General features: G+C 44.5%; 3 protein-coding genes and 1 long non-coding RNA gene across 9 annotated transcripts; 2 read left to right on the top strand and 2 right to left on the bottom strand.

Moving 5' to 3' along the window:
- Nucleotides 1–17,301: 17,301 nt before the first annotated feature.
- On the top strand, nt 17,302–71,019 carry WWC1 (WW and C2 domain containing 1). The gene is made up of 24 exons (XM_014947736.1): nt 17,302–17,633; nt 30,137–30,176; nt 31,592–31,751; nt 38,196–38,399; nt 40,121–40,197; nt 41,121–41,200; nt 42,132–42,261; nt 42,800–42,946; nt 43,893–43,966; nt 49,130–49,372; nt 50,852–50,941; nt 53,298–53,836; nt 58,030–58,138; nt 59,917–59,997; nt 60,862–60,948; nt 61,704–61,896; nt 63,067–63,219; nt 63,816–63,916; nt 64,812–64,959; nt 65,662–65,826; nt 67,533–67,625; nt 68,493–68,723; nt 69,631–69,752; nt 70,276–71,019. Exons 1-24 carry the CDS (start codon nt 17,302–17,304, stop codon nt 70,340–70,342), a joined length of 3,666 nt encoding a protein of 1,221 aa, XP_014803222.1. The 3' UTR covers nt 70,343–71,019.
- Nucleotides 71,020–71,780: 761 nt separating this feature from the next.
- On the top strand, nt 71,781–89,670 carry RARS (arginyl-tRNA synthetase). 2 transcript variants are annotated; one of them, XM_014947956.1, is made up of 16 exons: nt 71,781–71,842; nt 73,506–73,605; nt 77,330–77,464; nt 77,987–78,175; nt 81,095–81,206; nt 82,245–82,345; nt 82,854–82,975; nt 83,285–83,405; nt 83,720–83,849; nt 84,178–84,282; nt 85,217–85,395; nt 85,898–86,007; nt 86,594–86,699; nt 87,911–88,083; nt 88,897–89,144; nt 89,521–89,670. In XM_014947956.1, exons 4-16 carry the CDS (start codon nt 78,023–78,025, stop codon nt 89,628–89,630), a joined length of 1,770 nt encoding a protein of 589 aa, XP_014803442.1. In that variant the 5' UTR covers nt 71,781–71,842; nt 73,506–73,605; nt 77,330–77,464; nt 77,987–78,022; the 3' UTR covers nt 89,631–89,670. The 2 variants fall into 2 exon arrangements, with proteins under 2 accessions (XP_014803442.1, XP_014803441.1); XM_014947955.1 differs by lacking the exon at nt 73,506–73,605 and having other exon boundaries at nt 71,782–71,842.
- Nucleotides 81,893–88,384, bottom strand: LOC106891438. Its single transcript, XR_001412689.1, has 2 exons — nt 88,196–88,384; nt 81,893–88,108 (listed from the first exon to the last, which is right to left on the bottom strand). It is a non-coding gene; the product is annotated as an uncharacterized LOC106891438 (long non-coding RNA).
- Nucleotides 89,002–108,038, bottom strand: LOC106891435 (rho GTPase-activating protein 7-like). 5 transcript variants are annotated; one of them, XM_014947951.1, is made up of 15 exons: nt 107,821–108,038; nt 106,579–106,727; nt 106,263–106,334; nt 104,664–104,745; nt 103,158–103,221; nt 101,106–102,460; nt 99,806–99,976; nt 98,951–99,110; nt 97,391–97,589; nt 95,495–95,714; nt 93,468–93,582; nt 92,750–92,966; nt 91,814–92,279; nt 89,994–90,178; nt 89,002–89,637 (listed from the first exon to the last, which is right to left on the bottom strand). In XM_014947951.1, exons 2-12 carry the CDS (start codon nt 106,634–106,636, stop codon nt 92,949–92,951), a joined length of 2,514 nt encoding a protein of 837 aa, XP_014803437.1. In that variant the 5' UTR covers nt 106,637–106,727; nt 107,821–108,038; the 3' UTR covers nt 89,002–89,637; nt 89,994–90,178; nt 91,814–92,279; nt 92,750–92,948. The 5 variants fall into 5 exon arrangements, with proteins under 5 accessions (XP_014803437.1, XP_014803436.1, XP_014803439.1 ...); XM_014947950.1 differs by having other exon boundaries at nt 91,814–92,966; XM_014947953.1 differs by lacking the exons at nt 104,664–104,745; nt 106,263–106,334; nt 106,579–106,727; nt 107,821–108,038 and adding an exon at nt 104,477–104,567 and having other exon boundaries at nt 91,814–92,966.
- Nucleotides 108,039–137,837: the final 29,799 nt, after the last annotated feature.

Here is a 137,837-nt window from a genome sequence, read left to right as displayed (position 1 = left end):
CCCCCCCCGGGGGCGGCGGTGGCCGGGGGGCAGTCGGGAGGGACCGGCAGAGCGGGGTCGGAGGGGGGAGGGTGTCGGGGGGTCAGGGCCACGGTGGCCCCCACCTCTGCAGGCAGCTCTGCGGCCTTGGCCAGCGTGGCCATTGCGGAGGTCGCCGGCTTCAGGGTGCGTTTCTGGCGGCCGCCGTCTCCCTCCTGCTCCCCAGCAGTCTCCTCTTGCCCCTGCCTGCTCTGAGGAGCTCTTTCCCTGTGCTGCTCGCTTTAAAAGTGAGGGAAACAGAAAAGAGTCTGCTGTTGGAGAGCCAGGTCGTTTTCCAAGCAACGCTCTGTCCTAGCACGTTCCAGCCCCACGCTTGCGGCGGTCACGCTGAGCCAGGGTATGGCAGCTCAGGCATGCGGGGAGCTCAACTATGGGATGGCTGTTGAAATCAGAGATTTCTAAACTTCACCTTTAATGCTCTGTTAGCTGAAGTTCCCAGACATACCAACTCGAAAATCTTGATGGGCTGTGAATTCCAACAATCTGAATACGTGGTTTGTCACGGATAAATTTTACACGTTTCCACTGTCTGACAGTGAGTGTTCCCCTTGTGTTGGGGCAGCTAGTGTAATTCCTGAATTTGTTTTCCTTTCTTCTCCTTGCCCCAGTGGTTGGTTCCTTGAAGGGGCTCCCATTGTTGGCAGGATGTCAGTACTTTGCCTTCTCTCCAGTTCTGCTTTGATGTTTTTTTGTTAAGCATGGAAGTGAATGATTGTCCAACTTTACGAGGTTTCAAGGAGTGTTCTGCATTCCAGGAATAATCCTTGTGTGTACTGTACACAAATGTAACCTGCTGCTGGCTGGGGGTTTGGAACCTGTTTTGAGGCTTCTCTTTTGTTAATGTGGTCAAGAAGAGCTAAAACACGATTGTTTCAAGGTGTGTTTTTTAACTGTCGTAAGTCAATACAAGCTTAAATTAGGAATGCCTTCCTGACATCTTTATTTTGTAACGGAGAATGAAGCCAAGTGAGAAATGTAATAGGGCTGGTACTGGCTTATAAAAATTCTCATCTTTCCTTGGTTAGTGATTCAAACATGACAGAAAGGACTAAACGGGTGCCTTATTTACGCATGTGTACTGAGCTGTCGCAGAAACATTACCTACTCACCGCTGTTAAGGGAGAATACTCAAACACATACTGCTGAGTCCTATCATATGACATATTTGTTGTGCACATAGAAATACACCTGAATACACATGGCCCTGACGAGCTTCGCCTCTGAGTCATCTTCCAGGGGCGCTACCAAGACAACAAGCTTTATGGGACACTCCCCCTGAAAATCCTCAAGGTTTTGAAGAGTTTATTGGTCCAACACTAGAGCAACTGCGTGACACAACATTTACTCATCACCTGGGGGACCATGTGCTCGCATAAGCTGAAGCCCTGCTCTGACACACAGGAAAGAAGTTTCTCTTTCAGCTGATTACTACTGTGTGAAAACCAGCTGATGGGGAATTGCTGATCAGCTCAAGTCATAAGATGCCTACTCCCTGCAATAGTGAACTTGGGTTTATGCACCGCTCATTAGACTTTAACAGTGTATTTTGAGTTAAAATATGTTAAGTGTAGCCTTTTAACAAGTAATCTTTAAAATTGCTGTAGCTGAGAGGCTGGTTTGTGTATTTGCTACAGTGCCCTGAGTGCTGTGCTTACACGTGCTGTCTTTTACCCAGAGAAAAGCAGCAGATAGTAGGAAACATGACTGTAAAACTGTAAGTTTGAGGGGTGTGGATAAAGATGTGTGTGTTAGGGCTCACTCTGAACCCAGTTGCTTGTCAGTAGGACTGTACCTTTGTAGTATTTATCAGTTTTTTCAGGGAGCAACAACTGGTAGCTAAAGATAGGATGCGCAGGTTTTTAAACCTTCCCTAAATCTTTCATTCTAGCTTAATTTAGTGGAAATAAACATGAGCAGAGATACCATCTCGCTTCAGGGCATGGGCTTGCCCATTGTTTTTGTGACAGCAGTCAGTGTGAGGTTTGTGTTTGAGCTAACTGAGGTGGGTTTAATGGGCTGCTAGGGGAGTGGGCCTGGCTGGGGACACACAGGGGGTGTAAGGTGGGACCTCAGCTGGCTTTGGACTGCATGAAATCAAAAGCTGGTGAAGGCAGTGGGGCTGGTGGTTTTCCAGCTCTTCTGTAATGCAGGACACCAGTCCTGCAGGTGGGCTGTTGGTAAGAGGGGCCATTAGACTTTGCCAGTGGGAAGTCACTGGTACCTGGTGGCATATCATTCTCCTGGAAAAGTGACTTGAGTGATGCTCAGCCTTCCGAAATCTTGATTGAAGCAATTTATCCCTTACCTTTCAAGGGTATACTAGACTTCAGGGCAGTCCTGGGAAGCCTGTGGATGTTAAGAGCATTTTGGGAAATCATCTCAGGTTAAATAACCTGGAGAATTTTGTGACATAACCATTACTGTACCCGTAGGATGGTGTAGCAGAAAAGAACCGAGGTACCTCGTGAGCAAGAATGTTGGGTTCAAAAGCTGTCAGGCAGTTCCAGTGACCAGGTGGGGAAAACCCTACTGTGTTTTTCCTTGTGTAAAAGGAAGCTCATGTGGGTGATTGGGTTTTTTTTTTTGTAGGTTTGTTTGAAATCAGATAATTCAGAACTTTGGTACAGAGTAATGGGAACTCAGACCTTTCTGAGCTCGGGAAGAAATTTGTCATTCCTAGTTTTAAAAGCAAGCATGATCTGTCAGGTATGTACCATTACATACCGTTTGGTACAACGTGCCAGAGAGCTGTCCCTGCCTTCTTAGCACAGAGGGTGCGTCTGCACCGCGTTGCTGTGCTGATGACCGAACAGAAAATAAGAGTGGTGTCTCAAAACGTTAGCACTGGGTGCTGTCTGTTGTCAAACATCAGTGGGAATCAGGAACTGCACCAACAGAGCACCCTGAATGAGACTGCTGCTTTCATCAGAAATGAGGGTTAGAGATGGGTGTCAGGGTGTGCTCTCCTTAAATTCTTTACACCAGGCTTAGGGGAACCTCTGCTCTCCCTCAAACCGTCTTGGAAGAAGATAGGTTTTTTTTCACTTTTGCTTGCCTTTTCACTGAGAAGCTTCCTGGTTGCACTGAGGATTTGGATACGCCTGATAACCTGTCCCACTCTCCAGTATTTGTGGTCTCATGCTCTTCCTGCTGGCATGGTGGTGTAAGCAGTTTTTTCTAGGTTATTTTGGATGGTGCTGCCTGAACTTTGCATTTTACCCCAATTATTGGACTCCTGTTGAGAGTGAAAGCTAGTGAAATAGGAGCACTTCTAGCTTAAGTTTGGTGAAGCTGCTAAATAGCAGCAGATGTTATCAGTTTTGGGAGGCAGCAGTGCCTAAGCTGATGGCCCTTCGTTTCTTGAAGGCTCTTACTGATATAAAAGGTTGGAGACATTTATTAAATGAAAGCCCAGGTCCTGCAGGTGCTCCCTGAAATCCCTTCCTGCTCCATGCGGTCATTTTTCCAGGCTGAACCTCCAAAGTAGAGCTTTGGCAAAGAGAATTGGGGAAGAGATTTGCCAAGGTTCAGGGCAAATAGATGCCAATGTATGTGTTGTCACATGTAAAAAAACCTTGTGCATTTAAAATAGTTATTTACTCGGGAAGATTTGTTTTTGCTGAGCCTGCAGATCTTACTGAAGAAAAGCAGGGCATACGATATAGAGAGCACACTCATCTTGCCTGCCCCTCTTGGTCTGCCTTCTAGGCTTGATGTGAAATTCTGCAGGGTATTTTGTCTCCTCTGCATTGTTCTGATCTCAAAGCTTTTCATCCTCAGTCTGCTCTGCACACTTGGTCCCAGACTTCCTGCGTTAAAGATTTAGACATGTGAACATCATGCTTAAATTTGATATGTAATTGTCCGTTACTTGGATTACTTGCCTAGAGCATAACAGTAATCACTGCAATAAAGTTAAATACAGCTAACAAATGTGGGCGTTCTCCAAAATGTAAGGGCTAGAAGAAGGGAGGACAATGAAAAGCAGCAAGAATAAAAGGAGCTGTGCTTTCCTGTAGGTGAAAATCAGTAAGCGTAAGGAGAAGAGAGAAAAATTCTCAAAGATGGAACATTTATCTTCCCCGGGTTTTTCTTTCATCCCTGGCAGCAGCGTAGGTCGTGCAGCTGAAGGCTGCTAGTGCGATGCCTCCTGTTGCCTCTTTTTACTGATAGCTACCCAAACACCCTGTCATATCTGTGTGAATCTGCTGCTTTCTCGTATGTACATTCCCCAAAATAGCTAATTATTTTATAAAGAACAGGCAGTTCGGCGTGTGCCCTGAGAAACCGTTGATGAGTACAGAAGGGAGTGACAGAAATAGGGTCTTCATAGTCATCTAAGTGCCATCTCTGGGAACAGGTGTCTTAATGTGTAGAACTTGTGCTGTTCTTACTAATTTTTTTCCACAGCAAATGAAAAGTAATTGGTTTAAGTGCTAATATATAGGGAGACAAGGACAGCAAGTAAGATTGTGACACTTGGATTTTTAAAAATTTATTAACATCAGGAGTCTTCCAAGAGGAATTAAGGCAGGCTGTATCTGTAGTTGGAAGAAGTGGATTGGAGCTGAAATCAATCAGACCTTTTCAGTTATGGAAAACTGAACTTTATTGGGTTTTGTTGTCTTTTTTCCCCCCTTGAGACTCACCAGGCAAACCTTGTGGTGGGATGTATTGATTTCTTTGGAGGCTGCAGGGGCTGCTTGGCAGAACCAGTGGCTTTCTCGCTTGTGTGAACTCACTTCCAGCTGGGGAGGGCAGGAACAACAGGTATGATGCTGTAACAAGGGCATCACTGCTAAAGGTGTGGTGCACACACGTGTATAGCGGCAGAGGATGTTAGGCAGTGACTTTAGAGCTACTAAAAGCATTATTTTTATCTTTCTTCCCTATGGAACATGAAAAAAAAAGAAGAATGTGAAGTTTTGTTCGGCTCAGCAGCTTTTTAATGCATCTTGGGGAATTCCAAGTCTTAAAAGATCAGAATTGCTTTTGAAGAAATCTCTGTAAATCGTGTTGTTTAGAAATATGTAGGCTGAGCTTCATCTTCTGCTCTGGCAAGGTCATCTTGCTCACAAGATCAGTCCTTTAATTTTGCCTCAAAGACTGATGGCTTGTGGAGTTAGTGACACTGCCACGGACTGAAAACTTATTTGGCAAGGGGATCAACAACTTCATCCCTATGTAGGTCATGTATTTTCATATCAAAGTAGTTCTCTTCATCTCCATCCAGTGGAATGGCAGAAAATGGGCTAGTAAATCCCAGAAGGTGCGGGTATGGGAGGTGAGAGGTGGCTGCTGTGTTGGTCACCTGGGGTGGGTGCTCGGTGGTGGTGCTGCTGATGGGGCACCTTAAGCTGCTGCTGCCACCGGAGTTAAATTCTTTATCACTGCAGGGAGCAAGGTCCAGAAACTGTTCTGGCTGAGGAATGTTATTTTACTGTCTGGGTTTATTTTACAGAAACAGTTGATCCAGGTTGTGTATGCCTGTGCAGAATCTTGTGGTAGCATAGCCAGGGCTGAGCAGCAGGGTAGGAGGTGTGGGAGTGGAACTGGCTCTGGGGGCAACTGGGGAATTGCTGAGGGTGCAATTGGGAAACTCTCCCCAGGTACTTGACGGGGTCAGGCTCTCTGCCAGCCCAGCCGAGGAGGTGTTCCCAGAGCTGGAGGTGCTTAGCTTTGCCCTGTGATTTTTGACCGAGTTTTACAGGGAGAGTGGATGATTTTCGCTTGCTGGAGCCCAGCAGTGGGGCAGAGCATCTCCTAAAGGTGTCATTTGCACCGGTGTCTTCATAGCTAGCACAGTAATGGGAAGATGAGTTTGCAGCAAATTTTTCCATGTCTGAATCTGATTTAAATTTCTCTGCTTGTGCCAGAAAACTTATTGGAAGATATGGGAAGACTTGTCCAAAAAGGTTTAGTGAAATAACTTGTACAGAAAGAAATGATGTGTGCTAGGTGGCTGAGGGTGCTCCTGTCACTGACCTGGCACACACCACGTTTGGACTGGGATCTTATCTCGGTTACTGGGGGGATTTATTAGTAAATGATTGATTCGTATTCTGTGCTCCTGAAGGTGACTGCATACTGGCAAGGCCAGCCTTGTGCTCTGCTCAGCGTGCTGAGGAGCCTCGCTGCCCCACAACGCCTTCCTGCTCGTGCTACGGAACCTCTGCTGGTCTCGCCTTCTGCCAGGGTCAAAATATTCTGGGCTTGACTTGGCACTTGCTTGTGTCGAGTGTGGGAGAACTTCAGGTCTTTCCCCAAGATGGGGAGAGATGATGCAGCCACCTTGGGAAGCCCTTGCTGATGTTCTCCCTGTGGAGGGGCTGGCTGCCTCAACCTGGTGGCCTTGAGTGCCTCACCGGCAGGGCAAGAGTTAGCTGGAAAAAAGAAATGAATAAAGGGGGGTGGCAGCAGCTAGGCAAAGTCAGGTGGAGGTATGTAAACTAGTGCTACTGCATACGCATCTATGAGAGCTATGTAGATCAACCACTTCCTTGGAGAGAAATACTTTTTATGCTGGCCGGTTGCCATTCATGAGACCTGTTTAGTAAGGTTACGTGCTTTGCTTGTGGTAATGAAGACTTAGCTTGAACTGCTCAAATAAAACCCAGAGTTCTTGTTCACAAAGCCTAAGGTTACTGCTCCCCCCTCCCTTTTAAGCTACATGCATAGATAATTGGCTGAACAAACAACAGACAAAACTGCTCCCAATAGAATAATAACTGCTTTTCACTGCCACTCATCCAGTCAAGTGACATCTGGAAGACTCTCTGGAGAGTCACAGGAGGTTTGGTGTGTAACAGAAAGATGTGAAGAAGCCAAATCCTACAGCTGTCAGCGTTCTCTGGTTTTTCGTGCTTTTGGATGGGTTCTGCTGGCTTGGTTTGTTCTCTGTTTATGCTGGTGCTTACGGCTTCCACCCCAGCCACAATGTTCTGAAACATAAGTACCCAACACATTTTAAAAACAGATGAATTGCTTTCTCAATCTTAGAGAGGTGCTGTGGGGATTAATTAGTTCTGATAAAGTGCTTTCTGGCTGGGATGTCAAGCTGATGTTTCAGGACTAATGGTACTGTTCAGTGAAACTATTTAGTTCTCCTCAAATGCGTAATCACTGTTTTAGAAGAATTTACTCTGTGGAGGAAATCTTTATTGATTTAAAGCACGCAATAAACACTATTGATTTGCAAGAGGCAGCCATTCATATCTGCTCTACGCAGAGTTGAGATGTAAGGTGGTCACATAACTATTTTGAATTAAAATGTAAGTGAAACTATTGCTTAAATGACCTTGCGACAAGTTGCAAATTTCTCATGTGTGACTTAAAACTGCCTTAATAGCTTTGTACTCAGAACAAGGGCAGTCCCATGCTAAGGAGAGGGCTCTCTGCTATTTCATCCCTCACCACCCTACCACAGGGAGGATGGCCTACGGAGGAACAGCAGTGGCCAAAATAACCTTCTGGACCCTTAGAATAGCACAGGAAAACGTAGGTAGCCCCAGAACTGCTCTATAAAGCTGTGCTGTGGATAACTTTGCTATTAATTTTGCTGGTGCCAGGCACAACTCTTGATTTCATGCAGCATCTGAGCCAACTGAGCCTCCACGAGTGCTAGAAGACATGCTGTTGGCCCAGCTGTGCAGGCTGTCCCCCTGCCCGTGCAGCCTCCAGGCCATGGAGCGCATGAATCCTGTGGGATGCCCTTTGAGGGGCTCAGGCAGGTTGCCACCGTGGATTGGCAGCAGCAATCTGTTGGATGGTGGCATCTAACCCCTGAGTGAATGGAAGGAATCACCTCATTGACAGCTTCATCCTGGACACTTGGAAGTTCTTGTAGTCGCATAACTATGAAAGCTTGAGTATGGTTTTTTTTGAGCTGCTTATCCAAATTATCTCAAAGGGAATTTGGGTGGAGATGATAATGTGAAGTATTCAACTGCATCACATGTTGTGCAGCTCTGCAAATTATCCAGTCTGTTTCCTGGGAAGTCTCTGGGGTTGGTGGCCTGTCTTAGGTGGTGATGGGTCAGCCAGACTAAGCATTTGTCTTTTCTTATGTCACTAGTAAGTATTTTACACTGGTAGATCTAAGCATCAAAGTTAAACAATCTGTTGCCTTGATGGGACACTGATTATTTCATTTTTACCTGGATACATATATAGAAGGCTCTAGGCTGTTTAAAAGCTAGTTCTCAGAATAGGTTTTCCAATGTTCTAGACATGGGCAGATTTATTTGGTAAAGAGATCTTCTCACAGTCCTCAGTGTCATTCTATCTTATTTTAACTGATATATGCAGGAAAGTGAAATGTCATGGCTGCTACCATGTCCCATGGCTTTCTGGAGCACCAAGGTTTTGCAAGATATATGAGACTGTAACTTTCCTATTTTTTGCTTTTCAAATTTGAATGTAGACGCTTCCAGATTTAACTTAAATCTAGTCTTAAATCCAGATATCAATGTGATATTTTTTCAGTTGATATGCTCTATAATTCCATATAAAGGTAAATATATTGTCATATATAATCTGTTAATTATTCATAGACTATTGTATAGCACTGCTAGTTTCTCATGCAATTGGCTCACTAGTAATTCAGTTTAGAAGGTGTCTGCCATCATGGTCTTTACAGGATGCTAAGGAAAGCATAACCTGAATGTAAATACTTTCTTAACGCACATGTTGTTTTCTCGCCTGATCCCTTATACTCCTTGGGCAGTACTCATCACTTTTTAAGATGTATTTTTAGGAGAAGAATGTGTGGGTGGAAAGGGAGATGTATGTGGCTGAGGAACCTGGCTTGGTCATTTGCAAAAGGGTCAGTCATATAGATAGAAATCTCAGTTTGCAAAGACAAATTTGCAACTGAACTGGTCACACGGAGTCCTCCACTCGGGCTTGTTTTCACACATCCTTTGTAAATGCCACTTTTATCCCTAAAGCAAATGTTCCCTGTTGAATTTTCTCATCTTTATTCTCTATTTGCCCAGTAGTCTGCAGCTAATACCCCATAGTGCTTCCTGGTTTATTTTCTATCTGCTTCCCAGACGCAGGCTCCGGCAGTTTTGGATGTTAGTTCTGACAAGTTGTGTTGCATCTTCGGTAGCTCAGATGGACTGGTGGTGCTTCCTGGTGTGATCACCATGGGTCAGGTGCTGTGGTGGGTCTTCCTCCCCATGGGGAAAGTATCCCTTGATTATTGCAGGAAGACATGACAGCAGCTGAACGTGCTGTGGTTCACAGCTTGGTTTTGATGTGTGAACAGGCCATGAGTGTTTGGGGGTGGGAGGACTTGGTCTTGTGTCGGGCCATGTCCCATCACGTCTCTGGGGCTGCTGCCAGAGCCCCTGTGCTCCCTGCTGCAGGGTAGCAGGATGTGGGCTGGGACTCGATGGCTGCTCCTGTTGTCTGAGCAGAGCCAAGTGAGACCAGGTCCTTGGAAGAGGAAGGCAGTTGGTGCAGTTAACTCCTCGGTGTGTAGTGCTTTGCTGTGTAGTAACGAAAATGAGAACAGTCCAAGAGGTAATTCACACCCGTAATCGTTCTGCCTGGAAGCCCGCTTGTGACACCGGCTTCTGATGGAGTGCTGCGTGTTGGTAAGTGTTTCTTTGCAATCAGATTTATTACAGAATAGATTTGCAGTGAAATAACCTAAATCAAATCATTTTAACAATGACCTTTGAAGGCATTATTGTCTGAATTCCTTCCCTGGAGTAGCTGGGCAGATGTGTGGTCACACCTCCCTGTCTGACAGTGATGCCTCTCACCAAATGTTTTGCTGAAGACGGGCTGAAATGCTGCTTTGATCCCGGGGCTTTGTGACTGGTGTAGGTACCTGATGAAAGGCGTAGGGAATAACGGAGTGATGTCAGTATGAGTTAAGGATTTTACAATGAGATTTTAGTATTTATGTTGCTTCCTAGGTGCCTATGGAGGGTTTAATTGCCCTTAGCTGGTGTCTTTGCGGTCCAAGGCAAGCTGTTGACCTGTCACTTCATGCCTTTGTGTCCCCAGCTCTGATGCTCGGAGCACTCCTTTTTCCAGCAGTTGTTGCTCTGACATTCTCTCGCACAAGCTGTGTGACACTGTTGCTTAGTGCTCTTATGGCCATGCTTACAGGGCCTTTCATAAAGTAAGCATTTTGCCTGATGGGAGAAGGAGCTTTACAGAGTTTAAAAAAAACCAAAAAGGCAAGAAGAAATACACTGTAGATAATAGATTCCAAAAATGCAAATTTGTTTAAGCAACTCCTTAAAAAGAAGGGAGGGAGTAAGGAATTGAAGATTAAAACCTGTGTTTATATACATGTAGAAGCTGGAGGCAAAGCAGTCCATTCATAAATATACAATAGGATTTATGTCATGGTGAGAAGTGCTACATGCATATTCATGTGTAATTTGCAAATCCTTTAGCGATTAAATACTTTACTCTAAACTCTAGAACTAAATAACCTTCTTGTTGAAATGAGATGTCCAAAGGCTCTAATGCTTCTCCAGTGAAGGGGAAAGACTGGGTGGTGTAATAGATCTGATACTCTAATTTTCACTCTATTAAAAGATTTTTGATGTGCTCTTGGCATTATTTTATTAGGATAATCAGTAAGTCTTGAACAAAACATGAGAAGCAGAGACTTGCAAGAAATATCGTAAACTTTATCATGCTAAGAAAAGCAAATAGACTTGTTAGGATGTTTTTCCTCAACTGATTTTAATGTCAAATACGTTTGTCTAAACTTTTATATCTTGTAGGTAAGGAAAGAGGCAGGTGAGTAATAGAGCTTGGAGTGCCGATGTCTGGAAGAAGTAGCCTTTGTACAATTGAAGTGAATTGCCTTTAAAGGTTGTAGTCTCAGTTCTTCATATAACACTAAAAACAAAGAAAATGGACAAAGTATACACCTTCCAACATCATGAGTGGGGAAAAGTACTGCTATAGAGTAACTGTATCCTGCAGCTTGGGTTGTTGTGTGCAGTGAGTGCTCTGTGAGATGCTGAGTTTCTGGGTAGGGTGGGGTGATGTGACTCTGGCTTGTCTTGCCCTTCTGTCATCAGACTAAATGATACTGTGCAAATGGGACAGCAGCTGACAGGCATCCTGCTGAAAAAACAGAGTTCAGCGTATGCCTCTAATACTGCTGTGATAATATAAGTTTGGGACTCGTCATACAGTTGTGTTGTACGCTCCGTGCCTGCCCTCGCCTCCCCAGGGGTCCTTTCACAGCTGGAGATGACCTCTCTGGGTTCACCAGCTGCTTTGCTTGTGCAGCAAACTGATGGCCAGGAAGCACCGGGCTTTTGTGATGGCAGGTGTTCCTGTATTACTATGGTCAGGCTTTTTTGGATTGAAGTTCTGCTCAGTTCTTAAAACTGGACCTAAGCACGTTCAGTCAGTTACATGAGTGTTAATACTCTTTTACCGTTTGTGAAAGCTGTGGTTTATTCTTTTATCTGGACCATTACACAGTGTCACTTACTTGCACTCCGCTGGTATTTTGGAATTGCTCCTTTTTGTAGCTTTATCAGCTCTTTCTCCTTTGTGCATCAGGTTTGTGTTGGGAAGAATATAAAGTACATTCATGCTGGAAGGTAAAAGCATCAAAGTTCTCATGTTCTTTCCTCCCTGCTGAGGTTAGTCCCTGTTGGAAGGTGGTGTTGTCTGATTTAGCTTTCCTGCTCCTGTTTTGTAACAGCCTGCTGCTGGGATGCTTTGATTCGACTGAGCAAGAAAACAGGGCACTGCACTCAATTCACTAAGGACTATATATGCATTTTTCTGGCTGGCACAGGTGTAACAAATTGCCCCTTTAGTCCTGTTTACTTGTTTTTCTCATTCAGTCACAGGTAGGGTCTGCTCCTTGATGATGAGAGAAGAGCCCTGGATTCCCCGTTGCTGTCTTGTGTTGTGATCAGGGAGGCATGTGGCAGAGGTGATGTCCCTTTGGTGCCTGGGGGCTCTGCTGTACAAAGCTGTACTTCGGTTGATTTGAAGTAGTGTTTCCAGGTAACTGAAAAGTTGTTGCTTTTACAATGAGCACTGAGAATTTATCGTCTGCCATGTCGGAGCATCAGTGTGTCTGGGTTGGTGGCTGGTCACGTAAGGGGATGGAAATGCAGCACTGGGTACTTGAAGAATATGAATTAGTTTAGCTCTATAGAAAGGGCAAAGTTGGGGTAACCAAATTCTGTCCTCCTTAGGCTGAGTGGGTGACTTCTTGGCTTTATACGGTGGCCACTTAGTAGTTCAGGTGGAAACAGGAATGGCTGATGTGTGGGGTGTGATATTTCAGATTATTGAGTCTGTATGAGCTGGTTTTATGCCAGTATTTTGTATTATATATTACTAAGGAAAACCAGAAGGGTTTAATTTCTGAACAAACCTATTTTTTTCAATGAGGACTGCTTACGAAGAGGCTGGATGGGATGTGAATTTGATTTCCTCCCCCATTTTAGTAACCATAAGTGACTGCCTCTGGATCCATCTCAGAAGAGCACAGTGAATCATTGCTTACAGCATTGTGACCACTTCTACATTTGCTGGTGGAAAAAGTAAATACTTTGCTTGGTTGTGGCTGGCGTGCATCATTTAGTCTTGCCCTCTCGTGCTGCTGGAGGTCTGGCTGTGGGCCTGGGCACAAGCCCCACTGGTGGGGCTGGAGGGGGTTGAGGAGAGACTGAGCCTTCTGGCCATGGGTTCCTCCAGCCCTGGTGCCCATCCATCTCCTCACTGAGGCTGTTGGCACATGGGAAACTGATCCCTCTTTTTCTGGGCACTGTTTCTGCAGCTGCAGTAAGTTGGAATAGCCCAAGTATTGTCTTTTACAGCAGTGACCTGCTGGGTGGCAGCCACCTTCCTGCGAAACACAGTTCCTCTAGAAGTCACGGCTTGCTCCTGTGCTTGCCCAGCACCGCGGGTGGCAAGCGTGCGTTCAGCGAGGCAGCCCTGTCACTCGTAGTTTGTCTTTCAAAGCAGACAGCTTAAATATCAGATTGATGCTTTCTCAGTACTGCGCCGTGGGCTGTAATTCCATCTGCTGCGACACTGTGAAGGTGACACCTAAAAAGGTTGGTGCTTCTTTCTGTATCTTCTGCATGCATAACGGGAGGCACCAGTTTACCTGCATGTTGGCCTCGCTCAGCATGTGGTTGCTCAGGACCCTAGCAAAACACTCAACATTTTTCTCTGAAATGCTGTTAGAGAGAATTTCAATGTCATGTTTCATTCATCTCAAGCCCTGCAGTTTCTGCAATATTGCTGTCCTTTGTCTTCTGGTGTGGTGCAGCAGCAGCATCTGTTTATGCCATTGATTTGGCAATTATTAGAAGGACATTGAATAAAGGGCATTATTAACGGGAGGAGGAGTGTTCGAAGACCTCTGCCAGTGAGGACTGTGTTTTTAATAGTTCTGCAGATTCATCACTGATTTTGGAACTTGATAGCAAGTTGCTCTCTGGATCAGTCTTTAGGTTAGCTTAAAGATACTAGGCAAGGGCAAGAGGAGTATTTTGTTTGCTGGATAATTTCAGTGTGGTCTTTGCAGATGAGCTGAACTGTGGATAATGATTTATTTAGCTGAGCTGATAGGAGTATGTTAATATAGATGTTGAGAATTCTGCATTGATGGTGTAGATCAGCATTTGGCTAGAAATGAATAAAATGAATAATACAGTGAAACTATTTGCTGAAAATACTGGCATGGGAGTTGCATTTCATTCAGGTGCTGATGGTGAAGTAGTACTCAGTTAAGCAGCAAATTTCAACCCCTTGAGCTCTCGTGATGGCTTGCTTAAGACTGGATATATCGTGCTATAAGGCACAATGTCAGATCCATTAAATACAGCTTCCACTTAAAAGGGAGGATGGGAATGAATAGCTGAGATATTTTAGGTAATTGCCTTGAGCAACAGAGATGGTTGTATTCGAAGAGCTTCTGTAAGTTATAAACAAGTTACAGCTGAGGCCAGATCAGGCAGCTGATAATTTGCAGAGTGCCTGGTGTGATTTGGTCGGAGAGCAGCACGCTTGGTGTGTGCAGGGTGTGCTCCTTGGTGTCTGCCCGGTGCTGGGGTGAGTATCCACAGAGCTCTGGCTCCAGTAATGCTTCCCACCTCCCCGGCTGCTTTAGTTTTACCTGAATTATTTTGCTACAAATACTGGTTTGCACCGAGTAAAACTTAAAATGGAGTTTAATGGTTCATCTGCTTCTTATCCTTTGGCAGCTATGAATACTGCTGGATGTTGTTGAGGGGTCTTGGAACAAAATAGTTATTTTACACTGTCTGGAGGAAACACCCAGACTTTTCTGGTTTTTGGGTGGGTAGAAAAAGGGGAAACGGGACTAAGGTAAGCTGGACAAGGATGTCTTTCTAACAATGTTAGCTCTACAGGATTTGGACTGTTCATAGAGAAGACAGACTGTTTTTGTTTTTCAGAACCTTGCTCTGTGAATTTCAAGGAAAGGTACTGTTTAAGGTGACTGGAGATAAGAACAACCTAAATGTAGAGAGACACATCCTATTCTGGAATTTAACATCTCTTGGCATGTGGACATCTCCTTGTGGAGCTGTTAGGTTGGCAATCCAGTGGTGGTGATTTAAATAGGCAAATTTGTTAGTACTTGCTTGTGTGAGCAAGGTGGATATATAAAAGAGTTGAACATAGCAATTGAGTTGCTAATTAACTTGGCTCTTAAGCATGGTTTTTTGGAAAGTAATGCTGCTTCTTGTCCCATTCCTCCCGGAAAGGCAGGCTGTGCTCTGGCTGATGTCCCTGGTGACCCAGGGCATTTCATGCCCAACAAGAAAATCTCAAGAGTGAAATGTCTTCTCCCTCAAAGCACCTGCAGATCTTGTGACTTGTTTGCTAGGTTGCTGTACAAGGAGGGCTTATTTTGTGAGGAGACCATAGAGGTATCTACACCATCATCTTTTCCTGCTTACATCACCTGCTTTGAAAACTGAGAGAAAACATACCCAGTTACAGATGAGCAGGTGCTGGGGCTTGATGTGACATAAAGAAAGATGTGATTTCCTGCCGTACCTTGCTAGGCTTGTGTGGTCTCTATGAGATTTTTAAGAGCTTATTTTGACCAACTCATTTTCCGAGATAACTCTTAGAGTTGGTATCTTCTACTTCCCCTGATTTGCAGAGAATAGGAACGTGTTAAATGGTCTTGATTCGTTACAAAGCCTCTAAATAGTATTTTGTACTTTATGCACCAAATGCTTAAAATCCTTCTGTTTCAGAGTTAATGTTAAATAATGAGGCTAAATGGCAATGCATAGAAGGCAAAAATGGAAAATCCTGTGCCAAGTACATTCCTCTGAAAGTATAGCATAAAGTATAGGTGTATGATTCCTTCGGACAGGGCATTCCATAGCGTGGAGCCAATTGAATTAGGGGGTGTAGAGCTGACCTGCAGGTAATGTTAAATATTTGGAGATCTGGGAAGCTGAAGTGAAATCCTCAGCAGACAAAATTCATCCAAAAATAAGAAATGCCTGAATGATCATATAATCCATGAAAAGCATAGCTATTGCTGTCAGGCTTTCTGTAAAAAGCACTGGGCTGCTCTGGAAAGAGCCATTGCCCGAAAGCAGTGGGGGCAAAATCTGGCACTAGTAAATGAAGGGGAAATGACTGAAGGGAAGAGGTGGCATCTGTGATAAGTGTTTGCCAGGCAGATAACTCCAGTGACAGGGATCTCCATCTGATGTGGGCTTGGCTGGCGAGGAGTGGCTGCTGCTGTTGGAGCTGAGGTCCCTGCCGGCTGGGATTCTCTGGGATTAAACCCTGGATGGCCACGTTACAGCAGGCAGGGCTGCTGGCTCCGACGTCCAGCTCTTTGTCTTCACAACCCATCACCTGCGCTGCTGCTTTGTCCTCGCTAACATCGCCCTCACAGCTCCAGAATAGGGCGTAAACGTTACGCCGTGCCCTGCTTGCAGATGCTCGGTGTGGTAAAGAAGGGAACGGGGATTTTCGGTGTGGTTGGGGGAGCAATATGTGCAACTGGGGTCACACACAGCCAGGCACTCAGCTTTGTATTCAGATGGGCTGGCCGGCGAGCTGCAGACATTCCAGATACTTGTGTTCATTTTGGCTGTATCCAGGCACGCACTCACAAAGAGCAAGATGCGTGCAGTGAAGTATAAATCCCGTCCCCTAATGACTCAAAGCACTGTTGTGTGCGCATACATGCTTAACAGATTGTATAATTAGCTGGCTTTGTAAGCAGGCAGCGTGTATGATTCTCCAGTAGTTATCTACAAATCTTATGTGGTGTGAGGAGCGTCTGCAGGTCCTTGAGCTGCTTGTATCCGTGTACCGATGGCTGCTGGGTGGGGGGCAGAGGGGGCTGTCCCCCTGGGGCTCCCCAGGCCTGGCACCATCACCGCTGCCTTTCCTCAGAGCCCTGGGCAGGCCAGCAGCTCTTCCCCCTTGGTGGCTAGTGCTGGGCTGGTTTGGCTTGCTGTTCTGGGAGCATGGGGACAGGGTGACGGGCCGTCCCTGAAGGCAGCCTCCATGTTGCTTTGAGGACAGGCTCACCGGATTGTGTGGCCATGTTCTCCATCCAACATGCACAATGTGAGTTACGACTAGAGCCCTCCCCTCAGAGTTTGAGGCTTTGGCCTGGGCTGTAACCTGGTTTTATATGAAACATCTAATTTAGAAATGTTAATCCTGCAGGTCGCGAGCCCCGTTGCAGAGTTCTCCTGACCCTGCAGTGTGGGAGCTGCTGGTCCTGCTGGGGAAGCAGCGCTGCTGCAGTGCTGTGCCCGCTCGCTCTCGGGGGAGCGGTGCAGCAAACCGGGGAGTGGGGGAATGCCGCGGGTTGTGCCGGAGTCCGGGAGACGTGGAGGGTGGGAATGAGCACCAGGGCCCAGGGCTGCGTGCTTGGGATTGCACTGGAGCCGGGGAGGAGCCGGCAGGGAAGCGAACATGACCTTGAAAATCCTTATCGAGATGAAAAGGTGCAGTCAGCGAGCACATTCCTGCACCGGCCGGGCTGGGCGCAGCCCTGCGGCTGCACAGAGCTCTGGCAAACCGCTCCGTGGCACGTCTTCTGGATGTCACTTCCCGCAGTCTGTTGGTCCCGTGGCAGGGCATCCATCAGTCCTGCAGCAGGGCTGCCCTCATCCAAGGGTGTGCCTGAACCTGAGGGATCAGCTTCTAAAGCTGGCTGGTTGTATGCACTTCATTTATAAGTAATAATGAGTCTGAAAGCAGTAGCAAGGCAAAGCCTGGCAGCTGGAGAAGATGGGCCACTCGAGAGGACCAGTTTTAATTATGATTCCACGGCAGATGAAGCTCATAGATGAGTTCAGTGCCCAGAAGTCTGGTGAGCAGCCAGACAGCTCATCACAACTGGCAAGGGGGGTGGTGGCTTTCCCCAGTGCCACTTCTGTTCCTGACACTCCTCAGTTGCTGGCGTGCTACCGGCGGTACAGTCACCCGGCAGAGAGGTCTGGGTGCTCCTGTTGTGTTACTGAATGGAAGCAGCTTGTGGGAAGGCTTGGAGGGTGCGACCAGGGAGAGCAGAGCTATTTGATGGGGGAAGAAGAGCAAGGACAGAGCGTGTGGGGTGGAAGGTGGGAGAGATGCTTTTTATGGGAGTGACAAGCCATTCAGGTGCTGATGTCTTTGTGCTGTGGATCTGACACAGTTCTCCCTCCCTCCTTCCCCTGTACTGGTACGTGTCCTTGTACTAGATGATCTTAAAGGTCCCTTCCAACCGAGGCAATTCAGTGATTCTGTGAAGGAACTGCATTGTCTAGAAATAGAGCTTTTTTAAAAATGCTTTTTGGGTGTATTTAATCCTAAAGCACGTCCCAGGAAAGTGTCACGGTACAGATAAAGCAACCCTTGTAGTGCAAAAGGGAAATCAACGCTTAATACTGCGACTGTGAATACGTGCTGCAAAATGATTAATGCTGCATTTCTGAAGAAATTTTAAGTATCGTTACAGCTTGGCTGTGGCATTTCTGTTTCTGAGACTGTGCTGCAACTTTGGGAGCAGGTACTTAAAATTTATTGGGTTTTTTTTCCTCTTGACAAGGATAGAATAAAAACCTCTGTCTTTCTCCGTGGCTGTATTAATTTACTCCTGTGTGCTGTTTTTTGTTAGAGGAATCCAGGTGTTTGCCAGTGTCTTCTAGATAATTCCTTTCTAAATGCTTGGCTCAGAGCATTTGGGTAAAAATCTTGTACCGTGTATCAAATTCAGATCCTTTTCAGTTTTAGAGGATCTAGATATGTGCTAGGAGTTTGGATGTGTGCTAATGATCTTGGGAGGTCTGGTTTAAGCTACTGTGGAACGGTGTGGCCTCTGCTCAGGAAGATGGAACTTGTCTTGCTCCTGCTGGCAGGGGCAGTCCAGCTCCTCTGGTATCTGAAGATCTTTCCAGTGCGGAGTTTGTGACTTGGGTTTCTGAGGAGTGGTTTGCCTGCAGGACCACCAGCTTGCTCAGCAGAATGCTGATTGCCTTCTCACAAGGACCTTGGTCTCAGACACTTCATGTGGATATAGGAAGCCTTGGCTGTTCTCACTACTCTGTGACTTCAGAGGTGAGTGGCCAGTACTGTTGAGGTGAAACTTTCCTGTGCTGTAGCATCAATGACAGTAAGGTTATAATGTCGTCACCAAATACAGAATTTAGTCCTCAGGGCTACTCTGATTTTATTTCTTTTTTTTATAAAATGTTGCAATTTTTTCCTGTTCCCTGAGTGCTGTAAATCTGGCCTCTTTAAATGTGGAAGAAGGGTGCTATTTTTTCCCAAAGTCTGGAGGCTTTGCTAGCAGAGTTGATTCTCTAGAAGAGCAAGAGACTGACTATGAAAAAGATGAATTTGGTGAGAAGCATCAGCATACCAAAGAAAAGATAATATGCTAAGACCATTGACAACTAGTTTCTTTTGTCTAGAATATTTCTCTCATAAGAAATATTTCAAAGTATGTTTTATTGCTTCCAGAGGGATTTATAATAGTTGACTTAACTTTGCTATCAGGAGTTGATAATCTTTCAAGGTCCAAAGGAGTCTTGCACATCTGTTGTATGAGGAAGAAGTGGGGATGGGAAAAGTAGGAATACAGTGGTATCGAAAAGACATAATCAATCTAAGGTGGTTTTGGTCACCTTCACTGGAGTATACTGGAAAGAAGAAGATTGCTCCTTTAGAAGGAGGATCCTGTGCTTTTTTTCCTCATACACTAAAGTAAAATAGTAGCTAAATATTAAGACTATGAAAGGTGTGTCTCTGACACATACCTAGACCATGAAGTGTGAGCAGCAGTGATGAAGTGGCACCTCTGCTGAGTCTTTGCTTGGTGAAAAGAAATGCTGTGTTTTGAGCTGAGAAATAACTAAAAAGCTTTTCATACCTCTCTGTTAAGATCTATTGGAAGCTTTAAAAAAAAAAACACAATCAAAAGCAAAAAATGATTATGATACACTGCATTAGCTAGGAACTTGGTTAACTGCCTCAGGCCAGAACACACCAGTGTCTTCTCCACAAGGTCTTTACAGCAAAATAACTGTCAGTTATCCCATGGTAAAAGATGAAACGTGTGTGCATGTGTGTACCAGCATCAAGATGCCACATTGCTTTTTTGGAAAGCAACATCCAGTTGTAATTTGTGATCAGGATATCGGTTATTGTTTATACGTAACTACTGAGCCCTTCTACTTGTATCCTCTTTGAACAATTTATGCCAATTGCATCAATGAGCTTGTGTTCACAGAGGTCCTCAGATAATACTCCCTGCAATAATATTTGAGTTGTAAACAGTCCTGGGAAATGAATTTTTCAGAAGGAGTTCCCCTGAATTCTGAAAAATGACGTGTTGCTTCTGGGATTTATCTCAAATTTTTTAAATTGAGTAAGACTAGAATGTTCCTCCTGGTCAGGACACAAGACGACTATATCATGAAATTGCTGACTTCAAAGTTACTGTCCCCTGTCTCAGTCTCATACACCAATCTAGAATGCTTTAGGAAACTCATTTATTTTTCCTGTGGCTTTGTAAATTCCCTGCAAAGAAGAAGGAAAGGGTCCCCCAGGGATACAGAGGAGACTGCTGGCTGTGTGCTGGTGTTTGGGGGGGGAATGGGCAGCTCTCCTGGTGTCACACATGCTCCAGCTGTGGAGACTCCCTGTGCCTGGGGGGGTGGGTCTCCTCACCACCCCCAGACCTGACAGCTGGGAATTGCAAGGGGTGCTGCAGGTGATATCCCGGTTTCAGGATACCATGGTGCTGGAATGTTTGGTGTTGCCTGTGATGAAATGTGTGTTTGTCCTGAACCTGAAGAAGGCTTTCACCTCAGTGGCACTGCTCCGGAGTCTAGAGAGCAGGAAGTACCAAACCCATAGTCCTTCTCCAAGTTTGATCTGAGCTGTGGTGCCTGAGTCTCTGGTCTGTGCCTCTCTGCAGATGCACTATTTTCTTTCTTCCTTAGTGCTGGGCCTGCAGATCTTCAGCAGGCTGCGTGTGCCACTTCAGATTCAGCAGGAGGACTGCAAGTGGGCTTTAAACTGTGCGAGATAGGTGGGGAAGGGGAATGCAAAGAGCAAGTGGTGGTGTAACTTCTATGTTAACACAAATTTAATCTGTTGACAAAATATATTGATAGTGGATCATTTGAAATAAATTATGTTTGTAAGAATAAATCAATTAAACTCACTTGGTGATGCAAATCTCATTTTTGCTGTCCTCAAATGAGCGAGCAAACTCTGATAGTTGTTGATTTGCATTGACTCCCTTGCAATGTGTGAAGTATTGAGCTGTGTTTTGTGCTTTGTACAGTTCTGTCTATAAACACAGTTTGAAATAATTTTTTTTTGTGGTTTAACTACGCAGTAAATCAAGGCTTTGTTACTTTGGATGAAAAAGGTACTAAATGTATTAGCTTTATGCTCTTATCTTACGTTTCTAACTCTTTACATCTCCTAAAGCTTTAGTCTCCTGAGGTTGTTCTAGACATCTGTTCTTGTTTTGACATTTCTGTTTATTTTTATACAGTATGACTTTTCAGGAACTGAGAAGGCATTGCATCAACACTAATAGCAACAGTAGTAGATAGTAAAGCTGATACTGTGAATTCCAGCTGGTTATGTGCTTCAGCAGGTACTGCATCCATGAGCCATGTGCTGTGTAAGCTGGGCTTTCTTCTCTCTGGAGCAGAAGTACGGTGCCATGCCTTCATTTCCAAAGGCTGTCTTCAGTGCTAACCTGCAAGGCTGACTGAGGTAGTTTTGGTTTGCCCCTTTTGAAGGATATGGCATGGATTACAGTCTGCAGGACAGTGCTTATGCATAAATATGCATTCTGTGCCTTGAATTCACAATTACTTTGCAACTAGAAGGATTTCTGTTCTTCTGACTTCTCCACTGCTCCAAGTTCATCTTGACCAGGCATCTCCTCTGATTCTTCCAGGCAGCCAGCAATAGTCCTGTTCATACCTGGTACTGCTGGGTTTACAGTGGCATTGAAGGGATCCATGTCCTCCTGCGACTGCACTGGGGCCTCTCAGGGATTTACTTGACCTGGTAGTTTCCTCTGTGTAGCTGGATTCAGCTCTATTTGGAGAAGATTTCTAAGTTGACAAGCTGCTGTCAGATCAGAGAGCAGTCAAGTAATGTTTCCAGAACTGATCTAGGCATTGTGTAAAAGCAAAGTGCTTATGGCTGATCTGTCTTGGGGCAAAGAGCAGAAGAGACTGTGGTGATGCCCAACTGCTTGCCAAGACTGTTCCGCAAGTGATGCAGGACGAAGAGCCTGCTGATGTACCTGTTTGGGATGAGGAACATCAAATAGCTATACAACTCAATAAGAATGTTTAGAATGCAGAAATAGCAAGCAGGCAGCCCTACTAAAGCAGCTGTACAGAGTTAGTAATTAGCCCAGTGCTGGTGGGTGAACCAGGGAGCAGCATGCAAACTACATGTAAAACCAGCCTCCTGTACTTCCCTTGCCCCTTTCTAAATACGCTTCCGTACTAGCAGTACTTGGTTTCTACACTGAGTAGATTAGGGAGCCTACATAAATCCAGTGGTGCCATCCTAGAGCTGTCTGTTTTCCCACTTCGTGTGAATAAAGGGCACAGGAGCTGGTATTGTTGCGGGAGGTATTTGCTGTCATACTGCTCTTTTTTCACAGTAGAGATAAAACATGCTGGTAAAAAATATAGCAACATGCCTTCTCAAATAATTAAGGTTTTTGATCACCGTACATGAAGTGTGAATTCAGTGCCTGATGAAGTCAGATTGTGGGGTGAACCACAAATCTTTTCCCCTTCATAGACGCCCAAATGGTCAGCCCAGTGCTCGCTCTGCCACTGCCTGTCCCTGCACGTCACCATCCATGGGATAATGTGTGCCTGGATGCCAAGGTACAGCAATTGTTCAATACTTGCCTCATTGCCAAAATCTCAAATATTTATCTTTTTCTAACAGTAGCTATTGGTTCCCTGCTATAGGAGCTGTATTGTGGGGGGGGAGTCTGTCCTATACACCTCTTTATCTTGAGGCATCTTGCCAATGTAAACTGCTGCCACCCACACTGTAGGCAGCCTTTCAGAAAAGTAGGAGTGCAGGCTGCAAGAACAGAGACAAGCCTTCCAGTTCATAATCTCCCAAATATGTCAAGAAACCAGTCTAACTACTCTGTCTGGATGTTTGGTAGACAATTTACCCCTTACTGTGAAGTGACCAGTCCCCTTCTGAGAACAGTCGAACCTTGTGTGAAGAGAAAGCTGACTTGGTGTTAGTTAATCTAGTCAGGCTGAGCAGGTGGCAAGGCTGCTTCTCATCCTAGAAAAAATGAAGGCAAACTTAAAAAACAACCTCAGCTATTTAAAACTAAAGACATTTGAATGACTTGCATGGTTAAATTCCAACTCTTGCATGCTTTGAGTTCAGTAGTGTTGCACTGTTCTCACCAAGTCGTACCTTACTCTTTTATATCTTTTCTGCTTAATTGGTTCAGGAAAGCATGCAGGATATACAGGCTGGCAGGCAAGTTAATGTTGTGAGAAGCCTCAACTCCCATTTCCTGACTTTTTAACCTTGAACTATCCCAGGAATTTTGCATTTGAGTGATTAAGAAGGTATGACTGACCTCCTGCCTCTCTCCTGCTAGCAGAACCAGTTTGTTAATCTCTGGGAATGATCTAAAATCCGTAAGTGGTTTTTGATAGTCTTCTCCTCGCAAATAACTTAGTAGTTCTTTGCTTCCAGGGGTACATGATCTGTACAGAAAAGAAATGCATGGGCAAACAGGCTGTCACTGTGTGCAAAGGAAAGCTTGTAAACATGCAAGCCTTTTCAAAAGCAAGCAGCTAACTGTTAGGCTGATACGTGCTAGGCATGCTCGTTGTGGCTGGTGGGGTGGTAAATTGTATATTATATAGCTCAATGCTTCCATGAATCTGTTTGAGTAATAGGAATGTATTACCATTAAGGGTATAAATGTATTTGTGTCTGGATTGCTCGAAATGCAGGCTATTCCATGATTTCAGGTGTCTTTGGTGTCTCCTGATCTGCTTTGTGTTCAATCTATTTGGGCAGCATGACTAGCTTCTGTACAAAAAGAAGAATTTGGATGTTACCCGCTCATGTGAAAGAAGTAGAGGGTCTAAACTGGCAAATTACATACAACTCAAGATCATCTTAATGAGGTGCAGGGGTTATTCTCATGTGCTGGCCAAAGAGCAGGAGAGGACATCACTGAGTTCTTGAGTATCAATAAAACTGTTTAAAATTAAGATAGCTTGGAAAATAAGCTCAGAGGATAGATGTTGGGCTTGCTCATCCCAGAGGTGGCCCAATGGATGGAGTGTCAGGGGCCAGGAGGGGATGCAAAATAAATCTTTGAGAGGCCGAGAAGATGCTCAATAACCATGGCAACAAAGGAAACCAATTCTGAAAAGAAAACAGCTCTGCAGTCTGAGTTGCTTGAGATGTGGGGGTTTTTTTAGGGCGTTGCTATTGGTGATTAAGTTATAGTTTAATCAAATTTGTTTGGCTTACAGCAACAACTTCAAATAAGCTGTTTTCCTCAGACTTAACCCCATTTTTACTGTAGGGGTTATAGTTCTATCCCTAGTTATCCTTTATCATAGCAAGACCAGGACCAGGCTGCAATGCCGTACACACTGACAGTCACTGAGATGACATCTGTTTGGGATAACTGGAAGTTTAGGGTGCCTGTGCCTTTGAGTGGGTCTTGGAATAATGTCTGGCATCTAAAACTTTGAAATGTCATGTTTGATCTGTCATCGTATTCCTTGGAGCACAGTTAAGAAGCTTCCTAAATTTATGGTCAATTTTTAAAGGCTCCCCCATTCATTGTTCTTATCTGCTCATGGTGGTCCTCAGTTACTCCGTTCTTCTCCCCTTGGTGTGGAAGTCTCCCCTTTCTGAAACCACTGAGGTTTTGGTGCAATTGAGGCTGCCTTTTGTCCCAGAGCTGCTGAGGATACTGGCTGTGAGGGATGAGCTGTTCTCATCACCTTTTCCCTGAATTGCAGTCAGTGGGAATCCAAGGGAGTGTTTCGCCGTGCCCAGGTGTGTGGTGACGGGGTGAGGAAAGCTTTGCCAGCAAGATCATAAAACAGGGCTTCTGTGCTGCCACACCTCCAGCTCCAAGGGCAACTCTCCCTGCAGGGAGAGAAGATGCTCCCAGGGAAAACAGTTTCTATAGTGACGGATAGCCCTGGTGTGTTTGAGGGCTGGATCGCTAAGTTGAGTAATAAGTGTGTAGGAGTCTATTTTTAAAAGCTTTTGTGAGGAGGAGATTGCTGTAGTCCTAGAAAATTTGTCTGCAAAGTGATAGGTTTTTCTATGCTGAAGTTTAAAAATAATCATCGTCTGTCTTGAGAACGGGATGACCTCATTAGAGACAAAGAAGCTTGTATGTCATCGTGTCGAGACTCCTGGCAGTGATTCTTGCAGCAGCTTTCTGAGTTACAGTAGGGGCTCTGCCCATTAACAGGTTCCTCAGACTCAGACCCTCAGGGATCTTGTGTACAGCTGCCCCTGCGTCCCAGCTGGAATCCAGGTGCTTTTAGCCCCTTCTCTGTCCTGATCTGTGTAGCATGTAATGAGCAGTGGGTATTTTTCAAATGAAAAACAAAGAAATGCTGTGTGAAAAAAATAAATAGTTGAAGTAGAAGCCATTGAAAATAAAACCTGATTCCAAGCTTCTCCCACGAAATGCTCAGTTTATAAACTGTTTGGTTTTGTAAGAGAAATGGTATGAGTGGAAATATTTGCCAGAACTCATAATTCTGTTATCTTGCTTGACTTCTTGCCTGTGAAACCTGGATGTCTCATACGCTCGCCGTGTACCTGCGGGTGTGGGAAGGGAGAGGTGAATGGAGCTGTTAGGTTTTGGTGGCAAATGCCGTAGCCATAAGAGGAGCTGATGTGAAGGTCCCGAGAGATCCCGGTGCCGCCTTTGATCCTGATGCAGTGAGCTGCTGCTATCCGCGCGGTAAACTGTAGGAAATCCCCCCTTCTGTAGTTTCACCCATATAGAGTCATGGAGGATTTCGTATAAGGCCGTGTGATCTGTGCTGAACTGATTAAAATCAGGCTCCGGTGTTTAAGTGGCTTTACTGTGCTATGGGGGTTTGAGGAACCCTGCAAACATGGGGATTAAGTGGGTTTAGGCGCAGCGTAGAAGGTTGGCAATCCACTGCTGGCTCACAAACGCTTAGCGTCTTGGTGACCCAGGCAGGGTGTTTGCTGTCTGCTCACACACGGACGTGCTCATACGGACTCTCAGCCATCAGCCCGGCTGAAAAGCTGGGTGTGGGCTTGCTGGTTTGCCGTAGGCCACCAGTTGGCACTGAAATCCAGCAATTACAAAAATAATATTTCCTGGTTTAAGAAGTTCAGAATTGATTTCTGTTACCTTTGTAGTATTAACTGCAGATTTGTAAGTGGCATGGTTCAACCATCTCCTGCTCCTGTCAGGAACCTCTCTGATCTCAGAGCCGTGTTTAACAAACCTTCTGTCAATCAAAAACTTGTTATACAAGGATTATTTGCCTTCAGTTTCCTGTGTAATGAGGTTTTTGATTGACAACAGTGGAGTTAAAGACTATAGAAAGGCTTTCTGAATCTGAGATGAGAAAGTTTCCATTTAATAGTGTTTGCACATGATAACATTGGCTTCCAGTTTTATCTCTGAGAGAAGCTGAAGGTGATAGATCAAAAATTATAAGAAATATAAAAGCCCTTGTCATTTAAAAATGATGCGATGTAAACTAGAGTTAGGAAACTAACTTTATTTCCCGCTCTGGGAGTGGGATTTGAACATCACTTGCTGTACAGATACTTAAGCTATTTGGGGCAAGGGTTTCGCAAAGATGGAAGTGTCTCGGTGTGTGGTGGTGGCTGGTGGGTGAGCAATGGCTTTCCTTTCATCCCGTCTCTGCCTGGAGACTGTAAGATACTCCTCAGGTTAGGAAGTTGGGGGGTGCTTTATCTTTTACCTCTCTTATCAGGATTAGTTTCTGAAACTGTGTCCTTGACGTGCTGTGTGTGGTGGTTGCTGAGGGTACCTGGTTTCCAGGTGTCCTAATGAGCAATTGCGCTTGCGGAAGTAAACTTGAATTTCTTAAATGAAAGAAAATACGATGGAAATTGATTAATCTAAGATAATGTATCTTTTTTTGAAACACTAAATGTTCCTAAAAATGACCTGGTTAAAACTTAGCTAATGGGGGAAGGGCAGTCACAGGTAAGATGAAGTGAGATGCGGGTGAGTTGATGGGAGATGAACATGTGGGTTACTTTTTGGTGAGCTAGAAGGCCAGAGTTAGGCTATGACTTACAAATGCTTTCTCTAGCTCAGGCTGGTTTCCCTCGTAGGAACTTCATACCGAGCTTAGCCTCCAGCACAGAAGCAGATGAAGCACTTCAGGGATAGCTCTGGTCTGACTGATGCTCTAAAGGGCATTAGAGCAAAGGGAGCATGACTAGAAGATGCAGACAAACTCCTGTCTGAAAGTGCCTTCTCTTTTAACCAGACTAGTTTGGGGTTAATATAAAATGCTATGCCTACAGTTTTTCCCCTTGGTTCCCTCTTTGTGACTAGACATCAGAAGTCAAAGTCAGGATTTTCTGAACTTTTGGGTGCATTGCTTTCTTTTGAAAAATGGATGAATGTACCTGGAGGTTTCCTTAACTGAGGAAGGTAAGGAATGCATAAATCATCTTGTAGGTTTTCTTCCTTAGTTATAAGCACAGTGGATGAAAAGAGTCCATTTTTCTAGATTGCTGCTTTGAGTCTAGCTACAGAGAGGGCCTATTATATGGTAATGGCATTTGACTGAGTTGATGAGATTTTTTCAAGGCTGCTAGGAAGCTTTGTGAATTGCAAAGGAGATGTTTCAAAAGAAACAGTTCTGTAGATGTGCCCTAGCTTTAACTTCCAAATGCAGAAACAATCCTGTTTTATGCAGAAATAATACACTAACTGAATCCTGTCTTGCTGTGAGAAAGAAACTTTACCTTTTGCTTGTTTAATCTGTTGTGCTACATTGTGAGTGTGTTTAGGGAGATGCTTGATTTTGGACCCCTTCTGGAAAATTGGTTTATTTCAGTCTTCAAAACAATCCATAAAATCATATCTTAAAACAAGAAAGTAATCTTCTTTTTCTTTTTATGCTTTATTCATAGTCTGGCTCATATTGCTTGTCTTTTATCTGAGACTGTAGCATTGCTTCTTTGATTTGTGCCGTTTTTTCCCACAACAGCAAAAGAAAGGAGTTAGAGTAAGTCATTTGATTATGAAGCTGCAGTTATTTGGGGAAATAGCTATATGACATATGTTGTCTGTAATAAATGGAATTACTCTCTTAATTTTAAAACTAATTACTCTTCTGTTTGCTACTTGAATGACAGATTTCTCCTTTAATGAGTACGTACTTCTCTGCACAAATGGGATAATCACAAGCTTGCGGTCAGCCGGGGAGGACAGCACTGGGCTGTGCTTGGTGGTGGGTGCTTCTTGTGAGAGATGCTGAAAATCTGAATCTCAAAGGTGAAATTATTGTCTATTTCTGAGCCCTAGTAACTGGCAAGTCTCCAGCTGGCTTGTGTCACTGCTATAGCAGACTGATCCTGCCTTGCGTTTTCTCCCCTTTTTTCAAAACTCCAACACAAAGAACTGACTGGATGTAGTTCATGGATTACACTTTGTATGGAAAACAGGGATAAGCATCCTTCAGTTGCTTGGTCCTGGCTTCTTATCAAGTCTGACAGCTCCTGAGCACATCTAGAAGGAATTCAGCTGCTTCTAGCAAAATAGGACTGAACAAAAGCTGAACAGAAGCTTTATGAGTTCGGTATTAAACTTTGGAGCATCGAAGGTGGCACTACAGCGCCGTTCCCTGATGAAAGTAGTCACAAGTCTTGGGACTGACAGTGCAGCTCAGTGCTATTTCTTTGTTTTTTAAAAAAAAAGTTTGGTTTTAATCTTAAATGTGATTCTTGAGGAGAAAGCTCTGCTCAGTGTGTGATACAAATTAAGCAACTGAGGTATGTTTTATGCTTGTAGAAGACCCTCACCTAAAAGACTTTAAGTATAGGTTTATTTACTGCCATATGTTGAGGGATGTTTGCTTGGATCACTCGCCCAAGATGTTGAGCACTGTAGCTGGGATGTGGGAAATGCATGGTTTCGGGTTTAATCAATCCATAGGGCTGAATGGAGACGGACGTACAAGGTTAGAGACTGTGCAAACCCAGGATGAAATGACACCTCTTTTGACAAAGCTCTCCACAGAAGTAGCAAAACAGCAATCACAAAACCAATTCACAGCAGTATTTTGAGTGTTACTAATGAAATGATGCACTGGAAATGACCACTTGGATTTTGCGTGGCCTAGATGGCACATTCTGTTCCTGCTGACTTTAAATATATTTTTACAAATAAATGCTAACTTTTTCTCCTTTTCCTTGTTCCAAATAGTATCTAATAAGCATTAAATTTAGGCTTTATTAGGCCTAAATGCAGGCAAAAATTTTTCACTGCTTTTTTTTAATATAAAATACTTGGCTGTGGAAGAACAATGCCATGCTTATCAGGGCAATCAAATAATTACTACAACACAAGTCCTCAGCGGTTATGTTGAAGTATCATCAAGCTGGTTCTCCTGATGTCTGTGAATTTTAGACCAGCCTTTAGACAGCGTTTAAAAATCAGCTTGATTCTTAACTCACAAGAAAATAAGCAGAAACCCATTCTTATGGGTGTTTTTTTGGGGGGAGAAAGGGAGAAGTTGGATTCTTCTTGTTTTTTGCAAATACATTACCATCCTGGAGAGACTGAGGCTTTTCTGCATTTGTTTTGGTAGGTTTGAAGGAGAGGGCACCCTCAGGAGACCCTTAAGCACCCTGCTTTGCTCAGCTGTGGCCATGCAGAACCATCCTGGAGAGACTGAGGCTTTTCTGCATTTGTTTTGGTAGGTTTGAAGGAGAGGGCACCCTCAGGAGACCCTTAAGCACCCTGCTTTGCCTGTGGCCATGCAGGGCAAGCTGTGTTCCCCACTACCTGCCGTGTCATCCACTTGCTTTTAATGTTCAATGTATTTTAATGTTAGCAGTTCAGCATTCAGAGAGGTGAAAGTGCCAGCCCTAGTGTTACAGTTAAAATTGCCGACACGTTCACAACAGCACTTTCATCTGTGTTATCTCCAGAGAGTTGCTTGTATCTAACCTTGCTCTGCATTTTTACCCTCGTGCATCTTTGAGTTGATCAGCTCAGAGCAGCACGTACTGGGTACTCTTGGGCTGAGGAAACAGCTTGATCCGCAGGGAAAAACAAGGGATAGCAATCAAAAGTATCGAGATTCTGTTTTACTTTCAGGTAATCTCTATTTTCTATACAAACGTGCTTTTGGTACACAGTCTAGATTAAGAACAGTAAAAATAAACCTGTCAGTGAAACTTTCTCAATAAAGTTTCACAGTTCTATGTTGTGAAGCTCCAAGGGTTTGGTTTTCTTTTTTTTTTTTTTTGCGCTGCAGAGCTTTAAAGTAAATTGAAATTTTCTGAGAAAATAGTGATTCAATCACTGCTTCAGATGGCAAAGGCAGTATGTTGAAAGTGAAATGCAGGAGCAGGTAAGCTTACATAGCTTGTACAGAAATGTTCCCACCTCATTCTTAACTTGTACCGGATTTCTAGGTCATGTTTTGGGAGGAATTATGGTAGTCATTAAATATTGATTTTAGTTTGAACCTCTTATGATTGGAGGCTTTTTTCCTAAAATTCCCCTTTATGTTAGTGAGTGACAGTAAGATGTTAATATGAAGCTACCAATTGGTTGCTCGGTGCCTCCAGGTGAAGTGGATGATGATGAGTTGATGATGCTCAGATGTGTTCAAACCTTATTAAAACTTCTCATCTAACCACCAGCCCTGCTGAATTACCTCTGGATATGAAAGACTTTCTGCAAACCTGTTGAGTCTCTTACAGTGGGTTGGAAACTTGCTTTCTTAGCCACCTTATGTTCCTGTGCTTGTATGTGGCAGAGTTGGGTACAGTTCTATGGAGGTTCTTTGACCCATTTGCTCTTAGTAAGTGAAGTGTAATTACTAGAGAGGGGCTGTGGTGTTTTACGGTGTCCTGTGCTTTCAGCCCAAAGGGCTCTTCTGCTAAGTCTGGCTCATGGGCCCCAACACCAACTCCTGGCCATCCAGATAGGCCACGTTGGGGTTGTGTGATGGATCTATGGGCCTATAGCATATTGTGCTTATGGCAGCTGGGTATGTGAGATACAAGCCAGGAAAAATTGAGCTTGCAGGTGCCTCCCTGCAGTGATGATGTTTGGCTAGTGGTTTTCTTGGTGCAAGGTGAACCTCGTTAGCTCAGAGTCAAAGGGGGAAAGGGGCTTGGTTTTGGTACATAACATCTGTGGGGTCACTCAAGGAGTGGGTGCTGTAAACTTTGTTTGTAGCCATACAAGCCTTCGGACTGTTGCTGGATGTGAAAAATAGAAAAAAATCATCAGAGCAGTATTTCTGAAATACTTGCCCACTTGGACAGAGTGGGTTACGCGTTTTCATGATACTGAGAAACTAATCCAGTTTGTCATTAATGAAACAGAACATATTGCAATGCAAATGAGTGGAGTTGCATGACAAGTGGTCCCACAGTCCTCAGCATTTGCTATTGATTGTGCAGTCTTAATTATTCATGCTATGCAAATTGTATTTCTCATCTTGCTCCTTCTTGTCTACATATTTTTGATACAGAACTTGCCTGCAAACAGTCTTGTTCTTTCACTTGAGAGACAAGGATTGTTTCTAGTGAAGTTCTTAATGTTCCTTTGTGGAGCGAGCACATGCGGAGCCAGGCAAGGCTCAGGAGCTCTGTCAGAATGAATTCATCTTACTGTAAATTCAGATGAAGAAAGGGAAGAGTTTGTGGAGTATTATTTGATGTGAATAAAAGCTTTAAAATAGTTTTCAACTTTCTTTGTTTTCTATACTGAAGCCCTCATGGTACTTATTTTCTGGTCAGTTGTTTGGAATAGACATGTGGGAGTGTTCTTTTATTCATCCTAAATATTATTTTGCATTTCAGGTATACTAAACCACTAACCTTTGCAGACTGCATTAGTGATGAATTGCCGTTAGGATGGGAAGAAGCTTATGACCCTCAGGTTGGAGTTTATTACATAGACCACAACACCAGTAAGTGACATGTTATTGTGTTTTTGCAGAGTGATTGTTCTGTGCCTGTGTTAAAATATACCGAACACAAAACCACAAAATCGGTAACAGCGTGTTTTAGAGTAGGTGAGATCTGCAGCTCATGAAATCAAATCCTGTCATCAGCCATTGTACAAGTCACTTCCCTCTCTAAAAACAGAATTCGAGACGTTTTGGTTTGCAGCCTTCAGATCAGCAGTCACATTCAAGCTAACAGCATGGACACACCTCTGTGAGATTTGGCTCTGCTGAGGAGTCTGACCAGGTAGCGACAATCTGGAGTTTGTTCTTAGCCTGGAATGTGTCCTTGTGGCAGGACCATCGGAAAGAGTGCAAAGGTCTTGTGTTGATTCCCCTGGCAGGGATCAACAGAATGACTGGGAGCTCCCTGTGCTGCAGGAGGTCATGCTGCCTTTGCTGCAGAGGAAGCTCTCAAGTAGGCTTGGGATATCCTGAGAATTATGCAAGTGGGAAAAGAGTTAACTTCAGACTTGTGGCATTTTTATTCTGTATCCTCAAACTAAGCCACTGCTTACTGCCTTTGTTAGGTTGCTTGATAGACCAGAAGTGTTAACCTTTATAAGCTCATTTGAATTATAAAAAAAAAAGTACAGAACTTGATATATTGTTACAGACATCGTTGGAAAATGTGTATTGGGTTGTGCTAGAACAAGTCCCCTGAAAAAAAAGTTATAAACAAAATAAATCAGTGCCTCTGATTCTCTTTACAGAACAGCTGCAATTGCAGTCCAGAAGTTCACAGCAGAACCATGCCCAGGCCCTTTTGGAGGTGCTTGTAACTCATCCAAAGAAAAAAGCTTTTAAAAGACAAAGTACCTTGAAGCTGTTGGGTTTTGATTTTGGTTTGTTTTGGGATTTTTTTTAAATCTGCTTCTAGAACTTCAACTGAGAACTTCAGCAATTTTTTTTCAGCAAGTTACATGATCATTTTTTTAAATAAAAATGTAGAAGTCTCTTGTTTAGTGTTTTTGTTTGTTTGTTTTCTTGGCTATCTTCACAGCCTTCCCTTTTTCAGAAAAGCCCCATTTTTATCTGGCCTGAGACTCTGCTTCTCTTGAGTATTAAAAATGCATAATGAAAAAAGCCTATTAAAGCACTAACCGCCCTCTGCAACACAAAGATCAAATGTCTCCAGATGTGAAGGTGACAAATATTTTTATTTAAAGCTTATGTTATCCCAATACCACAGTATTTACATATCTTTGAATGGCTTTATCCTAATTATTTTTCTGTGAGGCAAGGGCTGCTGATTTTTCCTTTGACAGGAAAGGATAGTGGGAGGAAAGGGTCGACAAGCCTCCAGGATCACAGGAAGGAGATCTGCAGGGGAGAGGGCTGCACAAACTTTGCTTGAGAAGGTGCTAAATGGCAAGACACAAACTGGGGTCTCCTGTAGGTCTGTTAGACTATGTCTTGTGTCCATTGCACTTCCACAAGAAACCGCTCTGGAGAGTTAACGATGGGGTTGTTTTTTAAAGACAGTCTGAGTCATAATACTTTTTCGGGTCTCTCACTTGGATTTGGGTTATTCCTGAACTGACCACACTTACCAAAGGAGTAAGAGCTGAGTTTAGAAGTCTTGTTAAGGCTTCTCTTAACTTCAGAAGTTAAGACTTCTGAATGATTTAATGCTCTGTGCAGGCAGGAAGAGAGAAGAGCCTGGGCAAGCTCTCCAGAGGAGTCAAGAATATGGTTGGACTTCCCTTCTCTGGTGGTTGGAGACTTGCTGTGTCAGGTGCTGGGATGTGGGAGGCACCAGGGTGCTCCAGGCCAGGAGCAGCCCAGAGCCAGGGGTCTGCCACCTTCCAGTGACTCTGAAGGGCTTTGCTGTGGTAGGCAGCAGTGTTGGATTAAGAAGTTCCTGCCAATGCAGTTTTACCTGTAGCAGGCTTTTAGGGAAGCTGTTTGTTCCCAGTGAAACATCTGTGGGGCCTGGTGGTTTTTGCCTTGGATCAGTTCCCTCTGGTTTATCAGGCACTGGCATGGACTGTTGCTGTAGATGTAAGCTTCTGCTGGTGCTGTGGGAGCTGGCATCGTCCCCGACAGAAATGATATTCAGCCCACCTTTCAAAGGGAGCAACATCAGGGTCACGTTTGACCACAGGAGAAACTTGACTCAAATAAAATGAGAAGGTGATTCAAGAATCTCTTCCTTGTCCCCTCTGAACTTTCTCTTTGGGGTGAGATGTATTTTTATCTTATTTGTCTTTATTTCCTCTCCACGCTGGAGCAAGCTGAGTGCTAGATGTCACTGTGGCCCAACTTAGCCAAATGTGGGACATTAACTTGCTCCACTGGCATTTCCCTGGACAAGGGTGATTAGCTGTGGTCCTGGGAGGACACAATTCAGATGCAGGAAAAAAACCCACTTGAGCTGAAGCCTGCTGTGGGACACAGAAGCTTGTTGGACCTCCTGAGCGTTTCAGCTACCAGATACTACAGCATGTAGGTGGGACAAAACAAACATGCTCTCTGTTGTACATTTAAGTTGGCCCCAGGGTGAATGCATGAAGATCCAGTTGCAGGTCTGAGCTCTGCATGGTCTGGGGCAGTTACCCCTGCTCCCTGCCACTCAAAAGCACCACAGCCTTCCAGGGCATGCAGAGAAGGCTTCAAACCATGCTGTTGTCTGCTTAATAGCAGTGGCTGTTAAAAAGTTTTACTTCTATGGGATGCCAGAGGCTACAAGACTTGACCTAGTATTTCAATTAAAAGGTTAAAAAGAAGAGAAACAAAATCATGACCCTGTTTCTTATGCCAGCCCTAATCCAAATCATGATAAAGCAAACCATATCCACTTACCTTCAGCTAATCAAGAGGCTCATCTTTGTGGTTGATGTTGAAGTATCCTTTGGAGAGTGTCCAAAGCCTTCTTTGTCTCCAAGGTCTCTTGCAGATTCCCTGTGCGGGAAGGAACAGTCATCAGAGGGTGTGAAGGGAATGGAGGCATGTTGGTTCTTGCTGCACACTTGAAGTATGTGAGACTAATTATCAGAAACGAGCCCGAGGACAGACCTAAATTAAATCTAAAGCCAGGAGCCATTAAAAAAAGTGAGATGGAGAACACTTCTAACCTTCTCTCTGAGGCGAAATAAATACAATTAAATTGAGTACCCAGAATATTCCTAATACAGTATTAATGCACAGCCCTGAGTGTCTCTCTCTGGGAGAACTCCTCTGGAATTTGATTTGCACAAAGAAATTATGATTTTCTTCCTGGATGCTGATGCAAGCATAGTAAGACTACATTCTTCAAACATGAAACAATCAGATTTATTTATGACAAGGTCAATTTTAATTTAAAAATTCACAAGGCAACAAATGATGTAACAGCCTGCATTTCTGTAGTCCTTTCACCTAACTTTTGAATGTATTTTGCAATGTATTCAGCCGGGGCAGATCAAGGGCCCTCGGCCAGCATTGTCGTAGATTGTTTTTACATGTTTGAAAATCAGAGCTGCAATCAAGGCGATACAGTCGGTGCTGTGATTGCTGAAAAGGTTGAGGCCAATGCTTAGAAAAATGGGAACAAGGCAGTTTCAGTACATAAGCACGTTGTCCCTCCCCTCCGTGAGCTGGCATCTAGGCACTCACTCTGTTGGCTGGTGTATGTGCTTTGGGGCAGTGTCACTGTTTCACCACCTAACGGAGGTGTTCAGGATTGTACGTTTTTACAGTCTTCTTCCTGAATGCTTGTAATGGCAGGGTTTCCCTGCAGCACCTTCCACCACCCTTCTTGCCATTGTGGGAAGAATGTGCTGCCAGTATAAGGGAAAACTGGAAATAACCAAGCTTGAAGAAGCCATAGGTACAGGTAGACTTATGACCCAGTGTCCTGAATTAGACTTCAAGAGTTGTGGGTATGTCACCAACATACTCACTAAGCTTGAAATCAGGAGTCCTGAGTCATGGTTGCTGGTGCCTGTTCGTGCAGCTGCGTGTCTGGGAAGATGGGGGCATCTCTCTGGGGAGTCAGCAGCAGCGTTTCCCCTTCTGGCTCCTACTTCTCTCTGAGAGAGACCACAATGTTTTTTTTTTTTTTTTTTTTGCTATGTAACTTGAAATGCTTTGTGCACTTTTGGGCCTTAAGATCCTGTTAAAACAAGTTATTCCTGGAGTATCCTGTAATTTTCTCCTCAGCATGGTTATGGACAGTTGGGGCAGTGTCACTGTTTCACCACCTAATGGAGGTGTTCAGGATTGTACATTTTTACAGTCTTCTTCCTGAATGCTTGTAATGGCAGGGTTTCCCTGCAGCAGCTTCCACCGCCCTTCTTGCCATTGTGGGAAGAATGGAAAAAAAAAACACAAACCAACAACTGTAATTTTCTCCTCAGCATGGTTATGGACAGCTTCTGAAAATGGTTGAGTGTCCATCCCTTGGTCAAAAACCTTTATTTCTAGTTCTGACGTTAGGATTATTGTCAGACTGTTCTCTTCCCTAAATCCTGGCTTGAAATCAAGAGTCCTGAGTCATAGTTGCTGGTGCCTGTTTGTGCACTCTGGCCCAGGGAAGCTGCGTGTCTGGGAAAATGGGGGCATCTCTCTGGGGAGTCAGCAGCAGCGTTTCCCCTTCTGGCTCCTAATTTTTATTTGCTCCCTCTGAGAGAGACCACAGTGCTGTCTGGGAGGGTACCAGCACCTACAGCTGGCACAAGTAGCTGCTTTTTCTATCAAATTATCTTAGGGCAGTTTTTAGGTCCAGGCTTAGCTTTAGTATTACATCAGCTGAAATGTTGCTTGTGCTAGCAGGACGTATAAAGGCCTTTTTGTTGAAGCGTCTCTACCAACTATACTGTTAGTACCTTAAAATTTTATTTATTTATTTATTTTTGCTATGTAACTTGTGCTCTTTTGGGCCTTAAGATCCCGTTAAAACAAGTTATTCCTGGAGTATTCTGTGATTTTCTCCTCAGTGTGGTTATGGACAACTTCTGAAAATGGTTGAGTGTCCATCCCTTGGTCAAAAACCTTTATTTCTAGTTCTGACCTTAGGATTATTGTCAGACTGTTCTCTCCCCTGAATCCTGTGTATTGTAATGTTAGTCCTATGCCCGACTGGTTTAAGAGCTGCTCATACCTTCCACCGTGGCAGCTTTTACTAAATATTTAAAGAGGCTCTTAAGATATGCAGATTAGATTCCTACTGATAGTTTCAAGCAGCTCCTTTTTATTAATTATTCATTATGTGGTAACTAGACATCCTTATTCAAGCACAGTAGTTTAGACAGTTTAGAGCACTTAGTCAACTGAAAATTGGAACCTGTTCCACGCAAGAACATAGAATAGCCTTGAAAGAGAAATGAAAAATATTTTGGACACTTCTTCACAAAACCAAGACAAATACTGACAATAAATTTGCCTAATTAGTATTAGGACTGGCTGCGTGTCTGTGACCTTACGCGTTTTTCATGATTAGAGACCTGAAAAGCAATGTATTGGTTGTGTTGGGGTAACAGAGATGGAAATGGTGCAGCTGTTCATTACTGCGTTGCCTATGTTACCAAAAAATATTTTTCTTAAACTCCGCCTCCTGTATTCTGCAGTGATTTACTGCTGTGCCTGCTTTCAGTAAGGAAATGGTTACTCCCCTTCTGAGGTGCTGTTTATATAATGTCATTTGAGATTCTTTCATGAATGCATTCTGTGATTTAATGACTCTTTATTTTTACTTACCTATGGAATCTGAGTGAGAAGGTTTTCTTTCCCCTTTTTGATAAAAGCCACTTGGCAGCCGAAGAGGACAGGCAGAGCTGTAATTGCTTTCATGTTGTCAGATGCAGTATAATGCAGTCATGTGGCAATGATGTTTTCTGAAAGTTTTTTATCAGTGAAGTAGTAAAGTATTTTATTAGTAATGTTATAAAGCAGTAATAGTAAAGATAAGTCTAACAGTCAGTGTCAGTATCTTAGAGCTTGTGTGTGCATATGCTTGTGTGGAAGTTTTAAGAGGCAGAGCCGGGTTGGCCTCAGCAGCAGAGGAGTTGGGAGAGTTGTATGATGATTTTCACTGAATTTCACTGAATTTCTAGAGTTGGAAGGGACCATAGAGATCATCTAGTCCAACTCCCCTGCTGAAGCAGGATTGCCTAGAGCTAGAGCATGTTACTCAGGACTGCATCCAGGCGGGTCTTGAAAATCTCCAAAGAAGAGGACTCCACAACAATTTTGTCATGAATTGTTCTATACAGTGATTCAGCATGGCAGAGCTCACTGGAGTTCATTGTGGATCACTGGCAATCTCCTAAGAAAAAATGGAAAATGTCATTGTTCCCCTTCTTTATGCGGCAAAGGGCTATTTTAAAATATTGCCATAAATGGTGGAGCATCTCCAGGCAGCAGTACAGTTGTACAAAAGTACAACTGCTTCCCATTGATCTTGCCTCCTTCTGTTTTCTCTCCAAGAAACTACACAGATTGAAGACCCTCGTGTGCAGTGGCGGCGGGAGCAGGAGCATATGCTGAAAGACTATCTTGTCCTGGCCCAGGAGGCGATTGCTGCACAGAAGGAGATCTATCAAGTGAAACAGCAGAGGCTTGAATTGGCCCAGCAAGAGTATCGGCAGCTGCATGATGTTTGGGAGCATAAACTGGGCTCTCAGACCAGCTGTGAGTAGTTAGTCAACTCTTTTCCAGTGACTTTCTTGGTCATAAAGCCACTAGGACAGTAAAGTGCTTGAAGCTGGTCCTCTGATAGAGCACTGAGATGTGTTTTGCTGTGTCACTCTCCATGGTTGCTCAGTTTTTCTCAAAAGTAATAGCTGCCTGGTGCCCGTTTGATGAATGGTAATTGTTAAGAAATACTATTGCGGTTGGCTCGGCCACTGGAGTCACCGTGCAGATTTTCAGCATGGGCTTCAGCAGATGTGAAAAAATGAGGTGGTTGGCTCAATGTGCAAAAATGAAGTTCTATGGTATTTCCCTTGATTGCCCTGTCCAGAGTATAGAAACAAGGCAAGAAGGCTCATCTCAGGTAGCATTCCCAGGCCCTTTTGGAGTTGAACATCCCGGATAGTTGGGTCTGTCTTGGGGATCTAAGGGTCTGTGGTTTATGCCACGTAAAAGCTAACATTGGTGGATTATCTCTCTGCATATGAAGAACATTGTTTTGCGCCCCATACTCTTTGTCACACAGGAAACATAAATACCGGTTGCTTCAAGAGTTGGTGCAGAAATGTTTACAGAAGGCCAAATTTCTTCCTTATTGTTAGTAATTAGGAGCTGGAAAATGTCCAGAGGAGGGTTTATTTCATGCAAGTCTTCCAGATTTTTTTTATAATCCTTAGTATTGCAGACTTTTTATGTTCTTGCCAGCCACATCAATGGACTGACCTGCCCCTGCTTCACTCTTGCTATGTTTTATGGTGGTGAATTCCACTGGTTAATCCTGTGGCTGATGTTAAAAAGTATTTAAGTAGTTTTCTGTCAACTGAAGGATTCTTACTTGACTAAGGTCCTGTCAACCATCTCTGAAGTACAGTTTTTCATCTTTTTGTAGGAGCTCTCTACCTTAGCACTGGTATACCAGAGTAGTACACTAAGAACACTGTGAACATGAATTACATTGGCGTGATGCAGTCTGTCTTTAAAAATACACCCAAACAGAAAGAACTAGAAATGCTTTCCCATGTTTTATAGGGCATAAACTCATGGCTGCAAGGATCAAAATATCTCCCTTTTCTACAGCTACCTCTTAGCAGCATTGCACATTGGGGAGCTTCTGTACCTTCTGAAGCAGAAGGGTTTTAACCACTGCTGAGAAGAGAAATCTGCTCTTAATGGGACTTTGATTTAATGCAGTGTGACACATTGTATGATTGGTCATGTCCTTAAGGCTGTGGCAAGGCTTGCATCGCATTTTTCAGTTTCTTCTCATTCTTTGCTTTTCTTTGTTTCCAAGCGTTCAGTGGGTTGCTTACTCAACAAGAAAGTCTAAAAAAAATAAATAAAATAAACCTTTATGCAGTACCTTTCCCTTCAATTCTGTTAAATGCCTTTGGAGATGCAGGGAGCCACACTGTTGAATGGAGTGAAAGTGTTTGGGAGTCTGAGTTAAGTCTGTTAACCTGGAATAAATCGAGACTTTGGAGATGCAGAGTATGCTCTGGCCTCTTTGGTACACACCTCTTGTGGAATACTTGGCTACACCATTGCCTTTCCCTGCCTTTGAGGGGTGAGAACAGATCTGGGAAATGGGTAGAGGGCCTACACCAGCGATGTGTGGAGATCTGGGTGTGCAGGAGCGATGGGAGGTCTCAATTTGTGATGGGGCTGGTAGAAGAGTAGGGAGGAAGGCAGAGCTGCTGAACTGAGTGTTGTGTTTGTTCTAGTGCTCTCTGGCTCATCATCAAGTTCCAAGTATGACCCGGAGATCCTCAAAGCAGAGATTGCTACTACAAAATCCAGGGTAAGTAGTACAAACGGACCTTTGCTTGCCACGAGTCAGCTTCTGATATTTCCAAACCTCGTGGCAAATACTAAAAGGAGATGCCAAAGCAGTTGAAAGAGCCAATATTGCCGTTCTTAATCTAGGAGGTAATTTATCAGAACTCTCAAACGCTGCCGTCTTCAGAGTTTGAAATGCTTTTTTGCGCTTTAGACTTTAGACTCCCTTGGAAGCTGGCAGTGCACACGGCGGTGCAGCTGTGGGGTTCTGAGGGGCGTGCTGGCTCCTCGGTGTGCCGCGGCGTTGAGGAGCTGGGAGCCCTCTCTAGGGACCGGCAGCTGTTTTGTCCTGGGCTTAGCGCGGGTTGTTAGCGGCCGCAGCCTGCGCTCCCACGCAGAGCTCCGGTTGGGAAGAAGAAAGGACTAAAGTAAAGTAGGTCAGTCTGGCCTCCGTGGAGGAATATAAAACAGCGAGCTGTAGGGTCAGTGGATTTACAATATGTATTATCATCCTGCTGTGTTGCTCGTACAGCGGGGCCTTTGCGTTTGCTGTCTTGGAGGATGGCTTCTGTCGCTGCAGTGTAGCTTCTGTCCTGATGATTAATGTGGGTTTTTTTAATGACTCGGAAGGTTTTAAACATTACTGAGTAAAATCGATGTGCGTTTCATTCCTATCTCTTCTGAGTTTTTCTCAGCTTTTCTGTTTATGAGGTTGGAACTTCCCTTGAGCCCCTTACTAACTGGTGTAGTATCAGGGTAGTGGATAAATCCCTAGCCAGTCGTAGTGTCCTGATGAGGATGCAGCCAGGGCCGTTAGCTGCTGTTTACCTGGGAACTTTGTTTAGAGTACTCTCTGCACTGAATGTTTTGAATAGAAGAGGTAGTGCTGTATTACCTAAATATTCATATAAAGTATTATTGTAAAAATGTGACACCTTGTTACAGGTTAATAAACTCAAGAGAGAAGTAGCTCACATGAAGCAAGAGCTCCAGTACAAAGAGCATGGATTTCAGACACTGAAGAAGTAAGTTTGTTCTCAAGATCTTATTTTCAGTGAAGAACTAGCTCTGGCTTGTAATGCACTCCCTCTACATTTATAAATAGCTGCCTAAATAGCGTAAGCTGAAATATGTTGCTGCTGATATCTTTAGGCATATGCAACTGAAAGCAGTACACAGCCATGGGGGTAGTTTTCTCAAATCAATGCCTGCATGTGATTGACAGCATCAGAACTGGCTTCATGGCAAAAAGATTTTGAACCAGGATCTTGCTAGTTAAATGATATTCTGTGTTATTCAGTATTGCTCAATACAGGTGACACAGTACAGCCTGTTGTCTTAACTATAACAGCTATTGTTTTAGGGCACTGAGGAAAAATTTGGGGTGGAGTGGAAGGGGAGGAAAAGTTTCAGGTACTTACCTTTGTATGAATAGATATCTGGCATGTTCTAAGTAATGTCACTGGTTAATATCTTATTTATTATGAATGTCAGCTGTGGTAGAATTCCTTTGAGACGAGGCAGCTTGTAATTAGGTTGTGCAAGCAAATACATCCATGCAGTGAGATCTGTGCCTGGTTTTTGAAATCATGACTGAAAATAAGGTAATTCTCATAAATGGCTAAGTTGATCCTCTCTGGGTTAGAAGCAAGGTAACTAGCAGCAATTTGCTCAAACATACTGTTTGGGGGCTTTTGTGTACATCTTTGTCCTCCCCAAGGAGTCAAAGAGGTGATGGAACTAACATCAGAGTTCTGAAGCTTAGTGTACTTATGAGTGGAGTAAATTAAGTGGTGGTGAGTGGGGTTCTTTCTTCCTTCTATTGTCTTTGTTATATTTCAGAGTGTTTTTTTCTTAAAAATTAATGTCGAGATGCATGCATCTAGGTTGATTAAATTAGTTGAACTTCTTATACAGTGTTAGCTTACTGTATATTTTTTTCGAATTTCCATGCAGAATTGACATGAAAATGTCTGATACTCAAGGTGGCTACAAACTTGATGAGGCACAAGCCATTTTAAGTGAAATGAAAGCTCTCAAGAAGGCCATCACATCAGGGGAGAAGGAAAAACAGGACCTCATTCAGGTATTGAAACAGGATGACTTTATAGAATTTTGTGTTGCCGTTGCTATCAGATTGAATTTCTGAGAAGAAATTTAAGTATTTTGTATTTCAGATAGTAATTGAGATTTTTATTAACATGCTGATTCTGTATTATGGTCAGACTGCAGCCTTTTTGTTCTCCGGATCCTGGAAATAAGAAGTATAAAATATAGCAACTGACAGTAGTAAGCACTTGCTTGGGTGTTTGTCTCAGGGTTCATTGGTCAAGGATGGTAGAACGTGGCTGTAGTGCTGTCAAAGAGCAGATGGGGAGAAGCCATGAAAGCCCTGTGGCCCCCTTGGGCTGCTGTCTCTGGCCGAGAGCCTGTCTGTCTGGGCAAGGCAGTGGGCTAATGCCCGTGGGCTGCCGTCCAGCCGTGCCTCACCTCGTGTTTGTGGCGACTGAGCGCACGCAGTCAACACGCTCAGATCTTAATCACGTCATTTGGGCAGAAGCTATGTGGCTGCTGAGGTACTTTGAGCAGAAGTGAGCTCACCTCATGGTTTTTTATGGTTTTAGAGCTTAGCCAGGTTAAAAGACAGCTTTGTGAACGACAGAGGATCCCAGTCAGACCTGTGGGCCAGCAGTGTGTCCGTGGAAAGCTCCAGCCCTCTGTTGCCCCGGCAGTACCTGGACGTCAGCTCCCAGACGGACGTTTCAGGAAATGTGAGTAATGCATGAGAAACAGGGTGCATGTGGAGACATTCCTACAAACTATGTGTAGTACTGCCTTAGTACGAGTTTCCAGGCATGGGCAAGTATCTGTGAAGTGATACTTTCTCCTGGTTTAAAACTTCAGTGTCACCTTCATTTTTGTGTGCAATGCTAATGTATCTCTAAAGGCAACCTGCTGTTTCCCCACACTGTCTCTATTAGAACAACCCAGGTGGGAATAAAAAAAGAAGTAAGTTTTAATTTGCCTGTAGGTGTAGCTTCTTGTGATACAAATATTCCCTTAGCTCTTTATAGCAGTGATGTGCTACTAAACAAGAAACATTCAGCAGCTACATATGGGCTAAGCTCTAGTGAGGACTCTTCCCTTAAGAGCGCGTTTGGCTTTTCACGCATTACGAGTGAGAATGAACAGCATATGTGCAGATATTTTGATGCCATCAAACGTGTAGTACTCATAAACCTCCAGTCCCACTCCTGCCACAGGATCGTAGCTGTCGGGTTGGTGCCAGCCTCAGCAAGGACTCGATCAGCGCCGTGGGTACATCGTGTGTCCCACAGGACGTCACAGAAGCCTCTCCTGTGAACCCTTACATTTAATGCTTGCAGCCACCTTCAGTCAGGGCCACGCGTGTGACTAAAGATCTGCAGGTCTGGCCATGGTGGGATGTCCCTTGTCTTTTAAGACTTTACAACCACAGCAAGATGTCATCAAAAGCAAAATCCAACACAGCACTTAAAGACTGCAAACAGGGGTTTTAAGTATTTGAAGCAATCTTGAAAAATTTAATCAAAGGCAATATTTTCCTATTGCATGATTGGTTTAACTAGTAAATGAGTTTGACAAGAGGAAGTGTGACTTTTAACAGCATCAGTTTCAATAAGGAATATTGAAAGAGGAGCATTTCCTAAGTTGCTGATTTTATGTTTTGTGTCTCAGTTTATTACCAGCAGCAATAACCAGTTGGCTGAGAAAGTGAGATTACGCCTTCAGTATGAAGAAGCGAAGAGAAGGTAAGTCTTTAGACTGTTGTACCTTTTGGCTGTCACACAGCTTATTCTGAAGATACCTTTCACTAGCAAAGGTGCCACTCGGATTGAAACCCAGCCTTACTGCTTAACAAACATGGTAATTTTTGAGCCAGTGAGGCAATAGCCTTTCTGGGCCAACGTTATCATTCAAGAAATAAATAACCATCCTAGAAATTACTAAGGAGTGAGTAATGCATGAAGAATTCAGTCTGGCCACACCTGTGGGGACATAAGTGGTTTTGCTACCTGTTGCCAGTGCTTCCCCATTCCTAATATGGAGACCGTACTGCAAGGCATCTCCTCACCTGATTCAAAATGAAATGAATGCATGGCTTTAAGTCAGATAAGGAGAAACATACATTGTGTTAACACCAAACTTATCAAAATACGGTCAATGACTACAGTTTCAGAGCTTGTCTGCTTATCTGTAAGAACGTAAGAATTCACCCTTACCCTCTCATCTGAGGTGAACAAAGAATAGGTTGAAAAATGTATATCTACTTAGCAGGCTAATTTGGCAAAAATTTTCTGGGCTTTAGTTTTTTAGTTGATAATAGCTAGCTCAACTGGTTAGAAAGTACCTGTGTTTTTATGGATATATACTCCAGTTAAACAGAAAACCAATGAGCAGTATTTAGACTTTGGCTGGGCTAGTCCTTGTTCAGTGATGTAACCATCAGTTTTAACTGCTCTGAAGCGACTTTGAAATGCCATTAAAACGGACTTCAGATACATGGCACAATCTGTACTCGCGATGTATGTGAAGAGAAGGATTTTTCTCCAGTCTCTGGGTAAGGTTGAGGTTACTCATAATGTTCTCATTTTAGTATATTGGCATGGACAATAGGCCGTGTTTCTGGGAGGCATACAGTTTGATCTGTATCTGTCACGGTTGTCAAAGGCTGTGAGTGCCCAGCTGCCTTTTGACATGAGCTTACACTTTTCTTCCTAGGTGGAGCAATTCTACCAGAACGTTGGCATTCAAATCTTTCTGTGTCTTTTGAAAACAACATTAATATTATTAACCCCCCAGATGCAGTAGTTATTTTTTTAATGTTAAAACTGCCTTTTACTTTTAAGCTTTGCGATTTAATTCACACTGACTTTACATCTTCCAGTTGAAGTGGAGCACTCTCACTTTAGCCTGTATCTTTTCCAAGGAGGAGTGAGTGAAGAATGACAAACCTGAGAAGATAATTGATGAGCTCTTTAAATGAGACAGTACTTTATAAAGGCAGCACAATAGTTCATTTGAAGTAATGATGAAGGGCATACAATGCTGTCTTGCAGTTAAAGAAGTTTGATGCCTCATGTCTGTCTGATAATAGATTTTCTCAGAGGGACTCTTGATCAGAGAGTATAGCCACAGGATGTGGGGTAATGGTTTTAAGAGGGGAGATTTAGATTAGGTATTAGGAAGAAGTTCTTTACTGTGAGGATGGTGAGAGCCTGGCCCAGCTTGCCCAGAGAAGCTGTGGATGCCCCATCCCTGGAGGGGTTCAAGGCCAGGCTGGATGGGGCTTTGAGCAACCTGGTCTAGTGGGGAGGTGTCCCTGCCCAGGGCAGGGGGGTTGGAACTCGATGATCTTTAAGGTCCCTTCCAACCCAAACCATTCTATGATTCTATGAGGAAAGATGAGTCTGAGTAGGCATGAATAATTGGTGCTAAAATGAAAAGATCTCCAGCTATCAGAACACTGTGGTTTTGGCGTAGGAGCTGTAGAAACAAATACTTTAACTGGTTTTAAGCTGGAACTTATGGGTATACTTATGGGAATACTATGGGTACAGTGATTCACAAGGAACCTTCTGCTCCTCTGAAAATTCCTCCTTGTGATGTTAGAAGTGTTTCCTGTCCCCACAGCACAATATTAAAATGAATATCCTGTGGAACATCACTGTGCCAGAACTGTCAGGGTGCGATTCTGCATGTTCCCTTACCCACCACTAAGTCCTTTTCTTTCACGACTCGGTGAGACAAGAGCCCTAGAGCAGATAATGTTAAACTGCAAAAAAGAACAAAGGGCAACCAGTGACAAACCTTTAGCTTAATTGGTTTGGAAACTGATAATGGGTATCATGACAAAAGAGGTGTCAGTGCTACATCTTAACAAGGAGATAGCTCCTGCAGCTTAAATGTCATCAGAAATGCCGCTAAATTATGTTGTACGACTTCAGACACACCGTAGTAACTCAGTTGTGTAGCACTTGCACTCTGTGCACTGTTTTAGTTCCCTCAACAGTGAAACTTTCAGCTTGGGTTTTGTGTGACTGGTGGTAACTCTGGGCTTTTAAAAGTATATTTTATAATCTCCTAAGATGGAATGTTTCCATGTCAGCAGCATTGCAACAATAGTGGGTATTTGACTGGTCAGTTTTTAGGCCACACCTCCCACTTCGAATTTTTTTCTGAAGAACAGAGGCTGATCTGATATAGATTGTTAATTATTGGTTTTGGATGCACATCTTAATGTGCACTGCTGTGGAGATGCATGTGCTCTGAACGATCTCCAAAGAGACTAAAAATGTTACGTGTTATGCCTCTATCACAGATAAGTACCAGGTTTCGCCAGTAAAAAAAAAAAAAGGAAGGCTTGATATGACAATGAATAAATCGCCTAACTACCTGTTCTAGGTCATAAGAAAACAGTTAAATGAAACTTGAACTTCCTCTTCTGTATTTTGTTCAGTCTTGGAAGCTGGTGGCTGTTCAGACAGACTGCGTGACCCGAGCCCAGCATTGCTGGTTTCTTTGCTCTGCAAACCCAGCGTGGCTCGGCGGGGATATGGTTCAGACTCGGTCAGTCAGTGCTGAGGGGCCGGAGTTTTCAGCCAAATGCCAGACAGTCTGCAAAGCCTTTCTTTTGTAATGATGCTGTTTTATTGGAAAAACAGAATACAGAAACCTCCTTTTAACTGAGAAGGGGAAAAAGAATGATCATTTACAAAGGGTAAAACTTGAGGTTAGTGTAACAAAGCTGTTAGGCTCGGAAATGCATAGAGAACAAATTCCAGTGGAAAAGCCATATCCATGCAAATGTATGCCAGAAGTGATCAGATTAGTGCCAACCAATCCTCTTACACTCATATCCCTTCAAAATGCACAGAGGAATTCTTGGATTATGAATTAATGCCACTGTTAATTCTTCATTGGAGCACAGTGTTTCACTTAATCAGGCACTCAAAAACAAGCTCCTAAGAAGACCTAAAAATAGTTGAGCTGCATATCTATCAATTATGGAACTTTAATTAGAGTAAGCAACCTGCTGTGGGAAATGGGTTTAGAGAAAGTGAGGCTTCTCTTCAGAAAGGTGATCTCTCGTCTCTCTCCTGTGATGGAGGAGGCAGGTCAGTCTGTGTGAGCCTAATCCTTCACAGGCTCTCTCGGGGCTCGAGTTCCTCTTGGCCTCCGGAGCTTGGAAGACAAAGCTTTATTCTTCAAGGCCATTCAGCAGTCGTGTAACTGCTGCTGCCCAGATCTGCATCTTATTACTTACTCCACACGCTTTGATTTTGCTAGCTGGCATTCCCTTTGCTCTGTGCCTGCCTGTGTGCTGGGTTGCTGGAGGAGGTGTGCACCGTCCGGTGACTTCTGTAGCATAAACCAAATTCTAGGGAGAGATGAATGCAGATTAGTATCAGCAACTATTTGTTGTTCACATTTAAATCCAGTATTTCTGTCACTGGATGACAAAGCCCCTTTCAAAAGGAGATGAATACTGAACTTTCATTTTACACGTACAGCATTTCACTTCTATTTCTTATGCATTTACTAAACCTGAGTGAGAGATTAACCTGAGTTAATCATGGAAGGGGCATGTATGCCTTGGCTCTCTGGTCTTTGGTCAGGTGAATTATTTTTGCAAATATCTTGCCTTATATTGCAAGATACTTTTTCTTCTGGTTTGCCTTCTAAGCTTTTGTAATCTCTCCACCCCAGCCCATTCTGCCCTCCCCACTCAATCATTTTTGGTTGTGCAAGGTCCAGAAGTGCAAGTTCTTGGTTACTCTAATTCAGCTTCAGCTGTACTATTGTTTCTCTCCAAAGTACCATGATCACCCCGGCAGGTCATGGAGAGCTGTAGGTCAGTAAGTCCAAAGGAGACAGCTTTGGGAAGACTGACATTACTGTCCTTGATTCTGTATCCTGGCCTGTTGCTGGGTTTTCACTTCCCTCTCTATGTTCCATTGCAAAGTTGATAATTTGTGGAGCGAACTGATGAGCAGTCCAGATACTTGGGAAATTGGGAATGGGAAGATAGTTGGAGTGAGTAGCTTCCTTACCTGCCATGAGCTGTGCTGTCCTCTGCTGTCAGTCAAAGCTCTTGCTAAATTCTAGGTGTGTATTGCTCTTGCTTTTAGTAATCATCTTCCTGCCTGAGATAATGAGGTATGGTGCTGAAGGATTAGTGATACAGGCTTCAAATGGAAATCTGGAATGATACCTCTAATGAAAATAGGCTTTAAATTTCATGCAAATAAGTGGCTTTGGATTTAGGTAGGATTGTATTTCCTCCTCAACTCTTCACATCCTCAGGTGCATGTTGCACCAAAAGTAGCGTAGGTCTTTAACATATCCCAAATGCTTAGTGTTGAGTCAATAGTTGGATTCTCCCAGTAGAAGCATGCATATGATTAACTTCCTCCTTGCAAATCAAAATTAGTTTCTAAACTTTTGAGTAACCACCAATCTTATCAGCCTATCTGAATCGTATACAGACAGCATGCAGTTCTTTTCCATAAAACTGATGAAAGATCAGATATTTACCACGGGACACTCTCCACCCCAAGTACTGTGAGGTCATTAGCTGTAAGGCATATGAAGTACCCTATAGTATATCTGACAGCTGTTTTTTGAGGTCCAGAATTTCTGTTATACAATTCCCAGACTGGTGGACACCACAGGTTAGCTAGAGACTTAAATTATTGTTGGGAGCAAACCTGAGTTAAAATCCTATTTTGCATGTCAACCATCCAGCAGTGTCATCACTTGACAGTGCCCTGGGAAGGGAGATGTGAGGGTCACTGTCTCTGAGCCTTCTGCAGGGGAGTGGAAGATGTGGTTGATCGTGGTTCACCCTCATGTGTCTGTGGAGCAGTAGCTCAGACACTCCTCACTGAAGAACTGCTTTTTTTTTGCTGCAGAATAGCAAACCTGAAAATACAACTGGCGAAGCTTGACAGCGAGGCCTGGCCTGGCGTGCTGGACTCTGAGCGGGATCGTCTAATATTAATTAATGAGAAGGAGGAGCTCTTAAAAGAAATGCGATTTATTAGCCCCAGAAAATGGACTCGAGGGGAGGTGGAGAGACTGGAGACGGAGAGAAGACGCCTAGAGGAAGACCTCCAGGCTGCTAGAGACACTCAGAGCAAAGCTTTAACTGAGAGGTAGGTACTGGGCATAGGACAGAGCTCGCCTTGTTGGACAAGAGGTAATTGGGAGCAAGCACAACATCCGCCGGCTGAGTGCTGGGAGCAGTGTGCCCTTGGACTTCCGAGGAGAACACTTCTCCATAGAAGGTTTGTGAAATCCTCTCCCAACAGAAACTGCCTGCAAGTTTTACTCCCCAAGCGGGAAAAGGTTGTTGTTCCTACACATGGATCCTCTATGAGAATGTAAGGAATGCTCAAAATAGACCGGTATAACGTTTAGTGTACTATAATGTTTCTGTATGCAGCCAGCTCCTCGCAGCACCTTCTACAGTTGCTGTGCAGTCTGGAGCTTGCTAAATGTCAACAGATGGAGTTTTAGTTTTTTAAAATTTGGTGTTTGTACTGAGCATCCTTATACATGATTCCTGTAGGAACTGGTATTTGACAGGGCTGTGGGATTTGCATGGAATATCCTCTGAATTTGAACTAGCTGAAAAAAATGCCAGCTAGCCTCCCTAATTTTACTTGTGTTGCAGGGGAAGATCTCATGGGAATGTACAGTGAGGATGAATACTGCATTAGGATTGCCTACAAGCGCTTTACAATCTGGATGTATTACTGTGGGTGGCTATGGCGATGTTATTTTAGCTGCAGTCTCTTGAATATATATGGAATAGGCGTGTTGCATTCACTCTCTCCGTGGCTCTACATTTTAATTTCTTATACATGCTCATACCAATTTTCCAATTTTCCAATACCAATTTTCTACATAGTCTTTTCATGGCTTTATTACCCTGGAAAAATTGTATGTATCTCAGGTGTTTCGGCTGCAGGACTTTTACCAGCCTGACATACCTGTGGTTTGACAAATGTTTCTCCTTTTGCCCTGAGAAGAACACTTTTGTTTCTGATTTTTAGGATTATGGTCCTGCTTTAGTGTGCCAAAGAAATAGAATGTTTCTGGAGAAGGATTTCTTGTCTGGATGCCTGTTAATTTAGAGAATAAGCACCCAAGTGCACGTGCTTGTGTCTCAAACCAATTCGGGTGTGAAATAAAACTGAGATGTTGCTGAAGTCCATAATTAATATAAAGCCATAATGAGATGGTTAATAACTAAATCATGTAAACCTTAGTCATCCATGGGCCTTAGTGAAAGCAAATGAAGGCATTAACACTTCTATTAGCACAGTAAGTGTAGGAACACAATAATGTATAGGGAGCAAAATATGCTGGGCTTTTTTGAGGCCTGATCCCAGACACATTAGCTTTTATAGTACCAGCTGTAATTATTTTCCCTGTTGTGACTGTTTTCAGGAGTGAGTTCCACATTTTAAGAGTATTGGAAGTTGTTAAACACCTATGCGTCTTGACCAAATTCCATCCCACGTTATGCCATGTATTCTTACTAGCTTTTGTAGGGTTTCATAGAAAAAGTAGAATTTTCCTTTACTCCTCATTTTAAATGCTCATCTTTTTCTTCTGTCTCCCCTTAGGTTGAAGTTGAATAGCAAAAGGAATCAGCTAGTCCGAGAACTGGAAGAAACAACACGATTAGTTGCAGTGTTGCACACTCAGCTGAAAAGGTATGTAACCTTTTACAGAAGCTGTAGGTGCTTTAACTGCACATAGTGTACTGCCTTCTCTGCTGCCAATTCCATCTCCCAGCTGAGGGGCCTAAATGGGCTTTCAGTTATAGTGGTGACTTAAGACCCCTGTGTAGTCAGTGGAAAGAGAAGCCTTGAGGATTATACGTCCCACTCAGTTTAGAAAGGTGTTTCAGAATGGGATAAATGACCTTGTGGTGGTGCCTCTGTCTGACAGCAGAAGGAGTTTCTGCAATCTCTTGTATTTTGGACTAAGGATAGCAGAGATTCTTTTACTATTGTTCGAATTACTGAAGTATTGATAAAGTATGTTAAAGAGAGCTTAAGAGTCACACAGCACGTGAAGTGAATCTTAGCAATGCAACTACATGTACAAGTGTTGTGATAGTATTTCTCTAAATTAATTCAAAGCATGCTGTTGCTTGCAATGTAGACAATGTATTGAGATTTCCCTGAATCTCTTGTGGTTTACATGGTGTATAGAAACGTTTCTGCAGTCGTAATGTGGTCTGGTTGTTCAGGCTGTAGTTTTGGAAGAGCACAGGAGTACTGTTTCCAGACAAATGCATGACTGCAGGCAGTAAGGCCAAATCATCATCAGCTAAAACTATGTTTCTATCTTTTTCATTAGGAAGAGTTTGGTGGGGTTTTTGTTTGGTTGAGGTTTTTTTCTATCAGTGTGTACTGAATTTACTCTGTTTGTAGCTTCTGCTTCACTTGGATTCTGTTTCATTTTATGAAGATGACACCGAAAAGACTGGAAAGAAATCGTAGTGCAAGACTGACATGTAAATAAGCCACCATGGAGAATAGCTGTCTGTGATGCTGTTATGCAGTGGAAATGCATCATATTTTCATTTCATCTAGCTGATTAGGGATCTTTTGAGGTGACCGAGAAGCATGTGAAACTAATTTCTTCCTAACTATGTGCCCAGTGTTCTTGGCATGCTCCTTCATAATCATAAGCATTTGTTATTAACCCCATAATGCAAAATGTCTGGCATTCAAAAGTATGCACAAAATGAAGTTGAGCCCAGTTTATTGATAAGGAAAAGATTAATTAATCCCCCCTCCCTTTTCATAGTGAAATATACTGAAAGCCTGTAAATTCATTAGTCCTTGCCAGATCTATATATACTGCCAAAATGCAAAAACGTTTATCCCACGTTATGTGAAACGTTATGTTTCACCCAAAAGCTTTCTTGAACAAATGTAATGCACATCTGTCATACAAATACAGAAGACATTTTGTGCCAAAAGTATACTAAATTCTGCATACTTGCCTTTTTTGTGTAAGGTCATGGGCATAATTATACGAATGCAGCTTCTAGCTTTTACCCCATAAATAATAAATAAGGGATTATTAGGCTTATTAACATCCTCACTGTTATTCAGTGGGGCAACTTAAGCCACTTATACATATGCAGAAATTTTTCAATAGCTAATCCATATCTGAAGTGAGGGTTAAGGGTCTTTAAACAGTCAGTAATGAGCAAGGTATTTAGTATCTGGAGCAGGAGTGTTGGTTTCAATGGAATTTCTAGGGATGGTATCCGTTGTAGTCAGTACTGGAGGATTTGTTTGGTCTTCTGAGCAGAAAGCAGTGTGCTGTGGTGCCTGGGCTTTCTCATCTGGACAGACTTCTATTCAGCACCTGCTTAAAATTAATTTTGCTGTCAGTTATGTTCTGAAACTAGATCTCTAGGGATAAATAATTTGTGTGAACTGCTTTCACAGCCCAGCCCCAGCTCTTCCCCTTGCTCTCCTGGCCTTGGATTCCATGTAGCAGTCTTTCATGTAGGTAAATGCTGCCAGTTTTCTGGTGACTGCTGGCTGTTGTGATCTCTGAGGGCCAGCTCCAGGCAGCTGTGATACTGCCTTTTGGCTGGGGGTTCAGGATTGAGGCAAATGGAAGAAAATTTCCATACAGACAGACAGTTGGTTGCAATAACTTCATCTTCTTGCGTGGGCCTTGTTGGTTTTTGTGGTCTGCTTTGGAAATTAACAGGAACTGTAGACAGATGTGGGAGGAGAATGTTGTCACTAATTTTGATTTGAAACTATTCATTAGAGTTGCTTTGGCTGAACAAGAATTTTTATGAGGTTGATGTGGTGAGTAGAAAAATGTGTATGAACTGTATTATGTTTATTGAAAAGTGACCCAACTTTTCTATTGGGTAGACAATGGGTCTGGATTGTTGTGAGGACTAATGCATATGGCCTGAGCTAACAAAATAAAATATACCATGTGGGCTTAGAGATTTGGTGACATTGCAGTGTTTCCCTGAGAAACCAGGAGTTACTGTATAATCGTTTTCTGACTTGTTTCCTTCAGTCTCTCCACCAGCATGCTTTCCCTCTCCTCGAGCAGCAGCCCTGGTTCTCTTGCATCTAGCAGAGGATCTCTTGCCACCTCCAGCCAGGACTCATCCACTTCAGCGAGTTTCACTGATCTCTACTACGAGCACCTGGAGCAGTTGGAGCAATTGGACTCGGACTATCAAAACAAGCTTGACTTGCTCATAGAAGGAGCCACAGGATTTAGACCGTCGGGCTGTATCACCACTATTCACGAAAACGAAGTAGCAAAAACTCACAAAGCAGATACCACCAGTCGCGTACAGGCTCTGAGATCATTGTCTGGTACTCCAAAATCCATGACATCACTGTCTCCAAGGTCATCTCTCTCTTCTCCATCTCCACCTTGCTCTCCACTGGTGATAGACCCACTCCTAACTGGTGATGCCTTTTCAAGCCATATGGATTTTGATGATGCAGAGATAAGTACAAATCTCTCAGAACTCACCCTAAACACTGGGAGTGGCAACGGTAGGCTGGAAGAGCCTAGAGCAGGAGATAAACATCTAGGTCAAGGTATGGTAACAAACTTTATTTGCATGCACATGCATGCATTTATTTTTAATGTTGTTTATAAAGCACTGAGAATCAAGTATTTGAAAAGCTGTCAGTCATCTTGATATCTTCGTGTTGAAAAGTGTATTCAACTGTGTGTTCTGCCTTGCTTGGGAGAAAGGGGGGGTATTTTAATTTGTACACAAAAAATACTGCTGATCTGATGAGTCTTACAGAAGATTGTATCTAGGTGTGTTTTTAGTGAGCTTATATGCATGTGTACACAAATTACAGGGATTTAATGTGCAAATATAAATGGTTGTGGTGGGATGACTGATTTAATTTGGCACTTAACTATTCAGAACGTTGTCTAGTGTTTTGGATCTGAAATTGGGAAGCATGTAATGCCATATTAACACAAACTTTTTGGCCAAGCTTTTGAAGAAAACTGGAAAGGCATTTAGTTTAACAGTTAACAAATTATTATAAAAATTCTTCCCCACCACCTCAGCATACACTACATCTTGCTCTGGTTCTCAGTAAATCAGTGGCAATGAATTTATTAACTTCAGCTGAGCAGACATGTCAAGGCTGTGCTTGAATTTCTGCTGTTTTGAGGGGGATGGTCTCTTAGCAACAAAAACGTGTTTAGATTGTGAGCACGATAAAATAAGACATTTAGAGATGGTGGATGTTCTCATACATGCATATGGCATATTGGTGGGTGGGAAGGGTTCATCTTTTTTTAGAGCAATGGTTGGGCTGAAGAGGATGGAAAGTGCTAAGCAGCAGTCAGGGCACTCGTGCTGGGGCCTGCCTGAAGCCCTTGCTACTGTAGTTGGGTTAAATCCAACGGAGATGAGTGAAATGACTGGATTTGTAACTGCAGTGAAGAAGAGCTTTAAAGGCAGTATAAACTTGCAAGCTCTGGTCGTATGACCCAGCAGTGCCGCTTGTTTCTGGTTTTCATGGGGTTATAGAGCAGCCTGCGTGAATAAAGGGAACTAGCACCATGTTATCACTGCCCTCTGCATTAGGAAGGCTGATACTATTTAAAATACGATAAAAGACATGCATGCAGTTCTTCCCCTTTGAGGTACCATTTTCCTACAAGCAAAAGGTGTTATGCATTTGAGTAGGAAACAGTAATTATTCTTATTAGAACTGGGTGCTGATTAGTTTTAACCTTTTTAGCTCTTCAAGATTTGTAAGGGCTGTTAAAGTGAAAGCTCAGGTGTTAAGCAGATTAAGTGATTATTGCTGTTAGCCAGTCAGCAGACAAAATAATCGCCCTAAGTAGTTTATTTCAGGGCGATAAGAGATGAGATTTTACTCCTCAGGCATTTTGGGGGAGTTCAGTGTAACTCCCGAAACGCTGTGGCTGGATCTGGGGTGGTCGGTACTTGGCCTCATGGGCAAAGCATGCTCACGTGTTCCTGTAAGTAGAGCTGAATAGTATATATCTGAGGGATTTTCTTTTTGTTTCTGTAAGAACAGAACCCCTGCTACATTTGAAGCTAAACTGAGGTTTCCTCTCTCACCTGAGTGATGCGGGTGAAACTAATAGGAAAACTTGGAATCTGGCAGAGTCTGGGATTCTCTGAGCAGATGGTGTGGGTGTGAGGGGACAGTGCGTGACATGGTTCTTCAGGGCCTTGTCGTGGTGTGTCCAAGAGAGCCTATGGAAGGGGAAATGGCAGGACCTGAAAAGCAAACTTTATATTCTTGATACAAGTGGAAAAAGGGTGAAAAAACACAAGAAGTGCTATCTGCCTGCTTGGAAATATAGAAGAGAGTTGAGTTATTTCTCAGCTCTTCCAGAAACTCTTTTTAGCATGATACCTCTTTAGAGAGTTAAAACAGAAAATCTGAATTTTGTATTAATTAGCCACATGAAAAAGTTACAGGTTCAGTGTGTGTATAAGACTCACAGGGCTGAGCTTCCAAGTCCATTGCAAAAAAAGTAAGGAAAAGTATGGCTGCATGATGAATCCTTTTCAGGGAACCTGGTCATCTTTATTTGGGCTCACACTTTAGCCTTCTGCTTTACAAAGAGACACCCACTTCACTGTTGGGTCTTGTGCACCCTTTGGCCGCAAGGTGCTTGTGTGAAGTGGTCAAAAATGAAGACTTTCTGGGTTAAAATGACTAAATGAAGGAGAAAAAGAGGCTGAGCCTGCTGGAATCTTACCTGTGGTGTCCTTCCTGGTGAGGGAGCCTCCTGCGGAGGGGTTCTCGGAGCAGTGCCTAAAACTTGAGCTAGAAAGCCAGCCAGTAGGGAGCAAATTATTTTCATATTAAAACCATTGGATGAGGAGTACAAAGCAGCACTGAGAAGAGACATAGCTTTGACCCTGCCCACATACCTCCTGCATAGCCCAGGGTAAGCAGCGTGCTGCAGGGAGCCAGGCCCTCGCACAGGGCAGGAGGGAGGAGGGATTAAACTGTGAATGCCAGTTTTAAATGGATCCATTTGTTTCAGTGAATGACTGATGCATTGTGTTACGGTTGCTAACTTTTATTCATGTGGTTTGGCCTATGGGCAAAAGGTCTGGACATTTATTTCTGTCCTACAGTTCCATGGGAATACCAAGATGAAAAATACCATTCGGTGGTGTTGTCAAAAAATACATGGATAAGTGGGCCCAAATTGCACACGTGCACCTGATATATTGGTGTTACCTGCAGCACCCTCTACTGTTGGTTGTAGAACAAGTCCTTAAATTATTCCTTAACCCTAGCTTGATCTTGCACAATTTTTGTGCCAGTGTTTTTTCAAAGCTGTTTTTAATTCTTAAAGTGGCTTTTGTGAGACTGCAAAAAACCCAAAAAAATAACCCCACAACCAAACCCCAACCAAACTTGCTTTGTAATAAAGAAAATACGGATGGAAACCATATATTGGTTTGGTGGCATGTGCTTTCCTAAGGCTACAGGAAAGAGGAACCACTTCTGAAGGATGAAAGTCCCTTGGAGAGGAGTGTGTTGCTGCACTTCTGCTCTCAATGTGACACCATGGCACCTCCTCACCCTCAGAGCAGGCACCCCAAAGAGAGGGAAGGCCAGGAGCTGGCTGCATCCCAGCCCTTGTTAGCCACCTTGGCAGACAGAGTTCTCCAGACTCTCAGCTGAAGCATATCTCTGCAGAATTGTCATAGCTCAAGGGAGAAGGTTCAGAATTTGCAGAAGTTTCTAGGGCATATCCTTCCTTGTTTTGTAGCACAAGAAATCTAAGTAAGATATCATCTCTGTGCGAAACTCCTTGCTTCAACTTCCTTGGTTTCTCCTCCCTATCTCCTTTTCCCTGCATTTCTGCATGTGGCTGCTGCTTTAAATGCTATAATCTCTCTTGCTCTCCATGTTTATCTAGTTAACCTGGTCTGTCTGGACTGATCTTCTCTCCTGTGTACACCAACCTTTTGGGTTTAGGGGTAGGCAGGTGGTGGTTTTTTGTTGTTCCCTCTCCTTGAAGCTAAACTTGGTATAAGCTCTCCAGTTAGGACATACCCTTAAGCATAATCCATACTTGGCCAGAGCTTTGCCACTGGGGTTCACCCTGCTGCTGCTCTTTGGGTAGCTAGGACCAGAAGGCCTACTGCCTGCCTAAGGGTGACTTCCAGTAGGAACTGTTTTATTGGTTCATATTTATAACTTCACTAGAATTCAGAAGTTGTGGTGCTTCTGCTTGTTGCCCATCTTGTGACAAATGCCCCTCTGCCTTTCCAGTCCTTGAAAGCCTCTCCTTGCATTGCTTGCGAGGGTGGGCACCCATGGAGGTGCTGGGGGTTGTAACACACACAGCACAACTGGTGTGTAACCTCAGCCTGCGGGTACACTACAGCAGCGTCCGAGTATTAAATGGGCATTGACTGCCATGAAGCACTGCTTTCACAGAATCACCATGGTTGGAAGGGACCTCTGAGATCATTGAGTCCACCTCCACCACATGAGCTGCTCCTCTGGTTGTCCAGGGGCTTTTTGTTTTCCAGGGCAGTTGGGCATGTTCCCAAAGCACTAACTTCACGGTGTGAAGACACAAGGACAGCAAGTACTTGTGTCCTCTCTGTCTTCAGAAATGTGCCATTGCTTAACAATACTTGGGTGGGGGAAAAAATGCAATTCAGGGGGAGGATAAGAAAAAAAGCTGCTCCTGATCCAGACACTTTGTTTTCATTAACACTTGTTTTTGATTTTCCTCTGTGCTTCTCCGATAGGTATAAATACAGCTGGAGGGACGGCACTGAAGGTGGCGTGTGTGTCAGCTGCAGTGTCCGATGAATCTGTTGCTGGAGATAGCGGGGTATATGAGGCGTCTGTACAAAGGTAGACATCAGATCTCCCTCTAGGAAGAAGCCAATGACAGCTTTGCACACAGGAGTCAGCTGGAATAATGCTGCTTATGATTTCTTTTTGTAATTTGGTGGCTAAAGTTCTCAGATTTCTTAATTCTTCTGGAAAAACCTGAGAGCAGGCTGAATTTGATTATCAAAGTGACCCACGCTTCCCATATTAGAAGTAGCTGAAAGCAAGCTCATGGAGAACTGTTTGAACAGCTGGTCTGATTGTGAAGGTGCCGGTAAGCTGTGATTGCTGCCTTGACGGGGGTGGCGGAGCCATCTGGCAGGTATAAAGTTCCCCTCCTGTCAGTCAGCCGTTCTGGTGGCAATGGCAGCCCTCAGTCAGCCTGAGAGGACTTTGGGATGTTAAAGGCAGGCAGCAGAAGCACCTTGAGCTGCTTTGAGGATGTGTACACACTGAGATGCAGCTCCTGAGTGCTTGGATCCAGGATGTGATTTCCACAGGGCTTCTCCCCTCAAGCATGGCTTATGGCTGGAGCCGGGCGTCACGGCTCTTGCTGGGCTTCTGCACCTCCCTTACACGCTAAAGCTATCTGGGGTGGTTTGACAAAAAGTTCACTGGAAGGGACTGATCTTATTGATACCTGGTTTGGCTGCATCTAACATGGGTTTTCCTATGTTTTTATTGGCGTTGAGATAAATTATAGGGTCATTTGTTGAAAGACATGACTGTGGAGGTGAAAAATTGTTTATCTCATATTCTCCCCATTCATTCATTCATTCATTCATTCATTATCTTCATTAATTCTCTAGATAGATGAGTAATTTTTTATGTTTACAAGTCCTTTTGACAAGAATGTGTAATGCTTCTGTAAAGTAGACCTTCTAGGCCCAAGCCAAGCAGTCAGACAGTTGGGTTCTTATGGTCCCTGTGTCCCCTCAAGGGGAGAGGGGAGGAGGGTAATGGGTGACAATTACAGAAGGCATCCCATGCACAGTCACACCTTTGATGTTACTTAGAGTTCTTTGGGTTGTTGAGTTACCAACCTTCGTAATGACTACAGGATGGTTTTGATGCCTGTAATAAATGGTGAGGGTAGGATGAGCGATATGTTTGTCCTCTGTAGCTGAAATGTAATGAAACACAAGAGAGTGCTAAGTAATATGGAAAGTACTTAGAAGAGAAGAATGCTAATCCTGTTTTAATGTGCTACAGCATAGCCTCTGAGTCAGTTAGACAATGCATGTAGTTTTGGGGACTTTCAGTGCATAAAGCTTTGGAGGAGGAGTACATTGGGAGGAAAATGATGCAGGTAGCTCGTTCAAGGAAGACCAGTCAGTGTAATCTGTCACTTTTAATGTGCTTAGGGAAGTTTGATTTCTTAAAGAAACAAAGGAATGACTTAAGTCTAATCAAACTTGAGAATTTTTGCTGTCATGATGCAGAACAGGATTGCAGTTGTTAAGTCTTATTTCTGTGGCTGGGCAGTCAGCTGTCTCTACTAAAATCCAGTCAAGGGAACCCTTTAAAAATCCCCCACTGCCTTATTTTTGCACAGTCTTTTGTGTGGCTTTTTTGGCAGCGAAGAGGAAAGGCATATGACTTTCTGCTGATAAGCACTGTAATACATACCTCTAAGGATGATTGCACTTACTTCTTAAATGGGCTTTCTTTTAGCTGCTCATTTTACAAAATCCATATACCCAACCCCTGAATGGAAGGGAAAAGATCTTGTATCACCTAAATGCTAGCACTTCAATAAGAGGGAAATCAAGTCCTTAATTGTCTTTGATTTCTTTCAGACCGTGTGTGTCAGAAGTGATGGTGTTTGACAGTGATGATACAGAAGCAGTTGGGACAGCTAAAGTGCAAATTGCCATGAGGTAAGCGCTACACATTTTTATTGGATTTTCTTTCAAATGGAAAAAAATATATAAGGGATTTAAAAGATAGTGCTGTTTTCTTATCCCGTTTGTCCTGGCCTACTGGTATTAACTAATGCCCTCTTTGTAGTGTAATTGAGAATTGTACTTGACTCTAGGAGGTTCTTGGCCCAGTTATCCTCTGTCATGTCAGTGGATATCAGCTGGTGACAGTGTGGTATGAGGGTGCAAACCAGCAATGGGAGTGCTGGGCTGGAGAGAGCCTTTTCCTGGCTTGTTGTCTCCATCAGTGTGCAGCTTGTGGAGGAAAAACTGCTGGGAGGAAATGGCAATCGTAATCTTGGCCGTGGCTGAATCCCACAAGTAGTGGGTAAGGGACAGAGCCATCTTCCTTAAATGACTTAATGGAAGATTATTTATGATTTGAGGAAAAATAAGTGGTGCAAAAACTCTCTTGTCATCGCCATCAATGGTAAAATAATGGTTACCCATAACATCCTCACTGTTGTACTTCAGGTATTTCTACTTGTAACTTTTTTATATTACAGTCATTATATAAAGTCTTTCAAAAGGTTTTCATTATAATACAGCAATTTAACTAGGCCCCAGGAAAAGCTACATGTGTCTAAATTTCTAAGTTCTGGACTGTTGTAAATTCTGGATGTTCTGGTAGCAAAATTTCACGTAATATGAAACTGGTTTTGTTTTAAACTATAGGCAAGCCATGGTCCCAATATGGTTTTGTCTTGTTTGTAGATTTTTAATGTTGTTTGTTTGTGTTGATGAAACAAGTGGAATACTCATTTATGGAGTCCAAGGCAGACTTCTCTAATAATGACGCTTTTTTGTGTCTTTCCAATTCAGGTATGATGACAAAAATAAACAATTTGCGATACTGGTCATCCAGCTGAGTAATGTTCCAGCACTGCTGTTAGAACAAGATCAAAAAGTGTAAGTGGGTGAAATAAACAATCTTGAAGTATTTGTATGAGTTTCCAGTGGGAATTAAACAGATGTTGGGTTTTGGTTTTTTCACACTTTCTTAAATACTTCTACACTTTGTTACACATAGCAACATTTATGAACTAATAAGGCCACAGACTGAAATAAGATTATTTTTTTTCCTCAAAGTTCTGTTATTTGCTAGGAAAAGACTTGCCTGGAGTCAGCACAAGCCAGATTGATTCTTAACTGTGGCAGTGCCCAGAGCAACTGCATCGCGTGGAGAGGGGGTGTGTGTTGTGCTGCAGAACTGAGCCTCGGACACCTATATAGGTGCATGTGTGGGGAAACGTACAGCTTCTGCTAGACTCATTCTAGGCATGAGTTTTTTTTAAATTCAGCTGTGTGCTGAGTAAGCTGACAAAAATCTGATTCATTTTTGTGTAGCTGTTTCTACCCACAAAGGCTCTGTTACAGCGTGACAAGTTGCACAGACAAAAACAAGCATGTTAAACACAATCCCATGCTGTTCTGTTACAAGATTCAGAAGGATGAAGTCTACAGCAACTCATGCCACTTCATGTCTCTGAAGTTGTGATGAGATGTTCCTTTTTTCTCAGTTGACTGATATTCCAAAGAATAGGATAGGACAGTCATGTCCGCAGTGCTTAGGGTGAATTTCACTTACAGATTTATGGAGCTGTTGCAGTGGAGGGAGCTACAAATCTGCACAGTAGCACTGACTGCAATGCTTTTATCAATAGGAACATCCGCGTGGCTGTCCTGCCCTGCTCAGAAAGCACAACCTGCTTGTTTCGCACAAGACCAGTGGAAGCTTCAGACAATCTTGTGTACAATGAAGTATTTTGGGTTTCTATCTCTTACCCGGCTTTACGCCAGAAGACTTTGAGAGTCGATGTTTGCACTGTAGATAAGTCTCACCTTGAAGAATGTTTGGTTAGTATTAATCTCTATTTTAATACCTTGGTGTTTGTTTCCTCTTTTGAATTAGATGAAATTTGAAATTTTAAACTTTGAAGTACGGCAATTTCTGTGAGAGTTTTCTTGATAATCCTTAGCTATAGGATGTCTCCCAGGTAGTGTTCTTTGCAGTAACAATTTTGATCAGGAAAAGAATATCTACTAGATAAATAGAACCAGAACTACTGGTAACTTTGTCAAGCTACTGGATTTCCCTTGTCTTACAATTTAATGTGAAACTCTACCTATTTTTCTTCCCTTTGGAAACATGTGTTGTAATGTAATTGGGAATGGACTTCTTACAGGAATTTGGAAACCTGTAGAATATATAAGATTTCTAAAGTTGGTGGTTTTTTTTTAAATTGCTGTTAATTTACACTATTAAAATCCATATAAGTATCATTTTTTGAGCGCTAGTATTGCCATAGCCAGCCGCCTCCTACTGTTAGAAGAGCTTTTTTGTTGTTCAGTATTACCTGAGCAAGTTGATTTAATAGAACCATTTCTGGAGTATTGTTCTCCAGAACATGCACATATGGTCATACGGTACCTGAGCTCCAGGTGGGAGCACGCTGACTTGCAGATGTGCTCACATGCAGCCTGGCCGGACTGGGCTGGTGCCATGGAGTCCACTCAGACATGGATCAAATAAATTGCAAATGGGTTTTACTTTGGTTTTGAATATGTCAGATTGTGTACTAAATGAAAGGCAGTGAAAAATGACAAGGCAGATAAAGAGGAATGGAATATACAAAGCTAAAGCATCTCAGTCTTAGGCAATGATTTTTGTCAGCTTTGCAGATTTCTTGAAAGGGAGGCTTCATCTCCTGTTCCTTTCTCTTTTTCTTTGAAGCTCTGGCTGTAATTTATCGTGCGTGGAGTAGCACTGTTTGTACTTCTGGGTTCATGTACACAGGAGCTGTAGTGAAGCACTTGCTACTTGGATTGGAAGTCCTACACATTGTTAAAAATAATAAACATAAAGCATTACGAGTGCTGTTGAAATGGGGATAAACAGGGCAATTTTTCCTTTTGTCAAAATTGGCAAAGTCAAGTAGTCCTGGGTTTTTGCTCTAATTTCTTCTTACTGATGTGGTAGTGGTTCATTCTAGTATTACACTAAAACTGTGTTTTTGCTCTCAATAGGGTGGAGCACAAATTAGCCTTGCTGAAATATCTAGATCCGGAGAGAAATCAACCCGTTGGTATAACCTCCTTAGTTACAAGTATCTGCAGAAGCAAAACAGGAAAAGTAAACAAGGAAACATTCACTCTGAAGTACCCTGCACTGAAAAAACAGTAAGAACAAGTGCTGAAGTAAAACAAATCTTTTTCTAAACAGTCCTAGTGAGAGGGTTTCTGTGGCTGAAGGACTGTTACAATAGATGAGAAGTGAAGGCTGGTGTCTTTATATTTAGAACTTGAAAATGTCATTCAGTGCAGCAAGATGATTAACATGTCAATTACAGATATGCCCCTGTCCTGAGCTAAATACTGAAATCTGCTCCTCCTGAAGCTGGGGGATGTGGTATGTGGTCTGGTGCGAGTGATGTGTGAGCTCTTGCCTTTCTTCCCACTAGACAGTTCACCTTGTGCCATGACTTTGCTGAATGAGTCAAGATATGGACTTATGTCTGCACGTGCATGGCATGCGATACGCCCAGCCTATACCTGCACATGTGCAAATGCTAACATAACTGGGGGACCAGGTGTGCTCACACAGGCTTGACTGATAACTCTGTGTGCAATGGGCTGCTTGAACAACGCGGGTGTAGAGGCAACTACTCTCTTCTGCCACCAGAGGAAGCTGGTTGGGGCTGGTGGGACCAGAAAGGCTGGGCGCTTTGCGGTATTTGAGAGTCTTGTCTTCACAAGAAGCCTCTTGATCTCCCCAGGACTCTGTCTCAGCGCTCTTGGAGCAGACAGCTGTTGAACTGGAAGCTGTGGAGAAGAAACTGGAGGAAAGCAGAAGCACTTTAACTGGTGGAGAGAGCTGGTAGGTAGCATCCCACCGTCTTAGCAGTGTGGGATGATCAGAGCATTTGGGGATTCATGTGCAGAAAAAAAACTGGGTGATACAGAGCTGTGGGAAGCTGCTTATGTCTGTTTTGATGAAAAATACCACTTCTTCTGTCAGTTGTCCTTGGGAAGTGAGAACAAAGATGTTAAATGTTAAAAATAGTCAATAGCACTATGATAATTTTGTTATTTGTACAACGTTCTATGGGCGTCCATGATGGATGGCTTTGCTTGAATATTAATTTTTGGCTGTTGTTTACATGGTTCCAGTTCAGATTCTATTAATGAAGCCCAACATTTGAAATAAAAAGCGAGGCTGAGCAATGGGTTTGATGGAGAAGCCTGCTGTGAGTTCAAAGGAGCTGAAAAGGATGTTAAAACAATGCTTCAGTTTTGTCCAGCATCACTTTTTAAACTACGATTAATGGCATTGTGAAAGCTCCCCTTAAAACATACTTGCCATAAGCTCACACCATGTGGCTGAACTCTCAGCTTGCTTCTTTTGAAGGAAGATTGGCATGAAGTTTGTGGGTGTAATCACAGAATCACGATGGGTTGGAAGGGACCTCTGAAGATCATCTAGTCCAATGCCCCTGCCAAAACAGGTCCACCTAGAGCAGGTCGCACAGGAACATATCCAGGCAGGTTTTGAATGTCTCCAGAGTTGCCTCCTGGTGCAGCTTTGCTCCAATTTCGATTATTCCCTTACAAGCCTGTGTTTGTGTAATCTCAGTGGCTACAGGACCTGCTGGGTACCACCAGCTGCTTTGGGGATGTGTTTCTGTCCAGCAGCTTACGGGAGGTGACTCCTGCTGCAGCACCAGAGTACTGTGCACAGTAAGCCAGTTCAATAACAAAGCTGTTCCCAACAGGCAAGACGAAGATGTTCCTGATCAGGAAGAACAGGATGAGATCAGTGAAAATGAAGCAGAGGAGGAGGAAGAATTCTGTGCTGGAAAATCGCTGTGGGAAACAGAAGAAAGTCTGAATTCCCAGCTGCACATGGAAATTGCAGTGAAGGTAAAGTTGAGGGCCTTTGGAACAGGATAAGCTAAGCTTCCCATTGCTCAGCTGACTGGTTGCTATTGAGCTGAGCATGGCTACAGCAGTTACTTGAAAGTTCAGCATTGATGTTTAAATGTTTATCTATCTGAAAGCTTTTTAATAACTCTACATGACCACTTTATCCCACAGTTAATATAGCATCATTTTATGCCTCCTTTTTGCTGCTCGTGAAAACTGTTTTCATGAACATGACAGTGGCTTTGACCTTGTTTAATTCTGAGTGTAGCTGCAGCCTAACAAAGGCGTGCTGTACGCGTGCTCTCTGTGTGTACACACAGTGATTTGGATCTTTGCTGTGGATGCACAACAAGGAAGGGAAAGGTCTTTAAAATCATACCTCTGCTCTGTGTGAGATTGGCGGGTCACATGGATGCACTGGATCAATGGGCAAAGCTTGTTGGAATCAATTGTGTTGTACAGCAATCAATAGATGGTGAGCCCTTAGGGAGTGATACAGTTAATGTAGCAGCCACTGAGTTCAAAGAGTGACGTGTCAGGACACCCTGCATGAAAAGGGCTAAAGAGTATCTGGTTTTGAATGCGATGCCTCTGGGAGTGAAAGCGGAGATGTATCACAGGTGGCTGTCAGACAGCCCCGGGTATGTGTCACCGGTGAGATGGCAAGTTGGCATTTACACTGCAGCCTCTGTCTTTCAGGTGGATAAAGAGACAAACACCGAGAGCCTCGCACAGTCTTCTACCGTGGTTCGTCCTAAGGACAAAAGAGCAGCAAATCCACCCCAAAGTCAGTTTGTCAGAGGTAGCACTATCATCCGCTCAAAAACGTTTTCACCAGGACCACAAAGTCAGTACGTGTGTCGGGTAAGGAAAATGCAATCCTGAGGTTATAAATGCTGTTTTTCATTAATGAATGCAGGATAACAACATTCACTTAGTCTGAATTTTTCAGAGACCTGACACTGCTTTCTTCTCTCCCCCTTTGACTTCAAAAATTGCTCCCTCCTAGGCAGTATCTTTCCTTGGAACTAGAAGCATTAAGCACAGATTTATAAAATGTATATGTGCAGATCTGTTGGGGATACATGCAGCACGTTGGGATGCCCAGGCTAACCTGGAGGGGCTGCTGTAAGAGAGTGATGACTAAGCTGCATATCAAACCCTTTCCTGCTGCTCTAAGACTATTCTGTGCTAACTTGAACTGAGTTAGCTGTGTCCACCTGACTTTAGATGACGTGAACACAAAAGCTTGATAGAAATGGGAAGGATGTCACCAAAAAAAAAAAAAAGTGGAATCTTGAAAATCTCCAGTGTGCTTTGTGTGAAGGTAACTGAACAGGCCGTGTGCTGGGTCAGGATGTCACTTCCACTGCTTTGAAATGGTTGTTCACAATTATATCCTGGATTGAGGGTCAGCCTAAACTATAAATAACTCGTCTTTTTAAATTGAATTGGCAAACAAACAGGCACTGCCTTTTATTGTGCATGACCTGTCTTAAGTGGGCATGCTCTTAATACAGCTGAGCCAAATTTGATGTGCAGGTTTTCTCTGATTCAGAATCAGATGCTTCCATAGAAACAAACCTTATTTAATTTGCAGGAGTGGCCTGTGCTTGGGTGACAGAGATACTTTGTGCCTGCACATGCAGATTCCCCACACTTGTTCCCCCCACCCCCAACTTTGAGAAGGAATATGAGAAGGGAATTAAACCCTAAGAGCTGAGCTCTTTTAAGGGTCTAGAGACAATCACAAAAGAAGGCAGGCTGTGTGTGTGTAACGTGACAACTCAACAAAGGTGAAAAACCCAGGGGGATACTACCTCTTGTAGTAAACCTACCTCTTGTACCACTAGCTTAAAATACAGGTAACTGGAGAATAGAGAAATCACTAATGAAGTAGTCCCATATTTTACAGATGCTAGAAAAGAGTAATTATTTTTTTTCTTTTCATTACTTAGAGCTTTTTTTTTTTAGGCTTTTTTGCCCAGCCTAGGTACTTGCACAGGAGAATGGCAGTGGGGCAGAGTCCCATATTATACCCGAACCACTAGCTTAAAATACAGGTAACTGGAGAATAGAGAAATCACTAATGAAGTAGTCCCATATTTTACAGATGCTAGAAAAGAGTAATTATTTTTTTTCTTTTCATTACTTAGAGCTTTTTTTTTTTAGGCTTTTTTGCCCAGCCTAGGTACTTGCACAGGAGAATGGCAGTGGGGCAGAGTCCCATATTATACCCTAACTTACTGTCTCTCTTTCCATGCGGTCCGTCCCCGAAAAGGGACAGAGTTGAAAGGTTGTGGCAGGATCTGGCTCTGCCAAACGGATTGCATGTTGTGCACTCAGATTTGGGTAACAGCTGCCCACTGTGGCCTTTCCCAAAACTTCATAGTTCTGCTTACATCACTGCTTATAATCACTTACAGAACCCTCTGATTTTGCTAATAATGCATGTATGCACTGTTTGTATTTGCTTCATGAAAAAATCACTTACAGAACCCTCTGATTTTGCTAACAATGCATATATGCACTGTATGTATTTGCTTCATGTATGTGGTTTTCATTTTCAGCTGAATCGCAGCGATAGCGACAGTTCAACGCTCTCCAAAAAGCCCCCCTTTGTTCGAAACGCAATGGAGAGACGAAGTGTCAGAGTGAAACGGGTAAAAACATCACCACTTGTTTTTTTTCTCTAGCATGGGCACTTGCAAAAAATGGAAAACTGTTTTAAAGGAAGAATTTGCAAACATAAATCAGTTGCCACGTGCTTTCATTCACAAGCTTTTCTTTGTGTGTGAGAAGTCTGTCAAGGCCAATTTTCTTTGATACACCAGAATATTACAGGAATGTTTAAGTCGGAACTCGTTTAGAACAATCAATTGAGGAAGATGGTATTTTCCGCCTTGTCAGAGCTGAAGTAGCACAAACAGTTTCGCTGTATTTATTGTTGTAAGTACTTAAGAATCTTGCAATAAATGTGAAGAGCTGGGGAAGAGGGTGAGGAGAATGATGTCTCAGAGGCTCAGGCTCAGGTGACCGTGTTGTAGTGACTCTGTGGCACACAGTTGAACTCCTGTGCCTGTCATGATGGCAATCAGGGAAATTTCCCTGGGATACTGACGCTGAGCTCCTAAGGATCTGGTTTTCTTGAGGCAGCTTGTGTTTGAAACTAGCAGAAGACAACATAATATGTTACTGAAAAAAGAAAAACCACAGGTTTTTCTGTTGCATTGTGGATGCATCTGAAGATGAGACATTAAACTTGGGAGCAAGGTGTGCAAACAAGACTTGAGTTGGAGAAGCTGCCAAGGAAGAAATTTAGTGGAAACACCAAAATCGAAAGGCTTATCTATAAGACTTGCTAGAGTTTGTGCTTTCTGTCTTGAGACAGATTGGAAAGCAGGATCAGTAGAGGTGCTTTGTGCTAAGAGAAGTTCTGGAAGAATGGGTCTCATGATGTATTTGGTCCTTCATGGGGGAGTGGTCAGGATAGTTCTCCTCACTGTGCTCGTACACCCCTTCTTTTCTAGCCTTCAATCAAGTCCTTCGGTACGGAGCGCCTGATCCGCACTTCGCTAGACCTGGAGCTGGACCTGCAAGCTTCAAAAACCTGGCATGATCGGCTGGTTCAGGAGATCTCAGTGCTGAGAGAACTGAAGGAGCAGCTGGAACAAGCTCAAAGTCAGGGTGAAAAAGAGTTGCCGCAGTGGGTGAAGGATGATGAGAGATTTCGACTGCTGCTGAGGCTAGTGGAAAAACGAGTGAGTAACACCTGCCTTTGGATTTTATTTGAGATCTTTGAGAAACAGGGTACTTTGGACAGTCAGGAGATGAAGCCTTAGCACTAGTCACTTGTGTCTTTGGCTTAGGGCTCCATCAAGCAAGTGACTGATAATGGGAATTGCAGTTCATGTGTGTCTGGCTGTTCTCTGGTGTGCTATTTACCAACTGCAGAGTCTGTGCCTGCCTTCCCACAGATAGGAGGGTTAGGAAGAGAGCAGTTACATCTCTTGCTGCTTCTAAGAGAAATAATGGCTGCATAAAACTTGTGCATGGATGACACTTATGCATATGAAGTGATAATTAAGTCAAATGGTAGCAGAACTTCTGGCTTTGAGAGCTTAATAATATCTGTCTCTCTGCTTTTGAAGGGTGGACTGCAGGGCAGGGATGGAAAGGAGACAGGACTAATTACCAAGAATTTCAACAAACAGCTCATTAATCAATTTTGCTTTCTTTTATGAAAGTCATCTTTCAGCTTTGAAAGCATTATCACTTTTGCTGGAGTTTGACCCTTTTTTAACTTCCTGTAGAGTTCTCCTAGTCCCAAACCCGTGCATTTACCAGCACAGAGATTTCCTGCTTTAGCACAGGCGCAAACACGTGAAGTCACCAATGCCATCTGTTTTGTGAAGTGCAGCCTCCCATAGTAAGTGTGGTGTCTCGTAGTTAGCACTTCCAAAGAGCTGGGAGAAGACCTCACAGAAGCTCTGTTCGTTACAACGATTAGCTGACACGCCTTCAGTTCAGCTTCTGTGGCTTGTGAGTCCAGAGTCAACAGTTTCCAAGCCCCTCGGACCTGCAGCTGAAATACTGCTGTATTTGGAGATTAGCTGGGATAAACTGATTCCTCTTGGAAACACAAGCATCTCTTTTCCATTATTTTAGGTGGAAAAAACAGAACACAAGTGTGAGCTGAAGGCCGACAAAATGATGAGAGCTGCTGCCAAGGATGTCCACAGGCTGCGAGGGCAGAGTCGGAAGGAGCCTCTGGAAGTACAGTCATTCAGGTGAGCACACCTCGCTGGTAAAGGGCAGGAAAAATGGACTGCTACCATGATTTTCCTCTGGGTGACTAAGATGATGATGAGGGAGGCTAATCTTTGTAGAAGTAGTTAACTGTTCAGCTCAAACAAAAATTTCTGCATTTTTATATCCAAGTGTAAGGTCTGAGGGTCAGGGAAACGAGCTGCAGCACTGCACGTGACCTCAAAGCTCCAGATCGTTCCCCACCTCGCAGCAGATTCACAAATCCTTTGTTTAACACATAAGCAGCTCTTTGCTTCCCTGAGTAACATACCTAGAAAGCAAAAAAAACCCCCGAGCCTTTCTGAAATGGCTTTTTGATAAGGTCAGTGTTGTGAGTTTAACTGTAAGGATGTCTGGTGTCTGATATGTAAAGAAGAGGTGTGGGTTGTGAGAGGACGTGCTGCTCCTCTTCATGATGGCAGCTGGTGGGATAAATTTTCCTGTGCATGATGGACATTTCTGGCAAGGCTTCTGTTGCATTAACAACTCATCGTCTTTTTTTAGAGAGAAAATGGCATTTTTCACACGGCCAAGGATAAACATTCCAACGCTCTCTGCGGACGATGTGTGATCACCATAAAGTATTTGCTTTCTGGACAATTCTACAAATGCAGTTTGGGTTTTGAAGTTATTTATGTGGTATTATGAAGGTACCAAGGCATTTGTATATTAGGGCTTTTGTCAGTATGTGGATGTTTTGAAGATTTTTAGGCTAAAGTTATATCATCACAGAAACCAGCATTAAAGTGACAAGATTGTATAGTTTGTATATTTAGGAATGTATTTTTGGGAAATAGAATTTTAAATAAGAACAAATGCAGCGTAAGGTGCTGTTATTCTTAAATAATGCTGTTTAGACTTTTTGTACAGCTCTACCTTTTAGAGGTTTTACTGCAATAAAATAAATTTGAAGGAACCTCACCCCTACCTTCTATGATGTTCTGCATCGGACTCTCCTCTGAGTGATGTATTTTGTACCCTGTGGGGAATGCAGGGAGCCAGTTTTGACTCCCAAGTGCTGTGAACGAATTCTCTGTGAGCTGTGAAGCGTTTGTGTTTCCTGCCAGGTCATAAAAGTGGGTGTGAAGTTCAGGATACTTGCACTTTTAACATTTGTACTGCAGCTCATGTCTGTAATGGGTCTGTCAAGGTAACGTGGGGAGCCCATTGAAACCACTGCTGTGGGAGGAGGGCTGCAGGTTTGAAGTCCATTTTAGGTTTTCCAATAAACTGACCTTTCTGGACAAACCTGCCTTCTTGCTTTTTGTCTTGTGTGAATCTTCTCATCAGCTGGGACCTAAATTGTGGGTTTTTTCCTGTCACCAGCTGGAAGTATATAGCTTTGAACATGTCTTGCTCTGTGACCTCAGACCAGGCGTTTTTGTGGGACAGGTGGTGGGTATACTCTGGAGGAACGTGGGTGCTCCTGGGGTTTTCCCTTTTCTTCTAAATACAGGTTTTAGTAAAAGTGCTGGAGATGTAACTCCCCTGCTCCCTGCTTTGTTACAGAAAAATGTTATTGGCACATACGTGGGTAAGAGCCACTTGATGCCTTGCTAACCCCAGCCCCAGGCCTCTCCTTGCTGTGCCGGTGGCTCTGGAGGGGGTGTTCTCCACCACCATCCCCTGAGGGCTGGGAAATGGCCGTGGCTGCTCAGATGCTGCAAGCGATGGGATTTACTGTTTTTCCTCCCTGCCTTCCCCGGGAGCTCGCGGTGCCCTGCTGAGGGGGCCGGTTCCTCTGCTGGCTCCAACACCCGGTGTGCCCCCAGGGAGCGGGGTACCCCCCAGCTGCCCCCCGCGGCCTGGAGGTTTCTCATAAATACTTCACCTTCGGAGCGCTGGCCGGTGACACACCCCACCGGGGTCGGGTTTGGGTGAGCCTTTCCCTTCCCCACACCCGTAACGAGGTGCAAAACGACTGCTTAGACGTTACAACCCCAGCCGGGCCGCAGTGACACCCCCCACCCAGCGCCCCCCGCCCGCCGCTTCCGCCGGTGCCATTTCCGCTTCCGGCCGCTCGAGGATGGAGGCGCGCGTGGCGCAGTCGGCGGCTCGTCTGGCGCGGCAGGTGCGGGGCGGGACGGGCCGGGGCGGCCCCGCGGGACCGGCTCCACACGGGGACGGCGCCGGGGGGTCCCGGGGCTCGGCGGAGGAGTCCACCTGGGAGGTCCCGCCTGTCCCGGGGGCAGCGGGGCCGCGGGCAGGCCGCCCGGAGGGGGGTCGGGGCCGGGGACAGGCCTTTCGGCGCGGATGGCGGAGGAGTGGGGCCGGGGAGAGGCCGCCCGGCTCTGCTTGGAAGCTCCGCGGCAGCTGGAGCAGCGGGCGGGTGTCCGGGCAGAGCGTGGCCCCGGCGGGCGCTCGGGAGGCGGGGGGCTGGTGTGGGCCCGAGGGGCATAAAGCGGGCAGGGGCTGAGGCACCTTCCGCAGCCTCTTCCCTTCCTCTGCAGACACAGAGCGGGGTAAAAGCGCCCTCGTTCCTCAGCCCGTGGTGAATCAGGGGCGTGGTTCGCTTCTCAGCGAGAGGGAGGGTTGAAAATGAAGTTCTACAAAAAAAAAAAATTATTTCCCCAAAAAAGGCCTCAGGAAGCTGCCGAGCACGGGTTTGCGCGTTGCCGCCCCGGTTCCCCCTGCTGTCCCCCTGCCGGCTCCTCGCCGGGCGGGGCGGTGGGAGGAGGCTGCCCGGCCCTCGGGAGGGGCAGCACCGGCTGCGGGGGGCCCAGGGAAGCGGTTTCGGAGGAGCAGGTGTGCTCATGGCAGTCCAGGCTTTCTCCAGCAGGATTGTTGCAGCCGTAAGGGGCGTTGGGTTGGGGAAAAAAAGATCGTGACAACCCTTTTCAGTGACTACAAAAGTAAAATAAATCAGACTGCCTGGTCTGTCCTAGCCAGTGACTGACAGTGACAGTAAAGTACAGAGGCAGCTTCAGGAAATTTTGGAATTCAACAGGTTAATGTCTCATGTTGCCCCAAAAGCACGTGGCTGAGAGATTCTGGCTTTTGGTTTTTTTCCCTACTATACACAGGTGTTTTTAAGCAGCTGTTTGATATGTTTTCTGCTCACAATTCAAACAATAAATACTGCCATAAAATACTGAAATGATAAATAATCATGCTGTTGAATCTGTGTAACTCCCTTTGGCCTTTATTTTTGCGTTTCACCTTGGTAACTGCTAGGAGAGGACAGGTATCGTGGGTATTCTGGCAAGGTGTTCTTCCTCTGCCATCGCTGTTGTCTGGTTTTTAGTCCATTAACAAACTCCAGTCACTCTGAAGCAAAGCAAGAGGGACAGTGTTCAGCTCTTTAACTGCAGGCACCATGAAGGAGGCTGGGTTGAATTACTGAGCCTGAATGTACCTGTCACCTTGCTCCCGGTCACGTACTCCCTGGTGCCAGCTCCAGCAAACCCTGGAGCCTGTTGTGAGCTGGCTGGCAGGAATCATTAGCTCTTCAGGAACATAACCCAATAAAGAGCAAAGAGCGTGTGCTGAATTATTGTTCTGAGCCAGCGCAGTAAAGGCTTGGCAGAGTAGGAGCAGACATAAAACCATGCAGGAGGCAGGAAGGAGGGGAAGGAAGAGAACTGGTGTGACCCCTTTGCTGTGTCTCCCCAGGTCATTTTATCCATTTAAGTTTCGTGTTAATTCAGTGGGATCTTTGGAAGACATGTGCTAAGGGAAAATGTAAGAATGATTTTGGTCTTATTGAAAAAGCTATAGTTCTTTTGTATTCACAGGTGAGGGGAAGATTTCTAGTTCTCAGCTGACCACAGAGCCCTTGGAGATGTCAGCATGGCCTCATGTAGTTCCCGCAGCTTCTCGTGAGGTGGTCATCAGGTATGACCCTTTACTGACAAGTTGTGTTATGCCCAGGGCTGTGCAGGTAGAATAATCCAGGGGGGTGAAACTTTATGTCCTGAACAGCAGTTTCTTCCTTCCTTTTTTCAGTTAAACATCTTGTAGATCAGAGGTTTGTTGGTCTTGTCTCCCTTCCTCACTTGGGTGCTGCTGTGAGAGGAGTTACAAGGGATATCTGTAACTTAACATAGTTGTTTGTTTTTCAGAAAGAATGCAGAATTTATATCCCTTTATTAGATCTTGCGTTCATAGGTGATTTGCTAGAGAATGAGGTTTATCACAGGTTGCTGTGATAAGGGGCATTTACAACAAATGAAAGTCTAAAGACCTTTTTCCAGGCAAGATCAGCAACGTGGTTATGGGTGTGGGGGCCATAGAATCATGGAATATCTCAAGTTGGAAGGGGCCTGTAAGGCTCATCGAGTCCCAACTCCCTGCTCCTTGCAGGACTACCTAAAACTAAACCATATGACTAAGAGCATCACCCAGATGCTTGCTGAACTCTGTCAGCCTCGGTGCCATGGCCACTTCCTGGGGAGCCTGTTCCAGTGACCCACCACCCTCTCAGTGAGGAGCCTTTTCCTAGTGTCCGATCTGAGCTTCCCCTCATGCAGCTTCTTGGTGTTTCTTCGTGTCCTGTCACGGGTCACCAGAGAGAGGAGGGTGGTGTATGGGGTTTCCCTCCTGACTGGCCAAGGAACCAGGGTGCCCTCATTGCCAGTTTTGGGGCTGTTAGGCTGTACTCGGAGTGCTGCTGTCCCAGCCCAGCTGTTGTGATCGTAACCCCAGAAATTCTGGAACTGAGTATAATCATTGCTGGGGTTGGGCTTTTCTGCTGGGTAGTTTTGAATTAAAATCCCATTTAATCTGTATTAGCTGTTGATGAGCACAAAAAGGGAGACTTAAATGGCAGCAGCAATATTTGGATAGGCAGCTAGACCACCGTGGTGAAACCTTTTGCTTTCAGTTCACATTGGAGTAACATAAAGACTGCTACTGATGCTTTCTGCAGAAGAGGAGCTCTAAACATGATAGGAAAATGTGCCAATCTGGGCTGATATGTTGGGCTTGACATGGGGCCAGCCTGAATGCCTCCTATCTCCAGGTGTCTGTGTGGTGAGTTTACTGTTTCTGTGCAGTCATGGGAAAGAAGTAGGTGAGACTTGCTGCACTGTGGCATTGTTTTAGAGGTTTTTTGCCTCCTGGCCAAATCTGAGTGATCAAGATACTAGTTGTCACCCTGTATTTGTATGGGAAAAGCTGTTCAGGCCAGATGTCTGCCTCAGGGGTTGTGATTTCCTCAGAGCCCTTGTTCTGGGTTCTGGCCATGCATGTGAAAAAACCTCTTTCCTCCTCTTCTCTTGTACTCCAGCAACATGGAAAGAAGCTCCAGTAAGATACTGGTCATCTTGCCTCCTGTGAGTCTTCACCTGGGTGGCTAGAGGCATTTGTGATTCTGGAGGAAAATCCAAATTGAATTTCTGTTTTGGAAAGTTGCTAATGATACTGAAATATCTCAGTGGCTATAGCTTAGGGGGAATCTTTTAATGCAGGAGGAATAAGAAGTGTGAGCTGCTTGTTAGCTTCAGTATGTATTGATTTTAACTTCAAAAGCAGAATGCAAGTTTCTGGATCTGGACAATGTTTGTCCTCAGTGCAAAACTTCCCTAAGGGTCTGCCTTGCTCACCTGTCCCAAAGGTGCTGACTTTGCAGGAGGGAAGGGAATATGGGGTGGACACACAATTTACAGAAAATGTGATACTAAGAGTAGAACATATATTTGTGCTTTTCTTAAAGCACATTCTAGGGTTGGGGGGGATGAGTTATGCATGTCACTGCTCCCGTGTTCCTTCACGTCAGTTTGTAACAATAACACTTACTTAAACTTACAGTGAAACAACTGTGAAGCATGCAATGAAATCTCTCGCACTGTTTTAAACAGTTTGGTCTGAACATTTTTTGGATAGGTCTGTAATATAAAATGCTACCAGGTCAGGCCAGTAAGAAAAGTCAAAAATAATTAAAAAAAATAAGTTCTGTTGGTTATATGGGGGAAGATATGTTTGTGAGAGAAAAACAGTCTGATTTTTTCAGGGGGTCTGCCTTGGGTTAAAAAAGGAAGTAATAGGCTGCAAAAGGAAGTGCTGTGGTGAACTATTTGAAGTGAGTTATTTTTGAGATAGAGTTGTGCTGTTCAGTGATTTTAGTTGGCTAAATGCCAAGCCAGAGGTTATGATAAAGGTGTTTTTTTTTTTTCCTCCAAGTCCTGTTCCTTCACAGCCGAACCTGCAGGAAGCACTCTGTTCTCCTGTAGCAGAGCAGACCTCGAGGCTGTAACGTGTGCTGGAAGCTGAAGCGCAAATGAAGAATGACCTCAAAAGTTCTCATTTTGACTTTGCTCCACAAACAGCCCAATCTTAAAATTGTTTTAGCTCAGCTTAGGTTTTTTGAGCATCTGCAGTTAATTATAGTGGCATTTGTGGGAGCTGTTGTTCAGGTGGATGTATAAGACAAGGAGATTTGATGGCCCAATTTTTTCCTTAATTAGGTATTCTGATTGTTTCGAAAGCAACAAAGTAGATGAGCCCTTTTTGATAGATTTGGTGGCCTATTTGACACCATTAATAGCCTGAGCTGCCTCCTGCTGTGGGAGTGCTGGTAGGGCAGAGCCTGAATGAGTCAGATGGGGGGCTGTCAAGCCAGTGTGAGGAGAGCTCCCAGCCTCTTCTCCTCCCAGCCTCTTCTCCTCCCAGCCTCTTCTCCCTGCCTCTCCCTCCATCGCAGCATTGAGTCACTTACATTTCCAGTAGCCTCCAGACTTCCGTTTCTGAGCCGGGTTTGTGTCTGATGGGCACAGAGCCTGTTGTGGGGGAGGACAAGAGATGGACAAGAGAGATAACGTTTCAGATATCTGGTTTCTTTAGGCAATGGGGTGAGGAAAATTAATGGTCCTTGCAGCAGCTTCCAGCCATTGGGCTCAGGCTGCCTGTTGTAGCATTTGCCTGTGTCCCGGGTGGTGAAGTCTGGAGGGGCACGGGGAAGTTTGTTTGTTTGGAGCATAGAGGTCAACCTCAAATTCCTGATTTTTCCTGAATGCCTGATGTCAGTTTTCAGGCAGAAGCTGCGGTGGAGGTAGGGAAGGGAAGGTTTTGTGGGGAGGTGGAAGCGAGTGTGCGCTGCAGCAAGGGACCTGGGAATTCCCTGGGAAGCAGCACACTGCCGTTCTTGGCATTCCCATCTCCAGCTGGCGTTGGAGCCTGCTGGGCTTGTGTGAGTGACTGCGGTTTCTTCCTGTGGAAAAGAAACCCTGGCCTGTGAGACGGTGAAACTGGCTGAAGGAGGCTTTAGGGAATTTTGAGTCAAACCATTTGGCGTATTTATTAGATTAAAAAAGCTGGAGAAAGTGCTTATTTTTGGAATATGTTTTATTGACATGGCCTGTTGTCTTTCTTGCACTTCTGTCTTGATGTTAGTGAGATTATTATCTCGCTGATTTTTTTAAGACTGTTTCAGATTCCCTGTTTTTGACACAAATAGAAATCACCTTTAAACATGAATTGTTTAATGTCATTACTCAACTTACATGTCATTGGTATTACCTTTATGTGGCAAAACTAGAATCTTATCTGAGCTCCTGCAGCTCTTCCCCTTCTGTCCCCCCACTGAAAGAATTACTGTGTGACAATTAAATTTGCTTTTCAGGAAAACGAGATCAAGTTGTTAACTGCAGAAATCGAGCGTCTGAAGAACTTTGGATGCTTGGGAGTCTCCCCCAGTTTGGAAGGTTTGCGAGACGAAAACGCAAAACTTAAATATCGGTTAAATTTCCTTCAAAAGGTAAGAGAATAAAGAATTAATGCTGCAGCGTGTGTTTTTGTTCTCATTAAGACAAGCTAAATAAATGATGTCAGTTTGTTACAGCTAGTCATGTGTGACAGCGTAGTCACTCTGTGTTCTGACGCCTTAATTGTTGGTGGCACATCAGATATTTCTTGGTTCCTTAAACAGAAACCTGGTTTATGGAAAATTTCGTATGGGTTAGTGGGTTAATAAGCCCACACCATAAAATCTTGGCTAGTCTTGTCACGGGCAGCCCAGCTGAGGTCTCTGCCAGGATCACTGGCAAAGGTGTGAGGAGTAATGCAGCCCTGCATTCAGGGGAAGTGTTTGTGCTGGGAGCTTCCAAGGGAGAAGCAGCTCTTGAATCACATGATTTTTATGTTGTATATGTTGCTCTTGTGCCTGGAGGTGTCAGCCAAATCTGTCAGCCATGCTCTGCCAGGCAGCCAAGGAAAAAAGTGGGATGTAACGGCTCCTCAGATGTTGTGAATTTAGCCTTCTGGATTTTGTTTTTTTCAGAGCCTTCAAGAGGAAAGAAGTAAAACAGCAAAAAGCATGATTAATATCAACAGCCGTCTTCAGGAGATCTTTGGCACTGCTATTCAGGCTGCCTACCCAGATTTGGAAAACCCACCGCTAGTGGTGACGCCAAGTCAGCAGCCCAAATTTGGGGATTACCAGTGTAACAGCGCCATGGGCATAACACAGGTAAACCTCAATGATCTTGCAAAGAGAAGAAAGAACGGGGACATTGTCTGTTAGAAGATAAGTGATAGACAGCACAGTGAGAGTTGCAGTGTTGGACCTGTTTCAGGCTTGTTGCAGGCCTCCAGGCTGAGAATTCAGTGTGTTATCTAATGGCATTTTAGGGGAAGCATTGGCCTGCACAGAGTAGACCTTTAAACCTCTGTTGACATGACTTGGTATGCTGAGGGTGTGCCTTTGCTGAGGGTTGGCTATGTGGGCATCCCCACATCTATGGTTGGTGGAGCTTATGTTTTCTTTAAACTGAGCAAAAGGCAGGAAACTTGTTTTTTCTTATTATGATGTTCTGATCGTGGAGGTTTTCAGGCAACTGTAAGAATGGTTCCACTTCACAGAACACCTGCTATATGCAAAGGAGGGAGTGGGGTTTTTTAACCTGGCTGGTATCAACAGATACTTTTGAAAATTATGGGATTGCTGCTTTCTGGAAGATACTTGGCCAAAGAGGACCCAAACAGTCAAAGAGGCACTTGAGGAGTTGCTCAGTGGGGGGGCAACCGGGAGGTGGGGGAGGAAGAAGGTACTGCATTCTAGCTGAGGTGCTAAAGTGCCCAAACTTTCAGCTCCTTGATGCTTTTGAGTGAAGAGATAGACTTTTTGCAATTACACACCTTTTATTCTGCAATCTCAAGAGAAGCAAGGGTGTTTTTTTAATGTTCTGTTGTCAGTTCACCTGTATTAACATATTAGGCTGGTAACGTTGACATTGAACTCGCAGCCACACACATGGGGTTCTGCTCTCCCAGGTTGTCATCTGCAGCCTCTCTGTTGTCCTTCCACAAGGCGTTTGACTCGCGGCAGCACCGATACGTGCAAGCCAGCAGGCTCGTGGTCTGAAGTGCCAAGGCGGAAACAGCCCTCACAAATACATGTCATCTTCCCGTGTCTCGTTAGCATATTGTGACTGGGCTCCAGCCAGAGGAGCACCCTGGGTGACTGCACCGACACGGGCTTTCTGAGCTTTGCTATTTTTTTTGACCGCTGCTTTACCCCAATTAAGTCGCGGTTGGGATTCTCGAGCAGCCCTGGCTCGGTGTCGACGTTGTTCACATAACTCAGTGTCTGAACCCAGGGTTGGGTTCCTTAGTCCTGAGCTTGGCTGTAGCATTTGTTCCCTGGAAAGGCACGCCGTGTGAGCTGGGCCTGAGCCTGGCAACACTCACACGTGCGGCACGCTCGGGGCACATGGGCACAGCAGAGCCAGGGTATGCAGCGCAGTCGTTTCCCTCTGAGAGCAGCAGCTTCTGCGCTTTCCGTCAGCCTCACCTCGAGTACTGTGTCCAGTTTTGGGCCCCCTACCATAAAAAAGACATTGAGGTGCTGGAGCGGGTCCAGAGAAGGGCGACAAAGATGGTGAGGGGTCTGGAGAATAAGTCTTATGAGGAGAGGCTGAAGGAACTGGGGTTATTCAGCCTGGAGAAGAGGAGGCTGAGGGGAGACCTTATTGCTCTCTACAACTGCCTGAAAGGAGGGTGTAGAGAGGTGGGGGTTGGTCTCTTTTCTCAAGTCACAGGCGATAGGACAAAAGGAAATGGCCTCAAGTTGTGCCAGGGGAGGTTCAGGCTGGATATTAGGAAAAATTTTTTCACTGAAAGGGTTATCAGACATTGGAATGGGCTGCCCAGGGAGGCGGTTGAGGCACCATCCCTGGAGGTGTTCAAAAGACGGGGTGATGTAGTGCTGGGAGGTATGGTTTAGTGATGCTCCTTGTGTGTTGTGTGGTTGTCTATTTTTGTCAGTTAGGTTGATGGTTGGACAAGATGATCTTTAAGGTCCCTTCCAACCTAGAAGATTCTGTGATTCTGTGAGTTTTAGGGACTTGACTGTGGTGCAGGTCTCCCGTAGAGCCTTGCTCCTGCGGGGTGTCCCCTGCGCAGAGCTGGAACATCGGTCACCTGTCACCGCCACTGCCAGAGGAGCAGGAAGTGCCCTCTAGTACGTGCCGGGCAGCAGCCGCTCCCTGCAACGCGCCCATGTGGAAACAGCCCTCACAAGTGCATATTGTTTTCCTGGGAGCTCGTTAGCGTATTAATGCCTGGGGTTTGAGCCAGGAGCTCTGCTTGCTCCTTGGAGTAAGAGGAGTACAGTGACTGTTCCTGGAATGGTTCAGATAACATGCCTGTGATCCGCTATAGCATGCCTGTATTCTGGTTTTGCATTTATTTTTCCTGTAGTTTGCACTTTGAGTAGCATTAAAGGCTACAGGGTTTGGTTTTTTCCTTGCCCTTTCTAAGCCCTTACCGTCTTGCAAGGGTCCTGTTATGATCAACTGTGACAGGTTAAACAGGAAGCTGAAATGTAAGTAGAAGTCACATTTTGCAGCAGACTGCAACTTAGCAAATACAAGCAGTAGTGAGTGTAAATTCTGCATTGAGTGCTCTTTGTGGCCTTGATGGGAGTGAGACAATAGATTATTTCCAAACACATCACATTAAGAATGGAAAATCATGTGCTCAGAAACAAATAGTTGTGGTAATTTTGTACAGTGTAAATATAGTGTTTTGCAAGGGTTGGGTTGGGTTACCTCACAGAACCCTCCTGAAGGGTGTTTTTCTAAGATTTGCAAAAAGCTATGTGAGAAGATGCTTTGGGAATGGGCAGAGAACTTGTGGAGTTGGACTAGATGGGCTTTGAAGGTCTCTTCCAACCCAAACCGTTCTGATTCTACCATGTAAACTTGCATCGTGTTATTGGAGTTCCCTACAGTGGGCCCTTTATGTCTGGAGGCAGAAGAAGAGCCACTTTACCAGCAGTTTTTCTGATCCTCTTTGAAGAAAGTTGGGCAGCTAGGATTATCCTTGGTTGCTTGGGTTGTTGCATTTCGTTTGTTTGTGTTTACTTGGTCCTCTGGTTGTGTTTCAGATACTGCTCAAAACCAAGGAACAAAAGGTTAGCCCAAGGGAGATTGCTGAGAAAATAACAAAAAATATTCCTACCAACGAATGCATTGAGAAGGTTGAAATTGCCGGTCCTGGTAAGATAGTTTTGTCTTACAAACTTCTATGTTTTAAAGCTGATACAGTGGTTTTATACTGGATGGTGATATATACTGGAATATACTGATTTTATACTGGAAGCTGAGTTGAGTTCAACTACTTTGTGATTTAAAACTGCAGTTATGGGGTGAATTAGCTTCTTCAATCTTGGTGAGCTCTGTAGTGCTCAGACTTGTGCAGCAGCAGCAGCAAATCTACCTCTCTATTAGAATTGGTTAGTGCAGTCCTGAGCCCTTGAATTAGCAATTTTTCCACTGATCCTTAAAGAACCAGCTTTTCCCCTTCGAATATTGGTGATGGGTATCAGACCACAATCATGAACTCGCAGCAAAAATCGATATGCCCTTCTCACTGTTGCTTGCATGGTGAGGAGACCTTGTCCTCTCAGCACTGAGACACTGGAGAGGCACGGAGGTTATTAATTGCTGCATCTGTTTTGTCCCTGTCACCCAGAAAGAAATACAATGGCTCATAGTCCTTAGGGCTGCAGCAAAAAACATAAAAATCACATGGCACAGCCCTTCGAGTGCTGGGGCAGAGGCTCATTCTTTAGCTCTGTGAAGCAGAAGTAAAATGGTGTCATTCCACAAGCATGGATTACTCCAGGTGTAACTATGTGGTTTAGGATATTAACTTTTAAAAAAGGAGACAAAGCAGGATTTGGTTTTGTATTCTACAAACCCAGGCAAGATTATTTATTTTATTAAAAATGTTTTTATAAATTCACATTTGACAGTGTGCAAAAAAGAGTTGTGTCAGTGGACTAGCTCACAGAATCTAAGTCCTACAGTAAAGGCTACAGAGGTGTGAAACAGGCTCTTGTAATCTGGGAACAGAAATTGTCTTCTAGTGCCAGCTTTGTCGTCCTGTTGCTGAACATTTTTGTTTTATCAAGCTACTTTCCTATGCTCTTGTCCTTGACGCGAGGAAGCAAAAATCCAAGGGGGAAGGAAACAGAAAGTGGCTTGAGGCACTTCTGCAGCCCCGGCACTCATTGCTGGTTTTCTCCTCTAAAGGTTTTATCAATGTCCACTTGAGAAAGGATTTTGTATCGAAGCAGCTGAGCAGTTTATTGATAAATGGAGTTCAGCCACCAGCTGTGGGCAAAAGGAAAAAGGTACGGCAGTAGCGCCTCGGCATCCTGCTCCCATATAGATGAAACACGATGGACTGCAGGTAGCTTTGAAATTCCCCCCTGCAGTGATTTGTTGAGCATCCATGTCAGCTGGTTGTTACAGCGGAGTAAATGGGATGGCACTGGGGGCCATGGAGTCGGCCACATGCCCCTGGTGTGGTCTGTCCTGGGTGAGGGACAGGGCTCCCTGGGGATGGCGTGTTGTGCCAGGGTTGGTCTGGGGGGTCCCTGACCCTCTGCTGGGTGGATGCAGCAGAGCCCCCAGCCTGCTCTGGTGTCCCCAGCTCTGGTGGCTCTGCTGGGTGGATGCAGCAGAGCCCCCAGCCTGCTCTGGTGTCCCCAGCTGTGTGCTGTTGGCAGCAAAGAGAGCATGAGGGTCAGCGGAGGCAAGCCTTGTTCCCCCCGCCCGCCCAGCAAAACCCAGATTAAACACATGGAGTGTGGTAATGACTCTGCCTTTTATTCATTTTTTCCTTTGGTACTGTGTAAGGTGGTGGTGGATTTTTCATCCCCAAACATTGCAAAGGAGATGCATGTTGGCCACCTGCGGTCTACCATCATTGGAGAAAGCATGTGCCGACTGTTTGAATTTGCAGGTTATGATGTTTTGAGGTGAGAATCGACTTTTGGGTGGGGTGGGCTTGTTTGGCATGCTTTGGTCTGTATTGTTGTTTGTTTTTTTATAAGCACATAACAAATAATCAGTTATGTTTAGTAAGATACTAAGCTGAGCAAGTATAGCAGATTCAGGAATCAAGATGGGCAGCAGCTTTATTGAAGTGAAATTGCAGGGGGCTTGCCTGGTTTTGGTTTCTGATATTATGTGTGGTTCTTCTTTCAGAATATATATTTTTAAAATGCGTGTATTTTAAAGCATATGTTTGAGAATTCATTATTATTATGCTCTTCGATTGCTTCAAGGTTAAACCATTTAGGAGATTGGGGCACCCAGTTTGGAATGCTCATTGCTCATCTCCAAGACAAGTTTCCAGATTACTTAACTGTTTCTCCTCCCATTGGGGATCTCCAAGCTTTTTACAAGGTATTTGTAGCAAATAAGTGTGATATTTATGTCAACATCTGAAAAGCAGATTGAAGAGCTTTTCAAATTGCAGCAGAATCTTGGAGAAACAAAATAATTTAATCACTGTTAATAGATTATTGCAGTAGCCTGCCACTGGGTAATTAATATCAGTATCTGGTATTGAGTTGTCTGTATGGGGCATGATTAAAGGACTTTGTAAGTGTGCTGCCTCTCTGGCTTTTGGGTTGAGTGTGCTTGGAGAGCCTGTTATGAATGTTAGCTTGTTTCAGGGGAGAAAAAGGTGCATTTTCATGTGGTGTGTTTTACTGTAGGAATCCAAGAGGAGGTTTGACACTGAGGAGGAATTTAAGAAACGTGCCTACCAATGTGTGGTGCTGCTGCAGAGCAAAAACCCAGACTTCATCAAAGCATGGGAACTGATCTGTGACGTGTCGCGGAAAGGTGACTTTGCCAGATCCAGAAGCGTGTCTTGGCACTAGAACAGTGTGGCTTTCCTCACCTTTATGTTTGAGCCCATCCTCTAGTTTTCTGTTGAAAATCACTGCTGCACTGCTGTGAGAAGCTTAAAGAAAAAAGCTGATGCAACCAAAGTACTGGGCTGCCTGTGGAGGCTTTCACCTAAATCTTTTACCTCTCAAGTCTTAGTCTGATGGCTTCACCAAGACGGAAAATGCCTTTAGGGACTTGCTGTGCCTATTGATAAACATGTGCCATTAATTCCCTCTGTTTGCATTTAATGGAAGTATTTTGTTCTGTTTCCTTCCTCAAGAGTTCCAGAAAATCTACAACTGCTTGGACATCACACTCATAGAGAGAGGAGAATCGTTCTACCACGACATGATGAAAGACATTGTGAAAGAATTTGAAGATAAAGGTGAGGCTTTTGGTCTCAGAGTCAGAAATTCTGCAGCTGTCAGGATGAGCGAGGCAACCTCACTGCTCTTGAGCAAGACTTAGGACTAGTGTTTTTGGAGTGCATGTTCCCCACCCCTGCTCTTTTTCTCAGCCACATTCCCTAAATGGATCTTTTGTGGTGTTTTCTCCCAAAGAAGCATTAGCAGAATTGATTCTTGCATGTTTCATTCCGGAAAGCTTGAGTTTTTCTTGCTGACACCAAAAGCAGTTTGTCTCTGAGATTTGTAGGCAAAATAGCATGAGGTTCTACTGGATTTTATTTTATTCTTAGTCAAGCAGTGATATATGACAGGCTCCCCGGTTTTAGTGTTATGCCTGCGCAGGGACAGGGAACTTTGAGAAATATCTGTGAAGATGGTGGCATTTTTGGATCCTGTTGACTTTGAGCCTGGCAAGAAGCCAAATAGAAGCATGACAAGTCTCTGGTTTTATGTGTTTCTTGTCTGGATTTGGCAGTTGTCGAATCTCAGCATCTGAAGGATTCAGACTAGCCTTATCTCTGAAAGACTTTGTGTTAAGTCCTCACTGCATCTCTGTAGAGTTCCTGTTGCCTTTAATGCCATACTTTCTGATGCTTTTTTTGTGGCTATAAAGGTGGATCTGGATGCCAGTGACAGGAGATCCAATTTTGTCTCTTTGGTAAGGCCAGATCTGTACAGATTAGCTTCCTTGTGTGTAGTCTGAGTTCTAGAAGTGGAGTACAGAATGTGACTTGGTTGGCAAGGGAGTTCTCTTTTAGGTTTTTTCATATTTTGAGCCACTAATTATTTGATAATGTGAGTGCGTGGCCTTTTCTTTCTGGTAGCGTCAAGTTAGGCAAGTGTTTCTGCCTGTGCTGGCCCCCAGAGCTCCCCATTCGGTACAGCACAGAATGTTTTCCATTGCTTTTCTAGGATTTGTCCAGGTCGATGACGGCCGGAAGATCGTGTTTGTCCCAGGTTTCCCTGTCCCGTTGACGATCATGAAATCAGACGGCGGTTACACATACGACACGTCTGACTTAGCTGCTCTTAAACACAGGCTGTGCGAAGAGAAGGGCGATATCCTTATTTATGTTGTCGATAGTGGCCAGGTGAGTACCCCAACCTCTGCTGGCACTGCTGGTACAGATCATCAGTAAGTGTGTTAAATGACAGATACAACAGTAACACAGGGAGAAGCCATAGGGTTTTTAGTGTGGTACAATTACTCTTGCCCTTATCAGAGTAATGGTGAATCTAGTTTGGTGGCTGATGGTCTCCATGAAGAGCACCTAGAACTGATTGATTAGGGAGAGACTCAGTTATGACTGGAGGTGGGTGAAGGCTAAATCTCAGTAGATCTTGAGTGAGATTTGTACTGCTTATACTTGGGTCTCTCCTTACCTGAGAAAGTGCAAGGTTGTCAGCTCTGAATGTGAGGAGTGATGGGAATTTGCTGGTTGCTACTCCAAGACAACTCTTTGACAGGTTGAACTTCACTTTCGGTGAAGCTAGAAACATTTTAAGTCTCATTGTGAAGGAGATAAAACTGGGAAGAAAACTATACCTGGAGGAACGGGTTGAGAATCAGTTGTTGGTATTTGTTCCTTGCAGTCGGTGCACTTACAAACGGTGTTTGCAGCTGGACAGATGATCGGCTGGTATGATCCCAAAGTAACCAGAGTGGCCCATGCCGCATTCGGAGTGGTGCTGGGAGAAGACAAGTAAGTCTTTGGATGTAGTTTTTCCTCTGTATATGCTCTGAAGAGCATAACACGGTCCTTGTTCCACATAGTCATTGGTGCTGTGGTCAGGTTCCTTCTTGGACCTGGCTTCTGCTGCCTGGCATTTGGGGAGAGACATTGGGAATGGCTGGTGGAAGTTCAGAGGAAGCTGATGGGAATACTGGTAGATGGCAACAGTAAAAGCCATGATTTTCATTATTGTCTACCTGCCTCATGGTGGATGAAATGAACACTGAGAAAAGAACCTCTGTGTCCTGGTCTGTAAGCCTTGTGCTCCAGCACTGTTCTGTGTCTCTGTGAAGGTGTTGGTTAAACCAGTGCGCTTTGCAGACTGGGTGGTTTTGCTGTAGCTTTGTTACAAAAGCAGAGTTGGCTTACTGGGCTGGGCAGGGGTCTGGCACTGGTATCGTGTCCCACCTAATGTCTGGAACTGGGATGGTTCTGACTGTTGGAGCCTTCCTGGTCACCTCTCCCGGCCACCTCATGGGTGTTCTCTGAGATTCCCATGTTTTGTGGGAGTGTTTTGCCTCTTCTGCAGGTGGTCATTTTGGCTGTGTGTTTTCAGGAAGAAGTTCAAAACTCGTTCAGGGGATACAGTGCGTCTCATAGATCTGCTGGAAGAAGGGCTGAAACGAGCCATGGACAAGCTGAAAGACAAGGAACGGGATAAGGTAGGTGTGACAAATTGCTTAGATCTTTCCTGAGAACTTCCCAGATTTGTTCACAGACTTATGGTTTCCGCATTCTGGATGTGAGCTGAGAATATGGACAGCCAAAGCGCCCAGGAGGTGCTGTGAGTTGTGTACACAATGAGTGTGATTATTTGATAGCAGTTTGGGCAAGGAAAGAAGGTCATCCCTGAGAAGTGAGAAAATGTGAGCTTTGGGCAGCACTCTGGCCTCTGGCTGGTACTGCAGATCTTCTTGAGGACGGGGAGGAGAACTGGGCCTGGCAGGGTAGCTGGCCTTACAGGTATCATCAGGTCTCACTGGTGTGATGGCAGCAATGGTGATTTCCCCAGGATGCAGGAGGTGGTGGTAGAATATAAAGTTGCAGCTTTGGCCTTCTGGGTTGGAGGTGACTTCTGGTGATGGATGGCTGCAGGGGGCTTGGCATCAGGCTTCCCCCTTTCCCTTGGGTGCTGTGGCTGAGTTTGCTGCAAGATTTGGTAAGATTGGTTAATGAGATTTCTGTCCGTCTTGGATCCTGATGGCCTGGAGAGAACTGGACAGTGTGGGACATGTAATGGAACCAGAAGGACCAAACTGTGTCCAAGCATTGTGTGAGGCAGTGGAATTGGGAGGTGCAGCTCCTTGGTGCTGTGCAGCATGGGGTGAAAGTGAAAGGTCCCTTTTTAAAGAGGAACATGAGGAAGCACAGAAAAAAAACACCTTGAAAATCTCCCAAAGGCTCATATGAGTGAGTCAGACACAAAGTGCTTTGCTGTGATGACAGGGCACTGTTCCATTAGAGAGAGGTTCTGTGAGCATTTGGACTGTCCAAATGCTTTGTAAGGGTAGGAGGGCCAAGTGTTCATGTTGTGTGTGCACAGTTTGTAAGGAGCAGGAGCAGAGTATGAGCATCAAACCTGTATGGCATCATGGGGCACAGAAGTCCTGCAGCCTTTCAGGAGTAGATGGAGTCAGCCTTAGCCTGCGCAGGGCTGTGGTGCCATTTGATTGCCAGCGAAGTGAGGGCTGAATATGGGGTTATCTGGTGTCTCAAGGTGGAAATGTGAGTGTGAGCCCCGTGGGTAAAATCCCCTCAGCAGCCTGGGCTTTGCTCTCGAGCCATGCTGAGTGGCCAAGGCTGCCTGTTGCGGTCTGTGATGCCAACGTAGTGTTCTTCCTCATGACTGTTACCTGTTTTGAAATTGCAACAGGTTCTCACAGAAGAAGAGCTGAAAGCTGCCCAGACGTCAGTCGCTTTTGGCTGTATTAAATACGCAGATCTCTCCCACAACAGACTAAACGATTACGTGTTCTCCTTTGACAAGATGCTGGATGACCGAGGAAACACCGCTGCGTACTTGCTGTACGCCTTCACGCGCATCAGGTGGGTTGAGTGTGCCAGGAGTCACCTGGGGTTGGTCTCTGGTGCTCTCTGCATCTTTATTGCAAAGGGAAATGTGACGCGCATCAGGTGGGTTGAGTGTGCCAGGACTCACCTGGGGTTGGTCTCTGATGCTCTCTGCATCTTTATTGCAAAGGGAGATATGGGGGAAGGGGTGAGTGCTGGCTGGGGTAGTTGGTGAGAGAAACCAGCTACACTGAGCAAGATTTTATTTGTCATTGGAAATGGTGTCCTGTGCTGCCTGCTCCTCTGTGCGACACGCTTCCTGGGTTTTTAGCTAGCAGGGAGGCTGGCTGGGGTAGTTGGTGAGAGAAACCAGCTACACTGAGCAAGATTTTATTTGTCATTGGAAATGGTGTCCTGTGCTGCCCGAAAGAGGGCTCCTCTGTGCGACACGCTTCCTGGGCTTTTAGCTAGCAGGGAGAGAACTGGGGGAGTTTCTGGTAATTTCCTTAGAGGTTTTGGGTGGTTGGAGAAGGGTGAGCCTGTGTTCCAGCAGCTGCTCACCTCAGGTGCCACCGTACCCCGCATGGTTTTTCTGGCACCCTGAGCCCTGGTTTGCTGGGCAGCATTGGCTGTCCTTGCCCACGTGTGTGCCCACAGCACATCCCTCCCTGTTCCCCTGCAGTGCCCTGGTGGATCCCTCCAAGGGCAGCACCTCCCCATGCGTCCCCAGGGCTGATTGCTCTCCTGGCAACCCAGGACTGAGCAAGTGGCCCAGGTGGCCCGTGCTGGCCATAGGGCAGGTTCAGCAGTGGGACCCTCACAAGCAGACTGTGTTTTGGACCATTTCAGGGCTATTGCTCGCCTGGCCAACATTGATGAGCAGATGCTGCGGAAGGCAGCCAGGGAGGAGGTGGTCATCCTTGACCATGAGAAGGAGTGGAAACTGGGCAAGTGCATCCTGAGGTTCCCTGAGATCCTGCAGAAGATCCTGGAGGACTTGTTATTGCACACACTCTGTGACTACCTCTATGAGCTGGCCACCACCTTCACCGAGTTCTACGACAACTGCTACTGCGTTGAGAAAGACAGGCAGAGTGGTGAGTGTTGGCCTAGGGAGGCTGTGTGTGCCTGTGTCATATGCCATGGTACAGGCAACCCGTGGGGTGTTTCCCTCTGCTGGGAAGGCCGTTGTCACGCTGCTTGCTGCTGCAGAACAAGTGTGGTCCATGTGGGAGGACTGATGGTGTCTGGCACAGCCTGTGTCATCATCTGCCTGTGAAGCAGGAGGGTTGAGCAGAGAGTTGCGAGCAACCAGGCAGCTGGAAAGGCGAGGGCTGGTCACTCTGCCTGGCCTGGGGAGAACGGGAGGGGGTCAGTGTGCCCAGCACACTGTGGGCAGATGGGGTTCCTCGGGGGAAGGCGGCATTAATTGTTCTGAGCAGCTGCTCCAGCTCCTCTGTTGGTGTTTTGCAGGCCAGATCGTGAAGGTGAACATGTGGAGGCTGCTGCTGTGCGAAGCCACTGCCACCGTCATGGCCAAAGGATTCGACATCCTGGGGATTAAGCCAGTGCAGCGGATGTAGCTGTGCCCTGCGGGGTGACAATAAAGGGACTAAACAACTGGAGGTGTCTGTGTCTGTTGGGGTAGAGTTGCAGTAAGGGAAGATGCTGCAGAGGAGCAGCACCCCCTCTAGGAGAGAAAGGAAGGGAGGGAGGGAACAGGAGCATGGGTTCAGAAGCTGCAGATACAAGGACAAGGGGGGTCATGGGCACAGCTCAGAGCAATTCTCTGTGCAAGAACCAAATCCCACAGGCTTAGGTCCTTCAGTCTGAAGAGTTCAAGGGCTGAGAACCCAGAACCCCTCCAGTAAGCCCTCCAGCCAGAATACAGTCACCCATACTCCCAGAGCCAACCTTACCCTGGTAACTCCCACCATCCTCTTTACCTTATTTGCCAGGTGTGAGCAGATCACCCAGCTTTTGATGTCATCTCTGGCATCTCTCAGCAGAGCAGAGAGCTCTCAAGGGAGCCGAGCAGTCTCCTCCCAGCCCAGCAGCGCGAGGCCCCAGTGCTCAGGATGCTTGTCTCAGGGACGTCGTTAGTGAGCGGGTCAAGGCAGCAGCCGGGTACCTGCAAAAGAGATCAAACATCACACTCAAGGACCAAACATTGATGTAACACACAGGACGATGGAGTCCAGGCTGTGGGGTGTGCCACCTACAAGCGAAAATACACACAAAACACATGCCTGCATCAGTGCCCTGTGTGGGGGGTCTGTACCAGCCCTCAAAAGGGGGTGGCTTCCCCAGCATGGCGGTGTTAGGCTGCACGCTGTGGGAGTAGCACCATCAGCTGCCAGCAGTGTTGGTGCAGGCAGCGGTTCTACCTGGAGGAGTTGATCAATTAACTACATTTCCTCAGAGGACGACACAGGGGAAATGCCTTTCCCTGCACCAGCGATGTTTTGAATCCCTGCAGACCTGGCAAGCCTCAGCTGGGCACGTATCGATCTAGAGTAATCACAAGGCCAGCTACAAGGCAGTGGGCTGTGTCTCCTGCCTTTGCTTTGGGATTTGTCGGGAGCTCTGCTGTGTGAGGTGAAGCAGCACAGAAATGAGGCTTTAAACCATGAGAGTGCACGTGTTGCATTTGATTTAGGTGTTCGGTGACATAAGCGCGTGTGTGTGTACATCTCCATAAACATACAGCTCTGTATACAGATAGAAAAGATACACATACATATTTATCTGATATCCCAGGTTCTTACCCAAATGGTGGGGAGGGCTCAGCTGTAAGAGCTAGACAGTGCCTGGCACCTGCTGGGCATGGGTCTGGCACTTTAACTAGCCACATTGGGGCAAACATGCACTCCTGACGGCTGGCTGAGCAATGCCCTTGGACAAAACCAGCACTGGCAGCAGCGTGACAGCCATGTGTGCTGGGGGCTTCGCCAACTGCCCACCCCACATACTGTGCTACCCGACCATCTCTGCGTGCACCAGTACTGTGGCCGTGCTCTCCCTACTCCCAAGGCTGGGCCGGGCACAGGCAGGAGGGCCAGGCCCCTCTGGGTACCCACCATGCAGTCAGGGATCAGCAAGGCTGGGGCGCTGAGCACAGTACCACGAGTGCAGGCTGTGGCCAGCACGTCCAGGGAGGTGGTTCTGCCCCTCTGCTCTGGTGAGAGCCCCACCTGGAGTACTGCACCCAGCTCTGGAGCCCTCAGCAGAGAAAGGACATGGACCTGTTGGAACAGGTCCAGAGGAGGGCCTCAAAAATGCTCCAAGGGCTGGAGCCCCTTTGCTGTGAGAACAGGCTGAGAGAGTTGGGGTTGTTCAGCCTGGAGAAGAGGATGCTCCAGGGAGCCCTTAGAGCCCCTTCCAGTCCCTAAAGGGGCTACAGGAAAGCTGGGGAGGGACTCCTTATCAGGGAGGGGAGTGATAGGGTAAGGGGCAACAGTTTTAAACTGAAAGAGGGGAAATTTACATTAGATCTTACAAAGAAATTATTTACTGTGAGGGTGGTGAGACACTGGGACAGGTTGCCCAGTGACGTTGTGGATGCCCCATCCCTGGAGGCCAGGCTGGATGGATGCCCAAAGCTGGATGGGGCTTTGAGCAACCTGGTCTAGTGTGAGGTGTCCCTGCCCAGGGCAGGGGGGTTGGAACTAGATGATCTTTAAGGTCCCTTCCAACCCAAACCATTCTATGAGTCTATGGTAAGGCTGGGCAGCACCTCAGCACCCAGGACCCCTTCCCACTGTACCTGAGGGAGACGCAGGCCAAGCCCAGGAGTGGCAGTGGTGGACAAACCGAGAGTGCCGGTCGCAGGTTCATCCATCAGTGCTGAGGCCAGGCGGGGTCAGGGTTGGTGGTCGTAACGGCGTTGGCTGCAGTCCAGCGATGCCCAGCGATGGCCACAGTGACCAGGCGAGGACAAGTGTCAGAGTCCAGTTCTGGAGCAGTGGGTGCATGTCCAGCACAGGCATGGCCAAGGCCACCCAGCCAAGCTGCCTGCGGCCTTTCCTCCAGGTCTCCAGCAGAAGGAGGACAGCGAGGGCTCTCTTCAGGCGGTCCCTGGGTACCAGCAGGGCATGGCCCCAGCACCCCATGGTGAGGGGCAGCCCCACAGCTCACAGCCTGGTGTCAGCGATGCTTGTGAAGAACCCTGGTTGTAGCAGGAGCGTGCAGGGTGTCCGCAGGTCCAAGGGCAGCTCAGAGTCCCTGCGGGGCTATTTTGGGGGGAGCCATGCAGCTAGGGACAAGGCCAGCTTCCATGTGGCCAGGGTATGGGGTATGGGACAGGCAGCAGGCGTCAGGGCACCCCGAGGGGCTGGACAGAGGGGTTCAGGCCACCACTGAGGAAATGGGGACAGAGGTTGGGCTGGGGGTGGAGGGATCGCTTAGGAGCCAGGGCCAGGTTAGGGTTTGGTGCCATGGAGAGATGAGCTGGGGGGGTGGGTGTCACTCAGAAGCAAGGGGCTGGTTGTAGGGGGGTCAGTGCTAGAGGGCCCTTGGGTTAGGACCACGGGTGCCTTCAGGGGAGCCATGGGAGTGTGGCCCCAGCCCAGCCACGGTGCTGGAGCAGACTGCGAGAAGGCCCCAGCTGAATGCAACAAGGGCTGGTGGCTTCCAAGGGGAAAGGGGCTGGGAGTCCAGCGGTCTAACAGGGCTGGCAGGCAGCCACCCGGCCCCACAGTACCTGAGCCGGGCCAGAGATGGCAGCCAGGGTCAGCCAAGAGTCCAGGTCATTAGCCACATCCATGGTGATGCGGTCCGAGGTTGAGCCAGGAAGGTGAGCCAGCAAAGAGGGGGCAGGATCAGGTCCAGTGACAGCAACCAGGGTCAGCCACAGTCTAGTGATCGCCAGGCAGGTCCACCATGAAGAGGAAAGGCCGAGATCAAGCCGGGAAGTCAGTCTGTGGGTCAAAGTCCAGGTCCAGATTACTGGGGCCCATGGCACAGGCACGGCTGTTGTTCTGGCCAGGACCCAGCAGTAAAACCTCAATTTTTTGAGGGTTTTTTTTTTTTTTTAAACACTTCCACAAGAAGGGATGGTTGGCCCTGGCATATGCAGGAGCATACGGCAGCCATGGCCCCACAGGTACTCCCTAAGCTGGTCCCAAGCCCAGGGAGTCAACCCACCCCAGCAGTTGGGGGTTGGAGGGAGAAATGGAGGAATGCTCTCACAACCCTTACAAATAGTTGCAGTAAAATCTGCAGTGACGTTAATTTTCTCTATACTGGAGTCAGCAGGACTCACAGCCATCACAGGCTCAGCTGGGCTGGCAGGGACCTCTGCAGGGCTCTGCCCCAAACTGCTGCTCAACACAGGCCATCAGAATGCTCAGGGTTTGGCCAGTGTGGGAACACCCCTCACCCTGCTCCATGCTCGTGCTTGGCTACCGCAAGTGACGTACCTGGAAGAGTCTGTTGCACTCCATTATCATGTGGGCCAAGCCTTGTGTTGCTGCCAGGTTCTCATTCAGCTCCCTCTGGTCTGGCTTCCCCAAGCTGCACTTCCTCTGGCTGGACCTACGGAGAGGGGAAGGCAGAAGGCTGTGTGAGCAAGATGCTGTGAACCAGAGGTACAACGTGCCTGGGGGCTGGAAACCAGCACCTTCAGCAAAAACACACTGCACTGACAGAACCTTCCGTGCCCATAAAGTGTTACTGCAGTGAGATCCATAGACAGCATTCCCTCCCAGCACACCCTGAAAGGGCCCAGGACACTACTGACCACTAGTAACGTATGTCCAAGAAAGGCAAGGCGAGGCTTTTTATTCCCCAAAGACAGCTATGACCCCAAACTGATTTGTGCGTAGCCTTCAAATATCAAGCTCCTTTGATACCCTGCAAAGCCTATGCAGAATCTTTTAAATCCTTTGGCCCAAACCACACCAAACATTTCAAAACCAGTCCTCGCTTTTAATTCATAATCATTATATGACATCATTAATCCTGGCTTCTGATACTTTTATCTGTGTGCATGCCTGCCAAATGGCTTGAAAATTGGGTGGAAGATAAGAGTCCTCAGCTCTGCTCCTCAAAGTCAGACCTGTCAGCTTCTGCCCTTTGAAGTCAGAACCCTGCACTATGGCATTAATGCCCAGTTACACAAAAGCTAAAGCTTCAAAGCTTCCTCGCTTCTAAACAGTGACAACAAAGAGAAAACTCCATTTCTATTTTTGGTCCTAGCATTTGAGAATAACATTTATGTAAACCAAAGAGGCACAACCCTCAAAGTATGTCTCCCAGGAGCTCAAACACAACTGCAATCCAGGAAGGACCTGCTGCCACTCCAGCTCCATCGCATCCCCCACTCCCTGGCCATGTGCTGGCTCAGCCCAGGGAGAGCTGGGCAGCCCCAGCCTCTCGTTACACTTTTAGGCATTTTTGGATGTGTTGTGCCACTCAAAAGAACAGTCCTTAGTGTTTTCTTTCCCCTCCCTGTGCTACCCAGAGCCTGTGCTGTTATCCTGAAAGACACCGATAGCACACCCGACAGCTTCTGCTTTGGAACTGCTCCTCATCCTCAGCTCCCCTTGTGAGGAGATGCGCTCCCTACTCTGATGGGTGCGCAATGTCTCCATCACAGAGCTGTCCTTTTCTACCCTGATACGTGTCTGTCCATACACAGGAGCATGGAGTAAAGCAAACAGCCCTGCCTCAGGAGACCAGATAAGACATGAATGCTCTCAGAGATTATTTGTCTACTTTGGCCCAAGGGCACCTTCCTCCCTGCACGTACAAACAGGGGATGTTATGCAACCCAGATACTTTTACTTATTAAGATAAATTTACAGAATCCCTGTGGCTTGGTTTGGCAGGAGCCATCCCTTTATCACCCAGCAGAACTAGTGCCAGCAACTGCTACAGTCTGCCAGTTGTCTGCAGGGCCTTCAAGCTGCACCTGGGCTTAGGCTGCCAGTGCAGGAGCTACATTTAAGGCCAACAGCACCTTAAAGCAAACAATGGGCCACATGCAGGACTCCTGGGCAGCTGGACCTGTGGGCAACCACAAAGAGTGCAGCAGTGGTGAGGCAGGCAGGCTAGCTCACATGCAGACCAGTCGGGGGCATGACAGCGAGGCCTTACCACTGTTCTCTACACTGGACAATGAGCTGCTGGATTACTCCACGCACAGTGGTCACAGAATCAGAATCTTTGTAGTGTGAAGAGACCTTCAAGATCACCAAGTCCAGCTGCTAACCTAGCACTGCCATGTTACCACTCAACCATGTCCCCCAGCGCTATGTCATTTAAATATCTCCAGGGATGGTGACTCAACTTCCCTGGACCTGAACAACTATTTGAGACAAACCCCAAGACACATACACTACTTCCCCCTTAAAAGCAGACACTGATCCCAGGCCAGCTACAGAAAGCACTGTTCCAGCAAAGAACACTAGGGACAGCAGCAATGCCGGCCTTCAGATGGCAATACCTAGTGGAGGAGGAGGAACTATCCCGTCTCAGGGTGTTGAGGTGAAACAAAGAAGGTGCAAGACAGACAGCAATGTTGGTTGGGGTCATCTGGTTCTCCTCAACAAAAGCAACCACATCTCGCAGAAAGAACAGGAGGATTTTCAAAGCTTCTCGGTTTTCCTTTGGGAGAAGGAGAATAGCAGCCTGGACAGCCTGGAACTGCTGATCCTTTGGCACGTCTGAAAAGAGAAAATACGATGAAAACCACACGTGACTCGCAGAGGAAGCATCCATCAACAGAGTCCCAAGCAGGGTGTTGAAACTGTAGGTTCATCCATTTTCCTGTCAGTCCAGCTCATAATAGGCAACGCAAAGGCCATTATCACAGTCACATCATACAAGGACAGTTTTCTCCTGTTCCTGTCAAGATGCAATTTCACACCCAGTGATGCTGGTGCTTGATTTGTAATTTATCTTGAAGACCATGCTAATGAACTTATCCTAAACTGGCTATCCAAATAAGGGCTTGTTTCCCCATAAAACAGTACTCTGCAATGATCCTTTGGAGCAGATACAGCTACTCTACTGTCTTTTCCTTTCAGCTTCTGGCATGATGAGAACAGATGCTCTCAGTTAACTCAATAGACAGAACAACATTTTTGCCAACAGATTTGAATTCACACTGAAAGCCAGAGATACTGTGTGCCCAAACAGCTCCTGCAGGAGAGCAGGTATGTTCATCCTGCCACGCATCCCCCTATCATCAGGATGTCTCCAATCTACACCACGTCTCTTTCCCTTCAAGTAGATGCACATGCACAGAACAGTCAAACCGCGCTTCTGGGTGAAAGCAGCACATTTCTTATCTCCAAAAGATAGTAGTTTAATCTGGGCACTTGCTTAAGTCACATGCAGCACAAGAGTAGGATAATTCAGTCATTTGCTGTTTCTATCCCAAAACAAGAAATGGGAGGTGGACAGTGGCCAGGTTATGATAAATGGAAGAAAAGGGTTGCACATCCATTGGACATAGGAATTGCAGGCCTCCTTACACAAAGAATTTGTGGGTGCAAAATGGAAACTTGCTTCGAACAAATCGACCATTTTCAGACAAAATTCTAAAAGCCTGATGGGTTAAAAAATAAAACCCAAGCAAACTTTGGTGAGCTTACACCATACACAAGACAGCAGCAGCTCATGTACTCATGTCAATAAAAGTCACATAAAACAGGCTGAAACCTATCCTGTTTCTAGTCACTCTGATAGCTCATACTTTGACTTTCAAAACCTTCTCTGAAAGAAACTTGCCTGTAGCACCATCGTCATAAGCCCCTACAGCAAGTTCCTTCCTCAACCCAGCTGCTTTTTGAAAATAGGTTCCTTGAGGGCAAAGCACTCAGGATGGAACCCACTTAAAATTATATTCATTGATAGATTTCAGCTTCGCATTTCCTTTTTACTTAAGGTTGTGTTGCTGTGAGAGCACACACAGAAGGTTTCCAGGCAAAGATGCCGTTTCACAGCAACTGTTCTCGGGCACCTTAATAAAGAAATTTCATCAATAGAACATGACTTCTTGCACAAGGAGCTACTTCATACCATGAACAAGGGGACTAGATTCTTAATTTCATGAGGAAATAACCAACTAAGAGGGCTGCCACAACATATGTTATTACACTCATCCTTCAAAGAACAGAAAAGACACAATGTTAGAAAATAGCTGGCCCATAGGATGCAGACGTGAAGCTCCAAAGTCCCGAGCCACAATGAACTCACCTTTCCAGAAACGTCCTGCCTGACTGGTCTCCTCTGACTACGGGGGGGACACGGCATTAGTCCTAGTTTGACCACTGCCTTGTACAGCTGAATATTGAGATATTCAAGGAACTAGAAAACTATAGCTTTTGTTACCTACATTGGTAGATGTGGAGGAAGGATTCACAGAGCCTGCTGGTAAATATAGGCTCGGGAAGGTCTCGGAAATACTGCTTCACCATATCAGCCACATCAAATGCTGACTGCCCTTCGTAACATACATTGTGTGGGCTGGTTTCATTCATTTCTCTTAAAGACAGAATTCTGGATTTAACACCAGATTTTCGGAACAAGCCAACCTGCGGGTAGAAGAGAATATTAAAGACAAAGAGAGGAATCAAAGCTCTGACAAATAACTGATTCTTCACTTTCCTTTTGATAACTTAGACCCTATGGCAGTGGGATCTAACACCAAAACATTTTTGTATCATTAGAAGCAGCATGGATATTCCTCCCAGGCAAACCATGACTGATGCCCACAGAACCAGCTGTGAGAGACATGTTAGTTTCCATGTTTGTTTGTTTGTTTTTTCTTTAATGCAAAGTTACTATTTTTGACTTTTAAAATGATTAGTGTTGACATCTGTCAGTTTGCTTGAGCAGGCTGTGTTCATACATTAGAACTGCAAGTTTCTAGTGCACAAACGTGTGCTCACCCAAAAGCAAATGTAGATTGATGCCCATGCTATAGAAAGCAAACACTCCACGTCAGAGGATCTCACAGAGATCACATTAACATGTGATCCATCTGATCCATCTAATACTTCTGTAGGTTGGCAAAGGGCTATTGCCATTCTGAGGGAAATTATGATTTTATTTTTAATATGAATGTCAATTCAGCTTCAGAGAAAACTTAGAGGTTTCCCATGAACTCGACACCAACAAAGCTTCTGCTGAACATTTCACTGTGTGCCACTAAGAGTATTTACATTCATTAGTTTATTTATATTAACTGAATAGATACAATGACCTCAAAAGAAAAAACACTGCTTTCACAAGAAACTGTCTGCTCACATTCCAGTATGTGCCACCAAACTGCGCTGTAACATTTTGTGCACACATTTGTACTATATTTGTGCGTAATATTACACACCTGCACAGTTGCAAAGCATAGGAAAACAAAGTCCTTTCCTTAACTGATGTGTGATGGGGTCTCCTATTTCTGCTCCTATGCTATAGAGATAGCAGATGCAACACACACTTTCACCACCATGCACACATCTCCACTTAGTGGATAAATACGGATTTGAGAGTCAGAAAAAGATGTTACAGGCACTGCTTTAATATGTTTTATCTCTACTTAGTGGTACCTTTCAGCTGAAACAAGACTGATTATCACATTAGCTCAGGCACTACCAGCAACCACAGAACAGAGGGAATAATGACATTGTGTAGTAGATACACTTCCTCAGGGAGCAGAGACATGCTGCCTCACCAGGAGAAGACAGCTTGACTGCCCGCACCGAGAGAACTGGCTGCAGATGATTTCAGTGTGGCAAGGTACAAAAATACAAGACAGGTCTGAAGGTATTCCCAGAAGGAAACAGCACCTGCTCAGATCTAGACATTAGGAAGTAAAAGTCCCTCACAAAAGCTGGAAGCAGAGACTGGTTCCCAGGGGCAGAACCACTTACGGAACAGAGCTGCCTCAAGTTCATACCTGGTCAAGATAGTGGCTTCTCAAATAGTCCAGTGCTTGCAGGATACCATTAGGCAGTGGGTGGCTTGTTCGCTGAACATTCAGAAGCAAAGGAACGCCAAACACATTTTTGTCCTTGTAGTCAGAGGCTTTAAATTTTTTTATGAACTTTGGTATAGTCCTGAAAACAAAAACCAGTGAATGCAACTGATCAGCTCTTCAGCACAATCCCGTCTGCTGCTTTAGTTAGAAGCATGGGAAAGGATTGAGTTATACTTGCCACAACCCCAAACTCTGCCACATACCTGTACACACAGCATCATAAGATAGACAGAAAATCCTGAAGGGCAATTACAGGAATGACTTCCTCATTTCAAAACTGAAACGATCTAATAAAGCAACCTCATGTGACATACGCTACATCCCTTTAGGACACTGCAGGCTTTTTTCACTTCTTTCTATATTCAGGTATTAGATCCCTATCACAAGATGCCAAATGATATTCCTAAGTCCCCTGAGTGCCTGACTTTGTCGTTATTTTAGTTCTAACTGAGACTTGATGCTGAGATGGATTCTCAGCCCAGCCAGCTCTCACCTCAGGTCCTGTGAAGGACAAAGCCCTGCAAACAGGCAAATTTAGAGAAAAACTAGAATGTGCTTTACAATCTGTTGTTACATTACCACCAGCAAGGAGCAAAAGTGCAGTCCATAGCAGAGGAAATCCCGGAGCCATTGAAATAACCATGAAACTGCCAGTGAGTTAACAGGATGAAATTCCTCATCTTGGACAGGTGTAAGTGGGGCAGACAAGAAAATTCACCTGCTCACACTGAATCCTCTTTCCAACACAGGTTGCTTTAGTATTAGAGAACTTACCAGTTCCATCCCTGCTTGCTGGAAGGGGAGTATCTGTCCATTAGAGCAGTGAGTTTCAACAAAGCCAGCTTTTGTGTCCGGGCAAGCTGGGCAGCTGACTGGCTATCCGTCTGGATGGAAAAGCTTTCCAAGCTCATGCTCTCAACCACAGGCCAGTGTTGCTTCCCGTGCCTATGGGATAAATATTGGTTAAGCCTAGGACTATTTCCATTGTCCCTGTTAGTTTTCTGCCTGCATCTGTGAAAAGTTGAGAGTGGCCCTTAGGAGAAGGACTTAGGGGTGTTGGTGGATGAAAAGCTCAACATGAGCCAGCAACGTGTGTTTGCAGCCCAGAGCGCCAACTGCATCCTGGGCTGCATCAAAAGAAGTGTGGCCAGCAGGTTGAGGGAGGTGATTCTACCCTTCTACTCTGCTCTTTTGAGTACTGCATCCTGCTCTGGAGTCCTCAGCACAGAAAGGACATGGACCTGTTGGAACAGGTACAGAGGAGGTCCACAAAGATGCTCTGAGGGCTGGAGTCCCTCTGCTGTAAGAACAGGCTGAGAGAGTTAGGGTTGTTCAGCCTGGAGAAGAGAAGGCTCCAGGGAGACCTTATAGCAGCCTTCCAGTACCTAAAGTAGGCCTACAGGCAAGCTGGACTCTTGATCAGGGAGTGGAGCCATAGGGTGAGGGCTAATAGTTTTAAACTGAAAGAGGGGAGGTTTACATTAAGTACTAAAAGAAATTCTTTACTGTGAGGGTAGTGAGGCACGGGAACACGTTGCCTCGAGTAGCCATGGATACCCCATCCCTGGAGGGGTTCAAGGCCAGGCTGGATGGAGCTTTGAGCAACCTGGTCTGGTGGGAGGTGTCCCTGCCCAGGGCAGGGGGGTTGGAACTCGATGATCTTTAAGGTCCCTTCCAACTCTAATAATTCTATGAGTCTATGATTCCATGACTCTAAATGACCTGCAGTTCCCAATCTTCTTAGTTGCATTTAAACTACATACTTCTCACCCCGGAGGTACTCCGGCAGTGCAAAATGTTTCAGTAAGAAATGCAGCAAGCTATCCATGAAGTCTGATCCCAAATGTCTAACAAGTGCTCATGCAGATAATGAGTGCCCTACTTTCAACAGAAAGCAGAGTAGAAGTAGATACCAGAGTGCCTACAGACCAGCAGTACCTGGCACCAGCGGTGCAGACCCTGCTGCCCCAAACAGACTTTTGTTTTGGAAAAGCAATTACATTTTGAGTGGAGAGAATCAATGGGGAACGGTTCTCAAGGGTCAGACTACTAGGGAAACCCAGGGATGGCTGACCTGTTGGTCTTCTTAGAGTCAGTCATATATGCCAGGTCTGCAGGACTGATCTCCTTGCCCAGTTCACAACTGCTCTCTCCCCCAGGGGCTGGGAGGTTTATTTTCTTATCTTCCAAACCCTCTGTTTCAACACAGATTTCTTTAGGAGAGGATGGATACAAAGAGGTCAAGTCACTGGCAAAGTCTGAATCTCCATCATCTGAGAACTTCTCTGTCCACTGATCAACCAACTTTTTGAGACCATTGACATCTTCTATAACATTGTTCAGTTCTGAAAAAACATCGTCATCACCAACTTGTGCTGCCTCCATATTGTCAAGTTCAATATCGGGCATGTTGTCATATACACTTAGCCTGTTATTTGCACATGAAAGGGGACTCCTGGGGGCTTTGGAGTCCTTGGAACTGCTTCTGCTCCGGTTCCTCCTGCACCCATGAAAACTCCCAGTTCTCCAGTTGATGGAAGAGTTGTCTACTGGAGACAGGGAGCTGTTTGTAAGTGCTTTGGGGAAAGTCCCAGGTTTATGGCCTTGTGGTATTTGAAACATCTGGTTCATTTGTAACTTCGTGTCATTTTTTAGGTGTTGCTGAGATAGATCATTCCACAGTAAGAGCTTGCTAGAATCCAAGTCCTCTGCACACACCCCCTTTCCTTCACAGTGGCTTCGTAGTTTTATAGGAGGACTTGTAGCACCCACTGTGCTGCTATTTTCAGACTGGTTGCTGCTATTGCAGCTCTGGGAAGAAAAGGAAGAATTGTTCTTTGTTTGGATGCCAGAGAGGTCAGAAATATTTACACAGTTCAGCATCTTCATCTTTTCTTCATTAAATCCTTCCAGAAGAACAGGTTCACTTATTAGGGGTTTGGCCTTTGATTGACCACTCCTTAAGTTGCAGCTCCTTAAGTGCAACTTCTCCATTTTCTTTAGAAGGCTCTTCCTCTTGGATTGTGACTTATCCAAAACTTTCTCCTCACTAGTGGTACTTAAACATTCACTAGGGGGAGGAGAACGACTAAAAGTAGAGTCCAGTGAAGCCACCTTAATTGAGGAACATCTTGAAGAACTGGTGCTGGTTTCCACATCTTCAAAAGGCTTTGGGAAGCTACCAATGTCACTGTCACCACTGCTAGTACTGTGAAGTGAGGACACATCATGTTTCTCACCATGATCCAGAAAGACAGTACCCTCGTTGCTGATGCTCTTCAGTATTGGGCTGCCTGGGATTGATGCACTAGCACCTTCCTCTCCTGGGAAGCCTTCTATGCTCTCAATACGAGACCATCTCTGACTGCACCTCTCGTAAGCCCATCTGTTACTTATTGCACAAGGTTCATCATCTTCAGAGTCATCACTCTTAGAAGGAAAAAAAAAAAAAGTACAGATCAAGGACAAACTTTGGCAAACTTTAAATTACTAAAAAATGTAACAAAAAAAGAAGACTTATATTTTCTGCCTACCTCCAAAACCCCCGAGACCAACCTAAGGAAATGTGACCACTCAGTTACTGAAGGTCTGCCCTCAGCTCTGTTCTGTTAGATGAAAAGCATGCTGACAAATTACTCCCAAGCCCACTGACAAATCTGGTAAATTTACCACAGGAAAAAATGACATATTTGATCTGAAGATGAAAAATTCTGTTTTGCAGCAAATCCAAAGATTTTGAAAGATAATTGTAGTGGGTTTATGTGGCCTTTGCTAAAGCCAAAGTTTCACTGTCAGACCTTAAGACATTAAACTACTTAGGAAAGAAATAAAAGACATGCTGGGGTGGGGTCTTGGTGCAACTATTGGACAGTAATGTGTGTTAAATTAATTTTTAAAAATGTTTCAAAACCCACCCCTAACCTACCTTACAAAGTTATGAAATGAACATTACATAATTTCAATCTCCATCACTATGCTTTTCAATGGAAAATGCAAATGGAAAAGCTTTACATGACAGAAAAGTTCAGAAATTGCTAATCTTTCCAACACCTTTTAAAAACAGGTTTTTGGTATAATAGCTAAACACATTTTTAATGATAAAATTAATTTTATTTTGCAAACATACTTGTTTCCTCTGGCATCTTATTTCCACTTTCATTGATGCACACTTGTTCAACGTGTTCAACCGTCTAGAGTATAAGAAAAAAACACAGAAGTTTTAAATTTAAACTATTTTATTTCTTGAAAACAAACATGCACTAAACTAGTGTGAATTTCTACCATGGAGTCTTCATTATTGACATCAAAGACTAACATTCTGTTAGAGGTTGTCTAAAAAGGTACCAAAACCAGTGCCAACTAACAACCCCATGATGTTCACAGTTCCAGTTTTGCCATGTTAAAATCGGACCACTGGCCCTCTTAAAAGAGGACCATAAGTAATCAGTCAATTAAAATCATATTATGAGTTTTAATGATTGTGAAAAACTGTATATTGATTTAAGATATTGAAAATGAAAGAAACCCTGGGTGAACTTAAAAAAAAAAAAACAAACCACAAACAAAGAAGACATTAACCTATATCCTTGGAAGGACTTTTAATGAAAACATGTGGAATCAATAAGACCTCAAACTAGTCAGTTATTTAACTGTCAAACAAATATGTGGCATCAAGAGGGAGACACTGACAGCCTTCAAGAAACACTCAAGACAGAAGTCATATCAATAAACAAAACATAGCCGAAGTTCTCTAATATCTGCTGTGCATTAGAGATGTCTATGTGACCAGCTCCTGTTGGTGCTCCTATTACAAGCAGAATCTGAATTCAGGCAACCTACCAATACAGAAAAGGACCAAGCCTCTTTGCCAGAAGAATAACTTTCCAGTCCCTTAGGGGGTAGAAATTCTTATTGCATCCCTTGGGTTGGCCAAGTGGCATGGATAGTCTGGAATTCACCTCACCTGCTACATGATCTCATAATAAGGCTTCAAAAACTGCAGTAAGTAATAAGAAAAATGCCTCTACACTAGCTTGGCACTCTTACATGGGAAAAGTGCAAAGAACAATGAGTTTGACTTTGCACTGACAATGCAATTTCACACTCTGAACAGCTGTGGCAAAATAATAATTTTAGATCAATGCCTTTGCTTCTCAAAAAACTTTCAGGAAAACAAACCAGAAAAAGCATCTCTTGTGCAGATCATTTTAGCTGTTTAACTTATGGAACAGCTCTGGGGAAGCTCACTAGTCAGAGGAAATCCCTGCACTAGTAAACATGCAACTCTCAGGAGCAAACTGCTGTGGTACCACGTGCTTGCAGGGAACGGATTGTTCTTCCTCAGCCTGCAGGCATTTTGCAGTACAGAAAAGACAGATTTGATGCTTAGTATAACATCACTGAGACCTTGGCTGAAGAAGACATGCAGACACATGCTTACTTTACCTTTAAATTCTTCCAACATCCAACTTCAGCCGTGCTAAAATATGTGCTTCATACTGTAACGTGAAGTCTGTTCAGTCACAGCATTGGTGACTTTACTAGTGTCTGACAAAAACTAAGGTATGAAAGGATGAATGACAAATAATATGGACTCTGGAGGTATTAAAGATTATTCATAATTAACCTTTACCTGAATAGTGATTCAATCTCATCTCCATCTAAAAATTCATGATCTTTCCTCACAGTTTTAACATCAATAGGAAACTGCATATCTGTGAACAGAGAAGTTGAATCTGAAAACTGAGTTATAATTGCAAAGACTTTGAAGTTTGCAACATATTTATCACAGGTGAAATATATCTAAATCTATTTCTGTAGCTATATATTCACACAAATGTCCTTCAGGTAAGTGAGGATCAGCTCCGTAGAGCAAGCAGGACAATAAATGTGTCTTCTTGCTGTCATTAGTTACAGGCAGACAAGCATTCGCTGCATTTCCAGGAGCTTGCTGTGACTAAGTACAGTGAGTAAGTCAAGAAATTCAAAATGAAAGTTTTGCTTTGGTTAATTTCTCTGCAACTTCTGCTTTCAAGTGCAGTATAAAACCAGGAGTATTTTCAATAAGCTGTTCTGGATTGTAAGGTACAACACAGCACGTGACAGACATTTGAGGTGTAGTGAGCCTGACACACCAGGCTGTGCTTGAAGCTAATGGATACACCAGCTGAAGAGCTCAACACTCCAGCTTCTGAGATTTAGCCTTGCAGGTGAGGGAACCAGTGAGGTCCATCAGTATTTTCTTGACTTACTTTTTAAACTTAATTTACCCAGTCAAGTCAGGAGATGGCATAAACAACAAGGTAATACAGAGGATTCATTATCCAGAGGCATGACAATGTATATTTCCAACGAACTCTGAGATTGACAGCTTATATAATAAAGTCTGCTCTAGTCAAAGAGGAAGCATTTCCATGAGACATCATGTTTCACACTGTACAGCTTTCACATTTGTCTTTACTGCTTGACTTCCAATTTCTAATTTTGCAATGAACAGGGGAGGTGGGAATGAAAGCAGGTAGAAGTTACTGTTAGTTCTTTTAAATGTAGTTCTTTGACAAAAATCTCTTGTAAAAATAGATTAGCTTTGGGTACGTTCAATTTTTGTAACAATAAACATATTATAAGAAGAACAGTTTAAGGTATGACCACAAGCATTGTCTGAAATTTATACAAGTTCTCAACAAATCCATAGCTCCCCCAGAAGTAATAAGCACTATGTAGCTTTAGCAACATGAAAACCTGCTGAAATTGCACTGTTTGACTGTGGCTGACTGCCTCTGAGTATCTGTTTTAAAAACTTATGATTGGAAGATGATTTTTTCAACATTCTTTTTCAAAACACCAATAAAACAATTCTGCTTGAGACCACGGGCTGAAGAGCCTTAGATGAGTTTTGCTTGCAATCAGTGAGTCGGAAAACCACCTCAGAACTCCAAGGAAAAGAGCTTGAGAAAATTATAAGCAACTGAAAATCACAAAAGCAGACATTTGGCTGCATTGCAGTCTATCAGTAACCAGGAAAGATTCGGTGCTTTACAGAATCTACTGAGTCTACACCAACCCAATTAAGATGTCACTTCTGCAAGAACACACACCAGGTTACTATTTTTCTACAGGTTTGCATGAAGATATTACAGAATTTGGACCTGTTTCCATGGAAAGTGTCGGGTTCTGAAAGGTTACTTGCACAAACAATTCTACTTGAACTCAAGTCTTTTTGGGATCGTACCTTCAAACAGCTGCGCATACTGGGGAAAGCCGGCAGCTCTCAGCCAGTCGCAGGCTTCTCTGGCTTCAATTTCTGCAATGAGAACATAACATTTTGCAATTACAGTGCTCACAAGAATTAGCTTTTTCACAATAAAAGCAAGCTAATTTTATCTGGGGGATTCTGAGAGAATCCTGCACATGAATGCTTTGTTTGTGTATTACTAGAAAGAAAGACATTCTTTTATCCGATGCACTTATACGTACACAGCTCTGGAGTAGTCATTCCAACACAGGATAGATCGCAAACACACGAGAGCCTAGATATGAGCACATACCTGAGATGTCATACGTCGGTGACCATCCACTGCCCCTGAGATGTGGAGAGTGAAGCATCTGTTATATGTCGAAATGAGTCACCAGAGAAGGGTGTACGATACACATGTCTATGCCCTCGCACAGCAAAGCCCATTCATGCATTCCAGTTCTGAGACATGGTGATAAGACACAAACAAATCCTATAAATAAACTTAAAATGCTATCACAACATTAATAACACTGGACACAGCCTAAGCGTTCCCAGAACAAGAGTTCTCAGGAGTACCTGTTGCTAGGGCCTATCAATATTTATTTCCTTGCCAACTACCCACGCAACTTGGCAGCCACTTCAGCACAGCAGATGTCAAGAATTAACTGCTCGTTTTGTGACAATTCGTAAAGCCCTATGGCCAATACCATAACGTTCCCATAGGAGCAGCATATAACTTCACAGAATCACAGAACACTCACCAGATGCCTCAAAAATATAAACATGTTTAGCACGAGTACGTGCTGGCAGGCTCTAAACTCTGCAAATACTAGAAATTACTGGGTCTGTTGAAGAGAAGAGGATTCCCATTCCACACTTTCTGTGTGTCTGCATGCACGTTACAACAGCCACCAACCAAAAGGCACACATTACTTTGAAAGAAATGTTTTAACACTACCTTAAAATCAAGCAAGCTCCGTAGAGAGAAACATTTTTAAAGTGTAGCATGGAACAGGCTAGAGGAACAGACCTGCTTCTTAAAACTATTTTCTTCACACACACTCAAAGATTAGGATTCCAAGGCACTTCACACACATACCTATCCAAATTCACTGCTTCCTTTGCTCTGACTTCTCAGTTGTAAGTCATTAGTGCAACAGGCTGAAGAAACTCATCAAAAAACTTACAGCACTTCCATGATTTTATTATTCTACTTCTAAACTTTAAATTATTTCCATTATCACTTGAGTCGCTTGGACAATGCCATCCATAACAAAGGCCTTTCTGCACAAAACTCTGTGGCTTTTTCATCTGAGAATAAAGTGATACCACAGGATGATAAGGGTATTTCTACATAAAACAGATGCATGACTCCTTTTTTTTTCCCCCCAAACTGCAGAGCAGAAACTAATTTCTTACACAATAGCCTATATACACTATGCCTACATTTATTACTATACTCAGTGCCATAATTTATCACAATCTTTATCATAACACAGCATTTTCTGAATACCAAGACAGGGGATTGATAAAACACAAGCATTGTACTCACAGAGCAAAGCAGAAAAGAAAAAAAAATTGTAGAAAAGGACCAGGAGGGTGACCAGTCAAACACTGAAAGTCTTCACAGAGACAAAGTGAGTCACACTTTGGAAAACCCAATAGAGTCACTCATCCAGCTCAGCTGTGGAGAAATTAGAGCTGTCCTCATTTCAGTCCCCTCTTTAAACTGGTCAACTGAAGCCTGTGCACAGGGTTCCTGAGCTCAAACAGGAGAGCTACCGGGTAAGAGTCTGAACTTCCCCAGTCCCCAACAGGTTAAAAGTACAACTCTATTTTTAGAGCAAATCAGACCGTGAACAGCAATGCCAATAAGAACAGGCTAGAAAATACTTTCAGCAAATATGACTGAAAATACAATGGCATTCTCACACTTAGTGGTGGTCTCTTCCATAGGAGGACAGAGAAGCTGGGGGAATTTTCTTTGCTAATGGAAATCTTCAGCCCCTTTAACACATCTTTGCACAGCCCCACATTGCAATGTCTGTGTTAGGAGGCAACACATGAAGCACTAAAAAGTTCTTAACCTGCATTGCTACAATTATTTGCCATTAGATTTACTGCAATTATTTCATTGCTAAAATAATTACTGAAAAGGTCCTACTGATACCAGTATATTTCAGAGACATCTAAGCTGCCTCCTCCCAACCTTACTGCAAATTGAAATCATAAAGGGATAATGGATGCCTTGGAATTCTACTTCAATGAAAATGAATTCCCGAACCAATCTGTATTGCAATGATAATAATCAATATGAGAGGAGGAAATAAAAAGGAAATAAGAAATAATTGCTCAAAAGGAAATAACTGCTCTCCACAGGGCAGCGCTCAGTACCGATGCACAGGACTGCTTCGCTTTTATGGCACGTGTAGCCTGAAGGACAAGTGAAAACTCATTTAATAGTAATGGTAGAATATAGACGAAGCACCCCAGCAGTCCTCTCCTTTGGGACCCCAAAGAGGTCTAAAAGTCTCAGACACGTAAAAGAGCAATAATTGCGAGTAGCATTAACTAATACACCCACCTTGGGCAGGAACTGTTAATAAATGTGCAACAGATACTTATAAATCCTGCCATAGAGGAGGTGCTGAAGTAACGATCACAGTTCCAGCAACTTTCATGATGCTTAAAGGCATGCATTTAAAAGCTGCCAAGGTCAGTTTCCTACCTAAGATTCCTTCAGGAAAAGCAGAGACAACCTTCTTGAAGACTCTTTGGTGCTATTGTGAGGACCTTTACACTATTTCTTTGGCAAGATAAATAGTATGGGTGAAACATTTGTGCAGAATACCCATCCCTAGCTTTTGATCCCAGCTTGGCTTCACAGCCTGTCTACTTCTCACCATGCAACGATGACACACACCTTCCTTCCCAGCCAGCCTCACTGACTGGTTAGATTGTGCTTTCCTATTTCTACAATCACACGGTCACTACAAAATAATCTTCCAGGTTTACTGACCAACTGTTAAAATAGATGTACTAATAAACACCAGCTGATAGCAATTAGATGTACTAATAAGCACCAGCTGACAGCAATTGCTTACTTCTCCTTGATGTTAGAATAGCTGCTCAGATGCTTGTTGGGGAGAAGTTAGCTCTTCCTGAATAGAAACTAGACTTGGGGGAGCCTTCAAAAAGCCAGTATGGAGCAGCACCCACAAATACTATTGCAATTGCAGTGTATCTGCCCAGGAGCTAGATATCATACAAGAGGATAGCAATTTTTTAACAGATCTTTTGGGCACTATCTGCGTAACAAAAATAGCAGAGAAATCCAAACATGTCACCTCCTTCTCGTGAACTCATTTCATAATTGAGCAGATGAAAAGAAAGAAGTCATTTCCTCTAAAGCCTAATATTCTACCTTAGATTAGAGGCTGCCAGCAAAATTTCCGTGCCAAGGCAGCTGTTTCCCTGTGGGCTATGGGTGATAGGTTACTGCCAGATGTTTATGGGAAACAATACACTGTGCCATCCTACAGCTGTACCACGTTACACAGGTCCGTTCTGTGCTGAGGAGGATTCAGTCCGGTCCCACTGGAAGCAGCATTCAAAAGGATGGCTGTGCCACCGCCTGCCTGGCCAAACAACCCCAGCAAACCTTGTCCTCCACACTGCTGCTCCTTCTTCTCCACTCTGGTGCCATTCTGTGCTCCACTGCCCCCTCCTCCTCGGAGATCCAGGAGCTACATTAGGTTGGCTGACACCTCCTCTCCTTCATCTACTTGGGATTAAGACCTGAAAAACTGCATTCTTGAAACCTGAAAAAGAGCACTATCTTGTTTGCAGATTGGAGGGCAAACCCAGACTCATCAAGGTTGAACTTAAGAACTAGAATGCTACGACAAAGTAATAGACCCCTATCAGAATGAACATCAATGTTAACAGGAATGCTTGCAGTAATGAAAAGGCACCTCTGCTGAGATTTAGGCATTGTCTCTGAGATGTTTTCCTCATGAGAAGCAGCACTTTGTGAACAACAAGGGAGAGGCAGCATCTGAAACCACGGAGAAGCTGTATATGAAACAGGCCAGTCAGCCTTACTACAAGATTATCACAACATTCAACTAAAGAACAGTGTCAAACTGTACTTCAATGTTTTAAAAATACTCATGCTATGTAAAATGGGAGGATACAAATTTCTGCTTGAAAGCATAAGTACAATGAACCTTATTCTCAGGATGCAGCATGAGTTTGCAGTTGCACTGATGAGCTTCCATAACAGGAGTCCTGTTTCTTTCCTGTCCCCTACCTCATGCTCCCACCCCTCCTTCCACCGACACCTCTGAACTTGTGCCAGCAGCCCTGGACAGCCAAACTGTCAGGACACTCTTCACTTCTTTGGGGCATGATCAAGTTTGTGACGCTCTAGCTTTCCGAGTTGGCTACCATGTATTCCTGGGAGCACCAGTTGCAAGAGCAGGGCAGTGGGTGCAAGGAGAGGCATGGCAACGTGTAACTGCCCACCGGTGACAGATTAGCGTGAAACCTTAGCCTAAAAATACCATTTTTCACAGAGGTGTCTCATTGCAGCTCTCCTATTTCAAAGTAGTTTCTTTAGGATAGTTTTAAAAGTCACAGTGCACGTATTACTTTTACTTCTCTCTTCATACAATATAATTTTCCAGTTTTGACAGGTAAGAATCAGATGGTGATCGGTCTTAATTTATTAAAGGGTTTTGTGTTTAAGTCTGCAAAACCATTCCAGTGAGCAAGCAGTTCGAGAGGCTTTCTTGCTGCTTGTAGGACCTCTACATTAATTACTCCAGGATCCTACCTGTCCACTTCTCTGCAGTACGCAAGTGCAGTGCTTGACAAAAGGAACAGATTTTTCTCAACATGCCCAGCTAGGAGGCACTCACACAGCCTCTCCTCCCTGGAGACAGGAGAACAGAATAGAGGGTAGGACTGATGCATTTTTCCTGCAGCTCACGAGCCATCGGCTGGGAGCTGGGAGGTCTTTATGCAGTGACTTAGATCCTGTCATCACTGGTTGTGCTGGCAGTGGTGGAAGTGACAAGGCCTGAAAGGGTCTGTTTGGAGATAAAATCACAAGTTTCCCATTGCGTCTTTCTGGTCTGTGCATCTTTGTAGGGCTATAAAAATTTGTATTACTTTCCTATGCCTTAAAGCTGCTAATGAGGTATTTCATTTTATACACACTCCATGAAAAGTACATTTGTTGCTCTAGAACTATGGTCTCCTGAGGTTGTTTATATTGTTTATTTATATTATTTATTCGTAAGTTATCCCCTCTTACTGTAGAGTGCATGTTATGTTGTCCACTCAATGTTGAAGGCTCAAATGTGATGCTTTCAAGGCAGAGTATTTGCATTGACCAGGGTAAGAACTCAGGGACTTGTAAAACTGTCAAACTCTGAAAACTGAGTTGGATCATAAATAAGTGGAAATGTTTATTTTGTTGTCCCTTGTGCAATGCAAACCAGAAAAGCCTAATTGTACTCTATTAACCCACTGGAGAAAGAGTTAAAAAAAAAGGATTATGGCTTGGAATTTTTCCAGGATAATTTAGGCTCCATGCAGATAGCGAACATAAATGTCTGGAAAATGAAAAGGCCAAAGTATTTGTCCTCTCATTCCTGCTTTACTATCATGCTGGTGTTTTGGAACCACAGCCAACTCTTCAGTTATCACAGCTGGGAACTGCAATGTATCCCATTTCTTTGTGGCAACCTTAATTGCATCTTTATCCAGCTCCCTGGCACCAGCTTCCCAAGCTGATTACTAGGACTCCCAAAGTGGCATTAGTATCTTTACTCGGGTTCTTGTCGTTTGCCTCCCATGTCGGTTACTGGGATCTAGACAAGTTTAAAGGCATTTTCTTTGCAGGCCACATTAAATAGCCTGTCAGCATAGGCTAATCTGAAATTAGAGAATGCAGTGTTTGCTTTACAAGAATTTCAATGGGCTCAAGGGAATTAGGTATCTAACTCCTGTCAACTTCAGGAGAAATGAGAGTAACTCTCTAATTTCCAAATCCACACTTGAAAATTCTAATCCAAGTAAATGGGGCAAGAGACAGGGGATTTAGCTCCCTGCAGTCTAATCCCAGATACGTTGCTTCTCTGTGCTCTGACTCTGACACAGAAGCTCCTTATGGCTCTTTTTCTACAGGACCCTTGTACACGATTGAGAAATATTTGATGTAAAATTTCTAAGAGGAACTTTAACAGGAAGGGCAATTGCTTGTGTCCAATAGAGCCAATATCAATAAACCTATAGCACAGAAGTAACAAAACCCAAAACAAGCGAACTGTCTGTGCTCTTTCATCATGCAGCACTAAGATTTCCTTCATGCTACAAAATGCCAACAATGCCACTGCATGTGACATAAAATCCACCTACATGTTAGGAACTGTTTAATCCAACAGAGGCTGGCCAGTAAGTGATTTTATTTCAAAGAAACCTAATTTATCAGCCCTGCTGTGGGCATGCTACGCTGAGCCTGCTTACAGCTGTTGAGTCCAGATCAATACAATAAAGCTCACTTGGTCAATATAATAAAATTGGCTGATATTCGGAGATATGTTGCAAAGTCAGAAAATCTGCTGGGTGTTTCCCAAATGCATCTTGCTATGAAACAAAAGCAGCAACTACTAAAACAGTTCTATCTGAAGTGTAGACAGCCCAGGAACTGTGCTCATACACTCATAAAGTAGCAGCATTGAAGAGGACCAGGAGGTCTCTGCAGTGTCCACCTGAATCCTCCCCCAAGGATGTCATCTGCCCACCGCTCCCAGCCTCTCCTCTTGCCCACGGACCTGGCCACCACTGCTCCCATCCCCTCACCCCAAAGAACAGCCCCCCGCTCCCCACAGCCCAGCCCCACTGCCCCCCAACCCACCAGGTTCAAAATCCATTCTGATGGATTAGCCAAAGTTTTACAAAATTAGCTGCCGTTCCATTTTTTTCCTTCCTAACAAATACCTTGAATTGCTGCTGCCCTGCAGAGGAAAACTCAGGACTGGGGTCGCATCCTGCCAAGGAGGTGCTGTGCCTGGTGTCAGACTCATTCTTCTTGAGTTCAGAAGGGACAGAAGGGGACCCAGCCACACAGTGTGGTCAGTGTGTTGCAATGAGGTCCCTTGCCACCATAGCTTTTACAGACAGAACCTTTACTTTTATTTTGCTTATGTAGACTTAGTCTAGACAAAAAATAGTTTGTGGTCTGAAAAGTTCATCTGCAGTTGAGCAATGAACCTGTGTGCTAAAAACATTAGCATGCGTTGTGACCTTTGCAACTGACTGAATTTCTCTGCATTTACTGTAGTTCACTGCTGCTATGATTTTATTTTCTGCTTTTAATGATGCTGTTTTACTGACCTAACCTAATATAGCCCCCTCCTCCAAAAAGCCGTAGATGGTCTATTTTGTCACATTAAATTAAAAAAAAAAAAAAAAAGAAAATCTGGTTCTTAAGCCAAGATGAGCTTGCAGATTTCTGATAAAAATGTATGATTAGCCTTTATAACCTGAACAATCATTGTGCAGGGATCCTCAGCAAGGTACAGAGTGTCATGGAGGTTGGTCTTTGAAGAACATACCAGAAGTGCTAAAACATTTAAAATTATTTGTGTCTGTTTTCTTTTTTCAAAATGAAGATTTAAGAAGTGAAGTCACAAGCTGTCTTCATTTCATTTACTGGCCAGCGGGAATTAGAAGCCCGAGGGAGTTGTTTTTTTTTTTAAAAAAGGACATTGGATGCTTTTATTAAAGGATCCTTTTTAAATATGTTAAAATAAAAAAAAAAAAAAAAAAAAAAAGAAAATCTGGTTCTTAAGCCAAGATGAGCTTGCAGATTTCTGATAAAAATGTATGATTAGCCTTTATAACCTGAACAATCATTGTGCAGGGATCCTCAGCAAGGTACAGAGTGTCATGGAGGTTGGTCTTTGAAGAACATACCAGAAGTGCTAAAACATTTAAAATTATTTGTGTCTGTTTTCTTTTTTCAAAATGAAGATTTAAGAAGTGAAGTCACAAGCTGTCTTCATTTCATTTACTGCAATCTCATTTGGATTCATTATACCCTAACGAAGTTGTAATTTATGGGTGTGTTGCACTAGCATCAGATCTGTTTTCCATATAGCAGTCAAGTGCAAAATTTGCATAGACTTATGATTTATTTTACATACAATTGGTTCCTAAATGGGTAATTTATATGGCACAATAAAAAAGATGTTAGATATCGTCACTGGGCTACAAAATACAAATGAAATGGAGGTAAGTGTGATATATGGTGTCTAGCTGAGATTAACGAAGAAAATGCCTTTTGCCAGACCCACCCAAAGCACCAAAGAATACACACCCTGCGCTGATTAAATTCTCAGCTATGTGCTTGGGATAGGAAGACAGAATGTATAATTTAATTCTGGAGATAACATCAGTAGACTGCTTCCATATGACAGAAATGCTCCAACTCGACCATGCAGTTTCTCTTTCTCATTCTCATTTTCCTTTGGGTATTTGCTATGAGATGACACCGCATAGCCCTAAAATGCTGTTTCTCTCTCTTTTAGATAGTTGGGTTACTTTAACAACAAACTTAAAGCAAGCTTCCTAGTGGTGTGTAGGTAACTGATGAAGAAAAGACCTACAGAAAATCTTATGGGGGGACTACTTCAGGATGACACAGCATTAAGGGAAGAATTTCTGAAGGCTTCTCAGGAAGGAATCGCATCCCCCTCTCTTGCTCTTTTTATCCATCCTATAGTACAACAAACCTGGGGAATCCTTCCATCAGCCTCTGACTAGAGGAGATCCAGCCCCCACCCAGTAAATTTACACCCTAGAGAAGCTGGTCCTTAGCACCTATACCCGAACTAGGAATTACTGTTTTCACAAGGATGTCTGGAATAACGATGTCTCAGTTCCAGAAGAGGCATTTAGGTATTTTCACAGTGTGCCAAACCCTCCACACCAAGCTGCCTGGCCACAGACCTGTGGGGCTGCCAATGGAGGTTCCCATGCTGGAGGGAAAGAGGACAAGAAAATCCATGCCCTACTCACCTGGGCTTTTCCCTTCCCAGCTGTGCGGCTCGCCAAGGACCACCCAGCAACATCACTCCAGCCCCAAAGCTTACGCTATTGTTTGGGAATGAAGCCTGGAAAATGGGATCTTTCCCCCAGACTTGTAGTGCTTGATTTCCTCTTTTCTGAAGCCACTTATCCTTACTGAAGACTCTCTTGAACCTTTCTATGTGTTGCGTTATGAGCTGACGCAACTTCACCGAACCCCAACCATCAGACCACTGTAGAGCACGGATTCTGTACACAGCATCTCCAAGCCCTTTACATTCCACCTTGCTTAGACACTGAGATTGCTCAAATATGATGAAAGATAATCCCAGAGCCGGTCATTTTAAACAGCTTCAAAAACATACTGCATGAACAAAATTACTCATTTTCAAAAATGAGCCTGCCGCTTCTAAATCCCTCACTCTTACTTAACCAAAACCGTACAAAACCCCCAAGTTACTGAAGTTTTTTCAGTCAGGCACTGTGCCAAGAAATGGAGTCACATCTCATTACAGCCAAGCTTCTTGCATATTTTAACGCTGATGTCACTGGAATATTTCCCATGCAAATCCATTCATCAGAGATCACCTCACTTCTTTCTTCCCGTCGCCTCCCACAACGAACACTTTTCAGGAATCAAAGCTGAGTGGAATTTCATTTCTGACTTTCTCTTAGTAAGAGGCCAAAGTAATTGTTTTCCATTTTCCTTGCTGAGGATCTTGAGTTAACATAGGAGATCAAGAAATATAACTTCAGCTGTGACTATACTAGTAGTCATCTAGAAAGATATTTCTATGGAAACAAGTTGTTCAGAGAAAAGCTGCATGATTAATTAAGGAGTTAGACCGGCTGGGAGGAAAAATGCAGAACAAAACACAGGCAATAATACATTGAGACAGAGTTAAAAGAGATGAATATTAGAGCTAGTGGGGAAGAACTGTCAGTTATAAGGAAGAAAATTAATAAGCTCAATAGAAAAGGATTTGAAATAGGAAATAACCAGATAAAAATAAGAAAAACAGGTTAACAAACCCAAAAAACTTCCTGACAAGGAAATCTATTGATTGAAAAGTATTTTCCCAAGGACAAAGACTGAAACTTTCTCATCTATGAGGCAAGGCAGATTAGACAAACTGCTCGGATGTGTATTTCAGGGAGCAAAGATGTATGAGCGAAAACCTGGGTTGCAAAACTATTTTTCTTCTCCTGTGACAAGAGTAAGCTAAATAAAGTCTTTAACCTTGCTTAAAAAGAGGGAAACAATATTGTTAAAAACAGATTCTTGGCTACACTAAAGTGATATTGAGAGAAAGACAAAAGATTAACCCATCATATTAGAAAAGTAGCATCTAGTTACCATTCTGGCCTTTCTGTCAGAAAGCAGTTGTGTGAGAACAGAAATATGAGAAAACAAGCACATTCAATGCCCCCCTGAAACTAACAGCAGATTTCTTTTTTCTCTAAAACCCAAGAACAAATGGTTTGGCTCCAAGTCAGTCAAAAGGCTGTCGGATTACAACAAACACAGCCTCATGGTTTGTTTGGACTGTTGGCATTCAAATCCACTCACACATGAGTGGGGTTTTTTTTGCAGTATTCACCATCAAAATCTTAAAACATGATTAACATCTTTTAAATAGTTTTCATAGTACTTTCTCTGTCTCCCAATGAACTACTTGGCTGCTTTCACCGTGACCTTCCAGTGAAACCTGCAGCAGATAAAGCTCTCACGTTTCCAAGCTCACCCAGGAAACACAGACCTGAAACCTAGAGATACTCCTACTATGGATTTTGGTCCAGAACAAGGTCAGGTAATCATCAATTCTCATTTTTATGTCTTCCTTTTCAAACTCATCCTTCAACAATTAGGTCACAGCAACCCACAGTGGCAGGAAATGTACCCCTTACCTCTTTTAGAAATCCCTGCAAAATAAAAAAAACAGGGAGAATTCCCCTTTTAATATCAGATATCTCAACTAAGACAGAATAAAACACAAACCCTTTTTTTTTTTTTTTTTAAGGGAAAGGTAAAGTATCCTTGTCATTCCTGTAGCCCTTAGAATAAGTTGGTCCCTCCATATGGCTGTTTACTTGATGCTACAATAATCACAAGTACTCCATGTTGTTATGAAAGGAAATATTTTGGGACTGCTGATCCTGGAGAACAGCGTGGGATGTTGCTTTGTCCAGCAGGTGACAATGACTTGGTTTGATCTTCACTCCTTTAAATCCCTGTGCCCCTATTTCCATTGAAATTGCGCAATCTGCTTCACATTACAGCAGGTCAAATCCCAAGTTGAAACTAGCTTTTGCCTTCTGTTGTTAGAAGTCAAGCATTTTTTAAAGAGGAAAACACCAGCTTTCACAATGAATTCCAGGGATTTTCTCAAGAAACTTTTATGTTTAGACTAAACAGATTGAAGAATTCTTGCAGAACTGGTGAAGTTCCTAAAACGTGGGTGAGAGAATGTAGCAATAAAGAATGTAACATCTTATTTCATAGATTCACCAAGAACCTTTAACTTGAAAAAGCTCAGGAGAAATGAGCTTGTAGTGGGAGCACCGAGTTCCCCAAGGAGTGTTCCCTCCAGGGATGTGTGTCTACTTCAAACCCTCCCGCCTGGGAGCACTGCCCAGGGGAGTTGAACTGTGTGGTGCAGAGAATGGGGTACCCAGAGAAAAATCACAGCTCTGACCCCCTGCCAACTGAGAAAAAAGAGCAGAGTAAACACTTTGATTTTCTCAATCGCTCATCTTTTTCTCCTTGACATCTTTTGTCAAGAGACAATCAGGAAAGCAAAGGTGACACTAAAGGCAGAGCCACCAACGCTTCCGAAGTCTCTAAATAAAAGCATTAACACTGCAGAGTTCCTAAAGCACCCAGAGCTTTAGGAGCACAGTTTCACAAAGTCTGTCTTCACAGACAAAAGTCTCTGAGGAAGGAATCCCCCCAACTACCGGATAATGAGATATAATGCTTAATTTCAAATGTTTTGGATAAATAGAATTGGTTTCAAAACATACTGAATTCAAATAACACCAACTCCTAGCTGTTGAAGCTCAAAAAAAATAATTTCGCATGGCTTGCAGAAAAAATATGGTTGTTGCTTGTAATTTCTTACTTTTTTTACTCTCAGTAAAGTATTCTCTCTGAAAGGTTTTGCTATCTCTGTTATTAAAGTGCATTTCTACTCGAGTTCGGTTTATTTACACTAGCTAGAGCAGGAAATGAATAAGCAAGCTGCTGAAATGGTCCTGAGGAAGGTTTTATATCACACTTATTTCTATTTGGACCCAAAATATTTGGGGATAGGTGTTTCTTAACTCTTTTCACATGCACCACACATGGACCTTTACAGATTCACTGTTACTAATGCCTATTTTTTGTTTGTAGTATTATTTCACAAATGACAAAATACTTTTCCCAGCAAAGCAATCAGGCTGGGATCTGCTACTCTCTCTAGTAAATTTTTGAAGCAATAACATGTTCCCTAGAAGGGAACCCTGGAGGGGTTTCATGTGAGAAGCAAATCCAAAAAAGCAACCCACGGCAGAGCCTCAGAGATGTGTGCAGGTCCTGTTCAGGCTCCGAACTGTCCTGCCTTGGACACTGGCAATCCCTGCCAAGTCATTACTCAAAATGCAATGATGATCACATGGGAGGAGAAAAAACATCAAGAAGTATATGAAGCTCCTCTACTTAATATGCATGGAATTATATGGAAATGAAAAATATCTTCTTTCAACTCTTCCCACATAAGAAGCCAACCAGATTTGATTCACAAAGCCTTCTTTCACAGCCCCTCTGCCCATTGCTAACTGCCTCCTTGGATACATCATCTGCTTTTGGCAGGTAAGCCTGATGGGACTCAGACATGGAGGTGGTGATGAGTGATTTGCCAGGTACTGGGGCATGTCAGTTCCAAACAGAGATGGGGATTGTTGTGTCTCCCTGGTGCGACTGCTCGGGTTTTCAGTATAACGCCCCACTGCTGCTGAAAGATGTCTGTGCTGGTTATGAATTTGAGTCCACCAGACACAGGTTTTGGAAAAAACCAAAGTGTGGGGAGAATGAAATCCAGCAGCAAGTGATCATTCCTGCCCAGATTACCAAATTCACTTTGATTACCTAATATACACAGGCTGGTATAAATGGTACTTCACTGAGGGAGCTCCTGGTGAACCAGATGGAGTTCACAGCAGCACTCAGATGCCACTGTCCAACATTTAAATTTTAATAAAGGAAGAAGTTAGGGAAAAAATCAGCTCATCTTTGTGTCACATCTGAGATGCAGTCTGTAGTCAGTGATGTTTTCTGAAGTGATTCTGAAATCTACCCACCCACCGACTCTTCACAGGGACTTCCTCACCAACGAGGCAGAGGGTGGGTGCAGAGGTGAACCCTTTGGGTGGCAGCACTGCCGCTGCACTGGCTTTGGCCTTGGTACCCAGGGAAACAGCCTCACAGATGAAACTTCCTCAAGACATTGTAGCGTGTCACCATCCCTTGTGAAGCAGGTGATGGAACATACAGATGGACAGGTCCTTCCCTCCAGCACTCAGACATTGCTTTGAACCAGGTTGAACAGGATCTGTATCCAAACTCTGGATCCTCTTTCAGTCATCATTCTTGAAAAACAGTTGTTTCTTGCCTGACCAGGAAAGCAAAACAGTGCTTTGTACTTGGGTTTTTTCCTACCTTCATTCTGTCTAAGCTGTTGAACAGATCTGCTGGACAGGGGATTCCTCAAAGATACAGTAGATGCTCGTTCCAGCAACAAATCAAAGCAGCTGGACAGGTCAATCTTTTGCCAATCAGCCAATGCCAGTACCTCCTAATTTTAGCAGATTGATTTTATACATGAGAAGGCAGTTACTGGTTTCTAACAGTGTGTCTTAATAGCTCAGGAAGAAGCAATAAGCAAGTGCCATGCTAGATCTAAGACTATCCCAAGCTTATCTGTACATGCGGTCAGATCTGCTTGGTTGGAAATCTCCTGAGAATGGGTTTGCTTGGGAGTTTTTCTAAGAACTTCCTGCTTTTGAGTGAAATAAATATCACAGAATTAAAGACATCTGAATTTCACTATTTTGGAACTGGTGGTCCCCGTTGTTACCATCAATGTGGCATTGCCACCGATGTGAGCAATGTGATGCAAAGGAGGAGTTCTATTACAAGAGAGCTAGGCACAACTGCTCACATGAATAAGAAGCACTAGAATATATAAACTTTGGAAATCTTGAGAAATTATTGGTGAAATTGCTTATTAGAATAGTAAAGTCTGAAAGGTAATGAGGTTTTGATAGAAAGTTGATTAAAGTGATTTAACAACTGCTTACTGGAATTCTCCACAATAGTTCAGTTTGGCCACATTCACATCCTTATTTCATTATCTGCAAGCATTTGTGAAACCATAATTTTGCTCAGATGGATAACTGGGGACCAATAGATGTTACCTACAGCTAGCAAATCTGCTGTTCAGTATGAACAACTAGTATCATAGCAGCTTCAAGCAGTTTGCATTCCCCGCCACAGGCTGAAACTATTTCCAAAGACATTTGATGAGTGTTTACCAATCTATTTCCAGGAATGCGTCAACAAGAGAGAAGGGAAAAAGCATGGTGGTTAATTTGAGCCAAATCTATCATTCTCTATTATGAACTAATTTTATAATATAATTTATGTCATTTGCTGTTTTCCCAGCTCAAGTTTATCATCAACAGATAATTCTTTGAAATCTTTGAGAACTTTCCAGAAAACACTGCAGTTCTTTCTCTGTGGTTTCTTTTTTCTATGCACTCTTTTCCATGACATATGCTTAAACTTTTCACTTGAATCACTTACATTAGGCCAATAATAAACTCCTGAAAATGCAACTGCCATTTGGGAGAAATAGTAGCCAAAATATTTCAATAAATAGCCTCAATAAATACCGTAAGTAGATGTAGCATATGCATCTGAAAAACAGAACAGCTTGAGAAGCTGAGACTCCTTTTGGCTTTTCACTTTGGCACTTTAAATGAGAAGATGTCAAAGAGAACAGGAATAAAGCAACCAATGGCAAGGGGATGGGGGGGTGCAGACACTACAGATCAGAAAGGCAAAGTGTAAAATTTGCAGTAGTAATTGCAGTAATTCCATTTTCCAAATGTACAAAATGTGCTCTCTAGACAGGTAACTACAGAGGATTTCCCGTTGCACCCATTATACAGATTGTGACAAGAGCCAAGAAACAGGTCAATATTCTGAATGTTTCAAAACTAATTTCCTTCGCAGCAATTCTAAAAAGTGGGGCAACCTCGAAAAGATGACAGCAGTGTTCTAATCGTATATCTCATTTTTACATTAGGTCTGGAATTGGTGTCAGATCAATTTAAAAGCAACATAAAACTGGATTCAAATGTCGCAGTAGGGTCAGCCTCTTTAACAGACTATAATGTATCTCAGCAATGCCTGGTAGCTCATTTCAATCTCTACACGGTAACTGTTTACTGAAAGAAGAGGATATACTTCACCTATGAAAACAGCTTTTAGAACATTTTATGAATATTTTAAAGCTCATCAAATAAATATTTAATATAATTAATAGTTCATGTCCAGCTCTCACATCTGTCACAGGAATCCCATTTCCCCTCTTCCCAGCACCCACCTGTCCTTACCCAAAAATGCTCTGTCTGATAATACTGAAAAGAAACTGCTGAAAGGCCTCGGAATGCAAATTAATTCCCTTGAGCTTCCTAAAATTTAGTTTTCTAACAACGCAGATGGGCACCGCGTGGGGGAAATAGTTCAAACGCCGGGCAGAGATGCCTGGCAGCCCCTACAGAGTTTGCCTGCCCTCCATATCCCTGCTGTCACCCACGCTCCCCCACCTACCAGGCACCAGGAGACCCCGGGTGGCCACCTCCTGCCCCGGCTGTGGACCTGCCGGGGGGCGGCCGAGCATCCCTCTGGGCAGGCTCCAGCCCAGCTGCGACTGCTCAGCGCCACCAAACTCCCACGCCGCGGGGCCCCACGTGCACGGGGGCTTTCCAACGGCGGGGACTCGTTTTGCTCTGAGTTTTATGGATCCAGCGTGTCTCTCGTCAGCGTTTAAGTTGTGTACATAACTCGTGCTGACCTCTTCCTTCTTCTCCGAAGCACCCGGCCGAGCCAGATATCTGTCGGGCGTCACAAGGCTGCTTATTTGACGCAGTATTTTTAAATAACTCACAAATATTTAAACAACATCTCTATCAGCATTTCATGTTTAGAAGACAGCCAGAAACGTCAAGAGTGCCCGAGCTGGTTGGCCCAACGCGAGCGGAGCACGGCGGCAGCTCACCAAGTGGCCTGTGACTCTCACCAGGGTTTGCAAAGCCCCTAGCAAGCACCTCAGGGGCTCCTAGCACCCCAGCAAAAAGCCCTTTGGGAGACAAGCTGGGTGCTCGCAATACAACTGTCTGAGGCACCAAGCCTTAACCATGGTTTAGTCATGATTTGCATTTCAGGGGATAACAAAAGACCCAAAGTCACTAGTGAGGACATCAACACCCAATCTGGGTCCCATCAGGTCCTGCAACTTCTCCCAGCTCCCCTCCTAGAGGAGCTGAATGCACCCATCCTGGCTAACAAAGCTAAGAAAGGCTGTAAGCCTAGGTCTGACCATTAGCTGAGCCAATGGTCCTACCACACAGCTGCGTGAAGTGAAGATAAATCCAGTCGGATTTTAATAAGCATTTAAGATATGTGGCTGTATCTTCTATAACGTCTCCATAACAACCAGGTCTCTGCTACCAGGTGATGGCTGTAAAAGGCATCCTCTACCCAGGCACTACCATAAACCAGTGTCTGTTTTGGAAGCATAGCAAGGTCAGAAAAGGTTGGTTTTTAAGACCTTTAAGTCTTTGGGATGATTATTGAACTACTTTGCTTTAAAGTTGTTTCAAAACTCACACATTTTGAATTTGAAGAAGCTTGCTGTTAAGACAGTCAAAAAAGAAACACTGACACTAAACCACCCAAACCACAAAAACCCATAAAAGCACTTCAGACCAAAAGACCTTGATTTGCTTTAGCTGACTTCAGATTCCAGCAGCACCCAGTCCTGGCCTGAGGCTGAAGTGAAGCTTGGTGCCAGCTGCTTACGCTCTTGTTTGTGTCCAGGCACGGCACAACTCCCAGCCTGTTGAGCCAAACGGTTTTTCCTTAGATGGCTGGGCAGTGTAGGCTATTATAGGATGTGGAGTTGGCAGGTCACAAGAGTATGTGTTGTCCTGAGAGAGGGCTGGCAAGACGTATGAAGCAGACTTCAATTCTTCACCTTCTTTTTTAAGCCATGAGGCAGATAAAGGTGGCTAGGTCAGAAGAGTAGAAAATACACATGCCATTTCCTCTGCTTGTCAAATAGCCACAAAATTACTTGAGCTGAATGTCATAGGCTGGTGCAGAGATAGATTTGGAAGGTATAAGGTACACATTAGCTACCTAGGCAAGGCAACAAGTCAAGTATGTGTTCCATACATAAAAAGCTTTAGAAGGATCAAGAAAAAAAGTCCATTATCCTGTCAATACTAGGACATTAGCACAGGTGATCACCTTGCAAGTTGTCCCTTGCAGAACTTGGTTTCTCACTTTCTGCAAAGCATCTTGACCTCGTATTTTGGATAATACAAGTCTTTTACGTATTTCTCAGTAAGATCTAAATTTGTTTTGCAGAGAAGATACCATCTCTATGTCTACCAGTGGCAGTGAAGTAAAAGGATTCAAGCCTTCTGATTCCAAATGCCCTTGCCAACACATTGCCCCTACAGACAAAGTAGGAACCCAGATTTCAGCCAGGGTCAGCTGTCAGACATGCCATTTTCTGTAGGTGTAAAATAAACCTGCCAAGAATGAATGGGCAGGCAATTGTGTGCTGCACTTCATGTGTTTCTAAAAGTTTTGGGATATTTACCTTTGCCGAAAAAGCACTGCCACATATTTCAGTGACAGGAGGATTTGTCTTGTCTTCCCATGTTTAAGAATAACTATTGCTGTCAGGTTCCAGCTGGACCCAGGGAATGCTGTGAAGTTTCTAGCTGCAGTATTTGGATAGTCCTTACCTCTGATAACACAGAGTGAGGAAGTATCTGGGCTGATAGGACCTGATGGGATGGTTTACATCAATATCACTTACTCAACTCCACTATAACTTTTTTTGCACTTCTTGTAAAGGAGACAGTATAGAAATAAAAAGCATTCATACACTCCCTCTTTTTGCCTCTCCAGAAATGCCCCACTTCATCTTTAAGAAGTAAAAACAGCAAAAGTGAAAAAAAAAAAGAAAAATGGGCACCGCTCCCTTGCAACATGAAGCCAGCACAAGCACTGACAGCACCCACATGAAATATTTTACCATTAATGGCTCCAGTAGAAAGTTTTCTGGATGATCTATGGAAGCCTTGCAATCAGAAATATTATAAGCTTTGCTCAGCCCCATTCCAAATTGATGGTTCTCTGATGAGAGGGGAGTTGCCCTCACTTGTACCGTCACATTCAGAAATCCATTTAAGTCCTTTTGATGTTATTTGAATGACCACTTCTGAAAGGTTATGAAAAATGCAGCTAAGCCATATTTGTTTTTTCTGCGACATTTGGAAAGTGTAAACACTTAAATCATCAACCAAGTGCATAGCATTCATATTCACCATACCTTTTAAAAGCATACTTAGCATACCACTGAGAAAGATTACTCTGCTGACAGAAATCAAGCGTCTGGATTAATTTAAAGGAGAGCATTTCACAATCCATCATTCCAGAATAGGAGAACAAGGAACTGCTCAGTTAAATTAAATGGTGAGTTACTCTGGAAGAAATTAAAGGAAATTCATCTCTGCACCATGCCTAGTCCAGACATGTAATTCAGGGTCGGTGCTATTAAATGCCAAGCAGTCTAGCTGGATTTCATAAAGACTACATCATTTTACAACCAATATGTATTTATTTTCACTCTTACATCAGGATCTGTGGCTTGTAACACAAGTTGGCAGCTTCAGGCCAGCGCTCTTCAAGGGCTTTTTGAAGGAGACCAGGTGTGGGAAAACCAGCCTGGGAATGGTGGGGCAGAAGCAAAGCCCTCCCGAGCCAAGTGGAGGGCAAATACAGAGGCTGCTTGCTGCTCCCACTGCGGTGGGTTTGAACCAGCAGCAGGGCCAGAAGCAGGACTTCTTACAGCACGTTCTTCTCCTGGGACACTTTGGTGGTCATCACCGGTTGGATTTGGTCCATGCCTCTCCACTAAAGGGCTGACCCTGGCCAGTCCACATCCAGCTGGTTCAACGGGGGCATTCCAGACTGAAGGCTTATTTTCTTCTGAGAAAAGGATTTACTTGATAACCCAGGAGCTCACATGCAGAGACAGTCAGGCTCAGCGTGTGACCTACTGAGAAGATTTTACAAACAGTAGAAGGAATGAGGAAACCTAACGGAGGAGTGTAATAAGGAATAAGTGTAATAAGGAATATACCTCTATGTAAAATTCTTTGTGGTACCACTCAGCTCTAGCTTTGCAGATGTTACTCGAAGCCTAAATTTCTAAAAATGTATTTTTAACCTCCTCCTTTTTTTTTCCTTTTTTTTTTTCCGATCTTGAAATAACCATTTTCTGTCAACTCTCATTTTCAATTTAAATTTTCAACATTTTCTCCCTCGGTCTGTATAGATACATTCCACTCAACTTTCTCATAGCAGAAGAAAGACCGGTTTGAAAAAGAATGCTGCCAGTAGACATGAACTCCTTTATAACCATTTACTCTTCAAAAGTAAATCAGAATATTATCCTCATAGCACTATGCCCAACAACATCCCAGGCAAAACATGTGTATTTCATTGACATTAATTCCACTAACTAGGTCTCATTTAGGCAGTGAACAGCAGAGGCATTACAATACAAATGATTGTATAGAAAGGCAAAGCGGCTCTCCACACCTGAAGAACTCAAAAGCTTGGGAAAAAGAAATGCTTTGAAACAGAGAGGAGCTCAGCACCTTCCAGAAACCACAGGCACTGGTGAGTGGGATGCAGCTGGCACAGCGAGACAACTGGTTTGTATGTGCTTGGAAGCCAGTGTCTGTCAGCCAGCGAGGCGAGAGCACTGCTGCTCCGCCGGGCAGTGCCATATCCATGGAACCATACAACAGCTTGGGTTGGAAAGGACCTTAAAGATTCTAGATCCAACCCTTAAATCTCCAACCTCAGAATCTGCCCCACCTCCCGAATCTGCAACCCCCCACTGGTGCCCATGTCCCTTCTGGGCTGCAGGCTCCCACAAGGGGCTGTGGCTGTGTCTCCTGGGGAGGACTCCTATTTTCCCATCTGCTTGGCTCTCTTGCTTCCTTTTTCTCACCATGCAAGGCCAGAAAGCATTAGGGAGAGCAAGCAAGAAAACAATCTCTCTCACTCACATATATACATCCTGGTGTAGAGGAAATATCTCACACCCCAGCACCCTTCCATGTCAGCCTGCAGGCAGTGGCTCTGGCCAGTCAAGGAGCCCACTGAGGAGCAAGAACATGCATGTCTAACCAAGAGGTGACAGGAGAGCAGGACTTCAGCAACCCTGAAACATCAGAGAAATCCTCAGATCAGAAAGCTCCCTTTTTTCCAGGTGGGACAGACACTGGAAGGCCAGTGAAGCTGCCCTTTGGACTAGCAAATGGACAAGTCAGAGGAAGCAGCCAGAGATGAAGTGACTTTCTCAGAGGAAACCTCCAAGAGAGTCAGCAGCACTGCCCTGGCTTCTCTCCCTGTGGAGTGAGGGCACGTAGCCTTTCCCCACAGCAATGTGTGCCCAAAGGCTGGTGTGCTGTGAGGGCTGTGTCCCCAAGCTGAGAAATCAGGCTGTGGGTCGGTCCTCCTACAACCTTGCAAGCATGAAGTAACAGCCACAAGCTATTACCTGAAGCTTGTCCAGGTGCTGCAATTAGCACACATGCCAAGCAGATTTCATATTTGGTAGCAGTATCTCACTCCTCTATTTGCTGCTGACCTAACGCATTTAGGCATAGCTCGTAAACCTCATACACTAATCATCTTGAGAGTCAATATTTCCATAAATTCTGATTTCCAAAGTCCTGTGCTTTACCACAGCCAAAGAGGCATCTCCATGCCTCAGGTCCTGTCTGCACACTCTAGAAAGGACCAACACACGGGGGGAAGGTGTTGCTCCAAAGAGCTGTGCTGAATCACAGAAGGCAGAGTGAGGGAGGAGGTATGCTCCATTGCACAAGGTCACACAGCAGATGAACAGGCAAAGCTGAAGGCAAAATCTCCTTACAGACTTCAGCCTTTAGGGCCAGCTTCCTGCCACACACTGTCTTTTCTGAAATCAGCATGGGATTACCATTGCCACGATCTTAGTGTGAGTAATCCTGCTCTATTGTAAATGGGAGGATAAAAAAATCATTTGTTTTTTATCCCTTTGGCAAAACACCTTCTCCTTTTATTGTCTTGGCCAAAATCAGCCCGATTTTTCAGGTTGATTGGGCATTTGGCAGTAATGCACCTAAATGGCTCTCTACTGCTGTATGATAACTGAGCATTGGCACGGGAAGATTTATAGCAATGAGCCCCAGGTAAGGATGCTCCATTTTCCTGCAGACTGATTAGTAGTGTCTAGTCCAGTGATTTAAGTGTTTTTTCAAAGAACACATTTGAAGAGCTGAAATGGATACATATTGTCAGCTTCTGGCAGTTTAAGTGCAAACAGCTGCCCTGAAAGCTCTGTGCAGTACCACAAAGAGATGAGCCTCTATGAAAGCTAGTCAATCAAAGAAGATAAATCTTTGTGTCAGTTCCAATTATTGAGATACTCCAGTTAACTCGGGGAATCATAGACATTAGACTGGCTTTAAATGCCCACGTGGTTGGGACCATACCATTGCTCTTGGGAGGCAATTTCACTGTCTGACAGATCAAGAGGCTTTTCTCAGCTAGTTAATTCCAATTAAGTTTTTCCTCTCAATTTCATCCTACTATCCATTATCCTCAGTCAGCTACCCTTAGCAATTCCTCTCCTGCCATGCTGCTCGTGATGAGAGTCCTGGAAATGGTGACATTATTCCAAGTACCTGGTGATGACATCCATGAGACCTCCGAGCACTACAGCCTCAGAGCAAAGATGGTTTCTGTCTTAAAGAGCTTCTTCCAGCTGCTAAGGCCTTTAATAAAGCTATACACTTTAATTTAGGTAAACCATTTAATTTAGTATCCTCCCCTCCTTGTGCTTTGCCTCTTGTCCTTTGATAAGCTTTGTTTCTTCTGGCTACCCTGACTTCAAATACAAAAGCGTGAATTTTAGTTGAGATGGTGTAACACTAGAAAAGAGCTGCTGCAGAGTTATCTCCTGATTTGCTAGAATGCTACACGCACCAGTGTCCTGGAAGGCATTGCAAGTATAGACAACATAATACAAAAAATATTAAAAATAGGTTTTTTTCTGGCATACTACTGTGTCATGAACACTAGATAAAGGAAAAATTACAGGGATTCCATTAAATAATTCCTTTTCTTGCACTCCCTCCCCTTCTCCCCCCCAAATTAATGGGAATTACAGAGTGGATGGGAATTGCTGGCATCTTACCTCTGATCTCAAAACGTGCTGGTCACACAGCTCCCCGGCTTCCCTTCCCTTAACGACACTGGAGTCTCTCTCACGCGCTCAGGAAGACAAATGGAATTAAACCATCTGTAAACATATTCCTCCGGCTCAGGAAGGTCAAGGGTTTTGCAAGTTTATTTCAAGAAACAAGAGGAATTCAGCCTTTCACCAGCACAGCAGTGAGCATCAAAGGATGGCGTACTCCTCTGAGGAAGCAGATCCCCTACCAGAGGGTAGGTGGAGGAAGCCCAGGGAAGCTGGGCTTGAGGACTACTGAGGGGACCAACACCCCTTTGGCTGGGGCGACAACCAGTGGGGCACCCAAGCATCTCAGCTTCCTAGCTGGAGGGTTGTCCTCTTGGTCTGCTCAGGAGAACACATGATTGCATCAACCAGCCCGGCATGTTGGAATAACTAGCTTTCACCCTGGCTCTCAGCAGTTGAGAGAAGGAGCCCCTGCTCTCATGATAGTCTTTAGACCATGGCTGGTGGTTCCTGGGACATGTTTTGCATGCTTCCCGAGGGCCCCTGCTAAGCCTCAAAGCTCAGCTAAGCAGCAGCAGAGTCTAAAAGTGTCAATACAGTAAGCACCAACTGTAGGAAATGTACAGAAAGTTGTCTCCATATGAGAACCAGCATTAGGGCATGCCACTACTCATGAAGATTGTCATATGTTCATGTGAGTACAGCCTCCCCCTAATTCACTGCAAACCTGAACAGTCACTCTTCATAACATGGATTTTTCTAGGCACGAGGTGAAGCTGGCATATGTGAATGAGTGGGCTGTACTGCAGGGCCTAGTTCACTTTATGTATGTAGAGTTTTTATTATTTTGCCTTTTTTTTTTTCTTTTTCATCAGAACAGATTGAAGAGGCGACTTTTTAAAAGCAGAGTCAGGCTTGCCCAAACTCTAGAAAATGATCAAAAGAGAGTGCGCTGGATCAGAAAAATCTCGGAAAACTGATGTTTCCTCTGACTGCACCTAGGGGAAAGCCTGGTGGGCTGCCAGAACAGCAGCCCCCCAAGGCCAGCTTTATGTCATGGTTCATACAGCTCATCCAGCACGCGGACCTCAGAGAAGCCCCCAACTTCCCAGAAGCTCTTTTCTGCTGCCAGTCTTCTAAAGCAGCCAGCCCTATTTCAAGTGCACTTTTAGCATCTTCACTTAACCATCAGTAGAATTTGAAACTGGCCACAGCATACCTTGTCTCCAGCATGCTCTCACCCCATTATAGATATTCACCACTCTTCCATAAACCATGAGGGCACGGGCTTGGAGAAAGTAGTTAATATAGGGAGGACATAAGTATTCTACTCATTATCATAGAATCATAGAATCATAGAATCATAGAATTTCCCAGGCCGGAAGGGACCTCCAAGGGTCATCTAGTCCGACCTCCCCGCAGTCAGCAGGGACACCCCCAACTAGCAGGGACACCCCCAATTATCTGCAAAAAGAGCTTCTACTTTGGTCATTCAAAACACATAAACAATTCAGCAGTAGAACAAGCGGATTATGAAACCTGTAGGTATTTTCTCTGGCAGGACAGGGAGACTTATTACTAAGAAAAAGAAAACTGGAAGGATTTCAAAATTATCAGCTTATTACCAAATAGCTGCTCTTGGCTAGAATCTCCATGATGGGTACAGCACGATGTACTAAGCCAAATTCAGCCTGTGTTGCACCAGCTAAACTCCAGAGGAATTGCTCTGAGGTCGTCTGGAGTCAGATTCACAGAACTGGGCAGAAGTCCTGCATAGATTTACACCCATGATTAATTTTATACTACAAGCTGTCCTGCTGAGATCCCAGGGATAAAGTGTGTGCGTGGTCAAGTCAAGGTTTGAGCTCCAGCCTAGATTTACACCAGTGTAAAGGAAAGCGCTACCAGCCCAGTATTTATGTTATTCAGGCCAAGTAAAAAATGTAGTGGCAGCTGTGAACAGTCTAAAAATCAAAACCCTGATGGGAGGACCTTCACACAGAGGTTTGGGTTGTTGTTGCAGCTGACTCTCTGCATCCCCTTTATCTTTTTTTCCCTTTCAGAGATGTTTGACCTTAAATGCAAAAGGATAACATGGGTCAGGAGGAGTGTTTATTATGTATGAGCTGTTTTTCTTTCATGTTAGCAAAATCCTTTTGTAAAAGTTGGCAAAAGTCCTTGTTACAGCTAAATTTCAGACCCATGGGTGATTTGGAATTTAACATTATTTATGTCTCAGTATAAAAAAAGCAATGAGAGGGAAGCAAATTCAAGGAAAATAATCAGAACACAGCTGAGGTCTGGTAGCTTTACTTTTTAAAACCATTTAAGTCTGTCACTGCCCTTGTCCTCACTGATGTCGTATAACTATTTTAGTAGTTTGAGGGCTTCCTATATAGAAGCTGAAGTATTTCTAGAAATTACACATTAAACTTGTTTATATGTTGTTTCACAGGCAAGGAACACAAAGCACTTTATAGATTTAAAGACCTAACTTGCACACCAGTGCTCCTGTTTACAGATGTGCTGACACCACCTGCTCACAACACTAGTGCATGAACAGCAGTGCAGAGATTTTGCAGTTTAAATCCTTCGCAGTACAGGTATGGAGAGGAACACTGAGTGGGGATGAAATCCTGCTGCCACCACTGAGGTCCTACTCCAATCTCTTGTCCCCCAGCCCATGGGTTTTCATTGGGTTGGGATGACAAGCAGCCAGACACTACAATCCTCACTGACTCTATGTGGTACGTGGTTCCTCAGCAATTCACCACCCAGCTCTGAGGAGCTATTTGGACCATAAGAGTGATTGCTGAATATGAACAAGAGCTGAAGTCCAGCCTTTTGCTGTCAATGCTGTCCAGACTTACATTATTGCAGAGACCATCGCTCCTGAAGGGTGGGGTTGCAAAGAACATTTTTAGAAAAGGGTTATTTGTGTTTGCTTATTCTCAGAATGGTCCTAGGGTCAAATCCATACTGGCTGCTTTTCCAAGCCTCGTTTACTTTCCATTAACACACACAAAAAACTAAGGTTCAAGTTCTTAAAATATTCAGAAAACAGGTTTGCTTCTTGTCCATGTTGTTGCACAGTGAGTGATCTTCCAACAAAGCTAAAAAACCCACAGTTGCTCCTTAAACAAACATGCACAAGCGAAAACACTTTCAAAACCCTTGTATCATCACAGGTAGGGGCCAATCCTACTGATGAGACAAGCTCTACCCACACTGTCCCTTAGTCACTCGCTCTTCCAGAAGAACCCTCTCCAAACAACACCACTCCTTGGTTCAATAGCTCCTCTCTCATATGCACAGAACATGAAGGTGACTAAAATAAGAAAACAAGTGGCACCAGGCAGACCCAAAAAAAGGCTCGCCAGGAGCTGGAGGAAGCTCTTATTACTCGGCGTGGGGTTGAGATGAGCCTTGAAGAATAATACATTTTAATGCACAATAGTTTTCACTTTGAGGTGTCCTCCCCCTCCAGCATTAGCAGACATTAAATATGCACATACCTAATGCTTTGCAAGCTCCGAAGCAATCAGGTTGGATCAGCAGAGGGAACTTGCCTTAGTAATTCAGGTGTCTGTGGAATGTCAGACCCTGGAGGTACAGCCCAGGTGACATTTTCAGAAGTATCTAAATTTCTTAGACTCTTCAAGCGCCATTGAAACTTGCTTGAGGTGAATTTGAATGGAACTTAGCCTCCCAAATCTCTTCTGTGTTTTAGAAGGGGCTAGCTTCTGTCTTTAAATTTGACAATAAATAACAAGCAGACTCTGCTTGGAAAGTTGGATATAGAGTAGGAGTTTGGATAGCCTGATCATAAGCATAAATGAGTGCAATTCCTTTGAATATTAAAAGTGTATTTAATGTGGTGCTGAAGGTCACACAGCAAATCAATAGGCAAAACTGAATCATAGCCCTAAGGGCATATTACTTGCAATCAGATACAGGAGTATCTGAGCACAGACTTAAAACCAGCATTACATCAACTTAACATACGGCTAGAGAGGGGCTTGGGGAGGTTGAGTGATTTGCTGAAGGGAAGAAAGAGTCAAGAGTAGGGCTGACACTAGATATGAACAGCCAATTTCATCACACAGGTAACCTGGTGCTAGAAAGCCTGCTTTCAACTTATACTCCGTAAAAGTTCTCATTTTAATGTCATAGTTTTCAGTACCCGCTGCTGGAAATACTGAGAGTCCCCCACTTGAAGGACACATCTTACTGACTATCGGCACTTACTGGCTGTCGTTGGGGCAACCTGAGATGAAAGACACCCAGAGACTTGGCTCCGACACCCACGCTGGCACACCACCGGTAACGCCTGCTGAGCAGGTATGTCCCTGTGCGTGGCAGAGAGGACATGCCCCTTGGCTGCTGGCCCAGCAGCATGCTTCACCAGCCCTACCTGACAACCACTAGCCTCTCAGTTCAGCTGTCAAAACTGTATTTATGCTAGTGCAGTATTTCCTGTTTCCTATTTTGGATGCTTCCCTCAGTCATTTTTCCACTAAAATGCTCAAGCATTTTTTGAAAACATCTAAACAGGAAGAGACCTGACCTCTCCTCCCTGAACATCGTGTGCTCTCTTCTCCTGGCAACAGAAGATCACTCCTGTGCCAACTGCTGCGGCGACTCTGGGACAAACCGAGGGGTGGATCCCATACCTTGGGCCGGCACGTGGGCTCTGCTTGTGCACACTAAAGAGCGTGCACATCTTGTCTTGAAATGTTCAGTGATCTGGGGGTTTCAGTCAAAGTCCTTCCTATTCATGACCAGTGTGCCCCGCTTCTTCTAGCTCACTGCCGTGCCTGACCGTGCAGATAGATCCCAGGGTCTGGTCAGCAGGTCATGAAGGAACCACCTCACAGCTCTGAAATGGAGGGAGAAATGCCCATTGACTCAACTGGTCTGATGTTGAGCCAGATACTTAATTCAGGCAGCTATTGGGCAGCTCCTCTCCTGCGCACTTTCACTGGGCACAGAATGGTTTGGGGGGTGGTTTCCACTTGGAGACCTGCTGGCTCTGGGACATCATCGCTGCCTCCTCATCTAGAAAGGTACGACCCCTGAAGCAGAGTCATCATGTTCTCACCATCCAGTAAAGGCTCCAGGGAGAAATTTCTCCGTCCCTGAGATGGACAAGCTCTGCACCCCAGGAGCCTGACCTGTGTCATTGAGATGATGGGGGCTGCAGGCGCAGAAGAGCCCTGTTTGCTGTGCACGCACCGAGCCCAGGCCCAACCAGGCTGCAGGACCCACATAGGGATGTGTGGGACATAGAGAGGGACCAGGGGCACTGCCCACCTCCAGGCTCCAGCACCTCTCCTGGGAAGGGCAGTGCTGCCCTCAACAGGCTGTGTACCAGGGGATTTAGATTAGCCAAACCCCCTAGCACATTGCATTAAAATGTTATAAAGTTGGGCAGCTCTGAAGGTAGAGCCTAGAAGCAAACTGAAGAGGCAGCTTCATTACAGCTAGTGACTGCAGATCTCCTGGCACCAGTGATCATGGCTTCAGGGACCCTGTGCTCAGCCATGGGTTGGTAACCAGCATGGGGGCTGTATGAACCCAGCCAACACAGGAGTGGGATTAATGGGGAAAAATCAGATTCTGACTGCAGGGGGAGGAGAAGCTCATGCACTTCCCTTCCAGGAGTACTCACACAGCCTCAGAAAAGGAGCAAAGCGATGCTAAGGCCTTTGTCAAACCTTCTGTCTGTGCAGATGACTGCTCTGGGCAAGCTGCTGGGACACCGAGTAACCCACCCTGCAGCCCCCCCGTGTGCTGGGGCTTCCCCTCCGGGCAGCTGCCCCGGAGCCATGCTAGCCACGCTGCTCTTCCACGTACCCTAGGCTTTCCTGGGCGAGTTTTAATTGCTAGGCTGGGGATTCAGCTCTCTCGCTGGTACAAATCAAATGCCGACACAGCTGAGGGTGATAGCACAGGAGTGAAACAAATAAAACCAAAAACCAGGTGAAAAGGAACTCGGGGCCCAGCATGTTTCTGTGCCCACACATTCCTCCTGTAGAGCTCTTGGGCCAGCTGCCTCCCAGCCTGCGCCTTATCTGCGCTCTCCTTGAGAAGTCCTAATGTGTCCGGCAATCACATTTAAAATATACAGTAGTATATATTAAACATAGTAGTGTGAGGGCCTTGCAGCGGTTCGGTCAGGCTGCAGAATTATTCTGAGATCAGTGATAAATACAGAAAATTAGATTTATGTTAATTTTAAGGCGGGGGGAGGAAGGGAAGTGTCCACCAAAGAGTTGTTGTCCTAAGTCCCAGCACCACCCTATGGAAGCAAACCTGTTAGACCATGCCACTTGTATCTCCATGCAGGAGAAGGCTTTCTTCCTCGCACTCTGGCAGTGATCGAGGCTGGAGCAGGTGGTCTCACCTGGTGCTGGCTGCCCGGAGCAGGGACCAGGCTGCCCCTGTTACCCCCTGGGCTGATGCTGATTCTGCCAGCCCCCCTCTCTGCCCCAGACCCAGGTGAGCATGTGGAGCTGGTGCTGGGCTGCTCCCGCCTGCTGCAGGGATGCTGTGTTCATCAGACTGGGGTATTTCCTCCTGAGAACTGCCTGCAGGCCACGGAAGATGCACCACCACCTCTTCTGCGAGGACCTCACTCAGTCTTAAGACACTCAGCTGGGACAGTCCAGAGAAGCTTTTGCTATTTTTCCTTGTGGTTTATATGCATCTCACCTTTTCTCCTCTCTGTGTGTATCCCAAGCATCCATCCTCCCACCCCCACTGAAGCAAGGAGCTGAAACTGGACATCCCAGCATCAAAGGGTGACCCCCACACAATAAATCCTTCTCTGGAAGAGCAACCTGCTCTGCTCAAAGCATCTTCTGCTGTGACAGTTATTGCAGGGGAATGGGAATGACAAGATGGCTAAAGTCTCATTCTCTAAGGAGACAGCAGCATGCTGTCACCAAAGATGATTTGTACGTATTCCGGGCTGGTGCCACGGGGAGGAGGTGAGGGGGGGGGAAGGCAATCCCAGACAAAGCAAAATGATAATGTGTTATTGGTCAGAAAGATTCATGTGGTGAAAATTAATAGTACGGAGCGGTTTGGAGCTATACCCCATCCATCTTGTCTGTTGCTGGGAGAACGCGCTCCTCGGTGCATGTGCAGCACCATGTCTGACATTCAGGTCACAAGCTGTAATTTAAATTTCCTCAAGTTCTTCTTTGTTTAATGTCTTATCAGTTTGGAAGCAGTTCAAGGAAAATCCCTGCGATTTCTCCTTCCAGCTGCTTTAAACAACTCTCTAGCTTCTGTAATTAGTAGCCTAATCAGCTAAAGCATTGAACATATAGAGCCCTCTGCTACGCTGGTCTGCTGAGACACATTGGGTGCACAGCCTCAGTGGTGACTGCAAGAGCAAATCTGCTATGGATTGAAGGGCACTGAGGTTCAAAATGACTTTTCTTTCTAGATAACTTTTGAAAACCACAGGCTTATTAGGAATGTTTTTATTAAATTATGGGCCCTTTTGAAAAATCCTTACCCCCTATGACAGCATCTTCATGTGCTGATGTAGCAGGTAGAGCCAGCATGGGAACAGCCCTGCTTTCTGGAGATGGGGAGAAGAAAAGAATTGAATACACATATACACTTGAAAAAAGATGGGATTTATGAGGTAAGATATTGCTTTGCCTTTTCCCTCTTTGGCGGGGTGTCTGATGGGGAACTGCTCACTATGGCCAGCCTGGGAGTGGGCTCTTGGTCTTTCAAGGTGACTTGTTGGGCACCTCCTGTGGCATGAAAGTGCATGAGCTGGCGTTGGTGTGCAGCTGCTGCTTGGAAATAGAAGTCTACTACTCAAATGCACATACCACCTCAGGTAGCTCCTTACAGAATTCAGGTTATCTAGGCTAGTAGGCACTCCTCTGTGTGTGAAGGGCCCCAGATCTGTCCTGATGGGAGGAGACCGAGGGCACAGGAATACTGTGATCTGGGGGGGGGGTGTACAGGCAGCCCCCTGGGCTCTTCCCCATGCACCCAGTGCACAAGTCCTGCCTCCTGTCGCCTGCATCTGACTGACGTCCCTGCACACAAGGAGGGAGCAGTGTGTGGTCTGGGGCGATGCTCCCCAGGCTAAAGACCAGCGTTCAGAGTGTGAGATCCCCACTCAGGCTGGGCAGGTCCTGGTCTCGAGATCAGCGATGCTACTGAACACGAGGAGAGAATACCACTGTCCACCCCAGGTAACACCTGGGGTGTGTCATTTTCTCAGTTTGAGATTGTCAAAAACATGCTCATTTTTGATGGTGCATGAAGGCAGCAGAGTGATGCCATCATCACTTCAGTAGCCACACTTCACCGAAGAGCTGCCTGGCTATGGGTGGTGGTATCTTCCACCAGGAGGTATTAAATGCTCTCATTCATTTACTTACTCAGCAAATGCATCACACTCCAATCTACTTCTAATCTTTTAACAATATACCCATTTTTTTTATAAAACTGTGGCAACTTCACAAGATGACTTGCCTATCTCATCACCAGCCTGCTCAAACCTGACCACGTACGTATTCTACTGCTGCTCAGCACAATGTTCAATGAAAGAGCACACAAAATGAACATTCCCTGCGCTGCTGAGCTGATTAAAGATTCAGCTCAGATGAGAGAGGAAACGCAGGGTCCGGCATGGTTTCCTGTGTGCCTATAAATAGCAGTTGGATATGGTTTAGGCAGTAGCCAGCACGAGAGAGCTGCACCAGCCCCAGCCCCTCGTGCTGGCAGAACGTGTCCCCCTTAGAGCAAGAGCCTTTGAAACACGTATAGCATGCTCCTGCTAAATTAATTGAAGCTAACAAGAGTTTGCTGTTTGCTGCAGTGAGAGAAG

The sequence above is a fragment of the Calidris pugnax genome, unplaced genomic scaffold (assembly GCF_001431845.1).
Source record: "Calidris pugnax isolate Ruff unplaced genomic scaffold, ASM143184v1 scaffold27, whole genome shotgun sequence".
NCBI classification, from domain to species: domain Eukaryota; kingdom Metazoa; phylum Chordata; class Aves; order Charadriiformes; family Scolopacidae; genus Calidris; species Calidris pugnax.
Note: the sequence above shows the minus strand (reverse complement) of the source record. Positions and strands in the feature narration are given on the sequence as shown.

Excerpts from the sequence above, each read along its gene's own strand:
- RARS (XM_014947955.1), top strand. The coding sequence starts at position 71,798 with ATGGAGGCGCGCGTGGCGCAGTCGGCGGCTCGTCTGGCGCGGCAG. Across the intron at positions 81,207-82,244 it reads GGTTGAAATTGCCGGTCCTG|GTTTTATCAATGTCCACTTG; the intron begins GTAAGATAGTTT and ends TCTCCTCTAAAG. Across the intron at positions 85,396-85,897 it reads ATGTTGTCGATAGTGGCCAG|TCGGTGCACTTACAAACGGT; the intron begins GTGAGTACCCCA and ends TGTTCCTTGCAG.
- LOC106891435 (XM_014947950.1), bottom strand. The coding sequence starts at position 106,636 with ATGCTTCACTCTCCACATCTCAGGGGCAGTGGATGGTCACCGACGTAT. Across the intron at positions 99,111-99,805 it reads AGCAAGCAGGGATGGAACTG|GACTATACCAAAGTTCATAA; the intron begins GTAAGTTCTCTA and ends TTTTGTTTTCAG. Across the intron at positions 97,590-98,950 it reads GAAGCCACTATCTTGACCAG|GTTGGCTTGTTCCGAAAATC; the intron begins GTATGAACTTGA and ends TTCTACCCGCAG.
- WWC1 (XM_014947736.1), top strand. The coding sequence starts at position 17,302 with ATGGGCCACTCGAGAGGACCAGTTTTAATTATGATTCCACGGCAGATG. Across the intron at positions 17,634-30,136 it reads CAGAGCGTGTGGGGTGGAAG|ATGGCAAAGGCAGTATGTTG; the intron begins GTGGGAGAGATG and ends TCACTGCTTCAG. Across the intron at positions 64,960-65,661 it reads ACATGGAAATTGCAGTGAAG|GTGGATAAAGAGACAAACAC; the intron begins GTAAAGTTGAGG and ends TCTGTCTTTCAG.